Raw genomic sequence first — 144179 nt, 5'->3', positions numbered from 1 at the left:
AGCACATTTAAAATTGTGTACCTTATACATTTGCTGTATATTTGCTTTTTTCCTTAAAACCTTTGATGATTGCATCATGTTTTTGGACTAAAATATTGAAATGCGACTAATATATAGATGGTGATTAACTTATATTTCAAAAGGACTGAGAAAATGGTCTCGTTATGAGTTTTTGTTTCTTTTTCTTGTCATAATAAGATACCATAAATGTGGTTTTATACAGCTCAAATTAACTAAGTAATAGCAATGATAATATGACCCAACTAATGTCACATGTTTCTGTTTTTACAGATAGAATCCAATTCATAATCATTCTTAATAGTACACTTGACAAAAAATAGCACATTTCCATTATCATATTGTATATTCAGTTGTTTGAGAAAGACAAAAATGTCAATCTCTGGGGAATACTGGGGCTCCCAGAAGCTGAAACCAGAAAAGACATTTTTGAACTCAAGTCTAACAGCCTATGAACGTAGCTCAATTGGCTGTGAGGCACCTTGGACTTCCATTCAACAGATCATCCTGCAAAAAGTACGTTTCGGAGGACATCAGGGTACCAGTAGCAGTGATCTCCTGGGAGGTATTTAACAAGAGACAAGACTAAACTGATCACAACTTCATTGACATTGCAATAGGGAAAACACAAAACATGCTAAGTTTAAGTCTTTTTTTTACATTTTGTGAGAGAGGAGTTGTTTAACTAATGTTTTAAAACATTTACAAGTGGTTAAAAATAGACATTTAATTTTTTCTTTGCAACTTATGTTAGCAATTGCACAGTTACTGGAATCAACATTACCAAAACAGTGGTGCCTCTGTGTATTCCCTAAATGCACACCCTTACATTAAATCGGATATTTCTAAAAAAAAAAACTGCCAACATTTCCAATTCCAGCAAGTTCCATAATGGTCAGAGGTTAAAAGCCCAAGAGGATAAAACAGACCACCTTTGTTTTACTCAGTTCAGCCTTCCTGTTATCTGCTGAAAGTCTCATTCTCTTGCAGCCCGAATAAATCACAAAATCAGAGTTAAACCCATTCAATTTTATAGTTTTTCTCTTTCACCACCCACCGTTGCAGGCTTTCGATGAACAAACTGTATAATAAATGATTATTATTTTTAAGTGTTTGGTCAAGATGTTAAACAAACACATCTTAATTCACATCTAAATTACAGTATGATATAAGAACTGTACAAAAGTGGCATACAACTGTTAAAGTAAATAATTAGTTTGTCAGGCTCTGGGAACATGAGATAAGGGACTGTACACAGAAGTAGCATGTTTGTTCACACTATTAAAACATTGCTCAAATATCTGCATATCTGCATTGTGAGTCAAGGCATTGCACTGAGTTGAAATAAATGTATATTTATGTAAACTGTAAACAGAATAATACTTTTTTTTAAAATATATGACAATATCAACAAATGTAAAATAAATTTTTCTCAAGTGGTTCCTTTAAAAACTTAGTTTCATACATGAAAGCTAGGCTGACAGAATTATTGTGCACAGCATTTCTAACTATGTCTATAATTATTATTATTATTTTTACTTAAAAGGGGATTTTGGCTTTTTGTTTTGCTTTTGCTGATTCGTTAGTCTTGGATTTTCATTTTCAGTTCATTTTCTAGTTTTAAGAGTTCTTATCCTTTTGATTGTATATTTTAGTAATCTGTATGTGTTTTATTCTTTATTTCAATGGTTCCTGTGAATTCAATTAATGATGGTAATCGCACATTCTGTAGAACTTTGAGTTTCTGTGTTCCTAGGTTTGGATTCTGCTAATGTTTACTATGTTTATTAGTTGTAGTTTACTGTGTTCCCTGATTAACCCTGTACCTTTACTTCAGTGTCCCAGCTCCCTGCATTCCCCACAGATGTCTCTACTCATTAATTCAACTGCCTTACATTCTAATAATCAAGCTACTCGGGTATGAATTCTGCTTGGTTTTCTCTGTTGTTGCCACTGGCCTATTTTGTTCCATGCAGTCTTGGTTTTTGGGTTTTCTGACTTGGACTTTGTTTATTTTTCTTCTTGTACAATTTTGGGTTTTCCAGATTTCTTAGTAAAATAGATAATTTTTTTCTGCCTGTCTCCTCTGCATTTAGGTCCCCAGACTTCACTGTTATGTGACAAAAACTGAACATTTTCATTGAGGGATGTGGAATGGATGTGTAACATTTTTTTAAATTTCAGTTTGAAACCTTAATTGAGTCCTTTTTATGGTTGCTTTAGTGACAAGAAAATTGAGTTTGTGTTTAGAAAAAAAATATCTTCCTTTAAAATTAAAGCAAACAAACAAACATGGTTGCATCTAAAATACATTTTCTTCTACCGTGCCACTTTTATATATCTGGTGATCCTTTAACATTTCTTGTGCAGTTTGATCATCATAACAAAAATCTACAAAATGGTTTAACAAAATACTGTCACAGGTTATCTGTATGACACAAAACAGATACAATTGTAAAGTCAAGATAGGCTCTGAAGTCATTTCAATTTCTATCAATAATGTTTAGACCTTTTTAGAGAGGTGATCCACATTGTGGTGTCTGCATTGATTAATTTATGAAATGTACAGATATTCTGATTGAAGCACTGCTGTCACAAACTAAAAGGACTGGACATCTCAAAGAAAACATGCCTGCAATAAAGGCCCAATATTCATATCAGCGCAAAATCAAAGTAACCACATTGCCAACTGAGATACAAATGGGGGATGTCATAGAACAGGAAAAGCCTTTAGAAATTTTCCAAAGTTTTCAATGGCTCCCTAGAGCACACTTAAGCCTCACTAGTTGTGAAATGGAAATGGTTTTAGACCACAAGGATTTATTTATAGAATTGGCTGTCTGGCCATACTGAGTAACCAAGAAAGCAAGCCTTTGGTTGGGGATGTCGCCAATCTTTTAAGAGTCAAAAAACTTAAAAGGAGTTTCTAAAAGACCTATCATAGAAACACTCTATAAAACAGTTTTTCATTGTTGTCTATATGCACTGTATTAGGTTGAAAAGGTATGTGTTACCTCTTCTAATAATATTAATGGGACAGTGATATTTATTCTTGACAGTTTTCTTTATTTGTCAATATATTTCAAACATATCACAGTGAAAATGAAACCACAATGAAAAGATGAGTGTCTGAATAAAACATTTGCCCAACTTAATGTGGAATAGTGTAGAAAACTAATAGATGGCAGCCACTCTGAGTAACGGATTGATGTTGAAGATGCTGTTCACTGATGTCCCAATTTATTGTGGTCAACCATGCTGACTGTGGAAAAGACTATAAATTAAAGGGGAATATATTTCTTAAAATGTTATACTCACTACGCTTTAAGCTGATAATACAATTGATTTGTTAAAGTATGGTGGTGAAAGCATCATGCTTCTCAGCAACCAAAACACAGAGACCTACAAGACAAAAATGCCCTTTAATTCCATCACTAGATAATAGTCTTAAGACTCTGACAACATATCATTAGCAAAATGATAAACCAAAGTAATACATTTCAGACTAAATAAATTTGGCCTACCAGAACATTTTTATAAAGGCTCACGTTTCTTGAGAGGCATTTTCAGAAGCATTTAGTACAAAATATCCCTGCTCATTATAAAATCTCATTATAAAAAACGAGAAAAGTTAAAACAGAATTGTAATGTTGATGGTGTAGACAGAAGTGGTCACGCTTTTCCTGGCCGATTCTGATTGTCTTTTAGTTCTGGCCCAGAGTCAGATTTTAAACAATTTCAGTATTCTTAGGACTTCTTCTTTGATAGAGTTATGAATCTAACAGAAAATGAAGAAATTACAATATTATCTCTATTTATGCATCAAAGCACATGTATGTGTTTATAAACTGCGTTTATAGACCGAAAACGCCTCTTTGCTTTTGTGCATCTAATAGGAGAATCTTTTTTAGCTTTAAACCACCAATACCCAATCAGAGCAATCAGTGGAAAACTGTCCTGTTTGGATCTGATCGATTGAGTGGTGCATCACTGGTACTGAGCCTTTTGCTCGATCACAGATTGCTGTTGACTCCAGCTCCCTCCAGGCCTGAAAAAGATGAAGTGGTTATGGAAAATGAATTCAGGAAGATGTGTATAAATGTGTATATATAAATATTCTATACCATATGTATTTAAGTGTGGTATTTTGCAGCATTTCCGTTCCTAATTCACACTTTACCAAAAACAGCATTTCAACCAGAAAACCAAGTCATAACACAAGCTGTTAGCTTCTCTTCGTTTGGAACTGCAGCACAGTGTAGGCGAGTAGGTTTAATAAATGGTGTTCAGTGTAAAGTTACTAGACTGTCAAAGGTCTTTGGCTACTCACCAGACATATAGCTGTAAATCATAGGGAGTCAGCAGATTACTGAAGCATGGCATGTGGTTAGAGGCTGACTGCAGGTGTGTGTCCTCAACACGTGCAACAGAGTGAGAGTGGAATGGAGGGAAAACCAGAGCAGAACTGAGAGAATACTGGGTGAATATGGTCACTTCCCTCAACTTTCCAGGTGCAAGATCATATCTAGAAACAACAAAGTCCCCATTCTTCATCTTGCACTCAGAATTGTGCTTATATATATATATATATATATATATACAAATATAGATATAGATGTGTATGTATGTATATTCTATATGAGATAGTTTCACACATATGCTTCTATATTTTATGTTTGCAAGTAGAATTGAGAGAGCTGCAGTTTTCTAAACTTTATCTGAGACAAGGATGTGCAAAAAAAAGAAACATATCTTCACCACCAGTCTTCATGACCCCACTGGGTATAAAGAAATTGTTGGGGGAGAGTTTGAAGAGACTGTGAGGGTGAAACAGGTGAAACAGAAAAGCAAAGGAGTGCAGCTTTTCCTGTCACCTTCTCTGCCCTTTGATGCTTCCCCCATTCCTGCATCACCTTGCCTCGGGGGTTTGAACAACTGCTCTTGATGGGGGGGCAAGTGTTTTCTCTGTTCTTTCTATGTGCCTCCGGGTGTACTACCGACTCTCACTACCCTGGCGATCTCCTGCCGCCTCACACTTTTCAGAGTTTCACAAACACCGAAACACAAGTACACATGCGAACACACAAGCCCTGTGCAACATCTGAACCCTCTTCACTTCGCTCCCTCTCATCTTCGTATGTGGGGCTCTTTGTAGCTGTTGTGCCTGAGCTTGGTGAGGAGAACAGGGAGACCAAAGCGGAGCGAAGAAGAAGGATGGTGAAGAGAGAACGGAGGTGGTGTTAAAGAACAGAAAATGGTACGGGATGGATGAGAAAGAGAGCGGAGGAACTAATGTTTAGATTGTAGCGTCAGTGCTTGCCTGTTGTTGCTCAGAGAATATGGGTTGGTGAGTGTTTGTGCACTGCAGCTTGATTTGGGGGTTGTCCCCAGCTGTGCATAGAGACAGGAGAGAGGAGATGTGGCAGAGACTCTAATTAGATGGGCCCAAGTGTGCTGAACTGGGGGAGAACCCTGGAGCGCAACCAAATGCTGCTCAGCCCCCCTGCAAACAGAGCAGGAGGAGACCCCCAGCGGTAATTATAACGTTTCACAAGCCAAGCAAGACATCACCAGGAAGTTTTCAATCTGAAAAACCTTATTTCACTCTCTGGGGAGTTGAAAAGAAGTTGTCTTTCATTAGCCTTCCCTTTAAAGGGTGAAAAAGGTGGGTAGTTAAGCTTTGACTGGGAGATCCTCCTGTTGCTTGTACTGTGATGTCATTACTATTTTGCATTTTTGCTACAAATTTGATGGGAATACAGGGCTGTTAAAACATTTTTTTCCCAATTAAAGATTTTGTCTTCCATATTTTAATCCTTTGGATTATCAAACAGTTTTTTGGGGTTTGTTTGTTTTTTTATCAAATCAAGATATCTAGAGTAAATAATAAAAGAGTTTTCTTCTCTGCTTAAACAGAACTTTTCTGACAGCATGAAGTAGGTTAAAAGATCTCAAAAATCAACACATCTTGCCCTGGCCTAAGAAAATTCAAGAACAGATGAGAAACAAAGACAATGACATCTACCAATACCATCATTATTCAGCATTTTGGTGGAAGTTTGCTCACTTTAAACCTCAGAGGTTTAATCTGACAAAGGCCAGACTTCGACAACATTGACCAGGACTTTTGGAAGAATGATCCTTGGACAGTCTAAAACTGAGACTGCCAGTGGACTCTAGAACAGAGGACATGTTTGACATAAACTAAATATACCATTACAGGAAAATAACCTATGGCAAATTATGAAGCGTAGAGGTTTAAGTGTCATAGTTTGGGGTGCTTTAGGAACATTTTAGACCATCTGTAAACAACGTAAAGGCCTAAGCAGAACTCAACCCTCCAACATGACAGTGACCCAAGACATGCCAGTAAATTCAGCAGAGACTGGCTAAGAATTAAGAAATATAAGTCCTGGCCTGAGCCCTCAATGAGATTATGTGGTGACTTTAAACAGGCTGTACATGATAGAAACCCCTCAAACATCTCACAGCTGAAAGTGAGAAGAAGTGTCACACTGAGGTTATTTCTGCCAAAAGGGACAAGACTAACTATATGGAGGGTAGGCTATCCTGACTTTTCTTTAATTATAAAACACATTTTCTTCATATCTTTTTGTTGTTCACCTGCAATTTAATCACTTTGTCTTCTAGGGGTAGAGAAACAAGATAAGAGATCTATACATTTTAACATTTCATAATAAAGATCTGAATATTTAAAAGGGTGTCCTAATTTTCGAAGGCTGTATGTAAATGTTTCTGCAAAACACTTGCATTTCTATTACAGGAGCCAAAAAAAACATCTGCTCCATTAATAGAGTATAGGCAGTGCATCTTTTATTAGTTAGTAGCTTGCAAAGCATGTAAACAGATACACTGACAACTGAATACAAGTACCCTCTTTTATAAAAAAATATATTTTTTTTAAATACATGCTTCATCACATATACTTCCAACTTCACTTAGTAAACTAGAAATGTATCATTATGTCATACCAACTTGTTTTAACCTGTCTACTATTCTAACATATTAAGTTTTGGCATGAGTAGTGACATTCTAAATGGCATGCATGTAAAAGCATCTGCCCAAGCACAAAATGTGTAATCTATGCTTTTCCTGTTGGGATTAGCCAGGAATGTTGTGGTATGGCTATCATAAAATATTAGAATCAGAATCAGTTTTATTCGTTAAGTTAATTCACACAAACAAGGACTCTGACTTTAGTTTCACTTTGCTCTCAATGAATAAATTTAAAATATAAATATATAAAAAGGGAAATAAAAATAAAAAGTTATCTCTTTAAATATATTGTTTTTTTAGAAGGGGACTCAAAGTGACAGCAGCAATATGAATCTTAACTCTTTGGGGAGCCTCTACAGTCTACAAGCTTTCTGCTACTGCAAAAGAAGTATAATCCTGACCTGCAAAAACATGGTCGCTACACAAAATGCATCTTGAAAGATTTTGTTATTTTGTTAACTACTTTGCAGTTTGACGTAGGATTGATGCATTTGGACCCCATTTTGCTTCTTTCCCTGTGTATTGTTTGCCGAGATCTCACACATAAATATGCATTAGCTTTATCTTCTCTTCCTCCTTAATATCCAGTTGCTTTTACTTTACCGCAGAAATGGTAATTACAATCACACTAAACAGGCTTGTACCGTATCAAAAATTAATTAATATCAAATTTATTTGGGTTATCCAGTGCTAAAACACAAGGTTTTTGCATGCTAATGTAACATATTTTGAAAAAGGTCCTGCGATTCAATTACTTGCAGAATATCATTAAAGGCAACAAATATACAGTTTAATTTGTGTTGACTATTTAAGCCACGCCAGAGCTGCAGAATCCCCTTCCTCTTTAAGTGGATTAATTAATTTGAATCAATAATATCTCTAAGTTGGGTTTTACCACTCCCCTAAAAACCAAATGCAATACAAAGCCTTATCAGCTGCAGTGGTGTTCCAAACCACAACTTCGGGGTCTAACACGTTTTATTCAAGTAATTTTAGGCAGATGAGTTTAAGCCTGTCTTTCAGTTTTCCCTATTTGCTGAATGCCTTTTTTTGTGTGTTTGCCTGTGTCTGCATGTGTGTCTGTGTGTTTTTTGTGTGTTAATGAGCAATATTGAAGCCTAAAAATCTATTTGGATAAACTCCTTTAGATTTAAGACAGTTTAAAATTGTCAACAAATATCTTGAATATCATAATTTCAAAACTCCCAATAAAGACAGAATACTAATTCAAAACTCAGTTTCACTGTTACTTCTAAAGAATTAAAACAAATAACTGGCATTCAAATTCAATTTAGATTGTGTTTAAATTAATTTGGGAACAACCAGTATCTATGACAGCGACAAATGTATGAGTCAGTTATAACAGGCACCTAAAATGGATTCATATTTTAATCAAAACAGATACACATGTGGAAAGTGTTTGGAACATTTTTCCCTTGGTAAATTATTAAACAAAATATAAGTGAAAGGAGATGGAGATAATGTATTATATTGTTTTTATTTAGATTCACTAATGAGACTTTTGTGGGTGATTTCCAATTGTTGTTTTCTATTATACTTTGACCTTCTGATTTCAGAACTATAATATAGCAATAGATAAAAGCAGAGTTCACTAATCTCTCTTTAGCAACTCATATTAGTGATAAGCACAGTTAGCGCAGCTAGTATTGCTAAAACCACAGACTAATGAGAATGTAGATACTTAACCCTGAGATCTCAAAAGGGTGGCAACATTTCCACATCCAACATCTTTCAGAACAAAAAGGTTGAGAGCTCAAAAGGGTGAAACAGAATCACTTTGCTGTTCTCTCCCCTTTTCTATGGCATAATTTTTAAACAACTCAATGATTACTTATAAAAGCTAACTTTAAGTCTTCTTCATTTAACAACAGCTTCCACACTGAAGAGTGCTGTTGGTAGTGTGTTATGGTAGCTTCTATGTACAACTGATGATGAAAAATTACCATGGTAATTTTCTGAGGACCAGCTAGACACCGGCCAAGGCCGACCAAACTGCAAGTCGGCCGGTTCCAGTCAACCGGATAATTTCGCTGTACATCTCCAGTTTTAATCATATTTCTGTGTTGGTTCTTGGAGAGGGATTAGGTATAGTTTAGTGTTACTGCCTCTTTGTCAGTTGTCCCAAGGTTTCAAGGGCAGTTTTACAATTTACCCTCTGTGCTATTAAACGCATCTCAGATATCCTCAATGATGTAGTGTATCATGTGTACTTGCTTGTAGTAAAAACACAAAACATAAAAACCTCAGCTGCATAATAATCTTGAAATTATCTCTTTTTCTATTCTTTCTGTTTCCTTTTTTCATTCTTTTTTATTATTTTCTATGAAATAACAAAAATACTAAGCATTATGTGGCCAATGACTAGAAATGCATGTAACCCTTAAGAACATATGGATTTGAAAAAAAAACTTCCAATTTGACAGGTGTTGTGTTTACCAGCAGGAGACTGAGTTGAATGATGAGTCACTATGACTACTCGGCAATGGAAAATGTATGTAAGGAACAATATGCAGCCTCCACATGTCAGTGTGAAACATTAGTTTTGCTGTTTTAGTGTCATTTTATATTATTGGAAAAGCATAAAAGCTTCCTGCTATGCTTGAGCATATAAAACAGCTCCAGTGGATTACTTCCCATTTCTGTGTGCCTGTAAACTTGTAAAGCTGATCATTCATGGTACATCTGAATCCCACTTTCAATTAAGGATTTAGTACAGCTGTCTTCAGACATAAAGATTATATTGTGTGATTTGTGTCGGCTTCCTCTCCTGGTATTTAAGAGGAGGGCTCAGTTTAGTTTTCATACTTAAAGAAGAGCCTCTCGTGACACATACACACAAACACACACACAACCAGATAGATAGTGTGAATTAAAATTTGCCTGATGCTCAGCCGCAAACCTGCAGGTGTTATAGCAGGTCATTGCATACATAGCTTCTTTCATGCAACCAGATGTACTCATAACCATATATAAAGCTGTCTTTATAGTTGTGTATGTAAAAATTAAAGCCTCTAAGACAGAAGGCTATCACAATTTTAAAAACTAACCCTTATAAGGTTCTTGTTATGCTTGACAACCACCCCATAAGGCATGCAATAAAATGCTACAGCAGAGAGGAGGTACATTGAGTGTCCCTCCTAGACTATGTGTGCTCTGTGATCATACCTCTGTCAGTTTTCTTTCAAATAAAGAAAACTGTGTCTTCACATAATGTGGGTAGGAGTGTGGGGTAGACGAAAATGAGACCTTATTAGGGATGCATGATATATCAGCATTAACATCGATACTGGCCGATGTTTGTTAATTTTCAACATATCGGATCGAGCCAATAAGTAACACGGGGCAGGTATTAATAATCAACATTCATTTCCATCTTGATGCCATTTGTGCATCTGTTTCAGGAGGGAGATTGAACGGGGCTGAGCATGTGATATTTGTTTGGGCATGTGACAGTGATAATAATGCAGCACAGAATTATGGGGTTTTTAACTGAAGCCGAGAAGCATTGTCAGCAGTTTTGTTATGTTTTTATGGAGTCAAAGGGTGGGGATACGTATATATCATGCATAATATTGGGAAATATCTGTTATCGGCCATAACACCAAAATCAATATCAGATATTGATATTGGCCAAAATATTTAAATGTGTGCATCCCTATACCATATATTCAAATTTCTCACCCTGAATACTAGAGCTGACAAACCTTTATCATAAAACCGACCTTGCTTCAAGTTGAAATAAGTATAGGTTAAAGCCAAGTGCTCTTATTCTAAAGCTTTTGATTAGATAATGATCTGAAAGTGTCTCTGCCTCCATAATACCTGTGCCTTAACACAATGTAACGGTGAAAAGAAAAGCAATCAACTTAGAGAACCAATTTTTTTTCTGCCATGTCAATCCATCAGTGGTTATAAAGCAATATTAAGCAATTTGGAGTCCACCTTTTTACAGTGAGAAAGACTTTCACCAAAAGCAAATCATTCAAGATGAACACTAATCATATCAGGAGTGGATGTCACAGCAAATTCACTCAGAGGTAAGAGCGTGTTGCGTTCAGAGAAATTGTGAAAAGTCAAAAGTGACATTTCAAACAATAAATGTTATTGCACATAATTTTAGACTTAGTAAAGCTAAGTACAAGTTTAGCTTGTTTGGAAAGAGTGCCAAGAAATCAAGCCTTAATCTATAAAAACAAGCTGAAAGCATGATTAGCGTTTGCTTAGTTGCATTTAAATTTAGCCAAAAGACTTTTGGTGCAATGTGCTTTGGACAAATAAATCAAAGTGGAGATGTTATATTGGGTTGCATAATGTTTAGTAAAGACCAAAGACAGCATTTTAGCACAAACACCTTCTATAAGATGTCAAGTAAATGATCTCTGTACCTGGCCAGGCACTTAGACTTTGACAGAGCTATCACTGTCAATTGTTCAAAATGAAAAAAAAAAAAAAACTAAAAAGAAAGTACTCTTTATCATATCCTTTAAAAAAGTAAATCTTGAGCAGTCTGTCAATGGTTTTCTGTTATCATCTTCCTGTCCTTTAATCATCCTGCCAGTTGTGGGAGATGCAGGTCAAATAAGGGATTTCTGGAAATTCAATACCCCTTTCAGATCATACTTTCAATTCACAATCTACATATGTTCTTCATGCCTTGTGATTAGCTAACCGGTACATGAATTGATGGCGGAAATGGACCTACCATTATTGCTGTCCACCTAAGAGGAAATCGCACAGTGTGATGTACCGATAGGGGCTATGGTGGTGCCGATTGTATGGCAGCCCCACTTCTGTCTGTCTGCCCCAGGGCAGCTGTGGCTACAATGCAGCCTACCACTGTCAGCGTGAATGGGTGGATGACTGATTGTAGTGTAAAGCTCTTTGGAGTCCTCAGACTTAATAAAGAGCTATACAAGTGTGGCATTTTACCACTCAAACTAAAGATGGCAGCAGCACCTGAGTCTGCAGGTTGCTGACTGCAGGTGTTTTCATTGCGTCATGATACAAAAGATCTTCAAAATTAAAAGTGAATGTCTTTGCTTCAGTGTCCATATATTGTGCACTCAGTGACTTTCGCTGTCTCATACACTGTTTCCCTCTGCTGTGGTGAGGAATCTGATGCTGAGGTGTTGAATTTCTGTTTGTCTGTCATAGGTCCAGTTGGAAAAGGTCCAGTTGTCCTCAAACGAAAAGTTGTTTAACACAGGGGAGCTGACGAAAGGAAGCATTATTTATCAAAACACCCTTGTATGCATGTACAGATTGCATGAGTAGAGGTAAAGTAGGGATAACATGTGTTAAGGAGAGCATGATTTTTTAGGTTTTTGAATTTGCAAATGGGACTGATGAAAAAAGGCATTGAAAAAGTTTTTTTAGAAAATGCAAACAAATCCTTAAATCTCCTGTTTGCATATGCAGAAATATAACAATTCCAAGAGAGAAGAAAAAATTAGGATGCATATTATATCAAGCACTTGTTTAAAGAGCTCTGAGCAGATGGCTACAAAACAACTGCTGCTTTCAGTATTTTGCCTTATTAAATTGTCACATCTGTGTTGCTGAGCTGAAGCCAACCCTTATCCTTGGAATTTAATCAAGCTTACAACAAAATGGAGTTTAGATGAGGGAAAAATGAAAAAGATGTAACCACATTCAAAGGAATACAGATACTGAATGAGAGAAAAAATACAAGAAACAGGTTTACAAAAGGAAGATGTTCTTAATTGTTTTGCTGCTTTTGGTTTTGAGCTCATGATGCTTTATAATGAGTATCCTAAAAATCACCCAATTGTCACAATCTGTCTCTGTGAGGTTTTGAGTTTGAGTTCTATCAGTTCTCTGCACTGCCATGTTCTTCATTTGCTATTATTTCTGTTCATTTCAGGTTGATTAATTCAACTATTCATTCTTGTGTTTAGATTTTTACATTCCTGTGTTAGATATTTTAATCTTCATTAGGATTTGTTCCTTCATGTTCTTTAAGTTAGTTTCTTTGTTTTCTTAGATGTTTTGTTAGTCCCCTGAAGACATTGCTCATCTGTGTAATTCAACCTCCTCCATCAGTTACTTTGCATTCCTGGTTACCAGCTGTCTCATATTATTCCTGATTAGTTCTCTGGGTTCATTGGTCCACTCTCCTCCTTACCTCAGTATTTATTCTCTCTGGTTTTCTGTTCTCACCACTGGATTGAACTGTTGACTATCTGCTCGCTACCCTGTTTTCATGTCAGATGTCCTGCCTTTGTTTTATGCCCCGCCCAGACTTGTAAGTTTCCTTCAGTTTAAATTATTAAAGAACTTTAACTCACCCACGCTGCTCTGAAGCTCCTGATCTGCACATTGGTCCTGCAACCTCCCAGCCTAACATGACACCAATCTTTCTTAAACAGAAATTCATTTTATGGATTGATTTAATATCATTAATTTCCCTTTTGATCATTTCTATTTTGACAAGAATTATGTATATATTTATGTCACAGCTGTAAAGGTTTGGACAAAAAGCTTTTGTCCCAAAAGGCTTCATCAAAATAACAGTGTCATTAGGCTGCTTTTTGGTATATCACTTCACACATTGCTGATACAGCACCATACATTTTCTCACTTATTCTTGCATATTTTGTTTCGACTATTAGTAATACAAAAACATACTGGCAGGATTTCAAACAGAACTGAGAGACATATCGGCATTCTAAAAGCCTCCCATTCTCCCCTTTTCCTGATTTTGCTCCTGTTTTTACAAATATAGTTAGAATGACAACAGACTGATATTGTCACTGTCACAAAATCTTAAACATTTGAGTAAGATTACATCTTATAGATCACATCAGTAAGCACTGATTAAATCGTTCTGTGGAGATTACTATTAATCATATTAGAGAGAAAAATCTTATAAAAAGTAACCTTTACATATGAAAAACACAGTTTGCGTGAGAAGCAACATGCTTTATGGGTGGCCATCCTATTGTTTTTAAAGTGGTATCCTGAAAGATTTCTACAAAAATACCAACAAAGTTGAAACAGTGATTGACTAGAATTTGTTTATTGAGAGCCAAGGTGATATATTGATATATTATATATTGCGGAGTAACATATTTGTAAAATGGTGCTATATTCATGTTCACCTTTTTATATTATTGAGTTAAGAAGAGTTTATTTATTTTAGTAATTCAATTCAATTGAAGCCTTTATATCTGCTAAAAATATTGTGTTATTGCCTACACAATTGTGTTGAAGACTGCATACATGATAGTCAGTCACTGACAGGATGGCAAGCCATAAAATGTCATTGCTAAAGAAAAAATTGCAATGACCTTGCATCTGGTGAGGCGTATTTGTCACTTCCTGTTTCAACTGTTGCACTTGGTGGATTGTTTGGTGTATGAAGGCTCTCTCATTTGATCTGATTTCTCTCTAAAGTGATATCTCTTACTTGTCCTAATACAGGTCCTTCTCAAAATATTAGCATATTGTGATAAAGTTCATTATTTTCCATAATGTCATGATGAAAATTTAAGATTCATATATTTTAGATTCATTGCACACTAACTGAAATATTTCAGGTCTTTTATTGTCTTAATACTGATGATTTTGGCATACAGCTCATGAAAACCCAAAATTCCTATCTCACAAAATTAGCATATTTCATCCGACCAATAAAAGAAAAGTGTCTTTAATACAAAAAACGTCAACCTTCAAATAATCATGTACAGTTATGCACTCAATACTTGGTCGGGAATCCTTTTGCAGAAATGACTGCTTCAATGCGGCGTGGCATGGAGGCAATCAGCCTGTGGCACTGCTGAGGTCTTATGGAGGCCCAGGATGCTTCGATAGCGGCCTTTAGCTCATCCAGAGTGTTGGGTCTTGAGTCTCTCAACGTTCTCTTCACAAAATCCCACAGATTCTCTATGGGGTTCAGGTCAGGAGAGTTGGCAGGCCAATTGAGCACAGTGATGCCATGGTCAGTAAACCATTTACCAGTGGTTTTGGCACTGTGAGCAGGTGCCAGGTCGTGCTGAAAAATGAAATCTTCATCTCCATAAAGCTTTTCAGCAGATGGAAGCATGAAGTGCTCCAAAATTTCCTGATAGCTAGCTGCATTGACCCTGCCCTTGATAAAACACAGTGGACCAACACCAGCAGCTGACACGGCCCCCCAGACCATCACTGACTGTGGGTATTTGACACTGGACTTCTGGCATTTTGGCATTTCCATCTCCCCAGTCTTCCTCCAGACCCTGGCACCTTGATTTCCGAATGACATGCAGAATTTGCTTTCATCCGAAAAAAGTACTTTGGACCACTGAGCAACAGTCCAGTGCTGCTTCTCTGTAGCCCAGGTCAGGCGCTTCTGCCGCTGTTTCTGGTTCAAAAGTGGCTTGACCTGGGGAATGCGGCACCTGTAGCCCATTTCCTGCACACGCCTGTGCACGGTGGCTCTGGATGTTTCTACTCCAGACTCAGTCCACTGCTTCCGCAGGTCCCCCAAGATCTGGAATCGGCCCTTCTCCACAATCTTCCTCAGGGTCCGGTCACCTCTTCTCGTTGTGCAGCGTTTTCTGCCACACTTTTTCCTTCCCACAGACTTCCCACTGAGGTGCCTTGATACAGCACTCTGGGAACAGCCTATTCGTTCAGAAATTTCTTTCTGTGTCTTACCCTCTTGCTTGAGGGTGTCAATAGTGGCCTTCTGGACAGCAGTCAGGTCGGCAGTCTTACCCATGATTGGGGTTTTGAGTGATGAACCAGGCTGGGAGTTTTAAAGGCCTCAGGAATATTTTGCAGGTGTTTAGAGTTAACTCGTTGATTCAGATGATTAGGTTCATAGCTCGTTTAGAGACCCTTTTAATGATATGCTAATTTTGTGAGATAGGAATTTTGGGTTTTCATGAGCTGTATGCTAAAATCATCCGTATTAAGACAATAAAAGACCTGAAATATGTCAGTTAGTGTGCAATGAATCTAAAATATATGAATGTTAAATTTTCATCATGACATTATGGAAAATAATGAACTTTATGACAATATGCTAATATTTTGAGAAGGACCTGCACTTTCTGTAGCTGCATTAACATTTGGGGACTCTCTGTTTCTTACACGGTTTTTCTAGTAGTGGTAAGCAGTCGCTAGCTTAGCGTTAGCGTTAACTCTACCATGACTACCCGTTCTGCTGTTTCTCTCTCTGAGTCTCCTCCTCTCTCCTGCTCTCTGTGTCAGATCTTCAGTTACTCAATACTCCTCTGCCTCCTTTAGTGATAATGGTACGTGTAATAAATGTAGCATTTTTTTTGCTTTGGAGGCGAGGTGTCGGAATTGGAGGCCGGGCTCCGCGCTGTTGAAAAACCAGCAGATAGCCGAGGCCCCTTAGCCAGCACGGGGCCACTAAGGGTAGCTCCCTGTAGCAGTCCTTTCGCAGAGCCTGCGCGCCTTAGGCCAGCTGGGTGACAGTACGATAAAAGCAAAGTCCTTGATCCCAGCCCACAGGTCACCACCAACCCATCTGCATTTCTAACAGATTTTCCCCGCTCAGCAACACACCCGCTGAGAAGCCAGTTCTGGTAATTGGCAGCTCCATAGTCAGTAATGTGGCACTAGAGACACCAGCAACCATAGTCAAATGTCTGCAAGGGGCCAGAACGGGTGACATCAAATCCTACCTGAAACTGCTGGCTAAGAATAAGCGTAAAAACAGTAAGATTGTTATTCATGCTGGCGGTAATGATACCCAGTTACGTCAATCGGAGGTCACCAAAGTTAGTGTTACTTCAGTGTGTAAGTTTGCCAAAACAATGTCAGACTCTGTAATTTTCTTTGGTCCCCTCCCCGATCTGACCAGTGACGACATGTTTAGGAACATATGGAACAATTAATGGAAGTCAGTGTAATGCCATTTACATTAATTGATTGACTGGGCAGTTTCTTTTTGAAACTCTTTGAATTTAGAAGCAGAAAATGTAAAGTTATCCAAGTCTTACAGGCAAGTCTTTCATGTCTTCAAGACATGCCTGTAGTCTATCATTTATGGGTAAATAAAGCTGAGTATCATCAGCATAACAGTGAAAATGTATTCCACACTGCCCGATAATTTTAACTATTGAAAGCATATTTAGACTAAATAGAATTGGCCCAAGTACTGAACCCAGTGGTATTCCACATGTAACCCTGGAGTTTAAAGCTGATTTATCATTTACATGAACAAACTGGAATCTGTTAGACAAATACGATTTAAACCAGCCTATTGCTGTTTCCCTGATCCCTACAGCATATTCCAGCCTTTCTAAGAGAATATTGTGATCGGCTCGATCAAATGCAGCACTGAGATCTAACAGAACAAGTCCAGACACAAGTCTATTATCTGAGGCCAGAAGAATATCATTAGTGACTTTCACCAATGCTGTTTCTGTGCTATGATGAGCTCTGAAACCTGACTGAAACTCTTCAAACAGATCATTGCTGTGTAAATGCCTACCCACTTGATTAGCAACTATTTTCTCAAGAATGTTAGATAAGAACAGAAGATTGGATATAGGTCTGTAATTTTTTTAATCATCTTGATCAAGCCAAGGTTTCTTAAGGTTTAATTACAGTCACCTTAAAAGCCTGTGGTATATATCCCTTCACTAAGGATAGATTAATCATATCTAAAATGGGGCTGATAATCAGAGGGAACACTTCCTTAAATAATTTGGTTGGGACTGGGTCTAACATACAAGTTGAAGATTTAGATGAAGCTAATATTTCTGAGTCCTGGCCTGACTCTGTGTCTACCTGTGACACCTTTCTGGAGGGGGACATCGTCCAAGCTTCTGCTGGCAACAACTTAATGCTCACCCTCTACCGATGATCCACATGGCCCTGTCTTTCAGTGTTTAACCCTCTCTCTCTCCTAGATATAGCAATCGACTGAGCTTTTACTGTAACTAATTATATGTGCTCTCTTTCAGACTAACCTTGGAAACTGGCTCAGAATTTTTCTGTTTTTTCTTCCTAGATGAAACCACTAAAATAGCTGCATCCATTAACATGTATTTTTCTTTCCCATAGAAAGTACTCCTGGATCAGTGCTTCTGTGTTCTTCTGTCTCTGCTCTTTTCTCTCAAACCCCCAGTCAGTCGTGGCAGATGGCCACTCACACTGAGCCTGGTACTGCTGGAGGTTTCTTCCTGTTAAAAGGGAGTTTTTCATCTCCACTGTCGCTACATGCATGCTCGGTATGAGGGATTGCTGCAAGGTCAACGCCAGTGACTGTCCACTGTCGCTACATGCTCATCCAGGAGGAGTGAATGCTACAATTCTCTGACTCAATGCAATCTGCTGGGTTTTCTTAGATAGAAAAACCTTTTATCCAATTTGAATAAATAACTGAATCTGACTGCACTGTTCAATGATTACAATTAATTGAAATGTATGTACCTGACTTTTGTGAAGTGCCTTGAGACGACATGTGTTGTGAACTGGCGCTATATAAATAAATTGAATTGAACTGAATCTTATAGAGTGCTGTATTCATGCATGTTAATGGGAGGTTGAGTGGAAGCAATAAGTGTGGTACAAGCAAAGCCCCTCCTGAATAAGTGATACAGTCAGAACCATCTATGTAGTGAAGAAAAACTGGTTTGTTTCTTAAAGGTCCAAAGTCATCTTTTTGGATGTGAATTTTGTATTTCTGTTGAAAATTAAGATCCCAGAGTCAGGATAACGAGTAGAGAGGTACATAATCCAAGTTGCTTGAAGTTCAGTGTGAAGCCTCCACAGTCACTGTGTTTTCTCAAGTCCTAAATCAGCACGGCCATGTACCAGGAAATGTTAGAACACTTCATGCTTCTCTCTGCTGACATTCTCTACGGAAATTCAGATTTTAATTTCAAGCAGTACTTGATACCTGCCCATTATTCCAAAAGTACCAATACTTGCCTTGATGACAATGGTATCACAGTGCTTGATTAGCCAACCTTACCTATACTCCATAGCAAATCTACTGAGTATTGTCAAGAATAAGATAAGAGATATCTGACCCAATAAATCATATGCAGTGCACATACTGTAGTACATGGGCATGCTTTTCAGTAAGTTGAAATACTGTATTAAAACACATTTTTTTATCAGCCTTATTCATTAGCTTTAAAGCGTAACCATCAACATAAACAAAAACACTTGAAGTATGTCTGTCTGTGTAACGAAAAAATATCTCAGTTAGCAAGTAAATTCATTTTGCTATGAATATTTAAATTTACTGAGATGCACCTGTAGTAAGATTATATCAGAACATGTAATGTCTATGAATCAAACTTGCATATCATGTAGGGGGTTCAGTTATCAGGGAAATGTACAAATATGGGTAAATTCTTACTGTAATCATCTAATTCCTCTGTCATTTTTACTGTGAAATGAAAAAGAAACGGGTATTTCATCACTGTGAAGCTCTAATTCATGGTTAACACAACCACAGGGGTTTTTCCAGATTGCATCAATAAAATTCTGATTCCCACACATTATCTTGAAACTGATGATTTGACCAATAAGGGTTGAATGACATCACTATGCTATGATGTCACCCAAAACATATTGAAAATGTAACCCTTTATTAAGCCATTTTTAGCTCCAGTGGTGAAACAGCTTTCATGCATTTTGAATGAGTAGTTTTTAATTAGCATTTTTTAAATTTGTTTATTTCCAAACAGTTTTTTAGGTAAGAAAATCATGTTGGATCATTTTACTCAGTTGATTCATTTAATTACTCATGTACATCCTTTGCACTCTTTTTATGTTGATCCAAACTTAACACACAGGCTGGCAATATTTGTCAATTAATATTTATTCCATGAAAAGCACACTTTCTGTCTTTCTTGAATGCAGTCATCTTAAACAATGCAGTCAAGTTTATAAACAGAACTTGACTGCATTGCTTTGAAACTAGGACTGGAACACATTTAATAAACTGCATCTACTGATATGATTTTACTGAATTGACTATATATTTCTGTGTATAAACTGGATGAGGTTTTTTTTTGTTTGTTTTGTTTGTGTAAAAATAAACTAAATTAAATGGAAATTCAAAAATCTAATTGGTTTGTGATTGAGAAAATGTTTCTAAAAGAGTATTAGACATATTATGTATACCTAGTCTGTTAAAAGCAAAGCTAAAATCGGGGAAAATTCATGAAACACATGTTCCATGTTTCATTCATTTCACTGATTAATTACATTTACTGCAACATTTAGCTACAACAAAATGCCATTACAAATAAAATCGAGCAGCAAAGTAAGAAAAACGAAAACATGGACATAAAGTGTGAACACTTGTGTGTTCACACTTAAATTTCTGCACCAGAAATAAAAATAAATAAATAAATGAGAACAAAAAACAAGAAAATGAAAAAATGGAGCAAGGGGTACCTTGCATCATTCACTGTCCTTTTAGGAGCTTTTTTTTAGTTAGGAGAGTGGTGGGCAGTTGGGCACTTTAACCTAAAACACTGTAATGGGTGACGACTCGGGTTATACTTGCACTCCACATCCATCTGCTCAGAGCAGCACTACCAAAAACATGGCTCAACCAAAAGCTGTCCTTTGAAAATGCTTTTACCCCCTTGGAGGCTCTACACAAAGGTAGAGAGTTCTAGACTTGCGAAAATCAATACTGAAGTGAATTAGAACTGCTGCGGCACAAATAACAGATTAGAACAGCGAGTTAGCCTGTCTCATCCAACGCAATGTTAAATCCCATAGCAAATTGTTAATCATTCATATACAGTGGAAATTTTAACTGCTCATACTTCAAAGAACCGGAAGCCAATCTATTCCATCAGCAATGGCAGGCTATATGGAGCATACATACCCCTCTGTCTGGGTGGATTCATTTATCTGTCTTTGCTGGTACTTTGCTGCATTCTCTGGCACATTTGACAGCCCCACGCCTCACCTAGATTAGAAAATTACACAAATGTAAGGTTAGAAAGGTGTAATTGAAAATGGCAAAGGGGCTGATTAGGAGACATTTAAATGATTATTCAACAGTGTTCAACACGGAGGGCGTGTAGAAGAGGCCACGAAGGGAACAATTTGAAATTATCACTGCCCCTGACAGGTGGATGACAAGTGTTGCTCTGACCGTTTCTTTCTCTGAACTTGTACTGTGATTGTACCTTAATGTTGTGCACACTGTGTGTGGTGCAGTGTGGTTCCTATGAGTTTGTGCTTCTCCTATCTGTCTATGTTTACGTCTTTGCTTGTGTGGCCTTATGAAGAAGTGTGAGCTTCCATATGGTACAACTTGCAGGCACTTTCTGCAGAATTCGTCACCAAAAAGTAGAGTAGATGCAAAATGCTGTGTAATCAAAACCACGTTTTAATAAAGTTGCTAATTTAAGGAATTTTACACTCAGGTATAAAATGTAAACGAAATATAACTAGTTTTACTAAACACATAATGAGTTATTGAAAGTATTTCATTCTGTTAATTTTGGTGATTACAGAATATGGCAAATGCAATTACAAAAAATCAGTTTGTTATTAAATTAGAAGATGCAGAAATGTTACCTATTGAAAAAACTTGGCAGACTGCAGATGAGGTAAATTCGTATTCAGTAATAGTAGTGAGCAACAAAAAAAGCATTTTCTTTGTTATAGACAATACAACAAATTGCTTTGAAAAAGCGCTCTTCTGTAACAGTTTTGTTTTTCAAACTTCCTAAACATTTAATACTGTTATAATGTAACACTGGTTTTACTTACAAAAGTTAACTATTATAGCAGTGTGGTCGCTAAGCTGTGCTGAGAGATTTAGACCTAGACCCTAAGACATTGATGAAGCAATGAAAGCCCCATTTCAGTAATTCATAATGTCTGTAACAGTCTTAAAACTAGTGCAACAGTTTGACAGAAGGGTATGAAAAAATGTTTAAAAACTGCTCCCCGCTTTTGGAAGTCCAAATCTGAGGCAGGTAAAGCTGGTGCACCAGTAAACCTACATATTTACATCATGTCACTGTCTAAAGCGTGTAATAAGGTTAGTGGTGGTAATTAATAGTTTACTGGTGTGTGCCGTCTGCTTTCTAACAGAATATATGTGAACAAAAGGAAAAACCTACAGAATCAAAAAATTGGGTGGACCATGTTTCTAACAAAAAGTATAGAGAAGTTACTACAGGTACATCTCAATAAATTGGAATATTATTAAAAAAATTATTTATTTCAATAACTCAATTCAATAAGTGAAACACTTCACATAAATTAACTATACACAGACTGATGTTTTCCAGCCTTTACTTCTGCTAAATATGATGATTTTCTGCCTACAGCTAATATAAAAACACAACACTGAATTCCTTAGATATACGATTATATTACCTCAGACCAATAAAAACACTTTTAATAAAGAAATGCGGGTTTAATGAAAAGTATGTTTAATGCCTGCTGAAAGGTTGTTATTTTCAAATGGTGCTTTTAATCTGACAAATGAGTCTCATCTGAAAACATATTCTAATATGACTGCTGGCACGTGCAATATTTTACAAGTTTATTGTATGTTAGTTATAAGTCAATGAGTAAATAAACAAACCAACAAACAGACAAAAAATAATTATATAAATAAAAAGGAATTCTCTATGGTATATAGTGCAATAAAAAACAATAAGAAATGTTGATTATTATGCAAGTCTTGAAACATATATGTATGTTTTTTTTTTTTGTTTGTTTGTTTTTTTGCTTTCTGTGTTTCTCATTAAAGAACCTTTAAAAACTGACTTTCTTAAAATGTAGTTGTCCCTAGCTAGGTAATGAGTTCAGCCGCATGGCAGCCCTAGAACACTGGCCACAGTGAAACAACTGACATATCACTTTTTTCCTATTAGACAGGGAGACGTTTTCTATCTCTGTGGTTTAAATGTGAGTTGTATTCTGTCAAAGTAAGTGCAGTTGACAGGGGAGCCAGGCAACACCCTAAACCTCTGGCCTGAGACTTTGTTTTCCGTGGGCACCAAAGCACTGTACTCCCTCAGGCATTGGTCTAGGAGCTGCAGTCTGTGACTGGTTAACTGTACTGTCTCATGCCATACATTTGACATGAGATAAAGGGTTTTCTTCAAGAATGGAGCTATCACAGCTAGAATAGATTATCAACTGCAAATATTGACAATATCTTCCTAAAATCTATATACACATACAAATAAAAGACATAGATGGAGGAGCGGAAAATTTTGACCAACTCTTAGTTTAATTTGTTGGTGTTCAAATTCCAATATCAACTGCTAGAAATATCATATTAAAACCTTTGAGTTAATACTTCTTATACCTAGACAGTGAATAGAATAGGAAATAATAAGCCTTTGTATCCAGGATAAATGACGTTTGAGGCTTGCTTCACAAATGACAGCTAATCTGCCTACAAGACCTAAAAGAATAGCAGTAATTTATTTTTGTATAAATGTAGAAATAAATATTTTCTGCATCATTTTATCTCAAATTTCAATAAATATCATTCTTTGATCAATAGAAACGAATTGAAAAAGTGAAATAATGTGATGCTCTTGCAAAGATGTTATGGGGAGAAATAAATAAAACAAATAACTTTACTATGTTTAATGAAATATGGCGATGCATCCACAGCTTTTGACAATAGTTTTGGCTTCCCCTAACAATAGGTATGTTTAAATTTTAATAAGAAGTATAAATAAATGTAAAAAATAATAAGTATAAATTTTTGTTTCCTACAAACACCACATTAGAAACATTGAAGAAGTTGGAAAAATTGGTGATGATTCTTTTTTTTTTTCTTGTTTTGTTCTATAACTTGCATTTCAAATGTTGTTGTCGTATTTCCAATTCTGGATTTTAGGCCTATAAACACATTTCAAGAGATTTGGATTGCTGAGGTAAATTTCGGATTTTTGCCATATCTTTGAACAACACGTAAAGGAAATTCTGACAGACAGCTCTTGTGTTGTTATTACAACACCCTTTTTTTGGATTTTAAATAATTTTAGTTTTCTTTCACAGTTTTTTTACTTTACATTTTTTGCATATATTTACAAATAGCAAAGAGCTACAGGCAGTCAAAGCACTACTGGCAATCCTAACCATTGTTTTGTGGCAGCATAGTTTTTAGTTTTGTATCTATCTTAGTCTAGCAACAGTAGTAGTAGTAGAAGTAGTAGTAGTAGTAGCAGTAATAGTAGCATTATCTCACAGAAAAGTGCATTCACATCCATTAAAACACATAAAAAAGAATGCCGGTCTAAAATCTTACACGATAGGTTTTAAATATATGCATTCTATTTATAGAAAAAAAATTGGGACCTATGGTCACTTTAGAACATCAACTTTGTTGTTCTTAGTCTTCTTTTATAATTCTAAGGTATGCTTAGGGTCTATGTACTTATTTATGATCCAATAAGTACCCGAAGCTAATAAAGCATAGACTTTATTATCCAATAATAAAGCCCAACTTCCTAGTTGATGTCTTGAGAGGTTGCTTCAATATTTCCACATTATGGTCCTTTCTTGTTATGCCATTTATTTTGTGAAAAGCACATGTCCCTTCTGCAGCAAAATTCTCTGCTGCCACCCCTATATTCTGCTGCCACCCCTATATTTCAGAGTTGAGAAAGCATTTTCAAGCCTCCAAGTTCACTTCATTTTCTTTCAAATGCAGCAATGTTCATTCTGGCTAAAGACTTCAAAGTTAGATTCATCAGACCACGGGAGAAGGGTCCAAAAATGAAGGTCTTTGTGAGTGCCTTTGCAAAATGTGATTTGGCTTTTTATGCTGCGTTTAGAGTAATAGCTTTTTCCTCTCTGAATGGCCTTTTTGCCCACATTTCACTGTGTATAATGACACCCTCTTACCAGCTTCAGATAGCATCTTCACAGCATCTGCATTTGTTCTGTGTTTGCTTTGCACATATCACTCAAAAACACCTCCTGGAAGGTATGATGACTGAACATTCCCATCATATGTTGTGTATAATTGTTTGAACAGATGAACGTTGCACCTTCAGACTCATGGATATTCTACCCAAAATGAACCAGACGTCTGGATGTCCACACTTTTTTTCTTGATATCTTAGATGAGTTATTTTAATTGATGCACGATCGCACCTTCATTTACCTCAAACATTGTAAATTAAGAACATCAGAAGCTTACAAAGCCATGGCATCATCATGTAGTCTTTCCAAAATATTTTAAAGAGATAGTAATCTTAGTGTGTGTATACTTCTGGATTTGTCGAAAGTAAAATCCATCTGACTTTTAAAAAAAGGTGCTGGATTTGAATCCTGGCCTTGGGTATTTCTGCATGGAGTTTGCATGTTCTGACCATGTACAGGTCCTTCTCAAAATATTAGCATATTGTGATAAAGTTCATTATTTTCCATAATGTAATGATGAAACTTTAACATTCATATATTTTAGATTCATTGCACATTAACTGAAATATTTCAGGTCTTTTATTGTCTTAATACGGATGATTGTGGCATACAGCTCATGAAAACCCAAAATTCCTATCTCACAAAATTAGCATATCATTAAAAGGGTCTCTAAACGAGCTATGAACCTAATCATCTGAATCAACGAGTTAACTCTAAACACCTGCAAAAGATTCCTGAGGCCTTTAAAACTCCCAGCCTGGTTCATCACTCAAAACCCCAATCATGGGTAAGACTGCCGACCTGACTGCTGTCCAGAAGGCCACTATTGACACCCTCAAGCAAGAGGGTAAGACACAGAAAGAAATTTCTGAACGAATAGGCTGTTCCCAGAGTGCTGTATCAAGGCACCTCAGTGGGAAGTCTGTGGGAAGGAAAAAGTGTGGCAGAAAACGCTGCACAACGAGAAGAGGTTACCGGACCCTGAGGAAGATTGTGGAGAAGGGCCGATTCCAGACCTTGGGGGACCTGCGGAAGCAGTGGACTGAGTCTGGAGTAGAAACATCCAGAGCCACCGTGCACAGGCGTGTGCAGGAAATGGGCTACAGGTGCCGCATTCCCCAGACCTGGGCTACAGAGAAGCAGCACTGGATTGTTGCTCAGTGGTCCAAAGTACTTTTTTCGGATGAAAGCAAATTCTGCATGTCATTCGGAAATCAAGGTGCCAGGGTCTGGAGGAAGACTGGGGAGATGGAAATGCCAAAATGCCAGAAGTCCAGTGTCAAATACCCACAGTCAGTGATGGTCTGGGGGGCCGTGTCAGCTGCTGGTGTTGGTCCACTGTGTTTTATCAAGGGCAGGGTCAATGCAGCTAGCTATCAGGAGATTTTGGAGCACTTCATGCTTCCATCTGCTGAAAAGCTTTATGGAGATGAAGATTTCATTTTTCAGCACGACCTGGCACCTGCTCACAGTGCCAAAACCACTGGTAAATGGTTTACTGACCATGGTATCACTGTGCTCAATTGGCCTGCCAACTCTCCTGACCTGAACCCCATAGAGAATCTGTGGGATATTGTGAAGAGAACGTTGAGAGACTCAAGACCCAACACTCTGGATGAGCTAAAGGCCGCTATCGAAGCATCCTGGGCCTCCATAAGACCTCAGCAGTGCCACAGGCTGATTGCCTCCATGCCACGCCGCATTGAAGCAGTCATTTCTGCAAAAGGATTCCCGACCAAGTATTGAATGCATAACTGTACATGATTATTTGAAGGTTGACGTTTTTTGTATTAAAAACACTTTTCTTTTATTGGTCGGATGAAATATGCTAATTTTGTGAGATAGGAATTTTGGGTTTTCATGAGCTGTATGCCACAATCATCCGTATTAAGACAATAAAAGACCTGAAATATTTCAGTTAGTGTGCAATGAATCTAAAACATATGAATGTTAAATTTTCATCATGACATTATGGAAAATAATGAACTTTATCACAATATGCTAATATTTTGAGAAGGACCTGTATGCAGGGTTCTGTCTGAATACACTGTCTTCTTCCCACTTTCCAGAAGCATTACTGTTTAGTTAACTGCTTTCTAATTTTCCTATGAGTATGAGTTTATGAGTGTGTTTATGCGTGGTCATTTGTCCTGTCTGTCTCTGTGTTGCCCTGAGACAGAGTGGTGATCTGTCCAGGGTATATTCTGCCTCTTGCCCTGTGATTGCTAGATATATTCACCCCCGTGACACTGCAAGGATAAGTGGTTATAGATGATGAATGGATGGATTATTTTGTAATTTAGCAAACAGAAATAATTTTGGTAATCTTAATTGACACAAAACAAGAAATGTTTAAGCCGACTGAATGTGACAGATGAATGAAAATAGCTGTCTCTTAGCAGTATGTAAATTTATGTGTCTGGTTTTCACTGTGTGTGTGTCAGGATCTGTCTCTGTGTGCGTTCCACTTTGTTTTTTTTTCAGCAGGTTCAGTTGGAGGGTGGAGCTGCACGCTGCCTCTCACACCTGTGAGTCGTTAGGCTCGTTATGGCATCTTTTTAGGGAGAGGGTTGCTGAGCATTCGACGCTTGAGTGTCGTCCTTTGTGGTACCTCAAGCCCTGTATCCTGTTCTCATTTTACAAGCTCTCTGAGATCTTCTTGTGACCTAGCTCTGTTCCTTTTTTAAGTTGCCTTCCTGGATCCTTCTGGTGGTTCCTGTGCAACCTGTTCTCACTCTCCTTCTGAAGTTCCCCGTTTGGATCGCAGGCTTACCATCACCGGGTTCTAGACGCTCAGCTGCCTAACCTGTCCACCCTCCAATGAACTGTTTACCTTTTGGAAACACGGACCTTCCATCCAAGAACTCTAACCTGTCCACCCTCCAATGAACTGTTTACCTTTTGGAAACACGGACCTTCCATCCAAGAACTGACCACCCCTCCCGGACTCCATTCCTGCCAGCAACAGTAAGCCTTCATCACTCAATCTTCCCCTCCTCACTCTGAAACAATACTCACCGTTCTGCTTTCTCTCCTCAGAGGACGTTCCGCCGGAGCCGCCCTGAATTCCTCATTCATGTCATATCCCTTCTGAATAAATCTCTTAAAACTTCATTTGTCTCTTGAAAGTTTCTGCATGTGGGTCAAGAAGCTCGGTAAAATGATGACAGTCTTTAACCTATGTAACTGCATATATACTGTACATGTATATATGTTTGTATCTACTGTATGTGTCAGTTAAGTATTATTAGGCCTGAGAAGTGAAAGAGCTGCGAAAGCCTATTGTAATTTCAATGTGTCTTGTTATTATTATTCAAATTAAATTAACTGCCTCTTGGAGGTATTCCCTAAAGCCATCAGGAAGTCAGCCATTTTGGGTGAAATGGTAATCTTTGGCTGTTTTTGACTTTTCATACATGTCGAACTTTAACAAACTCCTAAGGATTTTGAGCTATCTTCATATTCCTTCCTGCCCACAGCCATCAGCATCTACAACGGCTCTTTGAGGAAACCTTCATAATATGAGCTATAACAATATTTAATTTCCCTTTAGGATTAATAAAGTATGATGATATATATATGATATATTTAAATAAAAGTTTTTCTAAACATACAAAAATCTTTAGAGATAACTATACACAGATCGCACAATAAAAATGCGTTAGCTACTCCATTCTTTTTTCACTTGGAAATGTCCCTCTGTGACCTTCTTGACCCAATCATCTTGAAAGTGTGTCTAATGACAGATAACAAGTTGGTCTAACTTCGTTTGAAACACATAGACTGTACTGTGGAGGATGTGGCTGTGGCGACATGGTGATGTGGGACATCTCACCATGAACATGGCTTTAATTTCCACCTATATTATCTGATTTGCACCAAATTCAATATGATCAATCATAGTCCAGCCCCCAAAAGATATCTAGTGAAATATTTGGTGGACGTGGCCTCATTGCTCCACAGCGCCCCCTAGGTGATTTTTAAAAATCAGCCCCAAGCCATGCTTTGACTGAGGATTATGGAATGCGGTACACCTATGTAACTTTTCAGGAACTACAAAAAAGTCTCTTGGAGCCTTGGTCCAAATCCCACAGGAAGTCAGTCATTTTTGGTATGAATTAACAATTTTGACCCCATTTTTGCCGTTTCTAGCCTCCATATCTGAGTGAACTCATCCAACAGCTTTTGACTTACAGACTTCAAGATCACTGAATATACTCTTAAGGTATTGGGGACCAAACGTTATCAAAAGCCTTTTGTCTCATCAAAGCACTTAGGTGTGCCCTAGCCTCAAAATCTGACTTCTCGCCATAAAAGACGAAATTGTTATAGCTCATACAAAGAAAGTCGCAGAGACCTTCTGGGATTGATCAACATTGGGCCCTGAACAATATTCAATGATCAGATGCTAATATCATTGAAGCCCCGCACCCTGATAACAGGAAGTTTAATGTTTTACTTTGAAAGGTCCATATTTGATCCCCTTCACCTATTCAACCTGAAACTGTCCCCAGTGACAGATAAGAGGATAGCCTAAGTTGGTCTCCAGTACTAACTGGTTTGGATGGAGGCTGTGGCTGTGGCCGTGGCAGTGTGGCGAAGTCTGATGTCATGCCATGGCCTTAGGTTTGGCTCTAAATTACACATGCACAGTCCGATTTCCTCTAAACTGAAGATGGTTGATCGCTGTCATCTCCCAAACGCCGCTATTGGATTACATTGTAATTTGGATCAACAGCACCCCTAGGAAACTTCAAATGCTCTATCTCCCTCTTACATCATCGGATCCACACCAAATTTGGTATGCATCATCGTGGATGAATGCTGAACTTGTTGGCAGTCAATTGATGACATCACTTTAGCCCCACCCACTAGCAACCAAATGACAGGTTTCCTAGCTGACTGACATTCCTTGACAGTCTCTAGAAGATTTAAACTTTGTCTAATTAGACTTAATAATTTTGATGGCATTTTCAAAGCATGATACGAAGTCTTAATTATTCCTTCGCCATCAAACAGGAAGTGAGTGCAGTTGCTATCGGGAAGGTCGGATTTAGAATTAGGAATGCTTCTCACCGGAGCAGAGCTGGGCATGACCTATGAAGGCTTGTTCACAGTGCACCTAGCGGCGACATGTGGAATTGAGCAGCAGGTTCGTAAGTGGTGTGTAGGAGGTGATGCCAGGCTCCCGCCATCGCGACACAGGCCAAGTAGCACTAAGTTGCGAGGGCCGCCTAATGATGCTTGCAGCTTTAATTATTATTATAGTTGCCTACTGTATGTGACATTAGTATAGTGTCACTCAGATTTTAAAGAAGTTAACTAATACACTAAAGATATACTTCAAGGAAAGTACCAATTGACACATTCGTTTTGCTTGGCATTTTAAAAACAAGTCTGAACAATAAACTGTGTTAATATGTTAATATTATTGAATGGGTGCAATGTGTACTAGAGTTAAGTTGGTTTCAAACACCCTCAGAAGCTCATCACACTATTCTTTTGTTTTTATGCTACAACACAAGCCACAGAGATTTACACAGGAGTGAAAACACTCAAGGGCCAGTAGGAAAATGAAAATGACACAATTGTAATTTAATTGAATGATGTGGTTGAACTATGTCACTGATTAATAGTACTTAAAGCATGAATATTAATCAAGTACTCATTTGTGATACTTTGAGTTTGGTCCAAACTGCTTGCTAAAGCCTTTGAAATGTGGTTAATCAAGAAGACCCCCCCCCCCCCCCCCCCCTTTGCTTTTATGTGTTTTAATGCCTTTGACGTTTCCCATAATATGCAGATATGGGACTGACAATTCAATTGGACTGCCCACATTAAAGATGATGCCTTTGGCAACATTGATTCTCAGTATGGACTTAAATGAAGAGAAGCAAGGAGATCCTCTGTTGCCATTCATAACATTACACAAAGAAAGCACCACATAGCTTTCATTGTTTCAGTAACTCCCTTTACACCACATATATTGCAAATATGCAATGACTAAAGGAGGGAAAAATAATATATATTTAAATTTGCACGCAGTGAAGAGAAGGTGAAGGAGAATTATGTGGAAATTAAGGCAAATACAGAGAAGAAAGAGCTAAGGAAATTGCTTCATTTTGTTACCATGGCCACCCGAAAATGCTAGTCTTTCTCTAACTACAGAGAGGATGGACATACAGGGACCCAAGTACAAAAGATATATTTTTATATAAGGAGCTGTAGCAGATTTGACAAATGCAGAAATTTAAAAAAATATGGAGAAATATGTTTCCTTTACATTTTGTTTTTTACTTTTTTCACTCCTGCATGGCTTGTATCATATAAATATTTGGAATTCTCTGCAGTAGTGACAGAAATCCTATTTATTACCTTTACAATTATGCTTCTGGAAAAATGTCATTTTGGTATTACAGAAGGAACAGTGTAGGCTAAAAAGCCAGCCACGCCACTAGTCATAATCTACCTTTCAAAAGAGCCAGATGGAAAGGGTAAGGTTTCAGTAAAAATATTGTTTTTGGAGGGAGGTGTACAGCTTGCTTTCCTGGTCTCAAGCTCTCTCATGCTCTTTGTGTTCTTGTTTCAGTGTCTTTCAAACCCCCCTTCTGCTCTGCTTCATCCATTCCTGTCACATAAAACCAACCATGCTCATCAAAATAAAGCACCACAGGACCATTAAGGTCAAACTTTCTAAATGCTCTGACATCCTGATTATGATAGGGCCACATACCCTATTTATCTATAAACATCAGATTCTTACTTCTGATTTGAGCTCAGCACTTTTTAATCACTTGACTTTGTGATGAAAACTCAATTTGGAGCCTCATTAGCGGTGGTCCTAAATCAGCAATCTCACCTCGAGACGTCTGATAAACATACAGCCCATAGGTCTGGGTCTGGGCTGTGGGGCAGAAAGGTATGTGCTTAGTTGTGATTGTGTGCCACGGCCTCTCATCATTCTCCATAGCTGAACACACACAGAGCAACCTTGTGTGAAGCAAGGAGGTGGACAGACATACTGAAGTCTGTTTAAACCATGCATAGTCCTTTATGGCCATAATGCAAAAACAATTTCTACTATGATAAAGATATTTAAACCATATGACATATGGCACTTTTATTCAAGCTTTGCCATTGACTTATCTTTGGGGATATTTTGAATATTTCCACCTCCACTTACATGATGTTTTTCTATTGAATTTATTTGACAGGTACAGTAACTTTTAACATTTTATTAGTTTTTGTGTTAGAAGATTGTCAAAGACCCCACGCTCATTTTATGTAAGACGAGGTATCCACCACAATTCTATTTAACAAGAATCCCAATGGAAACTATGAGAGCCACAACAATGTTATATTGAGAAAGGTCAGGGATAAAGCGTCAGAACAGTTTAAAGCAGGGTTAGATTATACAGCAAAATTCTGAGCTTAGAACAAATCAAGGGGCACTGATCAATCTTACGAAAACAATAAGAGTATGACAAAACCATAAACTTACCAAAACACGGCCTTCTGCATAATCAGAGAAGTAGGCAAGAGGCCCATGGTGACTCTGGAGCAGCTGAGATCCCTTGCTAAGGATGGCAAATCTGTTGACAGAAGATTTATCTGCCAGGCCCTCCCTAGCCTTTTAAGAGTGGCAAAAAAGAAGCCATTACTAAAATAAGGCAAGAAGAAAGCCAATTTGCAGCATGCAACATGCATACTGGTAATTTATCAGCAAGGACATGGAACCTGGTCAAAGTAAAAACATGTTAGGGGTTGCAAAAGACTTAAGACTGGAGTTAAAGCTTATATTCCAGCAGGACAAGGCTCCAAACATAGCCCAATCTCTAAATAAATGCTACATAGCCCAATCTCTAAAGAAATGGTTAAGATCAAAGCTTATTTATTTATTAGAATGACCCAGTTAATTGGGAATAATTGGCTTGACTTGATGTACGTGCTAACAGATGCTCTCCATCCAATCTGACTGAGATTAGGCTATTTTGCAAAAAAGAATGAGCCAAAGTTTCAGTCTCTAGATGTGAAAGGTGGAAGAGACATTCCCCCCCAAAAAACTGAAGCTGCAATTGCCTCAAAATGTGATAATACAAATGTTGGGACCCCAGACATGGGTTACAACATGAATGAACATGGACTTTGAACTGTAAATAATCAAAGGCCGGTATTAACCTTTCTAGAAATTTTAAAATAAATCACATTAACCTACTTCAAGCTCAGCCCAAGAAGAGGAGGAGTCAAAGCTGGAATCTCTGTCCCAAAAACACGTTCCCCCCTTCCGCTCCTTCTCAATCCGGCTGGAGCCCACAGCTAACGGAGGGAACCGTGCATCAGCTGAAGGTCTCTAAGCTTGTGTGCGAGTATGACTACTAAGTTTGGAAAATCCTTGGATCCAAACGTGACTGCGATCAGATGGTCGAATACCCGATCTTGTGCATATAAAGTTAAGTATGACATGTTGTTCAAGATGCTCTAACGTTCAACCGAAAAGGAGGTGTTTAAGACAAGCCTGTCTTCCTTTTTAAGGCCCAAAGAAGCAGCCAGAAAGACCCAGCACCTCTAATTAAAGCCTTTTTTTTTACCACAGCCTGGAGGAGAAGGCAATGGGACCGCAGTATCGCATGCCTTCCTGCATGCACATTCAGGATGCGAGAGCTACCCCGCCGCAATGTGCCTTTGTGTACAGTTCGGTCCACACGTGGACAACAACTTCGCTTCCTGAAACCAGCATCCTTTGGACCCTTTCACTCAGCACGGTTCATGAAATAATGTGAAAATGTTTATTTCATGACATTTGCTTTTTTGTGTTGAGAAATGCAGCTATCTAAATGCAAGCAGACTAGCTGCTCAGCTAATGGTTTGTTCTGTGTTGTGTTTTAAGTTTAAGACAACTTTATTCAAAAGGGTGATTTTTAAACACAGATTGTCTCATCAACACTTATGCATTTTAATCCTTTTATTAATGGTATTTTAAAGGTACATGTGTGACTTTAAAAGAGTGGTAACAAGCTATAAGTTTCCTTTGTTAGCTCCAACCGCTAACAGCTAAAGCTATGCATGTGACTCAGGTGATAAATAATTAAGGATCATATATCCAGAAAGGTTGTTAGCTTCCAATCTAGTAAAAAGTATTTTCCTAAATATTATTTTCCTAAAGATGATACCTAATTAAACGTCATTAAGAATCATTTATCCAGAAAGGTTGCTAGTTCTTTTTCAAAATAATATTCTCATAAATATAATTTCATATTTCCTTAATAATATTTTGAGAATGAATCATCCAGAAGGTTGGTTTTATTCAGCAAATCATTCTTGGAAATATGATTTTATTAAAATTATGTTTTATCTGATATTGCAGTGTGATTGGTGATTTAAAGGTATACCAATTATTGTCTAAGTTAGTTCCAAGACTAACTTAACCTAATTTCCAGATTCCTTAAGATAATTCTTGGTTCTCACACATAAATAATATTGAATGGTAATGTTGCATCCCTCTTTTGGTCATGGTTTTAACCATCTTTGATTTACTTGTTCATATTGTAGATAATTCATTGGTTTTTGGTTTTAGTTGGATTCTTCTAGTATAGTAAAGAGCTTATTGATTGACTTTGAGTTGAGTTATTTTTATTGATAAATTCTAGTATTTTAATAAAATATGTGAATTATTTTCCATGTGCAGAGTTTTGCTATTCAGTAGTGCCAGAGCTTGGCTCAACCCTTTTCTCTATTGTCCTAATACCACCAGCTTGTTGGGCTGGTATTCACAGGACAACACTTGACAGACCAAATTATTATTTCATTAAATATTAAATAATATAATCATAGTAATAATTACAAGACAAAATATCTGGTCATAATGATTTCAGTCATAACTGTTAAGCATAGACACGTACATAGATTGCACAATGAATCTAGGGCTTATACACACAGGAAGTGTGACACTGAAGTGAACAGAAAAACAAAGGATATACCTGTTTTTAAAAACTAAACTTGGTTCATGGATTTGCTAAAATAGCATTTACAATTAACTTTTAATTGTTCTAAAGATAATTGTGGGGGCTGTTTAAGACTACTGTAAATGACTGGAGGAGTATTCATTATCTCGCACTGTATTTAATAAGAAAAGATACTTGATTAAGATGATATGTGCCATGCACACACCATAAAGAGTAACAATTAAATTGCAGAGATCTGTCAACAGGGTCTGTTATTGTTCTGTGAATGGGTTCAGCCATCAAACAGGTGGGTGCCAAAAAGCTGTTGCCAAAGGTGACAGTAAAATATCTGCTGTATGCAGAGAACCAGAGCTATCAGCCTGACGTTATTTTGACTTCTACATCTACACCAAATAATTCATACCCCTATGTGTAAAGTTAGGTCCATATATAGTCTTTTATGATTTTTGTTTTTTTGTGGTTCTTGTTAGTGCTGCAGGTATGGGCAATAAAGTTTCATCTGCTGACCTGCACATAAATATACCATGCATGAATGTTACTTACATTACTGTGTTTTCAGAAAAACTGGAAGGTCTCTGAATTAAAATATTGCAAGATATAATAAACTGTTCAGTAATATTTAGATAAAGCAATATGTAATTACTTGTCTAATTTTTTCAAATATTTCAGCATGCAGACTAGAATTTAACCAAACATCAAGTTTACGCCAACTCTGCTTATGACAAGGACCCCAGTTATGGCATTTTACTACATTAAGACCAGGTTTAAGGATCAAAAATATTTTGTCCTGTGTTTACACCCTTAAACACACTATAATATTTGTCAAAAAACATCAGTTGGGATACACTGTTATCCTAAACAACCCTAAATATACATGTGTGTAGTCAAAGATAATTGCACATAATCAGCATAGCTTCAAGCCAATCAGTGGGGTTCTCACAGGCTACTGTAAGTTGTTAAACAAACACATCTAAATATGCCTATAGTAACATAAACCTGTCCCTGGGTTCGTTACAATAATTATTAAAATACTCTTTCGACAATGAAATGATAAAGCATTTGGGGAAAAAGGAAAGCAAGCTGTTTTTCAAAAGACACGCCATGCCAGTTTTGTGGTTTAGCTCTTGTCACCTATTCAGCTGACAGAATGTTTTGTGTTTTGCAGCTGGCATAGTCCATAGTGTTGAAATAGCAGGAAATCTCACCCTCAGTGACAAACATGAGCACAAATACAGACATATAAGCATCAGCAGTTAAGGTCTATACTAGTTTTCAAATTATTTTACTCGATATTGATTAGATTAGATTTTGGTATGTTGGTTGGCAAGCCTGGATTGACAGACATCCCGAGTCTATACCCTCTCTCATAAACATTTTTGTCATAAACCCACAAAGACAATCCCCTCTCTGAGCTGCCTCCCTGCAGGCTTTAAAAAATCAAGTTTAAAACACAAAACTAGGCATACAGTGGAAATAAGTGTGGTCAACACTTCGTTACACATAACTGTTGTTGGGCATCTCACTTTTAAAAGGTAAATGTACCACTAGCATATTCCTTTTCAGTTTTCCTCTATTTTCAAGCATCACCGTTCCTGAAGAAACTACACTTTGTTACAGTCCATATTTTGTTCTGTCTTGACGTGCTTCAGTGTAGCTCGTCCTATGTGTGTTAATGACAAGAAACTGTGTTTTTGCCTTGTATACCCCATCCAGCTGGGCATACAGACCATATTTACTCTCACTCACTTAAAACTGTGCACTTATATTTATATTATATTGTAGATATGTTTGTACTGTTTAATTTGTATTGTATTGCACCGACTACGCCAAAACAAATTCCTTGTATGTCCAAAAACGTACTTGGCAATAAAGCTTTTCTGATTCTGATTCTGATTCTGATTTAATTGCTACATAATGTACTAGAGCACCAATGTTGGGTTACTCTTACACAATGCAGCCAAAACGGGACAGTGGCTAACTTGCTTGCTGCCTGAGTCCTTTCACTAAAAACAGTAAATAGGCATCTAAGTTCTGTATTGAAGTATTTAGTGAAACAGGCTAATGAGAGTTACCGATAGACCACCTTGAGATACATGACTTGACCTTCAGAAGGTGAACTTAAGAAACATGCATAATGTTTTGAATCATTAAAATTTTTGTGTCATCTTCTTCTGATATATTAGTTCATTGTCTGTTGTGCACTGTAAAATAAGGAAGTTATGAGAGACCTATTTGTCATTACATATCCACCCTAATCCTGAAACAAATGCTGTAGGATCGATTGTTGGAACATCCTCTATTAAAATAGCAGACATTGCTGTGAAGCTGTTAGTTTTGCTGGCTAACATGCTGTGAGCTGTATTTTTGATGAAGCTGGCTTGCATTTTAGCTAAATCTATTTCATTTAGCTTGTTTCATAACCACACGCTTACGGACATGTTCTTCTGAAGTTCAGTACTTTGTGTACTGTTTGTCACTGCACACATAATAAGATAAGTTGCTTCAACATGTTTGTATTGAAAATGCACCCAAAGTGAAAGAAATTGTTCTGCAATCTGAATTCCCATCGGTTACCAAGCAATGAGGCACCAAGAACAATGTGGATGAAAATCTAAATATGGCGTCATCACCCAAACCCTTCTAAGCCTATGTGAGCTCCTTTCTTGAAGGAAAATCCATACCTCATGTTGTGGCTTGACCACCACAGAAGAAACATCTGCCTCTGAAAAGGATAAACTTCAATGCTGAGAGAGTATCAGGTATGTGCACATATTTGTGCAGCACTTCGATAAACTATTGCTGTCTCAAAATTGCTGTAGAAATCAACTTTGACATAGATATGTATTTCCACTGGCTAGAATCTAATCCTGGTGATATATGGTGTTAAGTCATTTATGAAATCTCTTAATCCCCAAGCAGCAGAATGATTTGATGTTTTAACTCTGTATGTCCTCACTCAGTCAGCTCAGTCAACTGGCTGCTTTTTCAGCAGTTGGCTGATAACAGCAACACAGTTATCTTTAATACAACAATGAAGTTTAACCCTTATCTTAGTCACAAACAAACAAATAAATGTGTCATACTAAACTGAGCAAAAAATACAACTGTTTTCTTGAAGCAAGAGTGGCCACTGCAAACTCAAAGTCATTCTACAACAGATCTTAGGAAGTATAATTGTATTGGTTAAAATAATGTTTTGATGTACAAAATATATGTGATGTATGAAATTTAACCTACCACTGTAACTCATTGATAAAATGTTGTCACTGTTAGACCCAGAAAAAGAAAAAGACACAGCATAAATCAAATCTCTAGTCATTAAACATCATTCATATTTGATATACTTGGTTTCACTGGTTTGTTTTGCCTGATGCTCTTTATGTATATTCCAAACAGAAGATATAAAGCCCTTACCTGAAATGAAAGTATGTTTTTGCTCAAAATGTACATCCACTACTTACACATTTCAGTTACCTTGTCTGATCAACACACAAAACCCTCCCTCTTTTAAGCATAACCTAATTAAATAAACTGTTACCATTGATCCACCCTTCACCCCATTCCTATCCAAAGAAATTACTCAATTCCTGTCCAGCATGAGGTCACATAAATACCCGAAAAGGCAAAGATTAATTGGCTAGTGTATGATGCAGGAGTAAAGATAGTAATGGTAACATAAATTGGCCTAAAACATCAATTAGTTTATTATCTTTGCCCAGAAACATGTAAGCAATACAAGTGGATCAATACAAACAATATTTTACTGTCAGAAGTGTAAATACCGATCATCCAATGGCCTCTGATGCTCTTCCTTTGTTCACTCTCATTCTAGATCAACACTTTTGGACATATTCTGGGAAAATACTAATCTATATTCTGCTCATCTTTCCTTAATATCATCAGTCCCCACTTAAGTCAGTCAGCCTATTTAAGAGGGATATATGAAACACTAATTTTGTTGTACTGTGCCATTATATACATGAGATTTTGGCAACAGATAAGTGAGCGTGACTGGAAATTATTTGATAAAATGACAATTACCCCTGTGCCACCCCCACAAAAATTTCAGCTAGCACACAAATATGCACAGAAGATGTTATGATTTAAGCTTGCTTATTCTTGCTCTGTACTGAATGTGTCATTAAAAGGGGAAAATGGCTTAAAGTCATGATGCCAGCAGCTTAGGGAAACCAAAGTTTTTCTTTGGAAGGAAACACGATTTTTATCTGGCAATAATGACAAAACAACATTTTATGAGCATTATGGTTTTTAAAAAAAGCAAGAGTGTAGGCGGATTTTAGTCATGGATATACTCAAATAAATGAGCTTATAATTACCAAATTATAGGTGTATACCACTGCACCTGGTATTTTGATGTTTGTCAAGATGCTATCAATGCTCTGGAATTTCTTCCAGTGGCTAATTTATTTATGATTCACACAGAGAACACTGACTCCAGTTATGAAAAGAGGTAGGATTATTTGTCACATCCAAATGTATTTATTTTTATCCTTTTCTGGAGCTGGAACATCCTAGATCATCACATTTGACACAAATGAAATGTTCAAATTAATACTTACTCAGATTCTAACCAGTTCTTCTGTTTCTTATCATACAGAATCTCTTCTGAAAAATGCTAGCTCATTGAATAACAAAATGTGGTGGACATGAAGTATGCATACATATCTCCAAATTTAGGAGCCTTGTTAACAAAGTTGCCCATGCAGCTATGAGTTTTGCATATGTGAAGCGACAATGGTAGTCTTTTTTTGCCAGTGTGAAGGTTGCAGCATTCTTGCAAGGGCACATTTGCCAGTGCCAACAAGAGACACTGATCCCTCAGAAGCTAAATTTATGCGAGACTGATAGGGACAGGTGCACAGAGTTGGGAAAGTGGCACAGGGTGGTCGGAAAGAAGCAGACCGGGTTTCAGTCCAGGCAGAGATTGAAGGAAAACACACAACCCAAATAGGGGTTCCTTTACAAAGCCAGCTGGTCTGGCTTTAATTCATGCAGGACATTAATTTTACACCAATTTCTATTCTTTTTGTAATTTAGCTTTTTTATCACCTTTTTGTTGCTTTTTTTTATATTTGATTGAGCTTGACCTAAGCTGGTTCTGCAGGGTGTAACTTCCTGGGGAAGCTGAGAAAAGGCACGGGTGAGTTTTCACAAAACACCTATTCCTTCCCTTTTCGCCCCATCCTGTCAGTATTTCATTCTATCAGTGGAAAAACCTGCCCCCTCCAGGATTTTAAGCCATACATGGGATACCAGTTCATGACATGTTTTAACATATTAAGCTATGATTTTGATATGTGATTACCTCAGTTGAAACGAGTCTAACATTCTTTTTGGTGTTTTTCTGCCTATTTATTCCATAAAATAAAGTAGATTTTAACCAACTCAACCAAAGAGAAAAAAAAAAACGTATTTATTTGGAGAAAGTTTCACTTATGAACTTTAGTCTGTTTTATACACGTAGTTAGTTTTGTATATGGCCACACAAAATAGAAGTCTCTAGACTTTCTATTTGACACAGAGCATGTTTTGCATAAGATTTTTAAGACTTGTCAAAAAAAAAAAAAACACACACACACATTCACGTAGACTTTGGTTAGCTTTAAAACGAATTGATTCTTTTTTTTTCACTAAAAAGAGCCAAAAAAAAAACCAAAAAGATAAAAAATCAATCTCAAATTATAAAAGTAGAACACAGTATATAATTGTCTCATTTGCTTTCCTCTTACAGAACCACTAACTCCCAAAAATGTAGGATCTTAGAAACTTTGACCCAGTTTACGGGAACAGCTTAGCCCTGGCATATTAGCTTTTCTGGCTCTGAATTCCCTGGCTTTGATGGTCAGCAGAGTTGAGGAAACGTGTTGTTTTCTTTCTCTGTAGGGTGGTGAATGCTCTCACACAGTTGCCTTTCTGCCTTTGAAAGTCACCTCATCCTGTCAGTTTGCCCTCAAGCTCTGCTACTGGTTTAATTGTTGTTTTGGATTTTTATGTAGCAAGGTAAAATCTGGTGGGGGGTGCCGATTTCTCTTTATTGGTAGAGTGTGAGTGCTGGCATGTATTAAATTTTATTTAGAGTTGGTGTGGTCATCAAATGTCATTCAATCTAATTCCCAAAGAAATTTGATGTTATATCTATTTTCTAGTCACATTTGTTCATCTGATTGCAGAAGAACTGGAAGGTTCAGGGGCTGAATAAAGGTAATTATTTAATTTGCTGTTTCGGTTGCTTATGTTATTGGTAAAACTAACTCATGCCCTGGAGTTACAATATCTGTGTCATTGGAAAAGTGTATTTCATTTAATTCATCATTCAGTTTTAAACAAATTATAACTGACCATGACTTATTGCACACATGGGCCAGTTCTGATAGAAATGTTATGGAAAGCAACAATTCTGGTCCTTCAATGGCTTATGGAAACAGTGAGTAATTTTGCTCTCATTATTCCTTTTTATTTACTCTTCTCTTTGTTATTTAACTTTGGGAGGTTTCCAGCAGTGGTACGTCCTCCTGTATGATGACTCCTTTTCCTTCCAGCCCCTTTGAGTGGTGCTAAGGCTAGAAAACAGTGTGACGCTCCGCTGCTGGGATGCAGTACATGTGTGCTGGGGCCGCCTAAATCTACAAAACACAAGCGCTGGAGCTAGGCGGCTCTTTTGATCTGCGGCTAATCTCAATTGCCTGCTTCCCCTCAGATCATGTATGAATAAGAATGAGTCGAGGGTGATCCTGAAGGCACAAAGAGCTTTAGACGCTGCCGCTCGTCAGCCAAGCTCCACCATGTAGCACAAGCCGGAGCACGTGGCGCTATAGGCCCCACAATCGCACTTATAAGCTGGGGATTCCTCATTTAGACACATTTATTCCTCTGCGCTCCCTTTCCTTCACAGCGAGATGTTATCGGCTGCTTGTTAGGAGTGTGGGAGAAATTGCATTTCCACTCAGAGTGATCTTTAATTGTCCGTAGAATTGGCAAAGGTCAACAGCTGTGGGAGGAACATCTGCTAAGGTTTAGTGAGTATAGGAATTTGAAGGAGTTATAACTGGAACCCTATCTGCAATAGGTAAAAAAATAGACCATGGATCCTAAAAATGAATACATAAACATGTTGTTGTCTCTTTTTCATGTTTGTTTTCCTTATCTCAGGACCATTGTTTTTCCAAAAATTTTCTCAAAGAGATACATCAGATTCTTATAAGTGTATTTGTGAAGTTATGAATGTTACCTGCATCATTTTGTAGAAACAGGAAAGTTCTCAGCAGAATTTCTTACAACAACTTAGATTCTAAACAATCTAAAAGAAATAGGTATCTCATAAACCTTTATACTGCCATCACATTTACAATGCATAGTGATTTGAATAGAAGTTTAGTGTTGCTTACACTAAATACAATTGGTTTATTGTTTATTGTTATGAAAAAATGTATTCAATTCAATACTTCCCCATGAATACTTGTCTAATGTAGTTCACTCTCTTTGCTTCTTTAAATTGAGTCACTTTTGTATTTTGTCTACGACAATGCAAAATTCTCATTCTTTCATAAGCTATAGACATAAATCTCCACTTAAAAAAATTCATAGTTATATATGCTTAACTTAAGAGAGCAGTTTTGGATATGGTTAAATGGACTAAGTTTAATAGTTACAAGGACATGGCAGAACAAATCTGCTACTTCTGCAATTTAGCCCCGTCTTACAGTGTTCTTATCCAGAGTTAGTCCAAAGTATAGTCGAATAAAGAAGCTACTTTGTCCCCCCAAGACTAGCAGGGCCCAAGAGTACTTTACGTCTCGCAAAGGAAACAGATCTTAAACCTTCAAATTTGTAGTTGTGTTTTATCAAGAATTAGCCTACTTGCTTGGAAGTATCATGAAAAGCACGTTTCAAAGAATTAGGAATCACATTTTTAATTTATTTAGAATGTTAAGGTGTTGACCAATGCACTAATAATCATGCAAAAGATCATCTTTATAGTTTGATAGTTATCCGTGATTTAATGTTACTGACTTAATCTTTTTGGCTGCTTCTATCTATACTAAAGTCACATGGGTGAAAATAGTTTTAAATTAAATTATATATATATATATATATATATATATATATATATATAATGTGTGGTGTTGTAATTGTTACTCTCATCTGTGGCCCCTTTGAGATCTCTCTCTCTCAGCAAAGTCCAAACTCAAACTAATTAAAATGTATCAATATTTTACTTTACTGTAGGCTGTCTGTATAAGGCAGAAATTAGAATCACTTGACAATGTAATATATCTATTGTTAGAGCTGCCATGTATGAAACAATGATAAAGCATTTTCTGATGCATAACTTTTCATCTTCAGTTTCCGTCTTTTCTTTTGAACAAAGAAGTTATTGTTCTCTGCTTTGTGGTCAAGTTTTGATTTCATTTAAATGAAAAATTTGACAGTTCAGTTGTTTTCGCAATTTTATATAAAAGTCTGCAGATGCTAAGTGATTTATTGTTCGTCCTGTCCTAATGCAAGCGAAGGTTTTTTATGTCTGTGCACCGCCTGTGTAAAACCTCCCAGTCCTTTTAATCGAACACACCTTGGCAACCGTTCTGTTTCGGATGTAAGTGCGCATGCGCTCGTGTAGCGTATGTGAAATCTCTGGTCGTGTTTTCGAGTTGTACTGTTGCTGTAATTCAGCAAAATAACAAGAAACACAACTAGTTTCTCTCTCTTTGCTTTTAACTGGGGTATTTAGCAGCGAGCAGACAGACATTAAACGTAGCGGTGCTCGTTTTAAAGGCTGGCCGTTCACAAAAGCCTCGAGCTCCGAGGGGAGAGAAGCAAGACAAGAGCATTGAGGCTCCAGCATAGCAGAACAGTTCAGAAACTATTTGGAATGAGGGGAAAAAAGGCTATATTTATGTTTTAGACAGCCTATTGGTAGCGGATCTGATATTCTTTGTGTGCTCGTGAATTTTTGCAGCCATAACTGGTTCTGGATGAGGGCTTCATAGCAGACAGCCGTTCTTCCCGGTACTGCGTACCCGGCGCAGAATCTTTTAGTGGTACACAGTACCGGACCATACCGGCTCACTTTCACCCCTGCATATAATGCATACCATAACTGTGAATTAGTCAGTCAGTGCAAGCACAACCAATTAAACTTGGCCCCTACTTTCCAACTTTACTGAGTGTTCTGTGGACAACAATGTGAGACAAAATAAACAAATGGGAGGGAAAACTGCTATTTATCTAATAACTAATGTAGAATGAAAAATGTGACGGTCAAGCAAAACTTTTATTTGGTGACTTAATCATTATAACTGTTGGCTTGCTAGTAAACAACTAAACAAGAGGGTGTTAAATGCACCACACGCAAACAATTGAGTTTGCATAACTAAAGAGAGATATTAGGGTTAGAATTGGTGGCTAATGGGTCCCTGATCAGGGCCCAATACAATCTTGGACAAGCTCTGTTCTTACCAGTTAAACTAAAACATAGGCTGGGTTAGTTTAAATTATTTTAACAAACAGTGTCTTTACATGTGTATTTACATTGCAAATATTCAGCTGGGGAACCTTGGGTCTTGGCCCACCTTAACTAAGCACTCAGAAACTCCCCCTGTCCTAAATCCTATCAATTGTATGCAGTAGATGCAAGAGCAAATCCAATCCATACAGGGTGAACCCATAAAATGCATATCCCTAAATTATCTCTGCCAAATTTCCTATTTGGTTAACAATGCAATGTAATCCAATGTCTCATGGCCATTTGTCATTGGGTGCTTTGGTGACAGAGCACAATATAAATTTGAGTAAGATACAATTATCAGTGACTAGCATGTGTAAAAATCTTACTAAAGAACACATTTCAATAGCATTATTAGGCATCTTAACTTAAAATATAAACTCTGTTCCATTTCTGCACTCTCAACACGTTGTCATTTGCAGTTTTTAGACCACTTCAGGAAATACTAGTGGGTATTTCTTGAAATGAGACCAAAAAACACAAAAGTAATGCTGGCATCTCCCCTTTCTAAGCACAATTAGAAAAAGGGCAGCAAGAACAATGAAATAACTGTGCCTGCTCTGGAGCAGCTCATACGGAATTATTTCCCAACCATTCAAAGCGGAGGAAAAATCATTAACAGCAAGTGAGTTTTTTTTTTACCCTCTCAGAGCAATCTAGAGGAGACAAAAAGAGGGTTTAGCCCTTGATATATACAGACTGAAAGCATGACAGTTAGGCCGGCTACTCATCTAGAAGACTTAGGAACAGAAAGAGGGGTTAGAGAAACACCAGTGTCAGGGATTAGAAAGAAAAAAGGCAAGTAAATTAAAATGAAAATAATTAGAATGTTGTATGCAGGATAATGGCGACAAGTATTTAATCTCTGCTTAAAATGACCTTGTTTAAACATTAGATGATTCCACTAAATGGCATTGCTAAAAAAGCTATTTGTGCATGGTTTAAGATACTGCTTTTTATTTGCATGAGGGATACCTCCAAGTTAACATATAAACTGAACAATTTCATTCTGTGTTAAGAGTGCAGACCTCCCCTACAGGCTGCACACTTAACTGCAGTGTGAATTTGTGTTTAATCTGTAGCAGATGGTACACCGATGTCACCTGTCATACAGTAGGCACATTAATACTAGATATGAAATTAAAGTGATATGATTAGAAACAAAATCAGTATGTAGTCACTCTGCAGGTGATTGATAAAATATGAATGTTTTCTTCAAAATACCCAGATGTGAAGCATTTATTTTAATGAAATCATAAAAATTAAGAGGTGAATTGCTTAATATTTGAGTTAAGTAAAGACATGTTGGTGTGTGAATGTACAAACTTGCATTCATATGATGGTGTAAAAAAAGAGAGCAGGCAACAGGTCTGACCAACAGTTTACCCGGCAGAGCTTCATCTGAGCCTGTCTGCATGGTCACAGGACCAAAGAGCTGTTCTGATGTTGTAACTGGAGCCCAGGGCACAACAAAAGCAGAGCTTGTTGCTGAGCTTGTGATTCATCCATAATGCAGAAAAGGTGTACAGACAGAACACTGTTTGTTAAATACAACACATGAAACCCCACGTGACACAGCTTGGAGAGAGCCTACCTTGTGGACATTGCAGTTTTGGAGTCCTCCTGACTTTGTTGTTATTGTGTTCAAGTTTGTACTCAAACTCTAAACATAATCTGTCATCAGATAGAGGTATTGTGTTTGGTCTGATTATCTATGGTTTTGCTTTACAGCACTTCCTAAGTAGACAAAACGTATAAGGGTTCATTTTTATATTATGAAAGTGATAACTTAAAACCCTCTCAATGTTTCAAAGGTAAAATGAAAATCTATTTATCTTGCAATAATGTGGTTGTTCCTGTTTATTTTCTATGTATGCATGGGCAAGTTTTAAAATAGTTATGGTTTCAACACTGTTAATGTTTGCTGTCATACTGTTCCTATTCTTTAAAGTCTTAAAGCCAGAGAAACTATCAGAATGACCAGAGTTATCCCAGACTTTATTGAGCTTTATGTAATGCAGAGCTGCCCGCTCCTCCACATGTTGCTGTAAACTGTTGGTCAGCTGGTTGACTGAAGGCAACTACTACATTTTCCATTTCCTTATAGGAAGACCAATTTAGCTTTTTGGAAACTGCAGTTGGTAATACAGAAGCGACATGTTGCAATGCAGCTAACTTAAGACTGGCTACAGGAACAGGTAGCACAACTAAATAACCACCCAATATCAGTTTGTCCCCCCCACCCCCCCAAAGTTACTCTACAAAAAGCAGAGAGACAAAATGGTGTAACATTCTATGCAATGACCACTTCAAAACTGTGACTAGGTGCCATTTATTCTGTATTTCTAATATAGTCTTTGTATCAGAATCAAAACACGAGAAATGTTTTAAATAAGATTAATACAACTGATTAATATGCTAGATTGTCTTAGTAGAAACTAAATAAAACCAGTTAGACCATTTTATGCATTTTTGTTTGTGATACTGCAAAATTATGGCATTTTTACTCAAGATTGTCAAGCTGTGAAAATCTTTTATTGGTCCATGCCTTGAGCTTTGTACGAAAATAGATAAAAATGATGTAGCGTTATTAATCCTGGAGTCATGGTAACCATTATGTCTAATTGTTTAGAAAAAGATAAATTACTTTCATAAGGTTTGTTTAATAAAATTACCTCTTGGTAGGATATAATATATCATGCCAAATTAATAAATACTATATAGCTTTATTGCTTTTCTTTGAGTAGCATATTTAGTAAATAACATTACCTTCATAGTTAATCAAGATAGAAATTCCACATTCATAAAAAAAATACCTCTTTAGTTTGCATAAATTAAGACTACATGCTCACAAATGTTGTTGTTTCATATTTTTAATAATAACAAGATATGCTTGCATGATTTGAATTAATTAGAATAGATTTGATCACCTTTACTCCTCTAATTATAATGTACAGTGTTAGAAATTCTAGCAGCATAATTACTGATAATATTGCCCTCTGAGTTTTATCAATCTTATTAATAAGGAGCTTGAAATTGTATTAAATACAAGGCTCTGGATGGCTAACAATATTAATAAAAGGAGAGAAAGGGAATTTTCTCTTCTGCAAAGTATGACATGACTTCTAAAATAGGGATGTCTCTCCAAACGTTTTTGGTGAGCATGTCATGAATATATATGCTAAATTCAACAGGATGGATAAGAGACAGTTTAGTTAAAATGTGTTTCATCTTTGTAAAAAATTAAGAGAGATATACAATTAAGGTGATATATAACTCAAATTGTACATTTTTATCAACTCAAATATAACATTTTAGGAATAACAATACATTTTTCTACACATGCTTTTATTCCGAATGATAAGCATAACATACTGATACTTAACTGATACCTAAAAAAATATTGAAACTCCTCAGGCTAGAACTCTTAACAGTAAGAAAGAAAGCACACAATGATATACAAACCCAAGTGCAAAAGGGAAATCTATAGCTTCCCAGTTGAGCCTGTGAGTTAAAATGGCCTGCAGGTCTTTTTGTCCCCACCACGGATGCTTTGGTCGTCACGTCATGTAGCATCAATCTACTGTCAAAACACCAAACATCTCCAAAATTCATTAGGGAAATGAGCGCACGAAGCAGCGACTGAAACCTGTAAATACCAAGTAAAGCTGGGAGCATCCTCAAACATACCCAACATACAACAAATACTCCGCTCGTCTCCCTGTGCCTCTGTAATAGCCGGCTAATTCTCAGGAGCAGGGAGGCAGAGTGCTTGACAACATCATCGACTGTGACAGGCAGATTGTATTTTCACGTGAGCGTGATCGACAACAGATTGCACTGAGCCGGGGCTGTTCCTGTTTGCCCTGGAAATGTGTTTGTGTTTATATTTTGCTTGAAGAGCATCATTCCTTTCCTTCTCTCCCTTTCTCTCTCTCCCTGTTACCAAAAACACACATTTTCAGATGAACCATTCTGCGTGCGTTAGTGTTTGTGTGTCAGAGCATCTGTGTGTGACACATGCTGTAAAGTGACTGCCAGGAGAGGCTTAAGAAACAATCCAAGCAAGATCAATATCAGCAAAACCGCACTTATGTGTTTGACTTAACATCCAGTTGCAGTTTCCCCTGTTCTCTTTACATGCCAAACCTCACAGTAAACTACATTCAGCCGACGGCCTGAGGAGTGCGTGTACACGCTGTGACATATTGTAATTGCATAATTGTGTTGGCAAACTGCAAAACAAATTTTATTTTCCCCCATCGGGCTTTGATGCGACTGTCAAACCCACACTTGAACAAACACTCAAACACCCTCCTCTGTATGTTAAGCCCAGCCTTATAGGAGTAGGAGGGAGGGATGAACTGGGCCAAGAAAGTTTCAGGTAGAAGGAAACTAACAAATTGGTTCATTTTGATAAACTAAAAATAGTTTGAAATAGCATACAGTATTCAAATGGATGGTTCTGAATTTTTGAGTGAGGTTTTGTTAACAAGTTATATTCAGTTAATATTGTATCTGTAGTAGATATCTCTCTTATTCTTTTCTTAGTCTTCATCTCGTGTAAATCCTGATTAACTGGACCTGGAGACGGATCGGCTAGTCAGAGAGGGACCAGGACCAGAGGAAACTTCTACAGTCGTAAAATACCTCCAGTCTCAAAACCATTTTGGGTCCTTATGTACATTTAAGCCAATGATTATTGACATAAAGCTGGAGATAGGAGGCTGTGTGCTAACAATGATCTTCCTCCTGAACATATAAAATTTTCCACTCAGAGTAACTACCTGAATAAAAGGTAAGTTAGTAAAAAATCTATAAAATAGCATTCACTTAGAGAGCCATTTCATCTTGATTTTGCACTGCTTTTCTCTTGCACCAGACTATTACTCTCACCAGAAATGCTTTGAATTTTCCCTTCTTAGTTTGTGTTTCACACAGGAAATCAATGGTGGTGAAATGCCTCAAACCTCCATTTCCAATGTAAATAATCATTGGCCTTTCTGTAAAACCCCGTCCAATGCAAATGGGAAGGGTAGAATTTTCAGAAAATAGACCTTTGCATAAACCATAATGATGTCTTTGAGACTGGAGTTGCTTTAAGACATTAAAAATGTGATTTAGTTGTGGCCCTTCTTGGACCAGCCGTTAAGTTCCAACTTATCTGGATTTATGCCTAATGAAGATGCCAAGAGAATTATCTACTGCAGGTAAAATTTTAAGCACTTATAACCCTTTAACAGAATTTCACATAAAGAATTCTGAACTACCTGTAAGCTATAACATGTTTATACCCAGTTATTGTGTCACAAGTTGTAAAGATATCTCAGCGCCCCAGATTCATATGATAAATCTTAAACTACACAGTACAATAGATTTTGACTTAATTTTGATTTACTCATGGATCTTCACATGATGGCCTTAAGTGCAAAATATGAAATAGGTCTTCCTTGCTTTGCATTAAGTATAAGAGCACTGAATGAAGCTAGAGGTATGCCTTTGTTACAGTTTTATAATCAGACGTCCATATATGAATATGCATGAGCCAACGCTCACATTGTTTAATGATTTTTCAGTATTTAAATGTATTCAATCCACAGCCTCCAGTTTGTTCAGATGATTGTGGCCATTCAACATGCACACGCACACACACACACACACACACACACGCACACGCACACACACACACACACACACACACACACACACACACACACACACACACACACTTAGATATTGCAAAAGAGAAAAAGATTTTTACTCACTATTTATAATGCACTCAGATTCACTAGCAGGTTCATATTTCCTCTCATCATGTCTCCAAACTTCGTTTCTCTTCCCAGGTGCCATTAAATGACAACCTCAAGCATTGCAGTACAAAAAGGACCTCTCCAATGAGCTGCTGGCAGACAGTGTAAAGAGCGAGGGGATATAAGACAGAAAACGAAGGAACGCTGAATGTGGTATAACACCAAACAAACACCCATACATGTCAATGTGTCCCTTACCGAGTCTATGCATATGCTGTCATACAAACAAAGAGGTCTGAGGGGGGAGAATAAGTGTCTGCAGAGGTTGGGAAAACTGTGTATTCATTGTTTCACATGCTCATATGTAATGCTATTGATATCTGCCATGTTCACATTATGAACCCAGGGTGTCTAACAGACTCTACCTTATTGATTATCATAGAGGACTGGGGTCCAGAGGAAATGCTATTAAAGATTAAAGGGTCAGGTGATGTGAAGGTGGCATGCACAGTCATTAGACACCAGTGGATTCAGTTACATGCTGTAATGTCCGCCCGTCAAACAGATTAGCCAGCTTGATTTATTTATCAACCCTTGTTCCCCCATTTCCTACCCTGGCTAACTAGGTAGCAGGATTGCAGTTGACACTATTCTTAATTTGAAGAATATGGCCCACTGTTTTTACAAAGTGTAAGCACTGTCATATAATATGGCTAAACACTGCAGCTGGCTACCAATGATAGTATCTGATGAACTCTTTAAGGTAAAACTCGGTCTGAACTGTATTGGATCACCTCTAGTTCAACATCTAAAGTAGCTACAGTGGTTAGGTCTAACCTGAATAATTCAAGCTCAACAGAAAGAGAGTTTGTTTGGCTTCAAGAAAATTCTAAATTAGGACAAATGCGAAATCCACAATATACCACATATACTGGTCAAACATGGAATGAATTATGTCATGCTGTATACAAATTCTTAAAAATGCAGTGTGCATTTATAAAGCACATTTGTGAAAACAAACAGAAATTGGCATTTATACTGAAAAATAAAGCAAACATCTATTATTGTCTAATAGCAGTATAATGTTGTGAACACAAAGATAGGGATTGTCTAGCATTCCTGCTAGAACTACCGCTTAATGTGAGAATAATGAAACCATCATAATAAAACTAGGCATCGAACAAGTCATATCTGTGGTACCTATCTGCACAAAGTCACTGGACAGTCTGTCTCATCGTATCTTAAGTGGAAACTTACTTTTCTAATTCACACTAATAGATTGGATGTTTGGAAATCATTTGGCTTTATGGATAAAGATGCTTACTGTCTGTTGTCATGGCTTATCTGCATGAGATAGTTAAGAGTTGGAGAGATTAAAAAATAGTTTAAGAATGTAGGTGACATTAGTAGACACTTAATCATCCTGAGAGAATTGTTTTACTTAAGATATATCAATGAATCTGTCTTAAAGACTTTGTATTAAACAGGGGGCATGAATTAAGTTCTTTTACGACCAAAATGGTGAAGGTGTAGTTAAGATTTTAGTTTATTTAGTTTACTCTTCACTTGAAGCCCCTGTAAAACAGATTTTTCTGCACTGATAAAACAAGCTGTTAGAATTTATCCAATAAATGGGTGTAACAATTTGCATACACTGTCTTCTACAGAAACAATAAACTTTTAAACTATTCTAACAAGATGGGATGTGAACAATTTACTTGATAACCACAGCTAAAAGTTGCTGTTCATTGGCATCAATGGTGTCCGGGTTAAAAAGTTTAGCTAGTTAGCAAGTTTAGCTCTAGAACTGCCACTAAACTAGTTAAACCATAGATTGCTACTAAAAGTAGTAAACTACTATTCAAAAAGGAGAGATGTTAATCTTTAGCCTGACAAGCAACAGATGAGATGTGCTGTTCATAGGCAACAATTTAAGTTAAGAAGGTTGGCCTGGCTCCTAGTTTGACTGTAGAATTAGCACCATCGCTAAACTAGGTGAAGCTGGATACAAACTTAAACTCAGGATGTCACACATGAGACGAATAACATTTGACTGGACCAACACTTCTTCCTAATCAAAATGTTGAGAATTTGTTGGAAAAAATAATTAACGTTGTTAGAAGTTGACCATTATTGAACATTACATTTACAAACAAACATGCTTGATTATAGTTTAGGTACTTTTCGTAGGTAAGATTTAATACCATCCAACACATTTTTATAGTGCAATGAATGAGGATTTGACTGAACTGACATTTGTAGATCAATTTAAAAGGTGCAGAAAGGATTTTTTTGTCAAAAATATGTACTTACTGCAAATTTGAACTATTATTTAACATTATTGAATGAAAGTGAATAGTATATTTACAAACTGATATGTTTGGTTAAATTCTTAATTATTTTAACAGGTGATGTCCACCAAAATTCACTTTTATATTGGGGTATTCTCTAAATTTTATGTTTGTAAAAAATTTTAGCAACTTTTTTCTCAAACTTTTTTCGGTGTTTGGCAGCATGGCCGACGGTGGGGGGGCATCAAAATTAACCACAATGGGCACTACAACTGCGCCTTTTTTAAAGTAGGCTGCAGACGTGGTCTCTGTTGGTTCATTAGTTAAACTAGACATCAGCCCATCATCTTCCTTTAGTGGTCCTCTCGGAGCAGTTAATTGTGTGTCCACTCTATCGGGACTGCCGTGATAATAACGTATTAAGAACCATGCCTCGTTCATTAAAGTAGATTTGGGAAATGTGAGACCGCCCCCTTTCAGGAGTCAAAAAAGCAGACAGGCAAAAAAAAAAAAAAGATTACAGGGGGAGAGTAGAAGGCTTTCAGGGAAATATTCGGTCGGGCTTTGTAGGGAAGACACAGAAACAGCGCTCTCAACATCAGTGTCAAGCTCCCAGACATCCTGCAATTCCCCGGCATCACCCTCCACCTCCAACACCGAGTCCCGCTCCCTTTACCGGCACCTCTAGGAGGAACAGGCGAAGCGTCCTCACCGCCTCCAGAAAAGACACTGTCCGATCACAGAGAGGGTGGGGGAGACGCACACACAGAGCACAGAGTGAGTGTGTGTGTGAGAGAGAGAGGGAGAGAGAGAGAGAGGGGTAGTTTGGTCTGATATACAGACTCCAACCACGTACTGTACGTTACTTTTTTCTTACCCGGCGCCGTCTTCAGCTAAGTTGCGCTCCTGGATTTTAAGAGCGTCTCAGCGAACTCCGTCCCCCCATCAGGCAGCTGTTTCACTCTTCCTGTCAAACAGCCGGGCCAAGCAACCGGCGGACCCGCTTGTTGTTTCTTTCTCTTCAGCCCGGAGAAGATTTCATACCAAACAAAAGTAAGTACACGCCGCGTTAACACTTGGAACTCACTCACACAAGAAACGCAGCGTCATTTACATAGAGGTTCTTTATTTTTAAGGGAAACTTAGCGGCTCTATTTTGACATGCGCTGCTCGTCAACAAAGTGCATTAACTGCGCGTATCGATTTGTTGTGACCTCCGCCGGTGTCAACTCTTCTACCATTACAAGTTGACAACAAATAGCTAGTTATGGTCGATTAGAAACAGTCTAAATGCCTTTGTTGGTGTTACTGTTGTGGTGACCTTGTGCAGCTTTCTGTTGTCCACATGGACAATGCCACAGAAACTGAAGTGTCATTCTGAACATATACCCAACTGCATGCCCTCTTTTGCGCATAAAGCTATATAGATATATCTATATACATAGATATAGACATATAAATATATCTATATCTATATCTATATATATATATATATATATATATATATATATATATATATATCCACAAATATAGTTCTATCTATCTATCTATCTATCTATCTATCTATCTATCTATCTATCTATCTATCTATCTATCTATGCATGAAAAAAATAGACTTTAAGACTAGGTGAAATATATTGAATATATAGTTAAAACTTTTGAATAATGAGAAATATTTAGCAAAATTAACATCTACATTTTCTTTGTGCATATTTGCCTCTTTTTAAATATATGTAAGCATGCCAACTGAGGTTGCCACAATCCCTTATCATGCATTAAACATGCAAAATGCAAGCTAAAGGCTCCTTCAATAATTTTGTCAGAACAAAAGGACTATCCTAATGCAGCAGAACACAGTTTAATAGACTAACTTGAGTGTTAATTTATGCAGAGCCACAGAGAACAGTTTTGTAAATCTGTCCATTTTTAGAGTCTTAGTGGCGTTCAGGCTGAGCTAACAATTTCTTCTCTGACTTTGTGTTTGAGATTGACTTAGTGTAGCCACTACAAGGAGTCTGATATATTTACAAGGTGAGCTCGGTGGAGTCGAGCTCCTGTGGCACAACTGAACTTGTTGCAGTGAGAGAATTAATAAGGACAAATAATTAACTTGTGGCAACTTTCACAGATTTTAGCCTCAGAGTTGAATTACACACCCTGGATGTGTACAATACAGAAAGATGACATGTTAAGGATAAATCTGGGATTGTGATTAAAGTTGATATTATCTACATGTTCCTATATTTTAACTTTCTGATGAAATACTGTGGGAATTTTACCTGCCAACTTTTGTTTACTCACTAGAATTTATGTAATCCTAAAAGTAAAAAAAAAAAGACAGTAACAGCTTTTCTAATTAAATAATAATTTTTGCAGAAGGGTCAAATTTTTTACTCAAGCTGACAAACTTGAAATGTAAAACATTATCTCTCAAAAAGGAATATCCTGGTTATTCTAAGTCACAGCATGTCTGTGCGGTATTTTTGTCCTTTCTAATGCGCACTACATACCTTCAGTCAGTGCACAGTTGCTTCTTTCCGTTAGCTCAAAAACAGATACTCCCTGTTTAAAGTGTTCTGCATTTAAGAGATACATTTTAAAGGATTAGCAGAATGTCCTGCTTTTTATGTTGTCCCACTAAAGTTTGTAATCTTTCCCAGTAAATTGGTGTTTTGTTAAAAAAATGTATGCACTTTAGTCACAAAGATCTTACAGGTGGCCTTGCCTCCTTTGACCATTGTCAATGAAGCTGTTCTGTGTGGCCTCTCGGGCCTGTTGCTCTCTTGGGATTTAGCGTTAGGTTAATCCGCTCAGAGGAAGGTGAGCACTCACATGTGGACCTACTATTACACACAGAGGACTCCTGTCATCCAAGCCCTTAGAGACCCTTAACACACACACATACACACACACACACGCGCACACACACACACATACACACACACAAACATCTGCTGCGAACAAGCACACACAAGTGCAAAGACGAAACCAGGTTCCCTCTCTGTCCTTCCCTTGCACACACACACACTGACAAACAGATGCACGCTCACCCTTTTTTACATCTGAGCATGCATCGACACCCACACTATCTGGCCTTTGCTGCAGTTGCTTCTCATGTTTTGTTTAGGTTCTTCCACCTCTCGACAAACCATTTGGGATTTTGGATGCCGATTCACAAAACCCAACAGTGACAACATACTCTTACCTTTCTCACAGAGAGGGATTAGAAGGTTACATGTCTCTCTGATTGGCCAGGGCATTGAGCCGATTGTCATGGCACTTTGCTGTACACCAGGGGCTAAGCGGAGCTTTAGTTAAGTGAGGGGAAAGGACACTTTGTATACCATGCTTGGGTGTTTTGTAAGGTTTTGGCATATGTCTTAAAATAACTTTGGGAAAGTCTGCAGTGAACAAACAGATCTTCAATAAATTGGTTTAATTTGTTGCTCATTGCAGTAAAAAAATAAGAGAAAGTTAACTTCTAAAGGCTGTGATATGTTTTCCATCTTTAGAAGAAGTACCACTGTTTATGCTGCTCTGAGCACAGACATTCAATATAGTACAAAAGGCTCAGTTCAAGATTTCCTCATCATGGAAAACCAGATCTGTGAAAACATTCTTATTGAAAACATCAAATGTATTTATGTTAAAGCATATAGTTTAATAGCCCGTTTTTGCTATGCTTTAAAGTTTTTTTTTTTCACTAATGGTTTCAAATATTTTGGAAAGAGTTTGCACAGTTTGCACAGTTAAACATTCATTTGCAGATTGCCGACTGGCAAGATCTAGAGGGAGATATTGAGAAACTGTAATTGGACTTCATGCCCTTTGGCTCAAATGAAAAGGTAATATAAGAGTCAATTGTCGGGAATTATATTTACTCTAGATCATGAGAAAAATATATTAAAAACTAACAATTGTCTCTGTGTAATCCCCCCCCCCCCCATATATATATATATATATATATATATATATATATATATATATATATATATATATAATTTATAAGTATATAAGTTACACTGTAATTCAGTTGAAATTAATTTGTAATGAAAGTGTAAATTTTCCCAGAAAGTATTTTTTTTTCTCCTCTGTAGCTGTAGCAGTCGAAAATTCATTTCTCATAATAACTCAAGTATATGTATCCTGTCTTTTCCACTTTATTTGCTCAAGACATATTTCTCCTTCTGCTGCATTCTCCATTAGTTTTTATTTTGTTTCATAATCACACGTAAAAGCGTAGGGCTCAACCTCAGCAGGTGTTTATTTGTTCATTTTCACACACTTCCCTCTTATTGTCCCATCTGTGGAAAATGTTAGAAATCTTTCTCCAAATAGATCTTTGCCTTACACAAGCCCAGTCGCCAAATCTTGATGAGAGTTTACAATCACTCTACACAAAAAAAGAACTTAACGAAGTGTCACTAATCTAAAATAAACAACTCAGTCCTTGGATGTGTTGAATGCATACATTTGAATATGTCTTGGTTTTGCATAATATTGCAAAGCATTCTTCTGTCTCTATCTAGTAATTAGCAGTGACGTTCAGCAACTTTCTCTGTATGTTGTACGTGGATGGATGGGGTAGGGGGTGTGTTCACTGGGGTGTTAAAGATCACAGAGGAATATATCAGCCTTTGATGTTTAATTGTATTGTAAAACACACTTTAGAATATTTCTGCATAAAGTAGACTTCTGGCTGTGCTGTGCTTTGTGTTTGCTGTTCTGCGTTTTGTGTGTTTGTCTGTATGTGTATATGTGTGTCTGCGCCAGCCCGTGTTCAACTTTCCTCCATGTTTCTTTGTGTTTGTGCCTCAGAATGTTTGTGCTTTTTCTGTCTTAGATTTGTGAGGTTGTTGTTGGTGTATATTCAAATCAAAATGCGTGTTTTTGCTGTTGTTTTTTCTTTCTCTCCTTTCTTCTCACGCTGAAGCGAAAATGATTTGATGTCTGGGATGATGGAGCAGTCTGGAGAACAGTGTCAATGCAAGGGGCTGATAAGGGAGACAGAGAAGACTGATGCTGATGAAAACAGACACAAACAGAGGCGTTTGAGGTTAGGAGCTGAGCGACAAAACCCTCAGCCTCCGCTCAGGTGCATTATGCGAAAGAGTGATGCTTTCGTGATGTCATCCATAGCACCCCAGTCTAGATGAACAGGATGTCCTGCCTTCTTCATCCTGTTTCCTGTTTCCTGCCTGCACTGCTGGTCATTATTACAGCAGCTGCCTGCTGGGTGGTCTGCGCTCAGCAGTGCTGACCACACAATCATATCGTCAGCTGCAGCCCACCTAACGAGACGCTCGAGACACCTCGCCATACTTGAGGCCAGCTCTCTGAAATATTTGGACAGTAAGAATCTTGGGAGGCAAAAAGACGAGGGGAGTGAATGATAAGTTGAAGATAAATATTTAGAGTAGATCAGAGGTAGGGTTTTTTTGTTTAAACACATCAAACTAAAAGCCTCGATATCAATACTCAAATGATAAATTAAAATGTAAATAAGAACAAAAGTTTTTATAAATGAGTTCATATGGTTCTTGAGCACAGAAATCCTACAGTTTTCTGTTAGGAACAATTTCAACAAATGCACCGATAAGACTTTTTCTGGCCGATATTGATTTATGGTTTCCTTTTCTATGGTTTTTCAATTTGTTCAAGGATTGGTAATGCAGAGAGAAAAAAAGTGCTGCAGTATTTAGGTATGTAGTAGTATTGAGTCCAAGAAATAATGAAGGAATGACTAGGTCATCCAAATCTATTCCTTAAAGCATGTTCCTAACCTTTATCTCATTTTTGTTTGGTTCATGTGAATAAAAATTGTTATTTGTCCTTCAGATCTCTTATTGGAGCCATTTAAGTATGGACTGATATGAGATTCTTATGGTAAGATAATCCTGTCTAAACATACAGTTTAAATAAAAAAATAAAAAAAGCCTATTAAGCTTACTCATTTTGTTTAAAAGAGAGAAAAGCAAAAATTATTCCTGGTTTGAACAATATCTTAGTAATAGAAAAGGGTTGGCATCAACTACCATTACAGTCTGATATTTTTTATGCCCAGAAATTTGTCCAGACCAGCAAATTTATCTTTCTTGAAGGCAAGGGAAAGGCATAGCAGTCTTCTTTCAGCCTCCTGACCATTAGTGCACAACAGCAGATTAGAGAGTGGCAGAGCTGTGCAAGAGGAGAACATTTCAGGTCATTAGGATCTAATTAAAAGGACTCGTACAATTTGTATGATGGAAAAAGTTTGTGATTTTAAACCATCATTTTTCAATCCTCTGTATACCATAATATCAATTATCAGTTCTGTGCGCAGGAGAAAAAATTGGCTGATTCCATTTTTAATCCGTCTGACTGGGACAAATCGGGAGAGCAGTATTAAAGAGTTAATCAATACAACTCTGTATTATTTCTTTGGCCAACCCCGATCTTTTGAGAATCAATTGAGATATTTTCTAGGGGGTTAATTAATGTGTGGAAAAGAGAAAAAAGAAAGTACGCTGTACATGAAAAAACTGTACCTGACCTGTAAATGTTAAAGGGCCAAAATTGCACACCTAAGATATTTTTATCCCTTTTGGTGTGGGACACATTTGGAATAGATCCAGTACTAACAAAATTAAAAGAGCTGGAAAGACACAGAGAGAGAAAGTAAGGAGAGTGGGGGGAAAAAAAACTTACAAACGCCTTCCAACGACTGTAATTTATCTTTGTCACAACTGCAACATAGCCGAGTTATTCTACGAGAGTCCGGCGAGACGCACAGAGGTAGCTCTGTGTCGTGGCCTCACACAGGCTCACATCCATCTGAAGCCCCCGCTCGGTCGGCTGCCACAATCCGCGGCACTGCTACTTCTGCTGTTTCTGCTGCCACCACTCCCCATGCTGCTTGCAAGCTTTGAGTTGCAATACAGAGTCTTTTTTAGCAGCTATTGTTTTCACACTGAATTCACAGGAAATTTACTAAGTCATTCTTTGGTGTGAATTTGCATTTTCGTGAAACAATGTGACACAAAAATTTCCACGGGCCATCGGCGCAGGTTTACACATATGTTTCTTTGTGCTCCAAGAGAAAATATTAAATATGTTTCTTTCTTTTTTAGATATCTGGGCAATCATATCAGAAAATTTACCATTCGGCTCCAAAGGAACTTTGCTGTTACAAATCTGTTAACATGATCTCAGGGGAAAAAAGAAAGACAAAAAACAATATTCAAGAACTCATACTTAGAGCACGCAGCTTAACCAGACAATGTAGGGCCAAAGTCCACACAAATGTTCCTTTCCACTGTCATCTGTGACATTCCCAAACCGAAGGCCAGCCTATGTAATGATGTGCAGCACAGACCCACATGCATCACTAAGCTGACCGAGAAAAAGAATCACAGTAAAAGAAGCAAGCAAGATGAAATAAAAAACTATTAAAAGATGAATGATATTTAAACTTTTCAACAAAAGGGTATTAGAATTTAAACTTAATAAGCACAATAGCATACAGCAATATGAAAGTACCCCGAGGGTAGGAAAGAGCGAAGAGACGCCTACCGCCCACTCCTCTTTCTTTTTTCTTCTACTTTTTTTCTAAAAACTTTCTTTTTTCTTTTATTTGCCTTGCTCCCTCTGCCCCTTGATGTATGGCTTTTTCCTTACAGTGGCTCTTCCAAAGTGCAGCTCGTGATGTCATTAATTTTATTCATACTTTATGGATGCTCTGTCTGGAAAAAAAAAAAAAAAAGATAGAAAACGAAGAGGGACGAGGCAAGAAGAGAGTGAGGAAGATGGTAAGAGAGAAACTGAAAGAGAGAGGAGATGGCGTTGGAGAAGGAGATTTTCAGTGCAGTTGCATGTATAATGAATGAGGGGTGCACTTTGTTTGAAACTCCAGTCCGAGTGCTTAGCTTCAAGGTTTGCTGGGCCAGAGCAGGGTTGATGGGTAGGTGGGAGAGCTTGTGGTCTCACACCAGCCACTTTCTTTATCCTGCCAGCAGATGCTTTCACCTGGCACTGCGGTTGGACCTGGTGGAAAAACAAATACCCTTGTTTATTTGGGAGAGAGAGACAGGCACAAATTGTGACAATGGAGCAGGGAACTGGCTGGAAAAGGATGAGGACTGGGTGAGAGAGAAGGAAAGAGGTGAGTTCGTGTTAGAGCGCCATTTGCAGTGACAGGCCAGATGATCCTGAGGAGAATACTGGCACCTGGCCCACACTTCCTAAACAGTGCTCTCTACAGAAATAGCTCAGCCTTGATATTAGCTTTTGTCTTTTCTGTGTATGCGTGTCTTTATGTGTGCACATTTGCTCAATAGGACGTCATAGATGTTTCCAATGTCTTGTGAGGACTTTTTCACTTTCAGCTTTTTATGTTTTTGGGTATTTTTCTGTTTCCTGTGTGTTTGTGTTTGGAAACCGTTAAGTGAGACTTAATTTGTTCCCCTCCGTCATCGTTGCTGATAAAAATTGCCTCTGTCTTTATTTTTGGCAGGGCACTCGACTCAGGGTTTTATTAATAGCCGAGGAAGTGTGGGGGGATACCTGTCGCGGCTCCGGCCTGGCCCTTCCAGCCGAGACCCAGTTCCCCCACGTCACATCCATTCACTGCCGGCCCACTCCGAGCAGCCCCCGCCAACCCCCCCCCCCCCATCCAAGCAAACAGGATGGCATGCCGATTGGGGGTGTGTAAAAATACTGAAAAACACTAAAGGGCTATTAGTAAGGCAAGAGAACCCTTAGCTGACTTTCTAACATTACATACTCACTAAAAACTGCACACAAATTCATCTGCACAAATACTGGGCACATTATGAGACTTGTATTGTATTGGACTTGTATTGTATTTTTGAAGTGAGGTTCTATGAAGTTATCAGTATTAGTTAGTTCCCTTACCTACAGTAGAAAGACGCCATATTTTTGTGAGATTGTCAAATAAAGACCACCTAAGAGGAGTATAAGGCTAACAGCTGGCCAGATGGGACACCATTTGAACAGATTTTTGCTATTCAAGTACGAGTACAAGGAAACAACTCATACTAAAAATGTCTTAATTCGTGGAATACAACTTTGTATTAGTGCATACTAAACATCTACACTTCCACAAGAGACTGTGGTTTTCCAGGTCTCATACTGGTATGGAACCTAGCCAGACTGGATTGATAAAGCCAGTGGCCTCTGGTAACATAACCTTAACACAACGAGATGGATGTTTTTCAGCTGAGAAAACAGTTACAAACTTAGCAGTCTCTGGTTAAAGTGCAGACGGTTAGTATCCTGTATTATAGTATAATATCCGACGGCTTTTCACATTTCCAGTTTAACTTGTTTTAACTGGCCAAAATCAGCTAAATGGGGGTACAGGCAAACATCAGAATTCCAAACTGTCTCTTTAATGCAATTTAATGCCATTGGGGTAGAACTACCTTAAAACACAATTGCCTCCTTACTTTCACTATCCAATATTTATTTTTCAAAGGAATTATCCTCAGTCAAACTGATTTTTCTGTCTTTATTATGTGAGCAAATGGCAGTCTTGTTGGTTAATCCTGTTATTCTTCAAAGAGCAGCACTCCTTGACCATACCATCTAATTGTTGAAGCCACATTATCACCCTCAGATGCTCTTTCATCTGCAGCTCTTTTAAAAATAATAGGAAGAAACGAGTGTCATCCCTGCTGCATCGTAACCCAAGATATTATTCTCCAACTAAATGACTGACACTCTGCATCTTGGCCCTCATAATAGGGGCTCAATAATCATGTTAAGAGTGGGCCAGAAAGAGTCTTTGCAAAGCAGTATGCTGCCCTTCATGGACCGTCTCTTTACACAGCAAATGAGGAGTGTTTTTTTTCCCATTTTGTTTGTGCTGAGAATTGTGCCTCCTCTTGTCAATGTGCTCTTGACGGCTTAATTTGATAACCAGGCTACTTGTTAGGGAAACCTTAGATTGTTCTCATAGTAATATATATATTTTTCCCTTTTCCATGTTCTTCAAAATGCTGCTCCACAAACTGTCGATGACCCAGTTCTGAAAGGTTGTCAAAAACAAGGAAGAGCAAAAATGCGAACAGCACAGGGAGAAGGAAGAGAGGTAGGGAAAAGAGGTACTCGTGGGAAGTTAACTCAGGTGCTTTTCTTTCTTCCATCTCCTTGCTTCCTCTTAAATTGAGCGGCCTACCTTACGGGGCTCCTCTTCCCTGTAGCCTAATCGGAAGAGAACGCTGGGAACGATAATGGGGATTAGCTTGCACAGCTCGCCGGTTCCCCCTCGGTTAAGTACACGTGTAATGAGTTGTTTATTTGGGATAATGCACAGTAGGTGCAACAGAAGCCCAGTGCTGCTCACCTCCCTACTCTCCTTATTACAGACACACACACACATAGGCACACACACATATGGGTGCACATATTTACATGCACTGTGTAAACCAGAAATGTATATGAAACATACCCGGTGTGAATTGTGACGTGCAGATATGCACCTACTGAACATGATCATTCACACAATCCTATCACAGGTCTCTCCTTACTCATTTTAACATGTGTATGTTTCCCCGAATCTTCTGTACACCAATTCCAAAAAAAAGAATGACCCTTCAACAAAGATCCATTTGAAAAGATTACAAGAAAGTCTGTTTCCTTCAAAGGAAAATATCAACAAAACACAAAAAGGATTTATGCACAGTAGCCTACTACCATATGGTTGTACATTTACAAATGTGCAACAAATATATATATATATATATATATATATATATATATATATATATATATATATGTGTGTGTGTGTGTATGTATGTGTGTGTGTGTGTGTGCATGTGTCACTTTGAACTTTGTTTATACTGAGATCTTGTGGCCCAGTTGCATCTGGCAACACCCCTGACTCCTACTAATACACCCTCCCTTACAAATTCCCACACACAGCTCTGATGCAGGTCACTTGGTAAGGAGAAAAATGGGTAGTTCGTATTTAAAGGACTCTGTTAAGGGGCTGTGTGTATAAGTATCCCTGTGTGTGAGTGCTCATGGATGTTCTCAGGCCTTCTAGGGGTCAAAAGGCTGGGGAATTTTCTTAGGGTGAGTAGAAAGGAAAGGAATTGAATGATATGAGAAAACATGACTGGGGAAAAGAACCAAAAAGAGAGAAGGGGGATATGTTTGGTGCCCACCAGCCTCTGCTTCTGTCTGTTGCTCTTGTGTACATGAACTGGGAAAACTGTGTTGCCTAGTGGATGGGACGTGCTATCATTAGTGGTGGGGTATGAGGGGGGCAGGCGAGGTTATGTGAACGGTGCAGCTGTACTCGCAGCAGAGGGATTTGAGTGGAGAGTTGGGGCGGGGGTGGGGGGTGGAACCCAGGCACTCAGGTCCTTTACTGAATTGCGAAGCATATTAGAAAAGAAAAATTCAACACTGCAGCAACTTGCCGCTGACCCCTCCATGCACCGATATTCCATCTCCCTTTAGTTTAGTCCTCTGCTCCCCCACTTTAGGCCTTCCTATCAAAAACAGGAAAAATAAATAAATGATGATGGATGCTTGATGGCAAGGATAAGAGTGCCAAAGAAAGGAAGAGGAGGGAAAAAAAAACAGGATTTATATACAGTTCTCATCTGCCAAAAAGGGAGGTTTTGTTTTGTTTTGTAATAATAATAATAATAAATAATTGTTGACTGTTAACATAGGGGATATCCCTAAAACATGTGTTTCTGAAAGAGATTCTGAAATCTCTGAAATTTGTTAAAAGATCTCTCCCCGCCAGTCAACGTTGTCTTCGCCCAAGAAGCCAGATCCACCACATAGCGAAGGATGGCGGGGCATACAAACCCAAAACTCGCTTGTCAGCCTGTGTGATCAGTCGCTGTAGAGACAGAGCGAGAGAGAGAGAGAGAGAGAGAGACAGGCAGAGGTGGCTGAGAGACGACAGAACACAGAATGGCATCGGTGCGTGATGCTAATGCATTCAGCCCGCCACCGTATCCAACAACAAGGAAAAATATCACACGACTCACTTCACAAGATGTTCCTACAACAACAACAACAGCAACAGACACGTAAAAGATTGGGCGCCCAAAAGACACGCACACACACACATCCATGTTAAAATCAACCATGGGGAAGAAGATTTCAAAGCAAATAAACAAGTCACAATGTAAGGAACTTGTCTGACTTTGCGACAGAAAAATAAATGTAAAAAAACAAAAATAAAGAGAAAAGAAAACCTTTTGTTTCAAGAGAAAGTGAGTTAAAATGCGGTGGTGCAACCAAAGGTTTACATTTTGAGATGAAACTATAGTTTAGAGCAAAAAGAAAGTAGAGGTTGTTGGTGTATTCCTGTAAAATGGTAAGTGTTGGGCTAAAAATAGAGTGTGGTCAAACAGTAGTAGCTTTGGCATGAGGGGGGGTTGATACAGCAGCCTTCACTGTAGCCACATCTTCTGAGTAAAGGCACTCTGCCAGAGCTTGTAGATTCACAGCAGTAATTTAATATTTGTTTGTCTCTATTATTTCAATCTTCCCCTTTCTCCTTCCCTAACTCTCTCTTTCCTAAAAGGGGGGGGGGGGGGTAACAGCACGCTTCATCAGATTACTGGGTCTGAGGTCTCTTTTAAACCTCTTTGCCATCTTGATGTTGTGCAGCTGTGCAGACTCTTTAATCACACGCTATCTTTTTTCACTCACCCTCTCCTCCATCTCCTCCCTTCTTCTTGTCCTCCCTCCCTCCCCTAACATATGTTAATTGGCTGCTTTCTGTGACAAATTACGAGCGCTCACTTTGATGAGGTTGGGTTGTGATGGCGCTGGGAGTGGAGTACAGTGTAGCTGCCAGACCCTTACCAGTTCACCAGTCGCCCCCACCCCCCCATGCCCTCCCTCCATAACCACTCCAAAAAGGAACGCGGCACCCAGCCGATGAGTAATGATAGGCTTGGACTCGGTCTGGCCTGGCTAGAGCCTTAGTGGGGGCCACTCCCCTAAACAGAGGGTGATCTGTAGGTACCGTATGCCACCACACGCCCTCCGCACGACATGCACAACCTTTTGCCTCATGCAGTGCGATTCTCCTCTGGGAACTGTGACACTCTGAAAGCTCTGTGCTTTCTTTAAGCAGTCTCAGTTTTATTTTATCAACAGCTAATGTTTTTAAATGTAATTATTTTATTGCTTTATTTTGGTTTGAGGCCAGTTTGATCTGAAAATCCCCCCACAAGAGTGACATAATTTGTAGATGCAATGCTCCCAACGTACATCTCAAGTTTACATTGGTTGTGTGTGTATGTGGTGAGGGGACATTGCCTAGAAGCATTAAACCAGCCCTTCTTAAACAAACAATATCTGCAGACCGATCTCTTTTTAATGATAAAAATGTTCACAAATAATCAGCTCAAGCGTTTTGCGGTTGAAAAAAACAAACCCTCTCCTTTCAACTGGTTCTTTCACTCTTCCTCTGTCTCAGTCTCTCTTTCACAATCCTCTCTGCCTACTCTGCGATCTAGGTTACTTGGTTTCCTAGTGGAGCACAGGGACCAGAGGAGGGAAAAAAAAGGAAAATCAGAAGGTCGAATCTATGAAGGACATCCTTGTTGAAGTGTGCAACCTTCTACTTCTGCAAATTACACACACACTGCGCATAGATTCAAAGCCGAGTGGCAGCAGACTTTTCAACTCAGCAAGGCTGCGACCAATTGGCCTCATGTAAGGCTGTAATGTTGTCCTAGTGGCCAAAAGAGGTACCGCTAGATTCCAGTGCTACATTTAGATAATTGAAACTCAACAAATATATAATATACTGTTCATCATTATTTCATGGTAGAAACAAAACTTGTTGATGAAGCCTAGCAAAAAAAAAGTGTATATTCCTCAACTTTTTCATAGATCTGCTATACTACACTAGCTGACATATAGCAAGGGATCCCAGAAAAGGTCAATCTGTCCTTTTTAGTAAGCATGCAAATCACATGACAGCCCATACGATATGCCATACTTGCAGAACCATTAAGCAGACAGACTCCCTCCTACATGCACACTGAAAGACGGTGGTGGAGTTAAAGTGCACAAGACTGCAAGTGGTTGCATGACGGTTAGCCATGTTAGCATTAGCCTGCGGGCCCTAATTGAGGCCAGGAGGGAGCATTTAATAATTGCTGTCACAAGATCAAATTTAATTCTCCTCTCCTCACTGCTACCACTGCTGTAGGGTAGAGTGAAACAAATTGTCATCAGAGATTTCTAAATGAACAAAGCTTTTAATTAGGGTGATTAGAATACTGTGGCAAGGAAAAGGAGTAAAGGATGGGGGTGTGATGAAATCATCAGTGGATTTTCTCAACTCTGATGTCTGCTGGTGATACGGTGCAGGGTGAAGAGGTGGGGTACTGAGCCCCAAGTAAGCAGCCATCTATTACATCATATTTAGTTAAACTGTTGTCCAATTACATTTTTGGGGTGATCAGCTGTCTGAAAGCAGCTTTTGAATAAATGATTGAAAAGCTCTTCAGAGGCAGCGAGTATAATGACAGAGTTTTGTCTGCTTTAATCATCAGAAGGATATGCTGGTTTGTATGTATATGGTTATCAGACTTGATACACTTAAAGATCAAATTATATTAAACCTTTTCTTTTTTGTAATCATCAATAACATCGTCATAAAAGACATTTAATGACAGCCTGTCAAGTACTATTTCTGGTAGGCCTGGAGGGTGCAACAATACGTCCGGGTTACGAAACAAGATCATACATGATATTAGATTTGCAATACTAGATGATATTTTAGCATTTTTAAAAATACACTCTTAAATCTTTGTAGAATAATTCAAATCAAATAAGAGTTTAATTATTTTTACTGTTTTTTATGCAGTGTTAAGTTTTTGTAGAGAAGATCAAATGCAGTTTAGACCCATTAAAAAATGGTGAATTAGCCTTTTAGCCTTTTCGTTAGTGGGTAATGGTTAGTCAGTCGTGGTATTCCCACACTGGTTATAAATCCTATAAATCATTCAGGAGTCAAGCATATGTTTCGTAATGGAGTGCTGTCAGCCAGTCTGACGGAGATTTTTATTACTCGACTACATGAACACAGGAGGGCAACTCAAGAACTTCTTCCTTTATTAATAGCATATACTTACTTTACTAGATGAAGTCAACAGTGTAGCAATTTACAAACAGAGTTCACTTTGGCAAGAAATGGTCTGAAGTTTTAAGATCCCCTTACACCCTTTTTGGACTTTATCAGTGTTTGGATAGCTGCTCTGATACATTTTGTCATCAGCAAGAAATGATAGCACTAGGTCTTTCTTGAGTGAGATCTTAAAGAAACAATAGCTTTAATCAAACACTTAATTTGGAAAGTAGTACAGCAATACATATCAATAGAAAAATTTACTCCAAGAGTCTTCTTTCTGGATACAGCTATATCATTGTGATTGTATTTAGAAAAGATGCCAGAAATAATATTAGGCCATTTTTTTTTCTTTGCAGAAATGCCTGAGTGTATTTTTTTTCCTAATGGAGAGGATGTTCTTAGAGTTGGCATTACGTGGCTGCAGATTGTATTTGGTTTTACAGATTAATTGTGTATAAATAGACTTTCTTGGAGATGTGCTCAATGGCCCATAGAGCGTAGGGTCTTGGCTTCATTTTTAAAACCTCTCACACAAACATGTACATACACATCCCCACCATCCCATAAATATTGCTAACGTCCTACTGTCTTACTCAGTAGAGTACATAATTCGGTAAATATGTCAGTGTTTTGTGTTCTTAGAGACATGACTCCCAGCTGATCTTGTGGGGCTGGTAAAGTTACTCAAGAGTTTACTGTAATACCACTGCATTGGTTTGGTCTTCCATTTAGTTATAGTTTGTTCTGTTATAGGTGAGTTGAAAACTTCATATTGCTGCATCCAAGCTTTGTCTCTGGCGTACAGGCTGATGGTGTACATTTTCTGTTCCTGTTCCTTCTGCAGTCAGGTTACACCTGGGTGCTATGGTTATCAAGTCAACATTTGAACTGAGATGGTGGTTTCTACTGACTGTAAAATGACATAAAATAGGGGAGCGACATAGAGGAAGAATCGACAGAAACTGTAGTAGTGTTGATAAAGTGAAACTTTCCTAAGGTTATTTGTGTTTAAAGATCAGATGTGATTATCACCATAATCAGTACCACTTCCATATTCAAAAACCCTTCAATACTTCTCACTTCAACAGGTTCAACCACATTATTTAAGATAAAATTATCATTATTTTAATTTTGATCTCTGCCATATATCTATATGTCGTCTAACTGTTGTCCCTTCCTGTGCTCCTACCATGGAAAGAATGAATGTACCAAGGGGTGATGATTCATTCTCGCCTTTCTGGGCCTTTCCAAATTGTGGCTTGCATTTGGTTCTTCTTTTTCGACTCTTCTTCTTGTTTTTTGCTAATTCCATTTAGTTCTAGTTTGGCACAAGGTTATTTATGTAATTGCGGTCATCTACGCTTATTTGTTTATCACTCCTTCTTGTGAGCCACTGTCGAGGCAGAAAGCTGCTGACAGTTAAGCCTTTTAAACCACCGTAGTTACTCTTTCTTCATATCCCCGTGTGTGGCCTCTTGCTCAGTTTGCCTTTAGTCCGGCAGCTGCAGCTTTACAGCTCTTGTCCTCCTTTCAAACATGTTGGGGGGGCTTGACGCATTATGTCAACTCATTTTGTCCTTGGGGAATTCAGCGCCGGGTTATGGAAAGATGGCTTTCACCTGTCTCTGCACCGGCTCTGACGGATGGTTACCTATCTGTGTTCCTGCTCTGACGGCCCAAGGCCTGTGTTTCCTTGTGCTGAGTGAAACGTACAGCTGGCCAAATGAAAAACACACCTCTGGTCTCAACTGTGTTTATATCACCTCTAAGGAAGGGGCACAGTTTCAACCAGCACGTGCCCCAGTGAATTATTGAATATCTGAACATCTTAATTAGAATGGGTGTTACAACTGTAGCAGCTCTTTTTTTATTAAAATATTGTTGTTATAGTATTTTAAATGTTAAGTAAGTGAAGGTATTTAATTGTAAGACTTTAATAATCATAAAGATGCTTTATATTCAGATATAATAGTTAATAGATATCAGACCTGCACTGCATAATTGAAAGGGCAATACTGTACTAGTATGTTACTAATGCATTTTGGACTTGTTTAACTGTGTTCTCACAGCAATAATGCGATTCATTTTAGTGTTGTTAATCCTAGTTAGTATTTTCCTGAAATTATCTGGAAATTAAATACATTAGAAACTCTTATTTGGATATTGTGATCATGTAATATTTTTGCCATGCCCTGAAAAGGGATGAAGTTTCAGATTAAAAGAACGCAAAGACATTTCAAACAAATCAACATTTTGAGAACTTCAGCCAAGGAACTTGGTTGTCTTTAGTCTTGTGGACGGCATAATCTCAGTTTATCTCTAGACGAAGTTTAATTACTCAAAAATCAGATTAGTTGTTAAAAAACAGTATGGTCTCATTTCCTTATAAGACCAGATGAGAAATGTTTTAAGCATAAAGTTAGGCTTAAAGTATTTCACATTCTGGAAATGCATTGCTTTTGTTTTTTCTGCTACTAGAGATAATATGAGAGTGGCTGATGGAGTTTTGCTCCCTTTTTTGCGATCAGACTAATTCAAGGAAGGAAACACCTTCAGCACCTCTGATTGTCTTTGCCTCCCTGTCACATCCTTCCACTGGGCTTTATGTGTGTGCTTCCTGCCCTTCTGTCCTCCAAGATCATGAAAAAGAGTGATCAGACTAGAGCTAATATAATCACATCTGCATAAACAATCACCTAAATTCAAAGCTGATTTTAAGAAACAAGACAATCAGATGTTAATTAGAACTTGAGAGCCTATATAGTGTTACTTGTGATGCTGCCTATAACAGTATATTTCCTTCCATAACGTCAATCACATTTATGAGGGCTTGACAGAATGTTTGAAACGCATGCCAACCACCGGCTATTGGCTCACTTTTCTCCTTATCAATAGACAGGTGTCTCAGTTCTGTGTCACATGGAGATTGAAAATAGAATATATGTGAAACCTTCTCTGTCTCACTAATGATCCAACTAAACCGTGATCTAATAGAGAGAGACAGGTGAAGACATATCCTCCATCACACACACACAGACACAGATGCACACAGGCGGGCGGCAGTATCTAAAATTCAAGCAGAGCTAGAAACACGCTGGCAAAAAAAGCAAGAGAATTAACACATTATAAGATGATCCACCACAAACACTCTAATCCCCAGATGTACATGTTGCTAATCTCTTTAGCTGCTAACATGTTAAATTAGCCCTAATATCTGCTGAGATTCAGATTCATAGATGTCCACCTACGTGTGGGCTACCGCCCAGGTTCAGGTCACTTTTCTTCCCCCACCTCTCGCTCCAAAAAAGATACAGACACTGAAGTGGGATGGAGGTGGAGGAGGTTGAGAGAAGTAACAGTGATAGCCATTCGTCACCCTGCCTATCTTGCTGTGACAGATGGGGAGTATGGCGTGCCACATAGAGGAGTCACTGCCTGTAATGACATTAGAGGCACAATGATACCTAGCACACATTTTTCTGTTCCATCCGGCCCGACCATTGACTTGCTCCGCTGAGTGAATCTTCCCTTCCTCTTATTTGTGCTGTTACAGTATATGTCCATCCACCCTTGTCAGAGATAATCGCTGTGTAACAAATCAAAAGCACAAACATGAAAATGCACTTGCAAACACATCCACGTTTGTAAAAAAAAAAAAAAAGAAAAAAAAAGGAAAACAAGCACGTACCTAGAGCACAAACACAAAGTACAAACCTCCACAAATCTAAGCCACAGATAAAAGGGGTTCTTGAACAAAACATGTCAAACAGGAATGTTTAAAATGCAAAAAACTAAATGTTTCGTAAGAATATAGAGCAGTCAGTGTGTCTACTGAAAGTCAGGTTGTCAGTTTGTAATGGAAAATGGATGTTGGTAAAATTCTAATATTCATCTTTCCTTAATAAAAGAGGAAAGGCAACACTCGACTTCTTGAAATACACAGGCCATTTTAGACAGCACATACAGTAGTATTTACGGTCTCACCAATAATGCATCTCTATTTGCTAGTCTCCCCCTCCAAGTGCACACAATATTCATCCTTCCAGAGTCTAGAGTCAAAGAGGTGTTTGTCAGAGCTTAGGTGAAATAACATTAAGCAGATAACACTTTGCAGAGTGTCAGAGACTTTCGATAGTTTCTTGAAGGCCACACGCATCTGCAAGCAAACTCCTGCATAAAAGGTTATACTAGGTTCAGCTAGTACACAGAGTAATCCAACTTTATTACTGTATAATTACAAAGTATAAAAGAATAAAAGATCTTAACATCATAACAATCACATTTTTCCAACAATTAATTTTAAACTCTCTTTTTATTGTCTCATTTAAGGTAGCAGAAGTTTATTATATGTGCATATAATATATATACATTTATTTAGCCATGACTTCATGTTTTTCCACAGATATGACATGACACGCTTGCCACTGTTCAAAAAGGGAAAGACAAGAGAATATGTCCTTAAAGTGGGCAAATGTATGTATACCTTCGTTTTGAAATGGCTTTAAAAATAGTTACGCTTTACATTGCGCATATCTCAAGAACATTAGAACAACTGAAACCGTAACAAACAAGAATGAGGGCCCAAATTTTACAGTAACAAAATCTCTAATTCTCAGTGTGAGAGAACAGCAGCAAATTATTTTTCAGTTGTCGCAAACATCTTTACTAGTGATTCCATCATCAGGGGACAGTTGAGTTCACACAATAGTAAAGATTTTATTGTCTTCACAACATTTATTATTTATGTATCCTTATAGTTAAAAGAAAATTCAGAGGACTTGAACACTGGATTTGAACTGACATAAATCCTTATTTGGAGAAGTATAAATTGATTGAAACCATGTCAGCAATCTGTGCCCAACACAGACAAAAATAGTGACTATATTGAAACTGTTAAGTCCAGAGCTTCATTTTTTTTCTCTAGATCGTATAAACCAGTTCGATACAAATGCACTATATGCCCAAATATGTTGCAAATGTACCTGGTATCGAGGTGAAGCATCTGGGAAAAACATCTTCAACACTGTGGTGATAAATTACCTTCCCCAATTTGCTATAACATGTAGAATTAGGGTCTAAGAACCGCAGCCTAAGCAGAAATTGGCACAGACTACATTTTCAAGTGTGGAGCGCTGGTTTCGTTCTTAACATTTTGCTTCACGATTCTGTAAATGCAGAAATTATCTCTTTAATTGTTTTTCTTAGAACTATGGCTCTTGAACTTTTCTTGTCATGCAGACTCTCTCATTCACAAACACAACAGCTGTCTTTCAAAATGATGAATTAGTCTTCCACATGACTCAAACTTACAGTTCCTCTTTCTTTTTTTGCAGTCCATTGGGCTTAAAGGAGACGTCCCCACTATACGTCCTAAATGACATAGCCACATTAACAGCCAGTATACCCACATCTATTAGATAGTGAAAAAGCACCATGTGCTGTATATTAGTTTTTAGTGACTAAACACTTGGGAGAGAGGCGACCTAGAATCAAGCCTTGTGGTGCTCTGAGTGTGTATGTTCTCATTGTCCTCTCAGCTTCACTTCTGAGACATGGAGAGAAAATGCTCATTAGATCTATGTGCTGAATCTCCGCTCTCTCTATCTCAATCCCCCCGTCATCTCTCTCTCTCTCTCTCTCCCTCTTTCCATCCGTCTGCTTAACAGATGGGAGGGTCGTGGGCACAGCTCTTCCCCCTCCCCCTGGAGAGGCATAGTGCCTGTTCAAAAGATCCCTTTTAATTCTTCTCTTCATTTTCCTTTCTTCACTGGATTCCTCTGGTTTCCTTTTGCCACTCTTCTTGTTTTTCATCGTCACCCCTCTAACTCAAAGCACAAAGATGTTAAACAGGCAGAGGAGCAACTGTTGTCCTTCTGTCTGTTTGATGCCACTGCACTCTCTGACCTCAGCAACTGCCTGTGCCGGTCTGCCTCCAATTGTCCACTCCTGACCTGTGTTAATTTAGGAATACCATTAGTTGTAAGTCTCTGAACCTTTCTCTAATCTGCCTCTGGTTGTCACTGATATCTTGCACACAAGTAAGTTTTTAGAAATCAAGCCAACAAGCCTAACCCTAAAATAAAAGTGGAGTGAAGTGGATCTCAGCAGGGTTCATATAAAGCGTTACACATAAAAAGTGTGCCAGACATCATTTATTCTAAAGAGTTAAACACACTAGTGGCTTGTGATGCCTCATTGGTTTTGTTCTATTTTCAAGCAAAACCTACTGAAGAAACCATCCTCGACTGACTCTGTTCTGTCTTTAGTATGATCCAAACAATGTGTGTTGATGGTACAAAATTATGGGTGCAATGCAACAATCCATCTCGGTTTGGGTGTATTTTTGATGTAAAACCACCGACCAAGTCACAGTGCTTCTGTCTGCAATCACTACCTCAAACTCTTGAGGCTGGCTGATATGAGGCTACCTTGCTTGGTTAAAGAACACACCTTTTTCACAAACACTTAAACCTGGGATTTAAACACCACTTTGTCACCTCGTGGTTTCTGAATGGACTTATTGTTGTAGCTTTTACCACCTTTGAGACACCAAGCGACGTAGTTATTGTCAACTGACCTATTTAGTGGTCACAAGGCTTCCAGACTTCAAAGAGTGATGTAGCGATGTAGCTGGCTGGGGAATATAAGACAAAAATACACTGGAGCCAGAGCAGATTGGTGCATCATGCAAATCATTTCTTGAAATTAACACACACTGGATAGGTTGCGCTAAAGTGTGCAGAGACAGACCAGATCACAAGACTTTAGCCAAGAGAAGTTTCTTCAGTGGTGGTAAAAAAACACTACCCATGTATTTTCTCTGTACAATTGGAGATGTCTATAATTGTACTACTTTTGATCGACCCTGATGAGCTCCACTCAATACCTCTTTGGTTTTGCAATGCCAGCTTGAGTTTTGCTCACATGTGAAAGATATCACCGACTTGATATGTGATTTAGGACCAGACAGAGGCAGCTCAGGAGGGGCTCATCTTTGTAAGTTTGTGATGGAACTATTTTGTGAAAGAGCTACAGACATGGCAAGAAGGCATCTAAATCCCAGCTTTAAATGCATTGTAAAAGAGGCTAGACTCTACAGAGTATATAAAGTCTCCCTTTTTGTTTCCCCTTTTCTCTACTTTGGAATTAGTAAATTGGCTTAAAATGTTACAGCTTTCAGATTTATATTTTAATTTCTTATTTTCTCATCTTATTGGCCCACATTTGATCAAGTATCAGTGCCAGAGTCCTGCAAAAATAATTCCAGATGGTGCGAAAGTGCTGTGCAAGTTCAATAAGCACAGGACAGCAATAATGCTGCGATTGCCTTTAGTTTCTATATATATAAATATATATATATGTATATATATATTTATATATATATTTCATCGTCATGAGGGTAAATTGGATTTAGTGAGTCAGTGGTAATCTTCTAAGTTAAATGATGCTCCATCCACCACTAGGGAAGTAAAAGAGAAAGGAGCCCGATGAGGAGGTGGGCACTCTCTTCTTAACCAGAAGCTGTCTGGCTCTCATATGGGACGGGGGCGGGTGTGAAGAAGAGTGGGGGGGTTGGTGGCAAGAGAAATAGGGGGGAGGAGGAGGCAAGTTGCCCTGTTGTGTAGGAGGAGGTAGACGAAGCACAGATGAAAAGACATAGGGGAAGCTGACTGAGCCGAGGAGGCATCAATACGGGGCTAAGTGGCAGCAGAACCTCACCTCGGGGGAGTGCTGGCTGGTGCTGAAAGCCAGAATCAGGGATTAAATGCTCAGGACACAGGCTTAATCTTAGTGTTAACGTTACGTAAGGCCTAAGGTGTTGCCCCAGTGGGTGTTGACATTGAGAGGTTCAACTCTGCTTAGTGAGCTGCACGTGGAACAAGAGGGAGGAGGTGGAGGCCAGGAGGCAGGGATCACGGAGGTAATGCCTCCCTTGTTTGGAGTAATGCCCAGGCTGGGTAATGTTGAGTACAAAGACTTGGGAGGGGATGATGCTGTCAGCCTGTGATTGAGGTACACCGGCTTGATTGATATCCTTGTCTAGCTGTCTTGTGCCAAGCGCCTTAGTGTTGGCTTGTAATCCTAGTTTGTCTGACAACATCCTTTTTTGTTGAGTACCAGAGGGCAGCTCTTTGTTTTCCTGTCTATGGATGGGTGTGTTTGTGCAGAGCAATGCTAAGATGTTTTGGATAGCCTCCTTAGAGCTGCCACAGTATTATTTAGGATCTTACGTTTATTGTTATAATGGTGCAGTTTGATTATTGTGCTAGCTGCCAAAAGAAGCATTTTAGTACTGCCACGGGTGGGTATATTCCAAATCTCTAAAAGTTTTTTTTTTTTTTGTCTATCATTTCTTTATTCTTTAGACTCCATTGTCTCACGTTGTATTCTGTTTCCATGCAATGGCAGTTTTTCAGTTGACAGATTTGTAAAATATAGAAAAATTATGGTGATGATGTTTCTTAAGAAAAGGTTTTGTGTTCAAGCATGACTCATGGGCCAGTATGAGATTCTTACTGTATGATCACACTTAATAACAGAGAATTTACATAAAGTTTTGTTACAAAAATGGGTAATGCGTATTCTTATTGCTGCTAATATAATATAACAATAAAATATAATATAACATTGATTATTACATTGGCAATATTGTTATATACAGCAATTATCTATATATCTAGAAGATTTAGGTTTCAATGTTATGTTTAAATGTTAAAAAGATGTTTCGTTGGACTGGAAGTAAAATTATAAATTTGGACAAGCTTAGCCAATGTCCTCACCTAAATCAGACACAGTAGCTCTGGAGAGGGTTAAAGAGTAGGGTGATGGCACAGAGCCCTTGCAGTCTCAAGGACTTGGAGATCATTACCAAAAATAAAAATGCCAATGCCAAATATAAGCAGGGTTTAATTATATAAAGATTTGTCCTCGTATTATTGAGAAGTGTACATAATTTTCAACATTTCAAATAAATTGTTTCAAATATAATGTAAAGGTAAGTGACAGATTTGAGGGCTGTTTATCAACCTCTGATAGGTACATGTCTCCTTTCCTAATAACAAATATCCTAGTTGAATGAAAATAATTTTATATCTGAATATGCATGTGGGTTTAATATTTTGGGCTCAGCAAAAAAAATTAAGCAAAAATATTGGAAAAAAACACCAAATGTATTGGTAATTTTTAAGTGTTGCACAGAACATTACAATTTTCTACTGTTCTGATTGTGAGTAACACAACTATAACAAGTTAATAGTAGTGGAGAGGAGCAGTGCTGGATTTCTCTATACTCCACATAGCTGGAGAACTCTCTGGTCACTTTGGTACTCTCTTTGGCGCCTAAGTAAATGATTTTTAACAGTAGGGACAGTATGGAAAATCTTTGTGATTTTTAATTCTTAACTTTTTAAATCTTTGATATACTCAAGGTTTAATGCACAGCAACATGTGGAGGAGGGGCACCACTGCACTACTCTATGCTTCATACAGCACTCTAGCACTTTCTTTGATATAATTTTAAATAATTTGAATGTTTGCCTGAAGAAGCAAAAATTTTGGGCTTTATAACAAAGTTTTTGTCTCAGCCATGGCAAAAACAAGGACAAGGACTTTAAAACTCAAAATCGGGGACTTAGTTTTAGGTTGGAAATTGGATATTCATGCTCTACGGATTCGGTGGGGCCTTCCTCCCATTGACCCGATGCAGGCAGAGTGATTACGGGCAGCTGCTCCTGCCTACTGCAGTCGCTTCAGTTTCATATTGGTCTTGTTTTTTGGGGGAAATGTTTGTTTATCTGAACAGCTGATTTTATGTGTAGTCACTCTTGAGTTTTATTAAATTTTCCCATTTCTCCTGATTCTATGGCCAATCAGTGAACAGTAGTCTGTTCACTTCACATCACCTCCGGTCATACCTGCTCAGGAGCAGTGACCAAAAAATTAGGTACTGGTATGAAAAGACAGTAAGGGATACGCTTGCAAAGCGAGCCAAGTGGAGTGGAGCTGGTCTAAACAGAGCCAGTAGAAAAGGCGCATAAGAGCCAAATTATCCCTGGAAGTCTCCATTAAAAGCTTTCATTATCAATTTCCTACTCTCAAGCACAAAAAGGTCAAATGCATATCAGTGTCCTGCACTACATCTCAGGGGCTTGGATTTGTCTTGTGCTTCCTTGGGCATGTTACTCAATAAATACATGGATTCAGGTTAAATACATGGATTTGGGAATATATGCATGGATGTATGCAAAAGAAGAGAATATGAGAGAGTGAGGAAAAAGAGCAAGAGTGTTTGAAAAAAGAGAGACAGTGAGTGATAGAGAGAGAGACTAAGACTGACATGTCTTTTGGTGAAGTGGTGTCGTCTTCCACATCAATGTCTGATGCTTGTGCTGCCAGGTGCCGGAAATGTGGTTCAGAAAGGAGAGAAGAGAGAAAAAGGGGAAAGTAGAGAAAAAAGGCAGGGTAGATGGAGGATTTTTTTTTTTTTTTTAATGTGACGGCGCTGACAGCTCCCCTGCATTGCACTGAGCTTAAATAATGGGATGCTCATTTGCATAACGAGGGACGTTATCACCTCTACTGTCAAAAGAAAACACAACAACAGTTCTTCTGCTCCTCCCCGAGATAGATTGGGTTGGCCTACTTTAGCACTCCAGAGAGATGCTCTGGAGCTCGGGCTTAGCCAGGCTCATACAGGAGTGCACACACACATATACTTATACACACACATGCACACGTATGCACATGGACAGCCGCTCAAAGTTTTTGGAGCGCAATTCTCTTTTTCTCGCGGGTGCAGTCCTGAGCATAAAGCTGCAGGGCTCCACCTGAGTGAGGGTTTCTACACCCTCATCTGTTCACACAAAAATACTGTTTTTTACTATTAATCAGGTGGTGTCACTGACTTGCAGTTTCTCCAGCTGGATTAAGTGCAAGTTAGAGTTCTGCTTGATGCTAGTACAACTTTCACAAAAACATAAATTTTTTTTAATTCTCCTTGTGGTTTTGTTTTGCCAGAGTGTGTCAAGACCCGCGCTTCTTTTTTAAATCTGCCTCTTATCCTGCTGCTCACATCTGCCTTTTTGGATATGGCTACAGAGAGAGTAGTAAAAGTATGTGGCTGGCAAGTTCCACTGTCAATATACAGTGCCGTTTCAAGGGAAAGAAACAAAATGAGTTTCTCAGAGCGGAGGTAATGTAACAGTGTTGGTGATTAGAGCATTTAAGTTAGCGGCACATCCAAAACACTGTCAAAGAACGAGGCAAGATTCTGACAGCGCTGTCTTCTCTCATAGTGGGTGCCTCAGTAAAAAAAAAAAAAAAAGCAAAAACTGATTTGCATGATATCGACAGTGAAAAACACAACATTTCTCATAACATTGTTGACAGATTCTTTGTCTTTCTTCACCATCCCTTGTGGCTGCCGTGATGCTACTTTTATATATTTTTTCCCCTCTCACTATTTTGCCATATTTCATTTCATTTAATGCTTACCCCTCCCTCTCTCTCTTGCAGGTACAGATGCTGAAATCTTTGAGGTGATTGGAACAAATAGAAAGAAGAAAAAAGACAGATAAGAGATAGCAAGAGTGCAATAGTGAAGAAAAAGAGGAGCGAAAAGAAGAAAAGAGGAGAGACAGAGAGAGTTAGACAGAGAGAGAAGAAAGCTTTGAGTTATTCAGAAAGAGAAGAAAAAGAAAGAGACGGGGACGATGGGGAGGAAAAAGATTCAGATCACGCGGATTATGGATGAACGCAACAGACAGGTAAGTCCCGAGGGTGTGGGAGGATGGATGAGTAGGAGAATGGGGGAGAGAACAGGCTGAAGGAGGAAGGAAGGAAGGAGAAACACCCTACACCCCCAATAGCCCTCAACAATGAAGGTCTTCTGGGAGTCTGGGCAATATGTGAACTGGGGAAACGAAAGGTGCATGCAAGAAAAATAGTTATTATAGTGCCTTGCACAAGCATTCATATGTATGAAACTTCTTTTTTTTTTTTACATTACAACCACAAACTTTTTCATTAGGATTCAATGTGATAGACCACCAAAAAGTGCCATGTAATTGTGAAAGTGAAGGAAAATTATGATTTTAGCTTTTTGTTTCTTCAAACAAAAAAAAACTGAAAGTGTTGGGAGTTTGCTTAACAAAATTGGTAAACACGCACAATCATGAAGACCAAGGAACACAGCAGACAGGTGAGGGAAAATCTGCAAAAATAATATGTATAGCACAAATGCAAATTTTGTGCATTCCAAACATTTGATATTTAAAATAAAGACATTGTGAAAAGTAATGTTGGGGTGTAAGCAAACCTTTTGAGGGAGGTGCTCTAATCAGAATGACAAAAACTGAACTGTTTAGCCTGCATGAAAAAGCTACATGTGGAAGAAAAACACTTTACATTAACCTGAACACACCATCTCATTTGAAAACATGGTCATGCCAGTGTCATGCTGTGGGGATGCTTTCCTTCAGCAGGAACAGTGCAGCAGATCAGAGGTGATGGGATGAGTGATAGCTAAATACAAAACAATTCTTTAAACCTCTTAGAGGTTCCAGAAAACTTGTGACCTGGTTGGAGGTCCATCATCCAAATTTAAATCCAATAGAGAAACATTGGCAAAACTTGAAAACTGACGTTGAGCTTGAGCTATTTTGTAAAAATGTTAGTAACTCGCTGTGCAAAGCTGGTAGATACATAGTATTAAATACTTGCAGCTGTAATTGTAGTGAAATGTGGTTCTATAAAGTATTCACTTTGAGGGGCTGTATAAAAGCATGCCATAATTTTCTGATGTTTGCTTGTGAAAAACTTTGAAGAGATCTATCCTTTGCCTCCACAAACAGTTGTGTGCTTCTTTAAGTTGTCCAAAATTCTAATAAAATGCATTCAAATTTGTTGCTGTAAAGTGTCTGGAAAGCATTGCTTTCTTGGTGGAAGAGTTGGCATATGATGGTATGTATATTTCTCATATATTTAGTGTAAAAAAAACTAAATTGAGGCTTTACATTTGTGCATTTTAAAATTAATTCTGTATTACTACACTTTCACACAGCTGAAGTAGCCTTTTACACACTCAGTCTGTCACACACACATTTAAGCTCACCGCAAGCGGAATATTACCAGGAAGAGTGTGTAAGCACAAGAGTCAGGGTGGAGTAAAAGCTAAATAAACAACCAAACAAAGATGGAATAGTTTAGGTAAAAAACTGGAAAACAAATACTGTAACACTATTTTTGTATTGAGTACAATCAGTACCAAGATCTGCAGCTCTTGAAATCAAACGGGTTCAGCTAGACAACAGTTATAACAAAAGACATAGGAACATAGAAAACACTTTTCAACAACAGCTGGCATTACTTGAGAGAGATATATAAAATAGAGCTAATAGGGGACAGAGAGTTACAAGTAGACTCTATAGTCTGTGGCAGGAAGTAGACAGAAACAGAGCTCTCTCCGTGCCCTTGAGGCCCACAATCGATCACTTCCTGTGGCATGGCTGACCACTGACACTTTGTCGGGCTTCCTGGCAGCCCAATTGGATCCATACGCTGCTAAGGTGGCCTCTGGATCACAGGTCAAACACATACACAGAGCCAGTTGTGTTGCTTTTGAGACATATTTACTTTTGGGTGTATACAGGCATGCTCCCCTGATGTTTCAAGCCAGGTTTTATCAAGCAGTTATCTTGTGGACATAATTTTGGGAATCGGAAGAATATTTAAAGTTTGGATTTTTGTTAAGTGAGGTTCTGGGAGGTTTTTATAAGGATTAGTTCCCTTACATGTAGTAGAAAGATGTTATCTTGCAATAAGTGTGTGGAAAGCAAAAATATCCTCAGAGTGCTGGATGTCAGACAGATCAAATATTTTAGTTTCCTGTAGCAATTTAAAATGATTCAAACTGAATATATTTATATATGCAGGGTACAACACTGGCTACTAATCATTTACACTTTCAAAAGAAAGTTTTAGCTAAGCGATGTCCATGATACTACGGTTAAGTCATATTTGTTTAGGCTACTGGCTGTGTCAATATGCCTGATCAGGTGCAAGTTGTATTTCTGCTCTACATTTGCCAAGAGTGTAGTAAACGTTTGAATTTTCTAGGTCTAGTAGTTGTTTGGAAACTGTGTTGAATGACTCCCAATCAGTTTATCAGGTGGATTCATAAAGCCTGTAGCTTCAAAATTTGTAACTTTAGTATAGTAACATGGACACTGTTCAGCTAGGAAAACAGCAAGAACAAGAAATGGTCTTCTGTGAAAGTGTAGATAGTTAATACCCACTAAAACAGCACTGTATCTTACGAATAGGATCATCTTCTTATTGGGTTGTCTAAAATGGATCAGCTAAAATGGAGGAGCCCTATCTGATTAGCTGTTAGCCTTCAACCACTAAGGATATATGGCATGCTTTGTTTGTACATGAAAGTCAAATTTTCAGATCGCAGCCAGAAAAAACAACAAGAACATCCCTGAAGTTAGACTTCCGACTGGAAAAGTGGGCAGTTGCCAAGCAGCAAAGTATATATTAAATACAACTTTTGTGCTGGTAAAAAATAGTTAAGTAGCAGCTATTAACACTTCAAAGCACTTCTGACAGTTTGCATCTTTTAAAATAAGAGGCACATGCAACTTCTATTTGGGAACATGCTACTTTTGGAGGAATAACTTAGAGAAAAATGTTTTTATCAACTTTTGATGCTATTAGTAGTTAGCATCCCAACAATTAACAAATCCCATTGTTTTGTTGAATTGTTGGATCCAGAGCTCTGCCTCCAGAAACAAATCATGCTATTATTAAGTTATCTACAAACCGATCACATTATGACATCTATCTGTCATATTACTAAAAATAACTTCTCAGAATTGCACTTCCACAAATCCAAACAGCCTCTTTAAAAGTTAATAAATGAAATGCAGTTAAGGAAAATGTAAATAAAACAAGATATATGAAAACATTTGCTTTTATACCAGAGTTTTTTCTTACTAAGAGAGACAGGCAGGCGGACCGAGAGACAAAGCAAGATCAAGGAGGAGGTCACAGGAATGTTACATGAGGACTATAACTATCGAGTTGCAGCACCCACTCTCCCTCAGTGTTATCTCAGGCCCTCTCCCTCACCTCCGCCTTAGCCTGTGCCTGCAAGCTGCACCGAGCTCTCTGACTCCTGAGGATAAGGATGGAAAGAGGGAGACAGGAAGGACACCTGGGGGGAATCGATGCCTCAGATATCTTGGCTTTATTTACAGGGAGAGGAGGAAGGAGAAGGAAACTGAGGAAAGAGACAAGGGTTCACAGAAAGGAAAATCAATAAATTGCTGCATGTTTCTTATTTGGTTCTTTAAAGCGATAATAATCATTAATAGCTGCTGTTTAATAGAAATAACAACTCTTCCTGACATGACTTCATCGAGTTATGTGGAAAGCACCACTCTCAATAAACCTGAAACCTAAATAGGTGACATCATGTTGTTTGAAGGAGGAGAACATCACAAGACTAAGACAGACACGGAAACTTAAATTTTCTTCTTTAAAGAAAAAAAAACAAAAAAAAACGGAAGCTTTGCCTTTGCATATTTTCACTTCCTTTTTGAGGAAATATCCCAAGCCCAAGCCAAATAAACACAAGAGGACCGGGTATAGTGCTGCTCTCTTCCTCACATTCATAACATATTTCAGTTTTTTATGTCTAAAACATTTACTGTCCACTTGTGATAACTCAGAATTTTGAAGTGAGGTTCTTGTAAAAGGTTACAAGGCATTATTAACATCTTACATTCAGTAGATAACTTACTTGGTGTCTTCATTTAGCATAAAACCAGATTAATTAGGGCTGAAGCTAATAGCTTAAGCAGAATTTCACTATCCTACTAAACAACTCCAATCATAAAAACATCATAGTGGTTAAAGCAAGTAGCTTACAAGTAATTAAACTGCTGTCAAATTTGTGTTGGGCAATTATTTACAAAGTCTATATTTACTTATTTGAGGAAATTAAGGTAGGAAGCAGCATGCCACCCGAATAATGATCTCAAATAAAAGCAAAGCGATGTAAAAAGCAAAAATATTATGCAGACACTACTTTATTCTCCTTGAGGTAAAAGGCAAGAGCGTACATGTGAAGTAAATATTAAACTCCTTGTCTATGTAATTCCACTATATGCAACTGGCTTATAAAGCCTTAGAAAAAAATCTAAATTCATAGACATATTTAAACTTTAAGAAAGTAACGCAATAGTTACTTTCCCTGTTAACTAGTTACTTTTATAGTGGAGTAACTCAGTTACTAACTCAGTTACTTTTTGGGAGAAGCAACTAGTAACTATAACTAATTACTTTTTTTAAAGACACTGCTCCTAGCTCCATTTCCTATGTAATTATTTACAACCTCCTCAGCACGTTTTGAAATGGATGATGCGTCTCACCACCCAGGGCACCGTTTTGTCAGGGGGGATGCAAGCACTCCAAAATAAATATTCTGTTGGCGTTATTATCGTCTAATGCAGATTTCAGGACAGTTTAAATGTTGCCATGATATTTTTGAGACTGGAGTTGTTTTAGAAATTTGAGGTAAATCTGAAAAAAAACAATATCATTATGTTATTTAATTTTTGTCGCTCGTTTCAGAAAGCTTTATTTCTTGTAGGTTTGATGATTATGGCTTAGAGATAATAAAAAACCCTAATTCAGTGTCTTAGAAAATATGAATATTAGAAGGAGGGTAAGCCAGAAAAGGTCACTGGTAAAGAAGCTAGTTGTTCAAAGAGTGCTGCATTCAAGCATATTCATACAAAAGGATAAGTGGCAGGAAAAAGTATGGTAGAACAAGATGCACTAGCACCAGGGATATCTGCAACCTTGAGAGGATTGTCAAGCAAATTCTATTCAAGATTTGGGGGAACTTCACAAGGAGTGGACCGAGGCTGGACTCAGCATATCAAGAGCCACTACACACAGACCAAACCTACTAACCTACTAATCTGGATATATGCTGAATGAGCATGGCTAGAGAGTTATTTGCTCCAGGTAAGATACTCCTTATAACCTATTAACAGAGCCTCACTTAAAAAATCCTTAACTATCCCTTATATTTACCCCCCTGGACCTTAGTATATCAGATTTTGTTTTAGATTTTGTTCACCCAAATTTTCTGAAAATACAACTACAGTTATGAGAGAGACAATAAATATGCACTCACAGTAAAAAAAAAAAGCAGAAAGGGGTGCTTCATGCCTTATTTTTAAATTTACTGCAGTTTTTCCTGGATTCTTACACACTCCATAACACCGCCGTCTTTGGAGTGGCAGCACTCTGTGGAGCAGTCAGCACTACCTTGCCACCTACGGAGCGGTGCTGCCTCCCCTCCCCTCCTGCACTCCTCACAGTGGCAGGATCACACTGGGCACGGCGCCTGATTCTCTCTGGGCGGCCACTTTGGACTGCCACCCCCGGGCCCTGAAACACTTCCCCAGAGCGGTGGCAGAAGGGCTAGGCCTCCCTGGCGTTGACTGGCTGCCCAGAGCTCTGGACAGTGGGCAGTAGTGTGTGAACCCTGGCTCAGAGCCGCCCGACCACTCATACCCTCTCCCAGCCTCGGGCACATGAAAGAGCCCCCTGTGTCATAAACTCATGAGCTGCACACAGAGAGCAGGCTCTCATGATCCACACACACATAGGCAGCCATATACTCCTACGGTAGAAGATACAAGTAAAGGTGTGGGTGCACATACATACAAACATAGCTGATTATACTATAACATACATATTTTACATGGTACATTTAATGTCCTTGCGTACCTTGTCAAACACATGCTTTCCTTCATGTTGCAAACATTTAAAATACGTCTTTCTCTGTCAAGCTCATCATGGAGATCAACTACGGTAATTTACTGCAATTGGCTCTAATTAGTGTTACCTCTCCAGTTAGTACACTCAGTGGGCTTAATTTAGGATCACTTGTTTGTGTGTGAATTTGTGTGTGTGTGTGTGTGTGTGTGTGTCTGTTTGTCCTTGTGTGGGACATGTGGTCTCCAAATGGAAGGAACCCAGGGGCCAAAGGTTAAACATGGATCAGGTCATCAGCGACTAGAAGTAAAACAACTTGATCTTTCAGCTCCCCCAAAATAAGCTGCCCACAATCATACACATACTGGGGAGGAAAATTAAAAGAGTAAAATTGTTTGTCCTTCTGTGTCTGCTTTCCTCTTTTCCCCTCCTCATCATGTGAACCACAGCAGAAAAGCCAAAAGAAAGGGTCTTTTTGTTTCAGCCTGCAATGCATTCTTCCCTCCCAATCAACAGGGCTGGGGTGAGAAAATGTGTGAGAAAAATTAACAGCAGGAAAATAATGAGGCCCACAGGGTAGCTCCTCACCCCTGAACTCCTCTTCCTCTAATTCCCTGTTTCCCACCTTCCATCGCTTCCCTCTACTACCACTGTGAGTGGCACTCCTTTGGTGTCAACTGTTTGCCACTACAGAATCTCACCTGAGAGGGGCCAACTAAGATCACACCATTTCCTTTTATTTTATGTCTGCAAATTCTTTTTGTTTGTTTCTTACTGCACATTCATTAAGTTATCTACCATTAGTGGGATAATTTGATCTGAATGATATGGATCTCCACCTTGGGAGCCATTGTGTCAGTGCTTATTGTCATTTACAGTCAATAGGGAGATGGGAGCCTCTCTTTAGTTCTATATAGAGCAAGCACTTTAAGGAAAATGGCTGTACGCCGCAGCTAGGTGATGCTGGTATCTGAATGGATATTCCTATTCTGTGCACAATTCAATTCTGACGGCGTTTGACCATCTCTATGTCAATGTTTAACTGCCCAAAATGGTCAAACGTGAATAATTCAGTGCTAAACAGAGATTGTTTAAAACTCAGATTTAGATTTAGAAATATTATTTCTGTTTTTTTTTTATTTTATTTAAACAACCTTAAATAGAGAATTCCTGTCTTTATTGTTAAGCCTTAACAGTTTGTTTTTGTTTTTTTATTCTTTTTTTTTTTGTTTGTTTGTTTTGTTTGATTTAAAAGGAGATCTATTAAATCTTTAGAAGAAATGTTAATTCATGGGATTTTTATGTAAGACATATTTAAGACATTTTAATACTGAAAAGATTCCCATGTGTTGTCTTAAATTAGAATTAAAAAAAAAAAAACACCAATTAAACATTTTTCTGTTTTGTCTTTTGTCATTTTCTTTTCACAATCTACACACTTACAGGTTTACATCTTTTTTTGTTAAAATAATTAAAATGTACCTTTGTTGGAGCAATAAAGCAATTAAATGTAATGTGTGAAAATTAGTTTCAAACGATTTATCTTTACTACCTTATTTAACATATTCAAATGTGAAATGCACCATGTCATGATAAAGACTGCAAAGTTATTTTTGTCGATCGGACCACTAACTTGGGCCCTTCGATGCAACATCCACTTTTTGTCACTCTTTTCCAGCTGCAGTGTTTCAGCATAAACAGGAAAATGCAGAGGGGCATAGCCAATTCACAGCTTCACTGAAACTTCATTACTGGTTAAAACAATTTAAACTGATGTGCAATTTAGGACCTCAAACTAAAACTGGGTAAAATAAATTTTTGTCTTTTTCTGTGGTTAACAGGTAGCTATTAAGGGGGGCTCTTCTTTTCCATAGCCATTAAGGGGGCTCTTCTTTTCCATTTCAGATACTGAAGCAAAAATTACTTGGAGACTACTGCTCTCAGTTCATATGACACAAAGAGAGTACTCAAGAGGATGATAAGTGTGGTTTTCAAGAGAAAAAGGAGCATAGAATATGTTAGAGGTGGGACAAAAGCCTTTTTGTCATAATGTCTCAGTTTCTTTGGCTGTGAGGCAGAGTTCAGGCCAAGGTCTCCGACTGCTCTTATTCCTTTTGCGCAAGGCCCTGTCTTCCTGCTCTACTGTGACAATAGGACAAATGTTTGTCTTAAGACAAATTCTTCACAAGTGGCTGACATCTGTGTGTGTGTGTGTGTGTGTGTGTGTCTGTCTGTCTGTCTGTCTGTCTGTCTTCATATGGCCCTGTTTGGTTTATTAACCAGCAGTTTTTGGGTGCCTGTCTATCCACTCCTCCTCTTCCTTCACCTCCTCCTCCCCCAGGGAAGAAGGCAGGAGGTGGGAAGCAGAAGCGAAGCCATTGTGAAGGGGAAGCCACTGGCCTCTTCCTGTTATGAGAGGAAATGCATACAAATGTGCTTCCTGTGCATCCACCCCCACTTTTTTTCTCTCTCTCTCTCCTTGTCCCTCCCGTCTTTATTTCGCCCTTTTGTGGTGCAGAATCTGACTGTATCCCTTCTTTTCTCCATGTATCACTCTTGCATATCTTAAGTGTTTGCCTGCCTGGAAAAAAAAAAGGAATTACAGGTCAGTTAGATGAAACTGAGCATATTTTATTACAAAATTTTATTAGATTGGTTGGTCCATTCCCGTTATGACAATATCTATAATAATTGTACATGTAAAGAACAATCACTGTGAAAAAATCTGTATAGGAAAGAGGTGACAGCAAGTAAAACTACAGTTGTTCAATGATTACCAAGGCGTGTGTGTGCGAATGAATTTCTGCAGGCTTGTGTGTTAAACTGTCGGAATCTCCCCTGGGAAGGAGCTGAGGAGGAGGATATGGGTGAACAAATAAGCTGTATGCTGCTTCAAGTTTGTGCTCAATAATTTTCACTTAAGAATACAGATACGTTGTGGATTATGAGATGATTAGGTATCAAAATACACTAAATAATGAGTATTTAAAGTGTAGTTCACATTACTTTCTCATTAGTACTTATTATCAAGCAGATAAGTTTTAAAAATGTTGCTTTATGCTCTGTTAGCTTAGATCTGCTGATCATGGGGGTGAAAAAAGCTCTGAAAACTGTATTGCTTTATGTTTGCATTCATGTTTTGTGTATGAGGCTTCACATTTCAGTTGCCAGTATACTGTGAAAAGAAACAGTTGGGTATACACTTACAGTAGTCCACTTACCATCATCCAAAGCGCTGTCATGTCAGGCTTTCTTATATTAATAGTGTTATGTCTAATAGCATTGATGAGCAATGGAACAAAGGTTGTGCCCACACTGACATATGGGTTGTTTCCACCTGAGAATTTTTTGTTCTTTATTTTCTGTGTGTTTTAACACCCACAGTACCCTCACAGTGAGGAAGATTAATACTAATTATCCTAATACAAACAACATTCAATTTGAATATGATCATATCAAATTAGTTTGTTGTCACTGTAAAGCAGTAAACAAAAAAATGGGATCACTTAGCAGACTTATGTAAAAGGTAATTACCTAGATAAAAAAAGTTAAATACCAGAATAGATTAAAAAATATGAAATAATTGCCGTAGTTCAGCATTTTACCACCTTGAGGCAAAAAACTGTGCATAAGTCTGTTGGCTGTTTTTGATGTTGCAGTGCCGTTATACTGATAGCAGTAGTACAAATGTTCATGCAGAGGGGGTGAGGAGTCTATGATAATGTTCAGTGCCCTGTCCTTCCAGAAACTCTGAAACAGATCCTAAGCACAGTGTAGGGATACCCCAGTGACTTTTTCAGCTCCCCTCACTTCCCTTGGGCCTGCAGCTCAAAAACCCTGCTGAGATGCAGTTTATGGTCATAACTAAGATTTCGGCATATCCCATCTTCTAATACCTGTCATCTCGATTTATTGTTAATCAAATGTAAGTAAATATCAAGTGTACCTACCTCAGCATCTCTCTTTACTGACTGAACACCAGCTACTGTAAAAACAGGTCAGAGCACCAGTTTAGAACTGCTGCATGGGGCAACCGATGTGTTTTTGTAGTTAATAAAAGAAAGATGTCTCAAATAGTGATGGGAAACAAAAGGGTCACTTGAGGCCACACAATATCCATAGTGTCCTCAAGCCGTGACAGCGAAGATCAGAACATAAAAACTCTGCCGATGAGATACAGCACAAATTAGCACTTCCCACCTGAAGTGTTTAACCAACCATTTGTTTTCTAGGTAGCATTCACATACAAGCAAACTGTCTTTATTTTTAAAACGTGTGTGTTTGTGTTCAGGCCATCATGCAACGTGCATGTTTATGGATGTGCACGGATGGTCTTTTGTTATATACGTGTGTCGGAGGTAACAGGTTGTATGTGTCAGGTTGAGATATGTGGGTGTGGTGTGATATTTATATGGCTGTTATTGTTTGGTCAGTTGAGGCTTTTCATTATCACACTCATTCTTTTCACGCAGTGCTGTTAAAGTGAGTGTATGTGTTAGTTATGATATGTGGGAAATGCATGCATGCAGATCTACATTCAAGATTTAAGACTCAAGACATCTTTGATTTGATTCTTCCCTTCTTTTAACAGTTAAAATGACACGATAATGAAGCTTTTGAAAAAACTAGTGACATGAAAATCCAGATGACATTTAAAGTTGTGTTCACTACCTAAAAGCAAAAATAAAACCGTCACTCTATGCCTACACTTGTTTGTGAACCTAAGCCAATCTTATTTTTAACATTAAAGCTCAATGAGAGCTATAGGCTTATATTTTAAAGTACACTTGATCAACTTATTTACTTTTGATACTTGAACAGATAAATTAGCTTTCCTTGCACAGAAGGTTAAACAAATTAAATAATCTCACCTTAAAGTGCAACAAGATACTGCAACTTCACATTAACTAAAGTAAATGCTAAAAAAACATAAAGACAGTTATATTGCACAGCAACCTGAGATGAAAAATGAAACTACCTGCATTAGGTTAGCTGCCTAGTGGTCTATGAAATTAGTTTTATTTATTTTCAAATAACATGTTTTTCTATTTCTTTTTTTTATGCTGTTTCAAGTTTTTTGCAATGCTTACAAAGTGAAAAGATTAACGAAGTAAAAGTGTCTAGACTATTCGTTAATATATGTATGTTTAGCTGTTCGACAACAAAATAACGCCAATTACTGGAATTAATTTATTTGTTCCTAGAAATCCACATTTTTGTATTAGGCAACTCATACTTGTGTCCCCAAAGTTTCTGAATAGAAATATGATATAATATTCAAACAACGTAAAACACTTTAAGTGAAGACTAGCTTTAGCTTTTTCTGATTCGGCACATACAGCTACAAAACTCTTCAGTAAACACACATATCACTCTGCTGATGCTAGGCTAACCTTAGTATGCTCCCTCTATGTTTTAATATGCCTTGTTGATCATTTGGCACATAACATGTTTTCTTTGCAGTTTCGATTAATCGTGTGCAAACAAAGATAGGCAAAGTGTTCTTCTGTTTCATACACTAAGTGCTTTGCTTTGAACTTTGCAATGACTAATCACTAGTGTTATAGCAGCATGCTCATACAATACATTCAATAAAATCTGAGCTGACCATGCTCCAAAATTAAAATGAGGACTGTATCTGGATTGGCTTGGCGTTCTGTCTGGATATGAGGCTAATTTCAGACTTGGAGAATCGCTTCTTGTATATGTTGCTCAGATTATTTCTTAAACCCGTGTTTCCAGAGTAATGCTGATGACTAAGTTGTCAGCCACAATATGAGAGGTGTTCGGAAACATGTGGAGTTCCCTTGCCTTCCGTGACTTGGTGCTCTGGTTCTTTTAGTTGTGCCACATGCCAACTTTTGAAGCAAAGTGACTGAGTAAACAGTCGATAATGGAGCTAAGACAGCAGCTAGTTGTGTCCTACGTCTGCCCCTTGCATTAAAACGTCAGTGGAAGACAACACTCATGTCATGTTCCCCCACACTATGTTTTGACCTTATGTTTTGCAAGACCTATTGACAGGCTCATGCACAGTTTGTATTGCAGCTGAGTTGCTGCATGGCTCCTAGATCCCTTTCAGGATGCTCATGTTTCAGTTGTGGATCATAGAGGTCAGAGTATGTTGGATATGACAGTTAATCACATTGTCTAGAAGTGTGATTTAATCTGAAGCCATGAGAATAAGGTTTGTGTTTTTCACATTTCCCTATAACTGTGTAAATATCAGCATGGTATTTAGAGCCCAGGGGTGCATTTTCTCCACGTGTCGAAGCTGAGTCAGATGAGTGTTCTGAAGTACGTGACCTGACGTCGCTCACACAAGTTTGACCGGTTTTGGATCGCTGTCCGTGTCTCCACTTTCAGCCTGTTGCTTGACAGCTACCTCAGCATGATGCTTTGGCATCTCAGGGATAACTTCAGAGGCAAAGGGGGTCCAGGAAATATCAGGATTTTACCCTCTCTTAGGGGAAAGACAGACAGAAAGAATGAAATACATGGAGAGAGAAGAAGATTTTGATATTGCGTTCTAGGGTATATTCAAAGTTATGAATATCTTTTCATCTCTGTCTTCTTTTACAGTTATAAAGACAAACTGTAAATGGTAGCGCATAACTGATAAACTTTAAAAATCAATTCATGGTGCAGATTCACCACAAATAGAGACCTTTTCTTGAAAGACTTGAATGGGTCTTTATGCTCTCACAGTTATATTCTCTTTATTGTACTGCGTTTATTTTGTATCTTTTGGCCCACTTAAACCTCAGAAGAAAATAGGCGAACACGCAGTTAATCAACAAACTCAGATGGTTAGCTACCAGCTGCGCACGTCTCTGGCAGCATTTCCTTGCTGTAAAAAAGCTTTGTCAAGACAGATCTCCAGTGTAATTAATACACACACAGTCACAAAGGAAAATAAAAAAGAAATTCCAATAACAATATGCAGTGTTGCTCTGGGAAGCTAGCAGTGGCACTTTTTTTTTCCTCCTCCCCGTACAACTAAAGAGCTTGCACACATGGCTTGGGAAAGAAAGCAGGTGCAGCTCACTGGAATTAACTCACTTTCACTGTTCTAGTTTTGATCCAAACAATAGGAGGTATAGAGGCTGTTCTATTTTCACTATGTGGCCACTTTCTATGCCTTTGTCGCAACGACTATTGATCTTAGGGCACATACAGTCACACAGACGTATACAGATTTAGCTGCAAGCTCACATAAAGATACACATAAAGATATACAATTCTTGTGGTTTATGTTGAGTAGATTACCACTTTTGGAGCATATGCAAACAACTTCAAACAAAGGCAAGACAATATTTTTTCTTAACTAGCTTGCTTATTCCGGCAAGCATGTTACAACAATGGTGAAAGATCAACACAAGGTACGGCATAATTGTGAAGTAAAAACCAATACATGTTTTCAAAACTTTTTACAAAGAAAAATCTCCACCTAAATTACCATGCCTTTATGGGAGAGAGGCAGAAAAAAAGAAAGACAGAAGAAAACCTTAAGAAATCCTGTTTGCATTTACCTACAAGCCTTGTAGGGGACCCAGCAACGTGCAACAGTAGATGATCTGGTCAGAGAAGACCAAACTATAACTTGTTGGTTATTGCAAGAATTTGTGGTGGAAAACCAACATCCTGAACACTCTCTCCCCATGGTGAAACATGGTGGTGTCAGCATCATGTTGTGGGAAACGTTTCTTCAGCGGGGACAGGGAAGCTTATCGTAAATGATGAGGAGATGGATGAAGCTATTAATGGAAGAAAACTCGTTAGAGGCTACAAGAAACTTGTTACTAGGGGAGAGGTTTACCTTCCGGCAGATTCACAACCATAAACATGGAGCAAGAGCTACAATGGGCTGTTAAAGATCAGAATCAGCTTTATTTGCTGGGTTTGTCCACACAAACAAGGAATTTGACTTTGGTTCTGATCAGAGCATCATCCCTATGTTAGAATGGCTTAGACCTACATCTATCCAGGCTGATTAGGCTTGAGCTATTTTGCAAAAAGGAATGGGTGTTAAAAATTAGTTTATAAAATCTAAGAGCTAGTAGAAACCTATCTGCAATCAATTGCAGCAGTATTTTGAAGCAGAAGCTGGTGAAATTAATACTTTTGCAAGGCACTAGGAAAATCTGGTTTACTGGGCACATCAACAACCAAACTTGACTGAAATAGTTAGAACTTTGCTTATTTCCATTTTGCCAGAACACTCAACTTGTTTGCGAGGGAAACTTTAACTTGACATATGGTCCACAGTAAGCCCCTGTGATCTTTGATGTACAAGCAATAACTGATCCTCTTTACCGTTATCTGACTGAGACAGAGTATTTTCAGTTCCTCCTTTTTTATTTTCTTTTTTTCATGATTCAGTTGATAGATTGTTACAGTCAGGGCATGTTGAACCATCAGGAAACTTCACTTTGACTTTAATTTTACTTCCCTTAGAGCAAATATTTTTTGGAGAAGAACATTATAATGTCAGATTTCTGTGTCAATTCCTGTTTACAGCAGGATTGGTACATAATCTCTGATTTTTCCCCCAACAATCTCTACATCTAAAAAAGTTAACTAAATGCATTTGATTGCAACATTTCCACTGCAAGTTTATTTCATTCTTTCCGTGAGCATAACTTTAAATCTTTTCATCGTCTCAGCTTGAATCAACATTCCTTTAATCTTGCTAATTTTGTTTTTCCTCTTCTCTCTCACCCAGGTGACATTTACAAAGCGAAAGTTTGGCCTGATGAAGAAGGCGTACGAGCTGAGCGTGCTGTGTGACTGCGAGATTGCCCTGATCATCTTCAACAGCACCAACAAGCTGTTCCAGTACGCCAGCACAGACATGGACAAGGTCCTGCTCAAGTACACCGAGTACAACGAGCCGCACGAGAGCAGGACCAACTCCGATATCGTGGAGGTATGTTACCAGAAAAAAAAAACACACACAAATATGGACATAAACACATACCCTCATATGCAAGCTCACGCAAACGCACAAGCAGACAGATGGTGTGCTTGTGACTCGTTCAGCAACCCTTACTTCTCTTTTTTAGACTTCACACCTAACAGAGTGCAAGAAATAATTGCTCCCATAGCTTGTCGGTCTTCCCCAAGGGGCCTGGTAGCAATATCAATCATTTCTTTCAGAAAAGGCATTTTAAGCTTCGCAATATGTCATTAATTTCAAGAAAATATTTTTCTTCAAATGGCCTCCTTGTACAGTTTAAACCTCCCTGCAAACAAGAGGTTGTCTGTTATTGATCTGGGCTTCTCAGCCTGTCCCCTGTGGTGTATAATCACTGCGCCCTGCCCTTGGTGTGTTGTCAGCATTGATGTGCCTCTAAGAGGAGGATGTAGATCTGACCTGTTTTGGACACATGTCACCGAAGTGGCTCAAGGCGGCGTTAAGCAGCACTGCCTGCTCAGTCACTAGATAGCAGGTAGATCAACCAGGAAATGACGCCCGCAGCCTCCTGAAGCTTTAAGCTCCCAAGGTAAACCTGTTATGCAACAACCGCTTCTGGAGCTCCGTCAGGCCTGGTGGGCAACTGACATAAATGCATTGACACAGAGTTTATCTCGCTCTGCCCTTTTCCCCTCTCCTGCTGATGTACCCTTACAGTGCCATCATCTAACTGTGCCAGTTATACAAAGTTATTTAAAGTGATTTTTCTACATACATATGAAAATGTCACAACACCTATACAAAGCATTCCTTAAAAAAATATGGCGCTTACATATGATAGTATATATGCAGATTTTGCGTATGTTTTATTGTGCTCGTGTGGTCTATGTTCACAGATTAGAGACAAAGGTAAAAACAGTCACAGAAGTGACCTAAATGTATTTTTGTTCTGTTATCTGAGCTAAATGTTGACTTTTGTTAAATGTATTTTATGATGACTGATAAAACAATTAAGAGTGACCCAATGGTGTAATATACAGCTAAATTAAATGGAAACCATTTTCATTACCAAATTTTATCAGGCCTCTCTTTACTCATGCCACCACAAGCCAAGTTTCATAACTTTAAAGGGATAGTTCATCATTGTTTAGATTATGTTAAAGGTTTATCAGCAGTTAACATCTTGTGCATTGTTGATCACTCTCTTGGAGTCTTCGCTTAATATAAACTCAGATGAGTTAGTCATGAGTTATAGGTTGGTAATAAAGCCTGTACTAACTCATCTTATGAGTTAGTAGAGGGTGAAACTAATGGCTAATCAGAGAGGAGCCAAGGTCAAATTGGACATGTATGTTCTTAAAAAAACTACAAAATGATTGGACATGCAAATAAGCAATAGAACACTGGTGCAGTTAAAAGATCAATTTTATTGCCTTGTGTTTGTGCCTACCTCTGAGTGATTAGCAGTATTGCCAATATCAAAACCTGACATTGAGCTGAGAATTCTGGTGATATTCTACATGGGAGATGGAGGTTGTATACCACATATAACTGAACATCTAAAACCTTCCCAGTCAAAGTATAATTTATGCAGGTTCTAACCTCTAAACATGACATAACCTGCATAAACCTAATTGAAGACTAAGGAAGTATAAAAGTATAAAACTGTGATCACTTAAACCAGTAATATTTTGGCTTTTTACACAGTTTTACTATAATATCAGACAGTGACTTTGACCGGAAACATTGTCAATGTATGTTTTGAACAGTAAATGTATTATTAGTTCACAGCGCCCTACCTCTTATTTCCTTTGTAAATCAGCTTCTGTCTAAGTAACCACCCAGTGCAAACGTAGCAATGGTTTAAAGGTTTAAAAAAGGGTTTTCAAAATCGCTGGGATGTTTTTGAGGTTGGAGTTGTTTTAAGATGGTAAAAGTCTGCTTTGGTCTTGTCCATTCTTGGACTAGCCATTGGTTTCAGCCTCTGCTGTCAATTTATCTGGATTTATACTGAATGAAGTAGTTGAGAGAGTTATCTGCGGCATGTGAGATATTAACTGCTTGGAACCTTTTTTCAGAGCAACTTCATTTCAAAAATCGTTGACATTGTGCTGGAGGAATGTTAGATGCTTTATAGTTGTATTTTTATTAATAATACACAGCAGCATAATGTTATGTTCATAATTAACAAACAACACATATATGCTTATTTAAATCTGTTATTGGAAGACAGACACTTAAACATGAAACGCATCAAAGGGAACACAGCTGTCAGTAAATCAATAATTTAAAAAAAAACAGATATCACACATTGTTCTGTGGCTCTTTTCAGAATGATACATGATCAAACAGCATGGGATATATTTTTCTTTTCATATGGTTGTTGCTGGACTTGTTGCCCAGTTATTAAGCAACAGACTGGTCATTTGCATACATTACATACTAATACAAAATGGCTTCTGGACAGGAAGGTTTTTGTCTTATGCTTTTACCATTCTTCATTTAATAAGGCCTGGACATGTTTAGAGGCTTAAACCTGCATAAACAAATATGTTACATTAAGTGAAACCTTAAAACCAGTTACGAGTTTCAGGAGTGCATTGTTTTACAGACATTTCCATTTGGTTGAGTCAAATGTGAAGAGTGTTGATGCAGTTCCTACATTAAGCACTCAACATATGACTAACCTCAATGATGAAAACAACGGGAATGGACACGGTGCATTATTATGGACTGTACTGAAAAGCATGACAATTTATTTGCTTTCGCAGGACCTGCTTTATTACCAACCTATAATTCATACTAGCAAGCACTTTTAAAAGTTTAATCTGCTCAGGGCTTTATGCTTTCTATAAGTCACACTAATCAATTTAGGATATATGTTTAAAAAGCTAGAGTCCATTTGAGCAGTGGTGTTTTTAATGCACCTAGCTCTTCACCGCCAATGTAGTCAGTGGATAAAGCTGCCCCCGCTGAACACAAGAAGAGAGCTGTCACATGTTTCAGCAAGTGCATGTGACGAGAGTTCTTTGTAGCTCTTTCCTCAGCTGAGTCTCCATTATAGAGCGCAGGATGGCTAACATGTAAACAGCCGTGTCAGGGGAAAGAAGCTAAAGAGCCTAGCGGGGGAGAGCGCTACAGAGCACTACCTACAATTTGATCCCCACAGGACTGTGCACTTTTTGAGCAACTCGCTGCTGGAGAAATCGATCTGAAGAGGCCTCCAGCCTGAGCTGCGGTGTGCTAAAGGGATTGGCCACAGGGCAGAGACTAGCACGTTTGTTGTGGTTCGAAGGGGGGAAGGGGGTCTAAGCAAGGGTCAGGATTTTTCGCTGGAAGCCGTGTGCTATGCTGTTTAGTGACGTCACAGATGCCAGAACGTGGGAGGCTTGTTGAGTTTGCGAGGAGGAAAGAGCAAAGCAGACTTCCTGTTCAGATGAATGGATGATGAGGAGGAGATCAATAACAAAATGAAGAGCTGGATTTGGGGATGTAGAATAACTAATGTTCCCCACACGAAAAAAATGATCTTATGCATGTCATGCCATATGTGTCATTTCTTACTTGGAATTGTACATGCTTTTGTCTTCAGCAGCATACTGAACTGTATGCATCATTCACCCTGTATTACTGCTGTGCCTGAAGTTGTAGTAGGAGGAGAGGCAGAGGTAGGGGGAACAGAGCTCACAGTGTGGGCGGCTGGCATAGAGACCTGCTACATTAGCAATAAAGCTCTATGTAATTAGCATGTCTTTGGTTGATAATTAGCGTTGTTGAGAGTGGCACTAAAAACGTTGCACTGCCTCTCTAGCAACAGCATGTTTACAAGAGGCTCGAGGGCTGATCCCTCTCATTCTTTTTCTGTCTTTTAAGTCCAGTTTTTGATTGACCATACCTTTTCTCTAAGTTTGGTTTTATTACGTTTTCTAGAAGTCAATGCATGTATATATTTGTTTGAGACACATAGAGGTGATAGAAAATAAGTGTCTCGATGACTCATTTTAAAAACATTCTTATCTTGGAAAATACAGCTATATGTAAAGCAAAAAACTGACCATAACACATCTGTGATTTTTAAAATTGGTTATATGGTTCAGCAACCGGGTCATAGTTTCACTGGGAGTGGCACAAGCACTGTGAGACTTTATTATCTGTGAGACTTTATTATTAAAAAACAGGTTTTCTGTTGCTTCTTCGCAGTACAAGTGTAGTGGTCTGCTCTCTGTGTTGTGCACTCTGTAACCACTGTAAGACAAGATGGTGATACAGAACATCCAAATTGACATTAAAGTGAAGAGTAATTTCAATATATACTGAGAAATCTGCACAACAACTCTCACCCCATTTAGTTTAGACCAAGACACCTTTTATTTTGGATTGTTTTTCAGTTCAGTTTGCGGGTTTTTTGAGAGATTTTGTATCTGAACATCAAACTCCTCCAGTTTTATACATATTAGCAGAATGTGTGTGTAGTGTTTGTGATTGTGCAACTCAAAAGTTAACTGAAACAAAGCGTGAGACAGGTCAATAAATTTTAACATTTGTGACCTGCTCTTGCTTTTTTCTGTATTTGCAGCTTCTGAGCTTTATTGAACTCACAGGTCAAATTAACTAACAGTTATCAAGCACAAAACTACGAACGTTTCTATACGTTTTATTTACACATTAAAAAGAAATAGTAAAAATGGTTGCTAACCTATGCAACATAATAAGGAGGCTTCTGGTAAAAAAAAGGAACTTTTCCTGAAATAAATAGACATTGCCAAGTTATACTTATTTTAGCAACTCGTTTCACAAAGTGAAACACATTATATAAATTAATTACGCACAAACTTTTTTTTCTGCTTACAGCTAATTGAAAACACACCAGTTAGGATTAGAATATTACATCAGACCAATACAAAACACTTTTAATGCAAAAATGTGAGCTTTGTGAAAGTATGTTTAATCTCTGCTTAAAGGTTGTTATTTTGAAAAAGTACTTTTAATCTGACAAAGGAGCCTCATCAGAATGCATAGTCTAACTTGGTTATTATGTTCATACCTATGTATGTACATTGAATATGTATATAGTATTATTAGTTTAAAAATCTTTAACATTAGTCAGATATAAACTGTTTTATTGTACACTAAACAATTTAAAACAGTTTCAGACTTATGAAACCTTTTCTTTAATGTTTGCAAACACAAAAATACAAACCCAAAAAAGAGCATATGTCAATGCTGTTATTCAGCAAGGATTGCAAATTCTTAAATAAACACAGTTTTGACTTGTACAAACCAAAAGATTTTTTTTCTTTTCAAAAAATAAAATATGGTCAGTTGCAGAGGGAGAGGCTCATCCAGGGCATGATTCATGGTAGAACCATAACTGTCATTGCTGATGCTCCTCTGAGCACAAATTGGAAAATAAGTCACATTCAATACAAATCTAATTTAAAGCACTGAGAACATGTATATTTTTAATACCTCCATTTTATTATATTTCTTATACCACAATGGGATCCTAACTCACTGACACTCCTCTAGTGACTGTAATAAATACAATGTACACTGTTATCAGGCCTTGTCTAAACAAAAGGGGAGGTCCTCTTAATTAGCGAAAAGCATTCAAAGAGACATCTAAGCTCATCGGCTCTCGCAGCTGATAAAAGCAAACAGAGACGCTGATCCATCATCTCTGGATGTTCATGAAGGGTTCAAGTGTGACCTGCTGGCAGGTCCACGGCTCACTCTGAACCTGGCTCCAGATAAAACAGATATACACGCAGATAGATTTCCCATAATCACTGTTCGCCAGATCGGCTTCCTGGACATATGTAAAACATTAAAGCTGTGTTTGGAGATGAGAGAGAAGAGGCATTTCTCATTTTTAGTCTTATTTTATTCACACTTAACAACAATCACTGTTTCCAACATTATTGGTGATTTATTTTTCTGGTGCGAAGGGGGTTTGATAATTTCCATAGTAGATGAAAGAGTCCTTTCTTTTTCCTATCCTGATGATTGCAGCTGTAGCCCAAACCTAAGCAGAGTTGGCTGGTTCATACTGTGATTGAAAGGCCCCCAAATCCAACAACACTCGTGGGCATTGCCAAATCCCTGCACCACAATATGCTTGTTCTTCCTAGTGCTGAAAGAAAGAAGGCAGGTTTGTCATGCAACTAAAGGGTTAGTTCCTCTTGTGGAAGGTGGATGGGGGGGTGCATGTCTTCTCTGTGGTGGAAAAAAAAACCTTAATGGAGGTAATGCTTGTATCAATTGTATTCAGTTGTACAGTTTGAGCTTTTGTCTTTTAGTGTGTTTGGCTGTGTAACATTAAAACCGTGACAACTGCTTTGAGGGCCAAAAGAGGGCTGTGATGATCTCTAGCAGAACCACACATGCTTGTGTCAGTGGATGAAGTATCACATGGAGGGGCACATGAAGCTTGAAACTTAGGTGACCGGCCTGCGTGCCAGAGGAGGGCCACTGGCCTATCCCATTTCTAACAGATTAACCTAATCTGAAAGTTCAGATCAGCCTGTAATCTTAAACAGCAGCAGCAGGGACTTGACTCCTGCACCCTAACCTCTGCGTTTTTTTTTGTTGTTTTTTTTTTCATTTCCTCTTTCTATATTTTCTCTAAAGAACTACTGAATGAGGAATGGAGACGGAAAGGGAAAGAGGGACAGATTAGTGCTAGAAGAGAAGGATGGAGGGAGGGAAAGAGGGATGGAGGGAGAAAGGCTGGTAATTATTTCCAAAGGTCATTCTGTTAATGACTACCTGCTTGGCTAATGAGATTCAGCAAAGCTCCCTCACCATGTTTCACCCTGCGTATGTTTCACCCATGTACCAAGACGTGTGAGAAGCACAGGTGTGATTTCATCCCAGTGACAGTCCACCAGAGAAGGAGGAAGAGTGTGAGGGAGGGGGTGGTGCTGTGGGGGAGTGCAAATGAAGAAACATAAAGAGAAAGCACATCAAGCCAGGTATTTCTAGGAGACAGTGCACCTACACCAGTTCAGTTCACATTGCAACAGGAGGTGCTTTTTCAGAATAGTACAAAGTATTGTTTAGATAAGTTTGATAACCTCAAAAATGTCTTTTTTGTTAACTCTGTCCTTCTTTTCTCTATTTTCTCATAAAATTCCTGCAAGTCAACACGACATGTGATCTTCTCATCTGAGCTGCCAGTGTGCTCGTGTTCTGCTGCTCTCTTGTGAAAATATTTTCCAGCATGTATGCTATTCTGTGTGCTTATTTAGTTTCTAAACAGCGTGGAGAACATTAGCCTTGGGGAGTTTTCTGTGTTGATCGGCTTCACTGAATGGCTTCTTCTCATGGCTCTCATAGACTGTATAATTACTTGGACTTGAATGTAATTTATCCTCCATTACTTTTACATGTGTCAGCATCCAAGAGAAATAGCGGGGGTCATATCATATCTTCTGTGCTTTTCAGTTGTCCACTGTAATTTTGCGTGCAGCCGTTCTGCGGTTTCAGAATAGGGCACATGTGGCGTAACACGGGGTGGAGGTTGTCACAGCATTCACAGTGCCTCAGTGTTTACTAGCGATCGACAACAAGACTTGTTTTTGCTGGTGAGACGAGGATTAAGAGCTGAAGCTGCTTTGAGGGACTAAGTAAATTAACCTTGTGGCATTGGCAAGCTAAGGATATCGTAGTTTGTTAAAACAAAGATTTGGATGGCAGATTTTGCACATGGTATCACACACTGGCTGAAAGAAGAAGGGGGTATAGTCGCTAACTACTGTATAGGGTTGAATGCATTGTAATTAAAATTCTAAATACCTTGCAAAGAAGGAAAAAGTTCAGAATTTGTACTGCCCTGAATCAATTGTTTGTTGTACCACCTTTCGCAGTAAATACTTTTAAAAATAAATAAGTAAATAAAAACGTGTAAATACTACACGTTTTTGCAGTATGTCTTACAAGCTTTGCACATGTAGAGACAGTTTTTTTCATTCCACTTTAGTAACTCAGAGCCAATCAGGTTGTATGGATAGCATGTGCAAACATCAAGTCTTGTCAGATTCTCAGTTTGATTTTGGTCGGCACGTTGATTTGGCCGCTATAGCACATAAATGTGCTTGAACTAGCTCTGGCTATATATTTAGGGTTGGATTCTGGAAGATGAAGCTACAGGCAAGCCTCAAGTCTTTTGCAACCTCTAACAGGTTTTATTCCAGGAATGACTGGTATGGTACTCCACTCCCTAAGCCTGCTGATGAAAAGCATTCCCATACCATGATGCTGCCACGACCATGCTTTACACTGAGGTTGGTGTATTCAGAATGTTGTGCAGGGTTTGTTTTCCTCTACACATTGCATGTAGGTCAAAAAATAAAATGTTTGTCTCATTAGACCAGAGCACCATTTTCAGAATGTATGCTGTGTGACCTACAGGGGTTGTAGCCAATTGTAAATGGGACTTCTTATGGTTTTCCTTCAATAATTGTGTCCTTCCATAAAGACCAGAATTGTGGAGTGCAAAACTAATAGCTATGCTTTCAACAGATTCTCCCACCTGAGCTATGGATCCCTGTAGCTCCTCCAGAGTTACCATGGGCGTCTTGACTGTTTTTCTGGCTATTGCTCTCGTTGGCGGGCCTGTCATTTTAGGTAAACAGCCATAACTTGGAGGGTTTACAGCTGTTTCATACTCTTCATTTCTTAAATGATTTAACAGTACTTGAGGTATTTTTACAAGCTGACCTTGCTTTTAAACATTTGTGATTGTAACATGACAAAATGTGAAAAGCTCAAAATGTAGGAACACTTTTTCAAGGCTCTGTAAGGTAGTGACATTTACCAAAGTTACCATGAAGCTATGAGATTTCACTTTTTACTACAAAATGTGGAGGTATTGAGTATTATATTCAGTCCTCTCTGTTCCAGCCCATTTTAACTTTTAAACTTGATGTTTAAAACACAGATTTGTTGGTTCCCCTAAATGTATGCTTCGCAGTCATGGAACTGACAAAACAAATTGATGTCACCACAAAACTTACCACCCCCAAAACTGCCACACTTCATTTGATGTTTTCTCCTTCTAATAAGCGTCTCAAAAAAGTGATAGAGGCCTAAAAATAGAGTGTGGTGAAGCTAAATATAGCTGACTGTGTTTTGCCAGGAAGGGATAGAACAAAAGGACTGGGATCACTTTCTTTCTCTCTCTTCAATTTCCCCCTCCTTGTGTTTTAGGCTGGGTCGGTTGGGGTTGTTTTAGGCACTGAAGGAGTGAGTAAGCAAAGTGTCCGAGTATTCATCCAATCCTCTGTCTCAGTCTCGCTCTCTCTCTTACTCCTTTGCTTTTTGAAGATCGACCGAGAAGGTTTGCCCGTCGGCGACCGCATCCAGAAGGCCGTCGATGTGAGACCTCGCGGTGCCTTGAAACATTTGATCCTTGAATAAGAAGTCTATTATTTATCTATCATGTTGCTCTCTCTCTCTCTCTCTCATTCCCATAATTCAGAGTGTCCCTGACTGGTTATTTTCAAAACTCTTCTTATTACAGAGAAAAATACTTTGTATTTATTTGTAAAATAATTTGTAGAACGTTATATCATCTTTGTCAGTAGGTGTAAGCATTTTTTTAAAGACAAAACTGACAACGACAGAGGCGTCGGCATCAGACGTTTACTGAGTTCCTGTTTTATAGACTGTATGCCTTTGCTGACCTAAGAAAAGTTAAACAAGATGGTAGATAATATATGTGATCTACAGGCTCAGCACTTTTTTTGTACATCAGATTCCTGCTGACCAGAAAAGCAGAACCTCAGACAAGAAATTATACCACTTGGATCTCTGTGAGAGGTGTTTTTTAGGGTCAATACCAAAGCGGAAGTTTGAGGTACTCACAAAACAACAAAAGGGAGGTTTTAAAAATAGACTGTTTGAAATGTGCCAATATGCGGTCCCTGTGGTGAGGCAGCAGTGCAAAAGGCAGGCCACTTCTGAGGCCACGCTGCCAAAAAGGCAAGGCTTTTCCACTGTACAGCCCAAAACAATTCACGCCAGTCATTAAGATGCCCTGTGCTTTGAAACTATTTGTGGAAATTTTTTTTAGAATAGTGTAGATCTATTTATAAAGATGGCATTCCCTGCCCTGCCTGGAGTACCCTCCCACCCCTTCCCCTTTTCTCTTCTCTCTTGAGTGTGGAAACTCAAGGTCACAATATAGAGGTCAGCGGGCCGGTCATTGTTACCCGAGGCCCCCCTCCAGCTCTCTTTTCCTGCTATGGTGCCACACGATAAGAGACAGAGAGACAAAAGACGCTAAGTGAAGATTAGTAATGCTGGGGGGGAGTGGGGGGGGACCACAAAGTAGGAACAAAGAGTGGCTAGAAGAGGGCTTGAGATCTTCATCCAAAGACAGCTGGAGATATTCGACTACACTGTCACTGCATATTACATTTGAGTCTGTAATTTAAAGCTGTATTGACATGATTGTATCACATCTGGAATTGCATCTCTGACATAAACTGGTCATATCCCATTACTGCGTATATAAAGCCTGTAAATCTACACTTGGGAGAAAAACACACACAGTTTAGCTTCGGCTAATTGATTTTCTGCTCCTCATCAGAAGCTCATATGGATCCATTCTCATTTGAATAGAGAAGTATTTTACAACTGGGGTATAGACAGGGATGAAAGATGGCCAGGCTAAGGGTGAACACATAAGTGCCCTCTTTATGCAGTTCCACTGAGCTGGCATTGTGTGTCATAATGTCTATCTGGCTAATTATACAGTGTAGTGACAAGTCTGAATGACCACTTTGTTCCTGGGGCCGGGATGCTGCTGCAGCAAACAGTGTTGGATTCTGACATGTGCTAAGTGTGTGCCTCTTCCATATGGGAAACACTGCACCATCTGGTATTCTGCTGTGTACTGGCTAGCTAAAACTCTGTGTGTGTGTGGGGGGGGGAGACACATAGTCTGAGGAAATGTGGATAACTCTTTGTTGCTCAAAGCTTAATCTTTTATTCTCTTCATACATTTTAGAACTGTCTTAGAGTCATCTCTACAGCCAGAAACCACATAAGTTACCATCACAATTTCTACAAATACCATCAATCAGGTACTTTAAAGGTACTGAATCTTTTAAAAGTAACTGAAACAATAGTAATCTCAACCAGTGAATACTAGATGCAGAGATGAGTGAAAAAATTGTAGGGACACACTGTGATTAGGGGCCCCACTTCTCAGGCTGGTAACCTACTAAATCCGCTATCTAGCCCCAAATCGCTCACACAGATACACACACTACGGCGCCGTCATCCGTGGGCATGCCCCTCGACATGGTCTTGGCATGTTCAAACTGCGCTTCATGAAACTGTGGCCCTCTTGCCTTTGGTCTGCCATCTGCTTCCAATAAACTAAGCCAGCCTGATTCCTCTGATGTTCCCTTTGCTTTGAAAAGCGCAGAGAGAAAGAGAGTGCGAGACAGCGAGAAACAGACAAAAAATTAGAGCAACCAAGAATAAGACCAAACAGGCCCAAATTTAAAATCAAATAGAAATATAGGGAATAAAAGCACATTTCAAACATATTATTACTTCTTTCCCGCTGACACTAAGGCCACCCTGATTGTCCACTGATGCTGGAAGCTCTTAATCCACAACTTTTCCACTTCAGACTTACCTTCTTAATGGGAAGAGACAGTGTTTCTCTTACTTGCCTCACCCTTAGAAACATTAAACCACATTACACCTTACTAGCATGCTCTGACTCAATGAAGTTTGTCAGCTGGTTAAATAAAGCATGCTTCTTGTGGTCTTTCAAAACTTTTTTCCTTGATTTTAATCACAATTTAAGCTAGGGTTTGTAATATTATTCAGCTGAATTTTACTGTACATTTCCTATTGCTTTTTTGCTGTACTGAAGCTATACATTACATTTTCTCACTCAACCACTCTAATCTGTGTCTGGGTTGTGTTTTAGTGTAGGAAGCCATGCTATTGTATGTAAATATAAATACAACTCCAGCATCACCTTCCTATGCATCTGATATTGTAGCAGTAATCCAAAACTAACATCATCTTATGAAACTCTTTGCAAATGTTCTGTCTTCACTGATGAGACTCAGTTCTGCATGATGAATGCTTAAAGTGACTCCAAATTGCAGGTGGTTAATTTAGTAAATATATCTATAATACCATTTGAGGGCAATAGAGGGCGATAGACTGTGCATAGAGCACTGAACTTTCATCTCAAGATGGTCAGGGGATCTGCAAGTAAGGCATAAACATAAAACAAACTCACCATGTCAGAAAAAATAAAAGCAAATGTGCATCAAAGCAACACCTACTTCACACATTTTTCACAAAACATGTTTAATTTTTTTATGGAAAGACCCACAAGAGTATAAGTTTTTTTTTTTTGTTTTTTTTTTTATATATCTGGGTAGTCCAAACATTTCTTAAAGTATGAATAATTCTCTGTCTCCACCATTGTTAACAAAAAAACAAGGTTTACCCACTAATGTGTGTTTTCTGTAGTTAATTTCTTAAAGCTTAAGTTTTAAGGTTATCCAGTCCTTGCCTTTCTTTAGCTCAAAAAAATCCATTGAACTTTTAACTTTTTTTAATATCTAGATAGCATCCAAATTTAGCCTTGGTCTAGCCAAGTCATTCCTGGTTAGTTCATATGATCACAAACAACTACCAGCCATATTTAGACATCAGTAGATGTCTTTATGTAGATGTTTTTTTTTTTCTTCATTTTTTAATGAAAGAGGTTTCAATGAAGGGCAATGTCATCTCCCCTGTCTGTTCTGTGAAAATTGGCTAGGCATGATGCTTTAAAATTCAGCCTGCCGTATGCTTTAGCTATAAAACCTTGAAATAACTTCATTATATGGGAAATCAGGTATTATGCTCTGTCTTGGTTTCATTTTAAAAGTATCTTCAGAAATAATTTTACCATTTACCGCATATAAAAATGTCTCCTATAAATGGGTTGTTTTTGTAGCTTGTTTTTGCACTGGTGCTGTCAGTCAATGGGTTGAGGACATTGAAAAACATTCACTGGCCCGGCTGTCACCAGTAGCCATAAACACAATATTGAATGTGTCAGACCCTTCAGCCACTGCCAAGATAACTGTAGAGGAGAAACTGTCAGTACTGAAGCTCTTTCCAAACACAACCCATCAATAGGCCAGAGTCTATCAGAAATAAAGATGTACCCATCAAGTCATCAGTGTTTTGATTCAAATTCCGTTCAAGACACAGTTGAAGTGCAGAAAATGTGAGGAGCAGGACAGTGACGGCAAGACCAAGACAGACTGAGGAGCAGACTGAGACTGAGACAGGGGGGCAGAAAGACGAATAGAAGGACAGAGAGGGTGAGCAGGGTGGCAGACTGCCGAGCAGACGGATCCTGGTATGGCGGGAGCTCTGGGCAGGCGTCATCTGTCCCTAGCAGACCCCCTGGGGCCACTGAGAATTCACACCCAAATATCCTCCGCTGTTTTGCTTGAGAGCGACATTAAGTTGGCACCTACCACCCAAACTATTACATTTAGCTATTTTTGTCCTGTTATTAAAACATTACAGAACTCCTAGCAAATGACATTATGAATGTGTTTATTTATTGAACAAGCATGCTCCTGATTCTTTCTAGCTCTAGTCACCTCTCTTAGTTTTCTCAATGCTGTCTAATGGTTCCTCCTACACCAGAGAAGTCTAGGCCAGCTTGGCTGAAGGTGCAAAGCTGAAGGATACCACTGAGACGCTGCGTCTCAAGTATGTAGGACACCTTGTCTATGCTGTGCATGCTTCACACAGGCCCTGTGAGTGGAGTCATAAGGGAGCATCATGAAGAAGGAGTTTAATTAGGAGCAAGCCCCCAAAGGGGACAAAGAGAAAGACATTTAGCGAAGCAAGAAGAAACAGCTTTTTTGCCATTTTTTAACCATATCATTCTCATTTCCGGTCCTCTATCTTGAACATTTACTGGACTTTCTCTGTGTAATACACATCAACGTGAGTGTATTCTTAGACGCATTCTTTTTGTTTTTCGTCTGAAGTCATCATTCTCTCCTACTCACTCCTTACTCACCTTTTCCACATTTCACACTTTGGTCAAATTTGGTCTTTGTTTCTCTGTCCTTATAAGAGTGTAGCAGATAAGGTGTTTTAAAAATTTACATATTCTTAAAATAAAATGTTCTTTTATACCATTCCTGTGGTTTAAGTCTTAATGAGGTGACAGAGGAAGTGCCACAGTGACCAGAGTTTTCTCTGGCTGTATGGAGCTTAGAGTGTGTTACCACTCCCCTATTTGTTGCTCTGTACAAGAAAGCTACTACAGTTTGCCATTTCTTAAAAGGAATATACATCTGTCATGAAGTGGAAACGAAAAAAAGGCCCACCTATTGACTTAAGGTAACTTTCACATCAGGATAATCCTGGGGATTTGCAAAAGAAAATTTACACATTTTCAAATTCACACTGCACTTTAAAACTGGAACAAAACTTCTGGATACCATCATGCAGTTACAACAGCTGCTGACTGGATGTGGTATTGCCAGAAACTGGCACTAACCAGGAGGGAATAGAAGCACACAAGAAGAAGAAGAGATAACACCCCCCTTCAGTCGGCTTGTTCACAGCAAAACCCTACAAAGATGCCCCACCAAACATATGCAGACTTAGAGTTTCTGTTTTTACCTTGGTGTTTTAACCAAACTGCTCTTTTACAAGACGCTGCGAGCTATTCAACATGTTGTCCCTGTCATTGGTTCAGTTCCCATCTTTGGTTCACTTGATAGTCCTTAGAAGTGCTTGCTGTTAGTTGGAAGTTCCTAGTTTTCATGCATTTAATGAACAGGAGAAACAAATCTGATTTGTCATGATTTGACCAGCCAATCAAAGAAATATTGTCTGATTGATTTGTGCTTCTTTAACTATTCTAACTGCAAGGATCAATGATTTTTTTCAGCATTTCTGTTTTTGAAAATACATATTTGTTATGAAATAAATACTCGGATTCCATAAAACCATTTACTCATGGTTATTGTACTGGTAGAATCTAATTCTGGCCCAACATTTCCTGAGGACAGGTCATCCTACCATACATTTTTCCCTAGTAACAAGTTATTTTTCTTGACATTGTGTTGCCTTGTCCACTTAATAACTAACCGTGACCCTTTGGAAAGGATTTGATGTTGCCTTCAAATAATAAATAGAGCAACAAGTTTAAACATGATTAAAAAAACATATGATGGCAAAAGTAGGGCACAAGAGTGAGGGGTCCATTTATGGCCACATACAATCCAATTGGTTGTTGCGCTGTATGTCAGTCTTTGGCAACAGTTGTGATGTCACCAAACAGGTGGACATAACTGGGATAGGTGACATAGCATCCTTGAACACTTCCCCATATATGTTTAGTCCTGCTAGAGAGCTAAGCCTGGGCCACATGCTTCATAGTCATATAACACTTGTGTCCTGGCTGCCTGCACCCCATCAATGCCCAGTGCAACGATTGCCCAACCCCCTGCAGAACAACCAGCTCAGTTACCCCATATGGGTGAGACCTTTGGCCCTGCCTCTGCTCTTGTCCTCCCACATTGCTGCACTGCTGTTCTTCCAAGAATGGAATTGAATCCCTAGTGCTCTCCGCTCTAGTGGCAGTAGGTGGAAATCTGTGCTGGTGGGAAGAAAGTTGTTGGTACTTGTGTTCTCTTATTAACCATGGAAAGGCCAGCAGTTCAGCTCTTGTCAGCATGATGTGATGCATCACCAAGATCACGGATGAGGCTCGGCAGAAGAAATCGAAAACTTTTTTATATCTGACGCCTTTTCCTAAAAACAAAAACGCAGCGTGCTGAACCTCTGTCACCCCTTTGTTCTTTCCACATAGCCTGCTCTAATAGAGCAAGAGTGCCTGATTCACTGCAGGTCTCCTGCATCGCCTTAGCTGATTTGTTTGGTGTGATTTCCTGAAGACTGTCAAAAGATAAGAGAAACGCTTTTAAATTCAGAATTCCAGATTTCCACTCTAGGGGCCGAGGGAGGATTTGGAGAAAAAAACGAAGAACCAGCGAATGTTGACACACTTACAGTAGCTGCCTCAGCCACGAGACACTTCGAGAATCAAACAGTTATCTCACACACACAAAAGCGGCCCTCTAAGTTCACTAAAACCACACTCTAAACAGGCCTTTGTTGTGCTGACATAAGAGATAACTGGATTGTTATTTGTTTTCTAAGCAGGCAGATCGCTCCTGTCATTTCTGCAGCTGCTTGTGATGGAGTTGCTCACACTTGTATCGCTTCAGTGAGTGAGAACTGGCGGAGACAAACAAATGAGAGAGAGAAGTTCACAGAGATTAACTTATCTTAGCATCCATCTCCCTTCCTTACTCCTCGGTCGCTGTTTCTTTCTTTTGTTTTTTTGCCTGGCTCGAACACCCACTCTCACATACCCACACATGCGCATGCAAACACAGACTCATTCCCATTTTTTCCCCTCCCACATACATACACAAGCAGTCACACACACACACACTTGATCAGCATCAAATACAGGGTGTGCTAAAGTAAATTTAATTACGTCTGTCTGATATGGAGCTTCAGATGAAAGTAGGAGAGTGCTGTGTGAAGCGACGACTGCACAGACAGGAGCAGGCCCATGATATTCCTCCTGTAGACTAATCTCCCTTTATTAAAGCCAGGAGGAGAGAGGGAATGGGGGGTGTTGGATGGAAAAGAGTGGGAGGAGGGGGTGTGTTTGATGAGATCTGTAACTGTCAGCTACTGTACTTTTCTGTTCTCCCGCTCGGTCTTTGTCTCCCCACCTTACAAGGCAAATGAGCACAGCACCTATCGTTGCAATCCAGGCATACGCTCACGCTATCACGCAATGTAATGTACTGTGAAACACATCCCTGTTGTTAAGGATGTCAACAACTCCTTTAAAAAGAAAAAAAGGACAGATGTGGCTCTCTCTCCTTCTCCCTAAAGCTTTCTTTGTCTTCGTCTCTCCTCCAGTTAGAGGGAGTGGTGAGCTAGTGAGTAGTTTTCTGCTGTTTTGCTGCCCACTCTAATGGGGGCAGGTGGCCATCAGGTGGCCAAAACAAGAAACTGCCGTCCTTAATGGCACATATATAGTGCCTTGAAACTTTGAACTTTTTACATTTTGTCATGTAACAACAGCTTTTTGTTTAGTGTAATAGACCAAGACAATAACGTGCTTAATATAGATTTTTATGAAACTAACCACCCCTGAAGAGTATGGCTTGCAGTTATATTCAGCCCATTTTACTCTGAAACTTCTGAATGAAATCCAGTACAACTAAGTTCCTCCAGACATCACCTAAGGAGAGGACTGAGGCTAACTCTGTGTAATTTAAGCTCAGAGTGTGCAAGTATTATAGTTGTGCGCTCCACAAATCTGGCCTTTATGAAAAAGTTGCAAAAACAAAGCCATTGCTGAAAGAAATGTCTAGGAGCTCCGATTTGCAGTTTGCCACAATATCTCCATAGTGAAAAATGGCAGTTGCAGCATCATGCTGTGGGGATGCTTGTCTTCAGCAGGTAAAGCAAAGCTGGTAAGAGTAGATGGAAAGATGGATAGAAATATATAAGGGATAATCCCGGACAAAATAAATAAAGGTCTGACTGAGCTTGAGCTCTGTTGTGAAGACGAAAGGCCAATACTGTTAGTGTCTAGATGTGCAAAACCCGAAGACACATACCATAAAATGTGTAATCACAGTGAAAGAGCGCTCCAAAAAGTTTACAAATGCACACCACACATATTAAGGCTCTTTCAAATTTAGACTTTAAACATTTTTTCAGTTAAGTATGCTTTTAATTTTGCTTCATAATTATGAACTTCTTTGTGTGTCTCTATTGCTTCATTTTTCAACAAATCCTTTGTAGTTTTTAGATCTAATGTGACAAAATGCGAACAAGTTTAAATACATTTGCAAGGCTCTGCAAACTGCAGCTCCACACCTCATCTTTATTGTGTTTTTCATTTTTTTTACTTCTTAAAGTCTATGACTATTTGTGACATCTTGTTGCTGGTTGTTATTAAGCCATCTGTACCATTCTACATGTTAAGTTGAATGTTAGTTTGTTCATAAAACATCCTGTGGTCCATCACTCCGTGTTAACAGGTTAGATGAGAACATTCCAAAATGGGTGGTCTAAAAATTTACCTGGAACAATTCTTAAAAGCATACAATTCTTAAGAGCATAGAATGTGGTTTTAAGGCTCATTTTCTGAAAATGAAATAAAGTTGAAGGTTTTTTTATTTGGGATTTGTGTTTACCCCTTGAAAAAACCCCTTGAAATATGTTGTGCAACTGCTCTGTTTTCAGACGTTGAGAAAGAAGGGCCTAAACGGCTGTGACAGCCCAGACCCAGACGCAGATGACTCGGTGGGCCACAGCCCCGAGTCCGAGGACAAGTACAGGAAAATAAACGAGGACATTGATCTGATGATCAGCAGACAGAGACTGTGTGTAAGTAATTGTCATTGAACCCAGAGCCTTTCTCTCACCTCTCTTTTCCTCTCTTCCCCCTCCCCCTTTTTATTTTTCCCTCGATGCCTGCTTCTGTCACTTCGTCTCCATGTCCTCGTCATCTCTTCATTCCTTCATGTCTTCATGTTTCCCCCACCTCGTTTTTCTCTGGTTGTGGAACCTGGCCAGGCATTAAACAAGAAGGAGAACAAGGGCGGCGAGAGCCCGGAGCTCGAGTCTGCTCTTCTCCTCACCCCACGCACTGAGGAGAAATACAAACAGATTAATGAGGAGTTTGATCACATGATTAAAACTCATAAGATCCCTGTAAGTACTGAGAAAATTCACCCCCTGGTTCAGCAGCTTCTCATTGGCAACTGTTGAACTCACCCGGCTAACCACAGTTGTTTTTAACTGGACTAATTGCACAAAGACAGTGAGAGTAAGCTCAGAGTGCAATTACAGTGTTTATTTACAGTGAAGAAATTAGAGTTATTCTAACTTGCTTGCTTACATTTGAGCAACAGTCCTCTAATCTGACAGAAGTGTAACCGCAGCTTGCAGGCAATTGCCTTGAATGCAGACTTTCTTTTAAGAAAAAATGATTTTCACACTTTTTTACCTTGAATATCATGCTGCTGTTGCTATCTCAAAGCGGATAGGTGTGGTGTGCATGTGTTTGCCCTTTTGCAGCTTGCACAAAAACACAGCGCTCAGTCACCTGCAACCTCCTGGGTGGGTGGGGGGCTGTAGGGGCCATGACAGTGAAACTGTAGCAGATGCTGCTCATAAAGCTGAAATTATTGAAGGTTTCTTAGTGGACACATGTCAAGGCAGTGTCTGCAAGATTTATGATGTTAATTTCACAAAATAAGGCTTCTTTTCCATTTAAACTGACCCTGTTCCTCATTCGGAACGCACCATATTGCAATGGTTAGCTTTTTGGCGCTGGCATAGAGAGACACAATTCCACAGTATATTAGTAAGAGGAGAACAGTAGTATCTAGCCCACGTGGAGCAGGGGGCGATGTGGTTAGAAATAAGGCAGGGGTTGGTGAGTCGAGGGGTGGACTCTGTACACAACATGTGGCAGTTCAGCGTGTGGTCAGGGCGGCTGCCAAGCACTGGGCCTCTGGATTGCAGAGGACTGTAGGTGGGATGGGGGGTGGTTGTGGCAGGGAGGAAGATGAGTGAAAACAGGAAGGATGGCACCAGCTAGAAGACAGCTTACAATCGGGGCCCTTTGCTCCCAGTAATACCGGGCGTAGACAGCTTCCACTACAAAGAAGGCATTGCGAGGTAATCATGAGATGTGAAAGTCCACTGAGGAATCTAAAATGGAAGAAATGGCAGATTGGATGGGGGTCACTTGTTTGGCAGTTACAGTGAAGCATACAAATTCTCACAATGAAAAATTTTAAAAACTACTATTTTTGTGTTGAAATACTAATTAGCAATGAAGGGGGAAAAATAATTATAGAAGTGGAGGTACTAAAGCACCGAGTCCGTTTCCATCAGCAGGCCGATGCTCTCACCCGATACACTCCCTCTACGGCTCAAAGACACATGGTAGTTATTTACAGCCCTATTTTCTACTTCCTAAAGCTAACATACATGATCAACCACTTGCAGGGCAATCCCAAGGTTAAGTCCCTTTGCCAAATGACACAATAAATATGACAAACTGGATGCCTCATGGCTATTGGGCTAGCTCCGCACGTGTTCCTGATGAAATTGCTGACTGATCTGTGTCAACCGTTTATAAAACCTAGTGTTGTTGTAGTGTCACAGAAGGGTAAATATTTCCTAATTTTATCTAGAATCAATTTATTCAGGAAACACTTTTTAGAAGGTAAAAACAAACTTTATGAACTTTTATTTAGGCCCTTTAGGTGACAAATCATTTTCCAAGTGAACCACTGACTAGATTTTTTTTTGTATGTTATAATCCATAAATATACTCAGACCATTCGTTAGTCTGATACTGATCCCACAGTATACACAAGATTACAAAAAAATTTATCATGATATTCCTATGGATTAAAGTTTAATTAATAAGGTTCCAGATGAAATCTTTTCACAGTAATGTTGTGCTGCCCCTCCCACACATGTTGCTGCTTACTGCTGGTCAGCTGGGAGATGGAGGGCTAAATGCACTTTTCCCTTGTCCAGTCATTTGGAAATATTTGAGGTCACAAAAAACACTGAGTAATACAGTGCTGCAGGAAAAAATGTTTTATAAAATTATCAATAGATTATATTATTTTAGCATCAGTTTAGCATTTTATATTTTACACATAGGTAGTTAGTCAAGTTATGGCTGTTTGTTGAAAAAAACTTGAAAGTTTTGTGTAAATGATGTGGTATTTCTACTCAAGAGAGTGTACAGTCTACATCATACAGTGTGAGTCACATAGTGAATTAAGCCCATGACTAATTCAGACACATAAACAAAAGTTAGAGGCACACATTGTCTTAGGTCATCACAGACACTAAGTTACTAAGAAGAGATTCCCTTTGTTTTTCTGTAGACACTCTCTTTTAGTCCATCTTCTACTTTCTCTACTGCTGTTGTTTGGGTTTTTGACATTTTCTGTACATGTCCAATTTTTTATTTTTTTTTTCATGTCCATTAATGCATTTTTAAACTAAATGACTTTTTTCTCTTGCCTACTCTATTCATTTCTGCCTTTATTCTGCAGTCCTAGAGTATTTTTGAATCATCATTTGGCTCTTTTTGTCAAATCTTTACTAAAAACCCTAATCTTTTATCTAATCAGTTGAATGGTTATATTTAGTCTAATCTTTGTATTTTTTATATGTTTCTCATTTATTTCCCAGCAGGCTGTGCCCCCATCAAACTACGACATGTCCGTGTCTATCCCCACAAACAACCAGAACAATTTAATCTACAGCCATCCCGGTGGGTCCCTTGGCAACCACAATCTGTTGCCTCTAGCGCACCATGGTCTACAGAGAAACAGCATGTCTCCAGGCGTGACACACAGACCTCCAAGTGCAGGTAACGCAGGTAGTGCAACTCCCCATGCATGCGGTTGTCCCTGCTGTCTATCTTTTCGAGCGTGCATGTGAACCTGTCTGTCATGCTAATAGACCCAGACACATCAAAACGTGTAATTTAATTCATGACAGCTACCCACAATGTTCCACCTAAAGGTGGTGAATGAAGCTAGCATTTTTTTCCTCCCACATATAATCATATATTCCCTGCTTCACTGTTTTGTCAAAGGTAAAAGCAAAATAATGTAAAACAATATTAATTCCCAGCCCACAGTTATTTATTGTGAAACTCTGGTGCTACATATAAGCAGTTGAGCCTGTTGGTTTGTTATTGTTGTCCAAAGTCCTTTTTCTGTCCCTCTAGTCCAAAGGGCTGCTCCCCCCAACCTCAACCCTGTCATTATGACTGGATGCCTGAAACGCAGAGCACAAACTAAATATGAGCTTTGGCGCTCACCGCATCCAGAGCAAAAAACGTTCTCAACCCTCCCACTCTTCCACCTCGCATGTTTTAAAAATAATAATGTGTCATTTTTCTTGGACAGCACCTTCGTGCATCCGCTTGGTTGTCCAGTTGCTCAGCGTGCTAAGGGTTTGAGTGGGAGGAGGCCTTGCTTCTCGTGTCGCACTGACACACATTGTGATTAAAGTGGGAGAGACAGGGAGGCGGAATGGATGCTGTGTGGGTGTCTATCCTTTAATGGTTTTCTCTCGTCTGCTTTGCTCGTTATTTCATCTTACAGGTGGCCTCATGGGTGCTGACCTCACCACTGGCGCAGGCACCAGTGCTGGTAAGAATGGCCTCCTCTTCTCACACATGTCTGCTTGCAGACACACAAACACACATCTATGTCACCCACTCACCCACTTTGGGGCCATAAAATGCATGACTAACACTAACCCAAACCCAAGTGGAGATTTGGTCCATGATGTGTTGAAGTTAGTGGTCGTGGAGTTCATATGGGAATGTTTGCTCAGTGCCTCGGCTATGACACATCCTGCCTGCTTTTGGCTATAAAATGGTAAAACAAGTGTGGAGGAAACAGAAGTTAAAAAACTGCTCCGTATGCAGAAGCTGGGATCTGAATGTCTGGTTATGTTTTAGGCCAGTTTATTATTTTATAAAAATGTAAATTTATTTACTATCAGCATGCCAGTGGAGAAGCATGTTAAAGAAATCGTATGAGTTAGCTTTTGTTTGTCCACCAGTGTGCCCCTGAGGACATGTCCAGTTCAAGTTTATTGCAAAGGGACTCCCAATATAATGGTTAAATTTTATGGCATATAGTGCAGAGTGTAAAATTGGAGAATTGGGGGCGTTGGTCGGCCACAGCTGGGCAGCCTCGTCTAAGCCAGGCCTTGACATGGGGGGGTCAGCGCCTGGTTTCTCTGTCTGGTCACTCGTCGCACACAACAAACACGTGCACACACAACAACAGGGTCGTTTGTTGCGGCACGCATTCCATTGACGGCGCTCTGCAGTGTATGCCTCAAACGCGGCCTTTGTGTCGCCTTCACTGGGGGGCAACAGAGGCGCTCTGTGAAGGGCTCCATGTCGCTCAGCAGCCGTGAAAAACACAACGTGGAGAGGGAGGGTCATGTGAGAGCTGAAAGATTTCATTCAGTACTCTCTTAAATCTCATTTGAGTGGGGGAGGGGGGTTTAGAAAGGGTGTGTTGGTGGGGTTGGAGGGGGGAGACCCCCGGTGATAAATATCCACTGATGGTGGAAGCATGTGTGCAAATGAAAAACAGTAGGGGAACACAGATGGACGTGTTCTACGAACTTGGTCACCCATTTTAATGATGCTTCTCCAAACATCACCAGAGTTACAGTGCCTTATTAAAGCATTCATGATGCTTGAACTTTGTCTCATTTTGTCACCAAACTTTAATGAATTATATTTGGATTTAATCATTACCAAAACAAACTAGTGCATTATTGTAAAATGCAAGGAAAATTATGCAGTTGGTTGTTTCAAATCAAAATCCACAAAGTGTGACATGCTTTAGTATTCAGTCTCCTTTACTTGGATATCTCTACAGAAAATTGTGCAAGATGTTGCCCTTAGAAGTCCCGTGCTGTGCAATTTAATCTCTGCATAAATACAACTTTTCTAGATAATATTAGTAAACAGTCAGCTTCAAGAAAATCAACGGACACAGCAGAAAGGCAGGAATAAAGTTGTGGAAATGTCTAAAGCAGTGTTAGTTTATAAAACACTATCCCGAGCTTTGACTACCTCACAAAGCACTGTTCATATAATTATTTGAAAATGGAAAGAGTATAGTTGAGCTGCAAAACTACCAGGATGTGACTTTCTCCCAAACAAGATGGCAATGAGTGCATTATGTAGAGATGCAGCCAAGAGGCCCATGGTAACTTTGGAAGAGCTATAGAGTTCCACAACTCATGGGATTTAGATAAAAGCATGTTTTAGAATGGGTCGGTTGACATCCAGACCTAAACCAAATTGAGAATCTGATCAGAAAATGTATGATCCCAAATGTTCTATATCCAGTCTTAGTGAGTTTGACCTATTTTACCAAGAAGAATGGACAAGAACTTTAGTCTCTAGCTGTGCAAAGCTTGTAGATATATACCCCAAAATATGGTGTTTCAAACACTGTTTCACCACAAAAAGCCTTTTGATGCCCCTGATATCTTTACTTTGTTTTAAAAGCTAATTGCACAGTTATCTGTATCACCTTTATGTGCGTTTGTATTACAGTGACATATCCAAGAAACCAAGGCCTTTTAAAGCTGCCTTTCAGATATTCATGTCAACACCCCCTTTTTGGCCCTTTTTGCACAGGTTCTCTTTCTTTGCAGGACTAACTGTATAATACTGTATATTTCAATCATATCTGGGGTCTTTGGAGAATTGACTTGCAATGTTAACCAAAACAGCCTTTTTTCGCATCTTATACAAATACGGTACATGAAACCCAGATGTGGGGGTGTATTCAAAATCACCAAAGGTCCCCAGGTAATTCTAGTCTAGTGGAAATGGGGCATGTCACTGAACGGCTTAGTCATCATGTCTTTTCTATGGAAATATTGCAGGCGGTTTATGTGCACATGTACATGTTTGCTTATTTATACAGTATATCTTCAATCTGTCATTCCCTTAGCCGGTGGGAGAGAGTAAGAGGTGGTGAAAGAGACAGAACAGAAGAGACAGAGACCCGGTGAGCAGAGCTCTGGTTTAAGGCCCCAGCTTTTGAGACCCTAACCACTACCATTAGTGAAACTAATTGTCCTCATCCATGTTCCAATCAGCACCTTCCTCATCAAAGTTTTGCAAGGAGCTAACAAGAATCTCTCCTCTCACCTCTCAGCTTTATCATATACCAACAACTCGCATAAATCATTTACATGTGGAGTAGATTGGTCAGGTATCTCTGGATAAATAACACACCACACATTGTAACTGGCAAAAAGTGGGCTTCAAACATTTAAATGATGTCTCCCTCAGTCTGAACAGCACCTTGCACCAACTGTGCAAGTTGTGAGCTCGTTTGTGACACCTTGATTCAGTTGGAGAATTCGGGGTTGAATGCACATTTGGCCAAACCGCAACGGAAGAGTGTGTGAGCATGGGGAATAGAATGGAGCCTGCCTGTTAGACCACAACAGGACATCAAAAATTTGTTCAGTAACAGTTAAATTTACACGAGTTTAACCACACCTCTCTTTTTGTGTGTGTGAGTGTGTGTGTTTGTGTGTGTGTGTGTGTGTGTGTGTGTGAGCGACGTGTGTAAGAGGGAAAGAAAAGGGTAAATGAAGACACTGGTGGGGCCTTGTCAAACACATGCCCTATGTAACCGTGGAGCTAATTTAACGTTGTTGACCCTCACACATGCATGCACACTTCAGAAATAGTGTGAAGCTGTTTATCTTAATCTCAGATCAGATGTTGTTTTTAAGTGCTTAACATAGCAGCAAGAAAAAAGGGAATACTCGATAAGCTTTATTTAACTTTGGTACTTCCTCTAAATAGGTGAAACTAGCCTGCACCGCAGCTCCAGTTTGCAAATTGGCACAAGACAAGGAGGATAGAAATGAACTCTGGGTATCATGTCTTCAGCTGATGTAGGGATTGAGTCTACGTTGAATGCAGCCACCCTCAAATCAGCTGCAGAATAGAGAAATTTAAGTCACAGTTCTCGCTTCATTAGTGTAATTGGTCGGTGATTTTACTTTTGAAGTGCTTAAGGACTGGCCTCTGCCACTCATGATTACAGTCATCCAGTGTATAATTGACTGGACTGCAGCCATCTACAGGGCGGGAACACACAGATGTCTGATTAACCGGCACTGTGATGAAATCCGTGCCATCTTGACCAAAGTGTGTATTAACGTCTGTCTATAGTCTGGTGTCTATTTTACTCATCTGTAGAGAAACACTGATGTGCTTCCTGCTGGGTTATTTATCAAAGTATGTGTATGTGTGGTGTGGTGAGTTTTGTGTGTGAGTGAGGTCTCATTCATCCATCACATGCACCCACTCAGTCTCATAAAAGGCCCGCCATGAGAATGAGAAAGCGGCAGTGCTGAAGAGGCAGCTGTCTCTTACAAGTGTGAGAAAGACACTGGAACTAAGAGGGGTCCAACACAAAAACACATGTGCAATCATATACAAGGCTTGGAAGTACCCATATGCCATGCTGGGCGACGATGTGCTTACAGTGCTTTTCTATACAAAAGTATTCATTCCCCTTGAACTTTTCACATTTTGTCACGTGCCAAACACACTTTTCAATTTATTTTATAAGTTGAAGACTGTGCCATGCATTTGTGTTTGGGCACTCTATACTGATTGCCCTAAATAAAATCCCCTACAACAAAATGCCTTCGGATGTCACCCATTTAGTAAATAGAGTCTACCTGTGTGGGATTTAATCTCAGTTTGAATCCAGCTGTTCTGGGAAGGCCAGCTGGTCTGTGAACAAACAGCGTCATGAACACAGGAGACAGACCAGAGAGGAAATCGTGGAGTTGTTTAAATCAGGTTTAGAACATAGAACAACGTTTCAAGCTTTGAACATCTCACAAAGCACTGTTCAATCCATCAACTGAAAATGGAAACAGTATGAACCAACTACAAACCTACCAAGACATGGCCATCCACCTCAACTGACAGGCCAGATGAGAAAAGCATTATTCTTAAAGGAGCCAAGAGACCCATGCTAACTCTGGAGGAGCTGCTGAGATCCACACCTCAGGTGGGCGGCTATTTGTTCTGCAGTCCACAAATCTGGCTTTTATGGAAGAGTGAAATGAAGAAAGTTATAAAAAGTCTCATTTTAGTTTTCCACAAGTCATGCAAGGAATACAGATAATGCGTGAAAGAAGGTGCTCTCTTCAAATAAGACAAAAATAGTACTTTCTGGCCTACATGCAAAACAATGTATGGTGGAAGACTACCATTGCACACCCCCCTGAGCGCACCGTCCCTGCGGAGAAAAATTATGGTGGCAGCATCGTGTTGTGGGAATGCTTTTCTTCTGTAGGGACAGGAGAGCTGGTGAAAGTTACTGGAAGATGTATGGATCTAAATACAGGGCAATCCTGAAAGAAAACCCGAGGCTGTGCAGAGCTTCACCTTCCAGCAAGACAACAACATTAAACATACAGGCAGTTGTTCCAAGGGAATACTTTTGAACAAAGCATATCCATGTGTTAAAATTTGCCAATACGAAGTACAGACCTAAATCTAATTGAGAATCTGTGGCAAGACTTGAAAATTGATGATCACAGGTTCTCTTCATCCAGTGTGTTTGAGCTTGAGCTATTCTGCAAATAAGAATGAGAAAAAATGGGTACATGTGCAAAGCTGGTAGAGAAATATGCCAAAAAACGTTGTGGTTCTACAAAATATTGACTCACTGGGGCTAAATACTAATGGACATTCTAAACTTTTAATTCAGAAAAACATTTAAAACCCATGTTTTTTTGGGGGTGTTTTTTGCGCCGCTTTGTGTTGTTCTGGCACATTAAACTGCCAGAAATTAAATTCAACCTTGTAGTCTAACATAAGAGAAATTTTGCAAGACAGAATTGTGCTTATGTGGATTCACATCCAAGCTGAACTGCATACAGAAAATTCTTATAAAGCATACACAAAATGACACACAAAGTATATGTTAATAAGAACTTAAACATGCTTATAAATTCCACTTTTCATCAGTGACACCAAGTGACATGCTGTTTTTCTCGTTTTCTTGCCGGCCTCGTTTTCTCTCACTGCCAGCGCTCGTTTACTCTTTAAATTGTTCAAATTAAGCTTTTGAGACTTTTCATTTCCAAACAACAAAAAAAAACCTCACTCTCAAATTAAACAAAGATCAGCGAGGGAAATTGCCCAGGAAGACATCTGCGACTCATTTTTCCCCCGGAGTATATGATTAGGAAATTCATTTACGTCTAACGTATAATTCCTACCCTTCTTTCAAGTGGGAATGTCCACACAACGCCCTGTGTTCTACCCCTTCGGAAGACTGAATAGAGAAGTAAGGGGAAAAACAGCTCATGGGATGGGGTTAGAAACAAAGACCTTTTTGCCTGGCAGTGTTCTCCACTCAGATTTTTTAATGATGTTGGTAGGATCTGTAGGAGAAAGTGGCACCAATGTAAGGTTTTTTATCAGGAACAAGGTCTCGGTTGTGCTTCATTTTGATTTATTTATTGAACTCATTCTTCTGTGGTCTTTTGACCCATAATTATATGTTTGTACAAGGTTAATTCGCTGTGGCCTTGGGTGACAGTGACTGAGGTAAAGGGTGTGTTTATCATATGGCTTCCTAACAAATGACTGTTACTGTTGTGATTTAGTTTTTTTTCTGTTTTTTTGACCACTGTTGTGATAATGTGTTCGACTATCCGCTCTGTCGATGTGCTCCTCCATGAGTCCCCATTTACTGTAAGTGTCCCAATAAAATTCCTAGCACAGGGAAATGGAAATGAGACTGAAACACTAAAAAGGGAGCACAGGGAAAGAATAAATTCCTGTATTCCCTAATTAGGCACTATCACAGACAGTAGAGGTTGGGGTTTTGTTCAACTTTTCAAACAGGTTTAATAACACATCAGCTTAATCTTTTAGGTTTAAATATAAGCCAAGAAAACGAGCATCTTTAACGGATTCCCACATGGGTTTTTGTTGTCTTAGGAAATGGCTACGGGAACCACCGCAACTCTCCGGGCCTGCTAGTTTCCGCGGGTGGAATGAACAAGAACATGCAGGCGAAGTCCCCCCCACCCATGAACTTAGGCATGAACAACCGCAAACCTGACCTACGCGTGCTCATCCCTCCCGGGGCCAAGAACAACATGCCCTCCATTGTGAGTAATCTCTGCATCCTTCATTTGACATCCTTTTTTTTTCCCTCATCTACTTTCTCCATTGCGTGTGATGTGTCCTGTATCTAGGTCCGTTATTGTTTATTTTCTTTTTGTTTCTGTCACAACTGCTTTTATCTTTTCACATCAGGCTTGGGTTGATTGATTTATGGTTACTATCTTGTCGATTTTAACAGGGTTTCTGCAGAGGACTAAAAAGTCCTAAAACAAAAGTCTTAAACCACTTTAAAGCTTAAACCGTTTCAAATACATCCAAACTAGATTTTATATTACCTTTAGTCATGTCTAGAATTTCTATATATGTTTGTTTATCTATTGCCTATTCCATTGACTTTTTTTTTCTTATTTATTTCTAAGTTTTGGGGTTTTTTTTAGCTGAAATTAACTGATGGTATTCATTTCGTTTTGTCAATTTGTTTGGCTAAATTTACTTTTATTTAACTTAAGTTCTTTAACATGTTAAAAAACGATTTAATTAATTCAACTTTTTTTTTGTGATTTATCTTAAATTTAAATCATGAGGATCTTAAAAAGGTCCCAAAAGCGCTTTACCTCCTGAAATTAGCAGAAATCCTGTTCAAAATAATACATTTCCACGCAACTTTCTCTTGGCCCAAGGCTGATATTTTGTCAGATATCCACCATAGATTCCTTTGTGTGTCTCTGCACTGGCACTTACACTGGATGATCTGGCATTTCTGCCTCATCTCTTTATAATATGCTTTTAGTTTTAGTTAGTACAGGTTCACTAGTTTTTAGATGTTTTTTACCAATTAGTTTTGGTTTCATTGGTTCAGTTCTCAGTTAGCTACATCCCTAAGAGCTCCCTTAATGTGCTCAATTACATGCACTAATTTGAATGTATTACCCTCCCCTTTCAATGCCATCAGTCTGAGGATCTTGACCTGCTGTTGGTAAGTCAGACTGCCACTCCAATTTAGAAATCAAGACAATCTCGAAGTAGTTAGAAGCTTTTTTTATACTTATAAAACACCTTTGAAGTTTTAGTGAGCACATTGTGCCTTAGATAAGTGAAATGCAACTGCTGTGCCTTTATTGTGTAGGATATGTTTGTTTTTTTGTTTGTTTTAGAAGAGCAACTTCTAATGAGTAACTTTCTCCCCCCTAACTTTGCTGATGACATTTTGTGAGGGTGCATAGTGCCATCCAGTGGCGTGTCTGAGTAAAAGCAACATGGCCTCTTTTCTGCCACATGCCTTGTGTATCTCCACCTTCCTTTCTTCTTCATCTGTTTGTTTTACTAGCATGCACAGTGATAAAAACAACATGCACACAGATTTCAGCCACACAACAGGGGACAAAAACAGTGTACACTTTATTTTTTTACATCAGACCACCACTGTGTTCTCCTTCTCCCTCCATAAAAGGCTTTTCCTTGTTTGGTACCATGCATTGCTATGGAAACGTATCGTGTTACTATAGCGACAGCAGGCCCTTGTAAAATAAAAAGAGTGTGTAAATGACAGGGTTGGCAGAGTTCAACCGCACCTCTTGTCAAGTGATTAATTTCCCCTAAAGTTGGCACCACATCTGATCTCTCAGCATCTGCTGTCTGAAAGGAAGAAATGACACATGATAAACTTTTTTCTTTTGTTTCACCCAGACGTTGAGTTCATGTTCTTAAGCTTCTCTTGTGTCTTCTTCCTTTTCCCTTCCTTTCACAGAACCAGAGAATAAACAGCTCCCAGTCTGCTCAGTCGCTGGCCACTCCTGTGGTCTCAGTAGCAACTCCCACTCTACCAGGACAAGGCATGGGCGGCTACCCATCTGCCATCTCTACCTCCTATGGTACCGGTATGTACCACAGTATGTTCTGTCACTCTTTTTTGCTTTTTAATATTAATATTCAATTATCTTAATTTATTTTCTTATTTAATCTGACTTAAGTTACTTTACACTCAACTCAAATTTAATAAGGATTTTTAAAGCCCTAAAACGCTCTTGTATACAGGCGCATTTTAATACATTAAATTATAATTGAAAATATACACATATTATAATTGAAATATATACACATACATTTGTCAATCAATAGCTTATTCTTATTTTTACAACTTTCTGCTTTGTAGATACATAGTGAAGACATCAAAACAATGTAGAAGTAGATGTAGCAAATAAAAAAATGTGAAATAACTCAAAACATTTTTGATTCTTCAAATATAGTCCCTTTGCTTTGATTATTGTTTTGCACACTCTTTGCATTCTCTTGATGAGCTTCATGGGGTAGTTACCTGAAATTTTAAAACAGTATTGAAGGAGTTGTGTCCAAACTTTATCCGGGACCGGGTCGCGGGGGCAGCAGACTCTGTAGTGACACCCACATTTCCCTCTCCCCAGACACCGCCTTCAGCTCCTCAAGCACAGTCATACGCAGTAAATTGGCATCACTGCACTGTAATTGGTACCTTTGGCTGTGGGGGCAGATGTCAAGTTCTCCTGGAAAGTGGAATTGGCATTTCCATAAAGGTTCTGTTCAGGGTGGATCACGAAGGGCTCCTAAACTTGTTGGTAGACAGCTGCATTGACCCTGGATCTGATAAAACACACTGGATCCAAACCAATAAATGACATGGCTCCTCAAATCATTATTGATCATGGACACTTCACCATGGACCACAAACATTTTGGAATCTGTGTCTCTCCACTCTTTCTTCAGAATGTGAGACCAAGATTTTCCAAATAAAATTAAAAATGTCATTTTATCTGAAACCACTGAAGAACAGTCCAGTCCTTCTTCTCCTTAGTAAGATGCTTCTGACATCTCTGCTGAGGAGTGGGTTAAATGTTGAAGGTTGAATGTGACAGTCGTAGCCCATGTCCTGGATACACCTTATGAATCTTTCCCAAATTTAAAAGGACTGTGCTTTACAATAATCCTCAAGTCTGGGTTTTCCCTGTTGCTATTTTGAAATGTACCACTGTGTGTAATGAATCTATACAACATATTCGTTTTACTTTTTGATATGAAATAATAAACGAAATAGTTTTCTGATGATTTTCAGCTTTAAGTTTCACTTTAAGTCTTGCCACTTTTTCAGTTAGTATACAACCCTCCAACAGCAGAGGGTGCTATAGCTCTACGAACCTGGGAACAGTATTCACACAGTTTACCAAGGCTACTCACTCTTTGCATCTTTAGACTTTAGTAATCTTCATCCTACTCTTTTTTTTTCTCCCTGTATGTTTGTGTGCAGAATATTCCCTGAACAGTGCAGACTTGTCTTCGTTGTCTGGCTTCAACAGTGGTAGCTCCCTGCACCTTGGGTCTATGAGCGGTTGGCAACAGCAACATCTTCAGAACATGCAGCATTCAGCCCTCAGCCAGCTCGGGTGAGTGCAAGAAACTTACTCTGAGGTGTTTGTGGTTGGGGAAATACATGATAACACATAGATTATTAACAAAGATTTTTGTTTGAGATGCCTCACTAAGACTTCTTCACTGTTCTACATCTTCACTTGTTAGGTTTAACAGTAAATGACACCTCACTATTTTCACATGTATGCGTGTGGGTGTGCCTGCCTGCATGCTTGTGTGGACAGACTTGACTCTATGATTGCCTTGTCTCTAGCTCTGTAACTCTGTAACCCCTTTACCTTTCCTTTTCCTTCCAACAGAAATTGCTCTAGCTCTCACTTATGTCAGGGTTCAAATCTGTCCCTGCCCTCTGCTCAAAGCCTGCACATCAAGTCCGAACCTGTTTCTCCTCCTAGAGATCGCACCAGCAGCACACCAGGGGGCTACGGCGGCGGGATGCCATCCAGCCAGAACCCCCCATCCCGCCAGGACTCGGGACGCTCTCCCGTCGATAGCCTGAGCAGTTGTAGCAGCTCTCACGAGGGCAGCGACCGCGATGAGCACAGGAACGAGTTCCACTCGCCCCTAGGACTGGCCCGACCTGCCCTGGACGAGCGACAGAGCCCCTCCATCAAACGGGTGCGCCTGTCAGAGGGGTGGGCGACATGATAGCTTTTTTACTGCCCCCAGCTGTGCCCCAAGTTGCCCGGAGCCCCTGACAATGCAGCATTTCAATGCCCCTAAAGTCAGCTCCTATCTCCTTGTCACGCACCACCCAACCCCACAGCCTCGCTCCTTGTATCACTTTAACGATGAAGGAAAGAAAAGGGACAACCCTTTTCAAAATATTGTTTTGTAATTTCTTTTTATTTTTAATTATTATTATTTTCTTCTTTTTGTTGTGTGTGTGTGCTTTACATATTGACATTATATAAACCAGTGGGGTGTTGTAATGGGCTTTTGGGGGGGCGGGTGTTGGTTTGGATTAGGGATTTTTGCTGGGGAACTATGCATAAATTGTATTGTGTGTGAATAAAAAGAATCACATGCATATATCTTTACACGTATTTATGTGTACATATATGCATATCAGCAAATAAAAAGAAGTAGTCAGGTACTCCGTCTCATAAAAACATGCTTACAATTTGCCTCAGCGATGTATCATTAACTAAAAGCAAAAAATGAATAAAAAGGAAAACATTAACATGAGAGTGAGTGCGTCCAGAGGGGAAAAAACACCTTGAGTTGGACAAAATGTACTTGTGTACAGTATCACTTTCATTGCTTCTATACCTTCTCCGCAGTCCTCCTTGCAAAAACGTGTGTTAACATTAGATGATGTCATGTTGCAGGTTCAACGTATTTATGTATATAGAGGGTCATGGGGAGGGAGGGGCGAGGGGGGCAGGCAGGGGGTCAAAAAAGTTGCCTGACATTTCAAGATTTATTAACTCAATAAATGAAAAAGCTATTATGCAACATTTGAAGGATTGTACAGGTAAACATGCAGAAACCCAATGCTAAGTGTTGATTTTTTGGCGCTCCGCTTAGACAACGGAGCAAGGACTAGCCTTCGATCTAATAGCTGCATTGGTGTAATCAAGAAAACTCGGGTTCTAGTATTAACTACTCAGTATTGATGAACAAAAAAAGACAAAAATGACAAAAAAAAAAAAAACAACAATTGTACGATACACTTGCTTATATTTTCATATGAAAGGAATACAATGCAAAGCATTTTGTGGCGTTTTGTAGTTTCTATAAGCCAGAATGTGTTTTTGATAGCTTTGCCAATGAAGGATGGATAGTTCACCCAGAGAAAGATTGAGGGTTGGGGGGATGTCTGGGCTTTAAAAACAGACTGAGATCCAATGCTTTGCTGAACTGTTTTATCTTTGTAGAGGTTTGTTTTTAAACGTGTATTTCTAATTATTATATATAATAATGGTAATATTAAGAATCTTTTAAAAAATCTGTGAAATTAACATGCTTGTGCATAGCTTTCTAATATATGAATATATATAATGATTTTTTTTTTTTTTGTTGGTTTCTTAGTGGAGTTTCTATGTGCAGTTGCACATGTCTGGTTTTTGTTTAATTTGAACTCTGAACAGTGCTGTTTAAGGGGGTTTGTATTTAATCTAACTTTAAAACCCAGCTGGATTTGTGCAACACAGGAGAGATGGGGCCTGAATGCTGGAAAAAAAAAAAAAAAACACAATAACAACATGCTTGTGGAAAATGTCAAAAGACTGAAACTGGAGATGGCACAGGAAAAAAAATAATCCTTGATGTATACGGCTCATCTCACTCATGAAGAAATATGGATGCATTTGTATGAATTAGCTCAATCATTTGAATCTTTGATTTAAAAAATGATTTTATTCAATTAATCTCATAAAGCAGTTTTTTGACATATCGAACTCTCAGGTCTTCTCAAATGTGTGTTCTAGATATTTCACAAGCTCACCCAAACTTTACAAGTTTCTTTCAAATCATATTCACCTAATGCAATTTTGCAAATGCATCATGATGAATTCCAACTGAACATCGTTATCATTTGCCGGCCTAATTTGATTCTGCATCCTGTGGCCTCTCATGTTCCAGTCTTTAAAACACATTTCCACACGATGCCACTTCAGCTTTAGACCCAAAAGGAAGAAACTGGTCATGCTGGTATGGGAGACGCACAATTTGCTAATTTTCGCTAAATAGTTGTTTTGGATTTATGATTTTCTTTTCTTTTTCTAAACAATGAAACTAGCCACATATCTCTCTCTGCCTCCCACTCCTGTATCTGCTGTCACTTAAGTGTTATACTATTTCTGTGTGCATATTTCATGCAGGTTCACAATGTTGTTACTGTATACAGTCTGTGTAGTCAAATGGGGCAGAGCCTCTGTAATGGTGTTCTTTCTTTTATTTTTTAAAACTTCAGTACAAAAAAACAAAGAAAAAAATACAGTTGGGAAAATAAATAAATATGATGTTTCAGGCAGCATAAAGTGTGGAGAAACCAAAGCCAGTGGCATTTCTGTGTTGTAAAATCAACTTTTATTTTCACATCCATTTATGGTTTTTTTGCAAGCATTGAAACAAGATAATAAAAGAATTTGCTCAAATGTACAATTGTTTTTTCACATTTCATAGTTAGTCGGGTGTGGCTTCAGTGTTTCAATCTGAATTAAAAGTGTCTCTGTTTCGTCTTTTTTTTTCTCTCCCTGTGCTTTGCATTGCAAAAGGTTCCATATTAGCAAAAAATTGGGTTTTTGCATTGAATCAAGAAATTCATCCCGGCCTGTCACTACTTACAGCTATAGTTTAAATAATTTTAACCAAAGACATGGAGAAAATATATAGTGTTTCCTTGTTTTTAAACACGTCTGGTGTAAATGTTGGTACCTCAAAATTGACCCAAGCAGTACCCCAGCTGATTTTTGATAAAGTAACCTGCAGTGCAAAAGGGGAGACAATACACCTGTAAAGCCATGTGTAAAAACATACAATTGCTAAATGTCCTGGCATTTACGTGGGACTCTTTGTTTCTCCACCGTGTTTGTGGTTTATTTAAGTTGTGCTTAAAAATCTGAAAAAAAAGATTTTTTAAGGTGTAATATGGTAAAAAAAAAAAATACTTCAAAGTCAGTCTTTAGTATCAATGTAGCTTGTATAAACCTGAAAAGAAAGGGAGAAAATTTGGAAGTAATGCTTGTTTTTTTCAAGAGCGGCTTTCAGCGGCATAAGCTGGCCTTTGTCGCCACTTGAGACTAAGATGGCTTTAAATTAAATCACATCTTTGTAACTCAAGGGACTTGTTTCAGCTGTATGTAGTACAAAATGTGTGGGGATGGAGTCCAAGTCTCCTCTGCTGGAGGGAAAGGCTGTTTGTATTTTGCGGAGATTTCAGTAAAGTTACTGGCTTTCTTAGTTATCCTGATGTGAGTCGGTGTGATTTTATTGTGTTGGACTTGTTTCTATACTTCTCAAAACAGTGACTTGTTCCATTCAGGAAAACACATATACATGAAAAGTTTTGGAATTTTCTGCTTAACACTCACAACTGAAATAGTGAGTGCACTTTTTTATTTACACTTATAACACTTTAATGGAAACCTTCCATCTGAATACATCTACTTTTACATTTTTCTCACTTAGAATTATAGTGTTGATACATTTTGTCATTGATGTGTAATTCACAGTCAAAATGTTTCTTCCAAATCAGAGAAAATACAACTGTGTTCTGCAGCAGTTAAACGTAACGAATACATAGAGAAGTCTGTAGGCCTGCTCTAAGAATGACTGGCTCACTGGTTCCTCAATGAAAATAGATTAAATAACAATAAAAGAACACCAATTATCCAAAGAAAAATATATTCATTTCAACATTTGTTCAATGGTTTGTTTTTCAAATTAATAACACCTAAATAAACCCAAAAAAAAAAAGAACAATGAGGCTAGCTGACTTGGGCACTTATGAAAATTTCCAATTTTAACGTCACTGAATGGCATAATTATAAGTTTACAATACAATACGCCTAATCAAGAGACCTGCTTAGCATTGAAATGATGACGTTACAAAGACGTCTATCAAGAAAAAAACAAATAAACAAGAAGGAAACAACAGCAAACAAGACACATTTAAGAGTTCAGTTCTCCTTTTCTCTCAATTCCCTAAAGGCTGCAATATGACATCTTCTGGGTGAACTTTTGTTTTCAAGATTTCGCCATTCCTGTCAAATAAAGTACAAAAAGGGATTATTTCTATACAACTTTTTTTTCTATCTTCACAATTATTTTCCCACAACACAGAAACTCAGAATAAGCTGTTGTAACCCATTTATGGCCCTCAACACAGTCCGGAAAAAGAGAAAGTAGATGTTCAAAAAAAGACGCTTATCCAGTTTTTGTGTGTGTGGTTGTGTGTGTGTGTGTGTGTGTGGGTGTGTGTTGTGCAAAATAAATAAATACAAAAGTCAAGCTGAGCTGTAGCTTTATTATGAAAAACCTGTTATTTTGACGTCATTAAATGGCGCATTTGTGAACTAGAAGGCCTAATCAGGAGAGCTGTAATGGCGTTGAAAATAAGTATGAAGAAAAAAAGACGAGAAGAAAACATGATAAAAAAGAGAAAATAAAACATGATGTGCTTTATCTTGTCTGGGTTCAGATACCATTATGTCAGTTTCGTTAATCTACCAGGAAATTTGACAACTGCTGCATGTCTGTTCGCGATGTCTCATAAATAAGGTTAAAACTAAAGGTGCAAAAAGTGCTAATTTCTATACAGTTTTGTTCTTTACATTTCACCAAATATTTTCCCTCCAATAACAATCGCAGCGTGGAGTTGTAACTGATTGTATCCTCAGTGTAAAGAATGAAAAAGAAAGAAAATCTAAAGAGAAATACATTTAATTCGATATTAAATAAATAAACAAACAAACAGATAAATAAATAAACAAACAAATAAATAAATTATGAGGGTTGCTTAATAGCAGCCCTGTTATAAAAAACTGCAATGTTGACGTCACTGAATGGTGCTTTTGTTAAATCTTACAGTACAATGGGTCTACCAAACCTTAACACTGATGTGATCATCTTGCAAATATGTCCATGACGAAAAACTCAATAAATAAGAAAGAAACAAAATAAACAAAGACAAAAATAAAAAATAAGATGCGTTTGATCCTATCTCGGTTCAGTTCCTCCTAATTCCGTCTGTACTAAGGAAAAACGACCCCTTCTGCTTGTACATTTGTCTACATTTTCGTAAATATTATGTAACTATAAGTAAAACGCAAAGTACAAAACATGTTAATTTCTACTAGCATCAGTGGTATTTATCAAGTCCAACCTGGTAAATTGCAATTTAAAGAGGTATGTTATTAAATGTTCAATAATAGAGTCCACATTCTCTCATGATTCTAAGATTTCCTACAGAACAAAATAGGTTACGTTAATCTACTGATCGATTGTCAATCATCATCGGTCTGAATTGGTCACTATAATGCGCTGTAATTGTTTCAAAAATAACTTTGAATCGCATTTCAGTTTAATGTTTCGAGTCTTCACGATGATTTCAAATCGTCGTAAATAATTTATGTGAGCCAGAAAAGGACAAGATTAAGCAGGTGGCCTACATGAAATTTTTTTTCAAATTGATGTAACAGAAACACGCCATTCCTCCGCGCTTTGAATAATTTAAACAAGCACAAAAATTTAAATAACTAAAAACCCAACAATTCGAATAAAAAAGGATAAAATACGATCGGCAACATCCTCCAGTGTTTATGGCAATATTTTTGCATTAAATGGTAGAATGTGCAGTATTTCTGTAAACGCACAGTTTGTTTGACATCATATCTGCATGCGGACAGTATTACTCTAACTCATCAATATGAATTTTAGAAGTTAAACGCAGCGTTGAAACATTATACGTTTTGCGCTTTTGTCAGTTTAGAAACGTGGAATAGGCTAAATTCATTCGTGAAGTACATAAAAGGTCTATTAAAAGCGAACACAGATACAAAAAAACAAAACAAAACATAAATATAGACTTATAACAGATTAGGAATAAAAGAGAACAAAAAAGTCCTCCTTGATCCAGATGATAAGGTGATTAATTGCTCAGCCTTCAACTCATTTGGTGCAGTTTGCCGCATTTGTAAAGCAGAGGTCGAACATTTCCGAACTGAAAATTATTAACTAACTGAAGCTAAGACGACACAGGCATGCTTGAAACATTTCTTCTTCTGTCAACAATCAAAACTACTGAACCTGTGTGTCGAGACCGGTGACAACTATTTTTCCCAACTGCGCGCAATCTCCAAGCGTACCACTAGATGTCACAATTTAGTCATCTTGTCGACACCCACCCCAATCTTCATGGTCGTCATCTTCGTCCTCCAGAGACGTCGTGTGTTCACAAGAACTCCTAAAAATCTCATTGAGCTTCTTATGCGGCAGGTGTAAAAGCAAGACGTGCTTCTTAGAGGTCAGAGCAAAATATGAGAAGGATTCCACATAATAAGAGACATTTGAATTACAATTTTAAGACTTCCCTCCATTATACTGTTAATAATAATAGTAATAAAAATAATAATAATAGTAATAATGATAATGATTATGATAATATTTTTTTTCTAATAATCCTTAAGGTGTGTTTATCATAAAGGTGTATTTGCTTGTTAGGTTGTCTGGTGGGGAGTGAAGGTTATTTACATGTGTCCAACCCTGGAAGCTCAAATATTTGACTAAATTATAGGGTGGCTGACTTATAATGTTTAACTACGACAACTTTAACGAAAAACTCAATTTTGAGCCAGAAACTCTCCCCAGCGTTATTTATCGCAACGAAGGCTGCTGTTCTGTCTAATACGAAAACAAAAAAAACGTTATCAAATGTTAAATGTGCGCACGAATTATTCTTTTTTTTTTTGTAATGACTCGAATACATACGCGTCAAATGATCGCATCTCCTCTATTTTTCCTCGTACATAAGAAAGCATTTGTTAAAGCTGTGCAGAATTTTGTTCATCTATGTTTTCAACTACACGCTGTCATCTTTTAGGAAATATTTATTTAACTTGGCTCGAGCAATAGGATTGACATCTTTGCAGCCAGATAGTTTCCAATCCGGAGGCCTGAATTTTGTTTATTTTCTATATATGGAGCCAAACGGAAACCTCTTTATGCCGGACTGACAGCTACCACTGCAGAGTTTGAAACCTCAGGACAATAATGGAAAAAAAGACTGACATTTATTATCTTTAAACGTAAGTTGGCACTTATTTTTGTTATTCACCTGCACCGTTTAACATTTTCAAGCCAGTACTCAACAGCTGAATGAAATTTACGTTTTTGCTTTTGTTCACTTTCTGAATGGCCCATTTGTCCTCATCCTGAGTCATCTCACACTTTTTTCTTCGATCTATTTATGCAATTCTAGGTAATTTGCGAAAAATACAAGACTTCGAGCCTTATCATGAGGTTCGTGTTACTTATCTTTTAAAAATAGCACACATAGTCTGTTTAAATTCCCATTAAGCGACCTTAAGTCATCTACTACAATATTTAAGAACAAGAAACAAGCCTTCATTTTACTATGCACAGGTGGGGTTATACGGATTCCCGTGACTCTGAATATGCTTGTGTGAGTCAGTCTGTCTGACCACTGGTGCTGAACCTTCGAGCAGTTGAAGAGCAAGGTTCAGTGACGAAGGGGAGTAGCCTATAGGGGACCGCATCTGTCCCTTGGCTGCAAGAGGAAAAAGTTTCATCCAGCAAAAGCGGCCTATCTCAATCTGATCTATGGTGTCGTCAAAAGCAGACAAGTCAGAGCTGCAGGAGCGCCGGATTTTTGTTAACTGGAGGTAAGTTGGAGCGTTTTGTAAATTTAGACAAGACAACATTTAGACATGCAAAATGGGATACAACGTTGATGAAGGGGGGGGGGGGGGGGGGGGGAAGCTAAAGAAGGAAGCATAAGAATAAAAAATAATGATACTAAATGTTAAGTTCACACACAATCATTATTGTAGATCTTTTTCTCCAATGGTACACCGCGCTTGCATTTGCGCGCTCGTCCCTCGCGTCCATGTGCGCGTGCATGGGCAACGCTTTAGACAGCCCGAACAATTCGATCGTAAATGTCAACGCTGCGTCACTGCTGTTTTTTACAGTCTGACCACGGGACTTTTTGTGCGTTATTAGTTTTTGCACAGCGTGTGCAGTTTTACGCGTCTGTCTAAAAAAAAAGCCGGCACAGCATCGGCACCTCTTCTATTGTTTATCCAGCCACCAGGAAGCTCTTTGTTCATGGATGCTGCATATGCATCGCCAATTTGCAGTGAGACGTTTATAGATTGGAAGACCACGCGTTACTATTTGAACCATCGTTTTCAAGATATATAATATTAATAAGGGAAAAAAAAACAAAAAAAAAAAACTAATCGCTGCCATAATGCGTAATATTGAATAGTCAAATTCATGCAAAAGAGGTCAGCCATATGTATGCAATGCAAATCTAAGCGCTGAATATGCATCAATATGAAAAACAATACACACACCAGAGCCAACGGCATCGAGGAATTTAGATAGAATAGTCGGAGCGGATGGTCTCATTACGCATGGGCGTTTTTTCCACGCAGTTGCAGCAGCCTCCCGGTTCCACTTTTCCTCTTCTTCTTCGTGTCTTCCTCTTTCCGTCCCGCTCTCCTTGTATAGCTTCTTGTTGGAGCAAACAAATGCAGTGATCGTTCTTTTCAAAACGGCAATCATTAAAAACACACACACACACAGGCTGTGGGTGTGCAAATTATCCACCGACTGCGGCCGGGCTGGACTAGCTATGCAGTAAGGAGGGGGATTTGCATATTTTGATGGGCTAATTGCCTTGATGTATTTAAATATGGCTGCACGCAGCTGATATGGCCGTCTACGTCACTGAACGTGCTCTCGCTCTTTAACTAAAACGTGAATCCTGGTGGCGGACGCTAATGCATAACCCTGCAATTAGGCAAAACAAGAGGGGGAGGGTTAAAAATGAGATAATATTTGCTTTGTTCTGTTATTTATTACTATTTTTCACATGGGTATTTTCAAGGATAAAAACGTGAAAAGAAAACAAATATAATCTAATATATTCTTTTGCATAAAAGCCCAAGAGAAGCTGTATTAGAGTGCAAATAAAAGGTAAACATTAGTCTGTAAAGAAAAACATTGGCAGAAGGGCAATCTATTCTGCTGACCCCATTTGAACCCTTCTTGAGAGAAAATTGCCTCTATATTTTTTTACTTTGTTCAAGCTGCGTGCATGAGTGTGTGGGGCTCTCTGGTTGTGTTTTCTATTAGGACACTTGCATTAATGTCACTTCTGGTACTGGTAAGCCAAAGTGTGTCTTTCACAATTCTTTCTCTTTTTTCTACTTTTGACTTCATTCCCAGACTTAGTTTTGGGAATTGCGTTTGCAAATAAGTTCCCCCCTATTTTGTCTGCAAAACCCGCAGTAAATGGGTTCCGTTTGTCAAAACGTGTTAGCAGAGCGCCCAAAGCAAATTCATTACCGCCCCGACTGCGAGGCTCACTTCGCAACCTGGTCAGAGGGGGGAGAGGGGTCCGAACAATGCTGCCTCAGTTCGTGCGTGCAACAAAAGAACCGAGGGAACTTGTTTTGGATTTCAGAGCACGTCCTCTACTCACACAGAAGGATGGACTTTACACCCACCCACCCCTCCTCATCATCACCTTCATCATCATCATCACCACCAACCGCCCCCTCCTCTTCCTAACCCCATCATCAACAGAGGAAAAAAAAGAAGACAAAAAAACTTGCACACTCTCTGGGAGCTCAACTGTGCATACACTTTTCTATTTGCTGCTTTATGGGAAAGTTCTGTCTCTCCCTCTCCTTATCCCTCCCCTCTTTTTTTCCCTGCCCGTCTCTGCGTCTGTCATGTGCCTGGGATGTGCTCATGCTTTTGGCACAGAGCGGCCGTAGCGCGCCGCTTTATGCGGGTTCCAGAGTGGCAGCGGCAATTTTAAAGTCTCACCCCCCTTAAACAACTAAGAAACCGACCAACTACCCACCAACCCAGCAAATTATATGTCTGGGATTTTTAACCCCCCACCCACCCCCTCCACACCACCACCCTAAGAGGAAAATTTACCTACACACCATACCACGAAACACACGGACCTCGTTGTTCTTCTGTTTCTGCCGCCTTGGACACTTTTTGATCCCCTCGCAGTCATCTGGCTGGACCGTGAGGAAGTAAGTGCAACTTTTAGCGGTTGATTTGAGGGATGCACTGGATAGTGCGCAAAAAGTTAAAACGCACAAAATGGATGCAAAAGTGGATCGTATTGTTTTTGTTAGAGACTAATACGTGGAATTTATGTGTGCTTACATTAATTCCGATGTTTTAGATCGTTCTCGTCTAATCGAGTTGATTGACGAGAACGATTGGCTTAATAATTCCAATCGACACTTTAGGGCAGAATATGCTGTTTACTGTCTCAAGTAAAGTCAAGTTTGGATATCAGTTATCGTCGAGAATGAGATTAAACTGAGATTGTTATTTCTTGGTTTAGCAACAGTTGGATAAAAAAATAACTTATGCTTTTCAAAGCGTGAAAATCCCCCTTTATATCAGAGAAGTCTGTGTCTTTAGTTTAGGTGAACTAAATGCATTTTGAGAGGCGGGAACAATAAGTTGGTACATGAAAATAAGGGACTGATTTAGATGCTAAAACAGAGCAAATTGTGCAAAACTTTAGTTTATGGAACGAGCTACAGTGCTGCGCTGAAAGAATAAAAGCCACGCATCACACTGCATGCATGTAACGTCACGAAAATTGTCATGCGGTCTCTTAAAAACAACGCCCTCTCACTATAGCTACAGTATCACTGCGTTTGTTGTTGCGCTTTATTCAACACTACTGCTGAAGTAGAAGTAATTTATATGATAGGTTACATTTATTATGTGATTTCTCTATTCCAGTGCAGTGGAGGATAGGGTGGTGTTGGAGGGGTCAGGAGGTTGTGCGTAAAATCGACTGTGCTATAATTAAATCACGGCCTCTGAGTGGGGAGGCCCGGCCTAAAGCCTCCTGCATCCCAATTAGGAAATCCTTATAAAGTTAGTCAGGTTGAACCAAATCTGGCTTTACACATTTCCATCCATCGGGAGTTCAAAATAAATTGTGCTGGAAATAAATCCGAAAGAAAACGATTGATCAAGAATATCATTCCCTAAAATATGTTGACATGTACAGTGTTAACATTTTTTATTGCAGATGCAGGTGTATTTAGAATTGGGGAACGTGATGGTTCTGACTGCCAACGTGTGCACAGCAATCATTTAATTGAAATGCCATATCAGAATAAAAACTAAGAGGACAGGTCTAACATTACGCCAAGTATAAGACCCAGGGAGGCTATACAAATCACAATTTTTATACTATAGCTTTTCACTCATCCAGGCTCAGGCACACCGACTCAATCACTGCCCGAGACTCCTCTTGTGCGTGTATGTGATGTGGTGGTTGTGGTGGGGTTTGGTGTTCGTCCGAACAGAATCAGAAGTTGTACACAAGCCAGCACCTTAGAAGCGCAGGGTAAGGTGCTACATGCTCCTCCTGCGCATGATCCATCACGCGCCCCACTATATTGTTGAAGGCTAACTCACAAAGATCTTATATTTGAGCTGTCAACTACTTACATGTTCTCAAAGGGAAAGTGAGGGGGGGTTAACATCCGAGAGCGGCGCAGGAAGGGGGGGGGGGGGGGGGGGGTCTTCATTTTGTGCGAGGCGAGCCAGAATATATGCCGTGGTCTACCATAGACATCGGATGCGACGGTCGCGAAAAAACCCGACAAGAGGCTCTACAGGATTTTCGACGCACTAATCGAGCAAGTGAGAGTGATTTGAGTCGTACAGTTGTATCTCATGTGAGCAGGAGAGCAGCAATAAGCAGGCGGCGATCATGCTACTGGGGATATGATCTGTGCAGAGGAGGTGGCTCCGCGATGCTCTCTTCGCTGACTTATTTCGGGTTTCATGCTTTTTTTCTGCTCTCATCATCCACGAAAAAGCTTCTAAATCGCACTCGATCTGTGGTTTATAAAAAAACACACAAAGACATGCTTCTCCTTTGCTATCCGTTTTCATTCCCTGTGAGTAAGAGAGAAGGAGCGGCGGAGCTGCTCGCTGCATGCGCGGCGGAGTCGCTCCATGCAACTATCTGTGTAAATGGATGAAGAGATCGTGCATCTGAAAGGAGGGCGCATTTGCGAATTTTCCGTGACATCACCACGGTTCCACTCTCCCTGTCCGCAAGGCCTTTGACCTCATCCGGGTTGGTCCATACTTGGCCACCCCTTTGCCCCCGATTTCTTTCAGTGGAGGGGGGTTGCCCCCTATTCCAACAAACCGCTCTCTTCCGATCCAACCTGCAGAATGGACCCTCATCGCATGTTTTCGCTCCCTAAACTCGCAGGATGCGAACGGACAACTTGACACTCTTTGCACCCCCCCCCCCCAACGTAATCCTCCCAGTCCGAAACATTTCCCATTTCCGTCCTAATTCCCTGTCGCTTACTGCGCCTTCCACGAGAAATCTGGATTTTTCTTCTCCGCACGGCCTCGCAGGATCTTCTATTGCTACTGCCACAACGACTTAATAGAGGCGAAAGAGCCTTTGTGGGATTGAGTCAATTTGCATTGCAAATTAGGGCCCGTGTGCAAGGATGACTGCACCTTACCGCCGATTTTCAAGGCCTACTTCAACCCAGTAATACTGGTTAATGTCAAGTGAATATGACATTAACATTGGGAATATATAAACCTTCTTTCCTTGAAGAATTGCCACCTTTAACTCTGATTGTTAAACAGTTCTGGTTGGCACTCTGCAGCTACAGTAAAAGGGAATATAAGGGATAAAAGATGACTGTATTTTGCCAAGAATATTAAACTTCTAAGAACTGACAACTTCAGAGCCCAGAAGGTGAAACATGGATTGTGGATTACTGTAGAAGACAGTGGAGTGGGTTGTTATCTTTGGTTATCTAGCTGTATGAGTGTTCTGCTCGTCATAAAGCTAGATAACCGAAAGTAAAAACTACTTCCAGACTCGTCGAGGACCTTTTGGACGGACACACACTTTGATTTCCCCATGGACCAAAGATTGCAAATGTCACTTATGCCAATAGCAACTGTTTGTATTTTGTTACTGTTGTGTTATTTTTGTTGTATATTCTCCCAGTGTGAATATATTTGTATTTGACCTGATTGTACCAAGAACATTCAGCAATGATAGTCAGATTTTACAACTGCCCTCTTGTGCATCGTGTGCAAATTTAAAATGCACACACACAGGTTCCACTGAGGTTACATTTAGCATGTTAATATTTATAGTCCTCTTGATTTTTATAATATTGCATGATTTATGTTGTTTTAAATGCATGAGGTTTCTGCACAGGCCCACTGGTGCATGGAAGAGTCACATTCTGGGGGCTACTGTAGAAATCCACGTGCGCCCTCATTTCAGCGTGATGGGATCCAGCCTGCAAACTTCACCGGCATTCCAAAGAGTGCTGATGATTAGGATGTATACTGCGCTGACAAAAAATGGAGAGAAAGAGAGAAGGAGTTAGGGACAGGGTTAGGGAAAGGAGGGAGGTGGGAAAGGATGGGGTGTGAGGGGGGTTTGAAGAGAGGTTGGTGTGTGTGTGTGTGTGTGCGCGTGTATTTGGGTGGGTGGTGGAGGGGTGGATGCTGGGTCAGGTCTGCTCAATTGATTCCGTTAACTGCAGTGCAGGAGATGTGAACGACTGGACGATCCCATTCCCACGCTCGGTGGGGCAAGTGGCAATGCTGTGCCCGGGCCCAATATGACAGACAGTATCGTGAGGGCCTAAAGGGGCCGGGTGTGTAGAGTGGGGGCGGGGGGGGTAGAAGAGGGGAGCGACAGGGGTCATGAAAAGACGTCAAGTGCACCAGACTCATCTGCATCCCCAAAGAAAGGGGTGAGATTTCCCAGCCCCAAGCCGACGCGGTGCTCCCAAACTTGGAAGCAGTAACGGTCTTCTCTGTGTTCCTGTCTCGCCAGTTGAGCTGATAATGAGGATTCTGGGTCATTAGCTTAAAAAAACTATGCAGGTTTATGAATGTGAATGAGACGTAGTGCAACTCTCTAATCCAGCGTGGCCCCCACTTGAGAATCAAAGCTGACATTGTTTTAGGTAGGACATTTGAACAAACAGCAACTTACACCACTGATTGCATCTTGAATTCAACATAAACTGGGTCCTAATTAAGAATAAATACAGGAAATAAAAGCCTGAACAGAAGAACATTAAATGTTACAGGTAAATTAGAAGTGGGCCAGATGGAGTCGAAATGGGGCTTCGCATTTGCTGATAAGTTACTCAAACTGCTTTAGTCTTATTTTATAAAGGGAGCAATGCTTGGGTATTAGAAAAGCAATGCTACACTAAAATGGTCTCTAATAGCAGTTTTAAATTGGAGATCTTCTAAAATTGTTATTATGTATTAGGTTTATAGGTTACATCTAAAGTCTCAAATGAGAGATTGTTTCACCAGTAGACAATGTAGGACAGGAGCAGTTATTGGTATCAAGGTTTCAAAAACTTATGGCTCTAAAACTGCTAATATTTTCTGTATATTACTACAGTTTACAGCTACGTAATTTGATTCCAGATAATGTATCAAAAGATTTAAAAAGTTTTCTTTAGCTTTATGGAGCTTAGACATTACCAAGAACTTGCCACAAGGTGATGTTTAAAGTCCTCAATAAAAGTTTTTTCTTTTTTTTTTGTGAATTTGGCAAACAAGTATTTTGAAAACCAAAAATGGATTTTCATGTCGTTAACTCATTCTGAACTATTTGAAAAAAAAAATTATATCATAGCGCCACCTCTAACCTAACACTCCACCCTAATCACAGCAGATGTAATAACAGCAACCTTTACAAGCATGCTCTACACCTGCTTTTGTTTTTCATGCATTTCAGTGACTGAGTTAGATCACCCCCCATTGATGGATGTGCTTAAAGCCTAAAAACAATAAAGATCTAAAATAAAATCAGATGTGTTGAAATATTTCTTAATAAGTAACATTATTATACCTATAATAATATATATTTTATGTTAATATATGAGCTGTAGGAACAATTGGTTTGCTGTTGGGAATAAAAGCAATTAGATCACATTGCATATAGTTGTTTAAAAGTTTTTGTCCATACCATGGTGTTTTTAGTCAAGGTTCTTATACTGTAAAAATCCTGTACCAACCCATGCCTTTTTCAATGTGTTTCCAATTTCCAACAAAGTGTCCTTCCTGTGTGCTGTGTTAAGCAGAGGCAGAGTGGCTGAATTCAACACTGCCATTGCTAAAAGAAAATGTCTTGAAGACTTTCTCACACCATCAGACAAAACTGGTGTCTCTTGTTCTGAACTATGTCAAAGACGACATACAACACTGGATTGTTTGCCAGAAAGAAATCTGAGGACACGATTTAGGCCGAGCAGTGGTGAATGAAACAAGTCTTTTTGTCCTTGGTTAAGTCGATTGAAGTTGTTTTCTTTCTTTATGAAAGAGAACACTGTTTTTAGGGCTGTTGAAGGGAGCACAGTAAATGTTAAGGAAGAGGGGGAAAAAAGGATTCTTTCAGTCTGTTACCATCGAATCATTATCCAAAAATCTTTTCAGAAACACATCCATGTGTGCTTCACAGCATAAACATTATTTCCATTTTGAGCCTAAGTAAAACCAGTGCTGTGTTTATGATTGCTTTTATTCACTCTAGTAGCTAAATAGTTTATCTGAGTTGGCTTTACCCAAGCAAAGAATCAGCATAGGTCTCTGGTAGCTGTACACCAGGCCAGACTTTAAAAAGGGTTTACAGAGGCAGTAGCCTGGGGTTCCCAAAATTTTGGGGTGCCAATATATCACTAGCATGTTTTTTCTTTGAAAACCTTAAAATTCCTTATCTGGTGAGGTGCTTTACTTTGCTAGATTTTTGTGTGGCTAACAAGTATTTTACTATTTGAAAACATTTATGCCATTGTCCCATCTCTGACTAAACCCTCAACCCCAAACAGCAAGCTTTAAGCACAGCTTTGTTTTTGGTGTATTTCAGTGAGTGCATTGCAGGCCTAGCGTCGTTACTGGAACATTTTGGGTTTATTTTCATGTATGGATGAAGGAATTCCTAAAAATAAAGTCCTGTTTATAGTAAACTTTTCAGAAAGGACAAATATAAAGATCATTCCACAAATACTCTGTTTATATGTTTAAAAGACATATACATCTTGAAGTTGATGTGTACAAACTATGAATTTGTTTGAATTTACCGAAGCTAAAAAAAAACTTGGGTGGGTAGGGCACCAATCCTGTCTCCAGCCTGAGGCTTATATTCTCCTAATTCTCAGTTCTGGTTATACAAAATACAAGCATGCCACCCATGAGGGGACCTGAATATCTCACTTGCAGAGTTTTGCATAGTGTTTATCAGTTGAATGATTTAGTAATTTAGTTCCGGTATACTACTTTCTTATTAACTCCACCAACTCTGTATTTTCTGCAGACTTACAATCATCACAGTGTTAGTGCTCTTTTCTGTTATATAGTCTGCCACCAAAAATATGAATAAATTGATTTTTTTTACTATATAAAATAACTACAATATGGAGTTTTTTTTTGTAAATGAAAGAAAATACATCATTTCTGTGTAACACATGTTGGGAGCTGTTCTCATGTACATGCCCTGCTTGTGATCTTCTTCACTGCTTATAAATATTGGTATCACATTAGCTGAGTAACAAAACCTTTACAGCTATACAAGCTACAAGCTTGACATATTATCTGATTTGTGAAGTGGACTTACTTTATTTGATTGTGCCGTATTTTCTTTCTTTCTTTCTTTCTTTCTTTCTTTCTTTCTTTCTTTCTTTTTTTCTTTCTATCTAAATGGCTGGGTTTGGCATTACAATTTATTAGTTTTCTGTGTATATAATCACCTCTGGAGTATGAATTCTGAAATGTTTAGTTATTTTAAAATCACAGTGTCAGAAACTTAGAGCTAACCTTTGACCTCAAGCATGTAAACAACATCAACCTTTAAGGACATGCTCAACAACTTCCTTGCTTTGATATATTCCAATCACTGTGTTATATTGACATATAT

At 38.7% G+C, this 144179-nt stretch overlaps 1 protein-coding gene and 2 long non-coding RNA genes across 6 annotated transcripts; 2 read left to right on the top strand and 1 right to left on the bottom strand.

Moving 5' to 3' along the window:
- Nucleotides 1-27433: 27433 nt before the first annotated feature.
- LOC124877330 lies at nt 27434-28035 on the top strand. Its single transcript, XR_007040494.1, has 2 exons — nt 27434-27888; nt 27961-28035. It is a non-coding gene; the product is annotated as an uncharacterized LOC124877330 (long non-coding RNA).
- Nucleotides 28036-39808: 11773 nt separating this feature from the next.
- mef2cb (myocyte enhancer factor 2cb) lies at nt 39809-130403 on the top strand. Of its 4 annotated transcripts, XM_047381010.1 has the most exons (13): nt 39809-40044; nt 50250-50369; nt 79083-79333; nt 94090-94293; nt 112627-112770; nt 112960-113097; nt 115612-115792; nt 116535-116582; nt 122966-123138; nt 124047-124070; nt 124842-124971; nt 126372-126507; nt 126793-130403. In XM_047381010.1, the coding sequence occupies exons 3-13, from the start codon at nt 79280-79282 to the stop codon at nt 127139-127141; spliced, it is 1581 nt and encodes a 526-aa protein (XP_047236966.1). In that variant the 5' UTR covers nt 39809-40044; nt 50250-50369; nt 79083-79279; the 3' UTR covers nt 127142-130403. The 4 variants fall into 4 exon arrangements, with proteins under 4 accessions (XP_047236966.1, XP_047236964.1, XP_047236963.1 ...); XM_047381007.1 differs by lacking the exons at nt 39809-40044; nt 50250-50369; nt 79083-79333; nt 94090-94293 and having other exon boundaries at nt 112552-112770; nt 115615-115792; XM_047381008.1 differs by lacking the exons at nt 39809-40044; nt 50250-50369; nt 79083-79333; nt 94090-94293; nt 124047-124070 and having other exon boundaries at nt 112548-112770; nt 126889-130403.
- LOC124877646 lies at nt 129375-135917 on the bottom strand. Its single transcript, XR_007040577.1, has 2 exons — nt 135538-135917; nt 129375-131202 (listed from the first exon to the last, which is right to left on the bottom strand). It is a non-coding gene; the product is annotated as an uncharacterized LOC124877646 (long non-coding RNA).
- Nucleotides 135918-144179: the final 8262 nt, after the last annotated feature.

The sequence above is a fragment of the Girardinichthys multiradiatus genome, chromosome 12 (genome assembly GCF_021462225.1).
Source record: "Girardinichthys multiradiatus isolate DD_20200921_A chromosome 12, DD_fGirMul_XY1, whole genome shotgun sequence".
NCBI lineage: Eukaryota > Metazoa > Chordata > Actinopteri > Cyprinodontiformes > Goodeidae > Girardinichthys > Girardinichthys multiradiatus.
This window is presented reverse-complemented; position numbering and strand designations above follow the sequence as displayed.

Coding starts and splice junctions, on each gene's coding strand:
- mef2cb (XM_047381010.1), top strand. CDS start 79,280: ATGGGGAGGAAAAAGATTCAGATCACGCGGATTATGGATGAACGCAAC. Junction 112,771..112,959: donor TCAGCAGACAGAGACTGTGT/GTAAGTAATTGT, acceptor GAACCTGGCCAG/GCATTAAACAAGAAGGAGAA. Junction 116,583..122,965: donor TGGCGCAGGCACCAGTGCTG/GTAAGAATGGCC, acceptor TTGTTGTCTTAG/GAAATGGCTACGGGAACCAC.